The sequence below is a fragment of the Mesoplodon bidens genome (genome assembly GCF_964165515.1).
Source record: "Mesoplodon bidens genome assembly, contig: HAP1_SCAFFOLD_92, whole genome shotgun sequence".
NCBI classification, from domain to species: Eukaryota; Metazoa; Chordata; class Mammalia; order Artiodactyla; family Ziphiidae; genus Mesoplodon; species Mesoplodon bidens.
This window is the reverse complement of record NW_027672608.1, coordinates 731,578-875,756: the sequence shown is the minus strand read 5'-3', so window position 1 is coordinate 875,756 and position 144,179 is coordinate 731,578. Positions and strand designations below refer to the sequence as shown.

Genomic DNA, 144,179 nt, shown 5'->3' with positions numbered 1-144,179 from the left:
AGAGCCCGTGCTTCACAAGACAAGCCAGCACAATGATAAGCCCGTGCACCGCATCAAAGAGTAGCCCCCGCTCGCCAAAACTAGAGAAAGCCCTTTCACAACAATGAAGACCCAATGCAGCCAAAATTAAATAAATAAAATGAATAAATTTCTAAAAAAAGAGAAAGAGGAGATCCTTCAGCGTTAAGCAGTTGTGAGGGACTTCATTGGTGATGGAGGGGAAAAGAGTAGTAGTGCTAAGGTTATTACAACATAAAAGAGTTATATGAGGAGCAGTTAACAAAAGGACTTCATAGAAGGTGAGGTGGCTAACTGAGAAATGTTGAGTGTGATGAGAATTCAGGAGGGTTTCTACTGCATGAGGTACAAGGATGATTAAAGGGAATCCCACAATGATTTTCTTGGTGGCCTCAACCAAAAGGGCAGTGGCTGTAATGGCTCTAAGGTGTACCACATGGTCCACCTGCTGGCTTTAATACCCTATGGGTCAATGGTATCCCAAAGGCATTCCCTTCCTTTTCATATACAAAAAAGAAAAAGAGGATCTGATAACTGGGATTCCCAAGGGCAGGTGGGTTTCTCAAGCTCTCATTTAAGGCGAGAAAGTTTGTTTATGCTGTTTGGCTCTTCCCATAAAACTGGGTCAGAGTTGTTGTTGTTGAGTAAGACACACAGAGGTTTGGCTATAAGAGAGAAATTTGACTACTAAGAACCTGCTGTATAAAATAAATAATTAAATTTAATTTAAAAAATAGAGAAATTTGGAATACACTTTCAGCAATAACTGACTAGCCTGAGAAAACCTTTCAGTCAATGCTTAGATTGGGGTTTTGGGAAACTCAGGACACCATGAAAGCTATCTGGAACTAGGTATAGCTTTTGTTCTGATATCAGATGCCCTAAATATCAAACCTGGGTTTGGGCAAATGGCAATTTTTCCTTGGCAAGCTTGTGTCCCTTTAAGGCTAAAAGCTTTAGGAAGTGGGTGCTGTCTTCCTGTGAAGCGGTCTGAGGAGAGCAAAGAAGCAAATCGTCCACATGTTGCAACAAAATAGAACTTCTGGGAACTTTACATTATCCAGATCAGCCTGAGAATTTTGAGAAATAAGTAAAACCCTGAGTCATTACTGTCGCAGTGGATTGTTTTTCTTCCAAGTGAAGGCAAAAACGATAGACAAGAGTCCATCTTCATCAACTGGAATACTAAAGAATGTACTTCATAAGTCAAATGACAGTAAAAAATTTACATCCAGTGGGAATGGATGTTAGTGAAATAAGTGGATTAGGAACAACAGGGTGTGGAGGGATGACAATGTTGTTTATTGCTCTGAAGTCCTGAACAAACCTCCACCCTCAGCCCTTGGGTTTCTTCATTAGTAAAATAAGGGTATTGCAGGAACTCTTACAATAAATAATGAGTCTTTGAGACTTGTAATGTCCTATCATGGGTTCTATGCCATGAAAGGCTTCTTTACTTATAGCATGTTGATTAATTCTGGGAGAGGTTTTGAGGGATCTATTTGAATTGATGCACTGTGAATTTTGCCAATATCAGTTGGAGATTTTGCCTATAAGGGAGGTGGTTGTTGATTCAATAGGGACAAAGGATCAGTGTTTCCAGAATCAGCTCAGAGACAGAGCTGATAAAAGATGTCAGAGTCATTTAATTCATCTGGTTGGCTGCTTTGATAACTACTGTCAAATTCCAAAATTATTTTCCCCTTTCAGGGGAGAGAAATTTTAGCATGATGCTTCTGTAAGAAGTCTCAGCCTAATATAAATGGATAGTGGCAGAGGAACTAAGGAGAAAAGAGTGTGTGTTTCTCAAAGGGCCTAAACGAAAGGGAATCAGTTCACAGGCAGGAACCTCTTGAGGTTCATTAAAGATGCCCACTGTTTGAACTGTATTAGTACTTCGAGGCAGGGGCTGCTTTATAGTAGTGGGGTTGAGCACCGAGAGGGTGGCTGCAGTGTCAGTTAGGATGAGAAGAGACCCATCCCAAATCTGAAGGAATGTTTCTCCAAGCTGATTAAGAGGGAGGATTGGGAAGAGCCCCTGTAGTTCCTTGGAGCCCCACAACTGGGAATTGGGAGGAAGTTGGAAAGCCTGGTTAGAGGGCTGATGGTGACTGAAGGGCTTGTATCTGTAACAATCTCTTTTCCAGTGCCCTGGCTCTTTGCTCTAATAGCAGAAACGAGGAGAGTTTTTGTTTCATTTAGGGAACTTTATTTGCTGAAGTTTACGATTAAGAATTTTGGCAGTTTTCCTTTTAGGTGACTCATCTAGAGTGTGAGAGAGCTGGTTTGTAAGATTAACTAAATCTGGAGTGGACATCATTTCCTATTCCATCCTGTTCTTTTTTACTAGTAAGGAAAGACCCTGGTTCAGACCATTAATAAACAGAGTTAAATCTACCTGGGTGGGACCAACATCTGAAGGAAGACCAGACTTTTCTTTAAAATAATCTGAAGTTGATTGTAATAGCTATGAACAGATTCATCAGATTTGTGTGTGTAAGCCTGAATTTTATTCCAATCAATAGGCTTTGGAAAAGCCCTAGGAATTGCCCGATGAAGTCACCTAGAAATTGCCTTGGCCTGACCATATAAGTTAGCAGGTTGCTCTCCTGGTTTTAATTCTAGAGACCTTTCAGGGCTTTCCCAGTCAGCGATTTTCATCCAATGCTGGGCCTGGCCTTCACCAACAAGCATAAGACCTAGCTGATGTAAGAGCACAAGATTGGTAAGATTGTTATATTAAATTCCTCAGTAAATCTGTGAGGATCTTTGGTTACTTTGGGACACTCTTTAACTATGGCTTGCAATTCAGTTTTAGCCCAAGGAATATTTAAAGTTAAGGGTTTAACCTCTGGATCCTCAGAAAGCTAAATTCTAAAGGGACAGGTTCTGATAGATTCAGAGGAAAATGGGGTGAGGAGATTTTCAGGGGGAAAGGGAAGTTCAGCGAGGGAGTTAGTGTGGAGGAACTGAGGGTACAGAGGAGGAATAGGCAGTATAAAGGGGAAGGAAAAAGATGGCCCTGAAGGCAAGGCCTGAGCCCAAGGTCCCAGAGGAGGGGAACAAGATGGCGCTAAAGGCAGAGCCTGAGACAAAGAGGCTGCAGAAGAAGAACGTGAGGCTTCCGAAGCTATTTTTCCTTCTTTAATCATGTGTTTGCCTCAATTAACCTTAAAATCTTATTTTGCAGAGAGGCAATTTTAGGCTCCTGCTAACATTTGGAAGCCTCAAAATACCAATAAAAATAAGCGTTTTGTTCAGTTTTAGAAGTTTTATAGGTAAGGTTGTTCAGTGGGGTTTTAAGAAAAGTAAGTTTGGGGATTTCAACGGTTTCCCATAATTGCCTTTGGTTAGGTTAGTCTAATTTCAGAGTGCAGTGAGAAGCATCTGGAAGCAAGACCATGATTGAACCCTGATTGCAGCAGTGAGAGTGCCAGATCTTAAGCACTAGATCAGGAGGGCCAGCGGATAAATTCTGAGCCCCATTTCTTGTCTGCCTTGAAAAAAATTTTGACAAGGAGACAGAAGGTAGAGAGGAAAGTAGGCATATATTAGAAAAGCAGAGTACATGCCAACTCAGGCAAGGTTGAGTTCAGAGAAATGTCACGCCTCTGGGAAGTTTAAATCATTTGTAAGGGGGCAGTCTTCCAGGTCTTTGTTTTTCTCTGGCCAATCATCTTGCTTTGTCCTTTGACTCAGGGCCCACCCCTATGTGCACCCCTATGTGCACACGCATACTTTAGCCAAGATGGATTTTAGCACAAGGACCTTTGGGAAGTTAGTAAAACTTAGTATAGTCTGGTGTCCCCTCCCTTTTTGACCCCCGAGGATCCTATCTGCACATGCGCAGTCAAGATCTCCCTGACCCCAAGGATGAGAAATATGTGACCTCTTGATCTTTTGCCCAGGCAGTGCTTAGCCTATTCCTGTTGTTATTTCTATCTTGAAGTATAAACAGGAGGCTGGCTGTAAATGTCTAATCTGGAGCCCATCTATACCCTGCCTCAAGAAATATGTACAGGAGGCTAGTTGTAAATGTGTGGCCTGGGGCCCATCTATCTCCTGCCTCAGGTCCACATAGAAATGCACATGAGGAAGGACCACAGATTTTAAACATAAAATCAGCCAGGGCCCCTGTGGTTGAGGGGTGGGGGGGAATGCTCCTTCAAAATGTTTAGATAACTGGGATCCTATTTCCCAGAGGTCTTTCTCTAGAATAGAAGGATAAATGACAAATAACCCTAACAGCTCAAACAGCCTGTAGGCCTAACACCAGCCAGTTCCAAGGGCACGGCCTAGCTCTGAAAGACTCAGGCCAACTGCTTAACAGCACAGATCCAACAGAAGAGCCCCTGTTCCAATGGGAATCAGGCTGAAGGCAAGGGAATTCCAGTTGGAGCAGCCTGATTGCAAAAGAGCCGGGTCAATGTGCCAAATAAACAAGGCTTTAATCAGAGAGGACAAAGCCTTAATATAGATCCTGAATAAAACCTGGAGATCCTCAAAGTAAAGAGGGCAGAAGCTCAGATCCAGGAGAAAGACTTACCCTCAAACCCCAGGGTCCCAGCAAGCATCAATGAGGTTAGTGTTGGTATCACACTTGTTTGCTTGCCCACCTTCCAGTTGTCGGGGGTCTTCTCTGGGTCCCTGTGTGGGCCAAAATTGTTGACCTAAAATAGACTGCAAGTTATTTCTCCAGCAAAAATGGGTTTACTCATGATCATCCAAGAACTGCAATTTGGCGTCTGCAACCATGGCAAGTCACATGCAAGTCTTTCACATAAGGAGAGAGGGGGAAAGGAAGTTGGGAGGGTTTTAGTAAACAAAGAGTTCCTTAGAGGGATTGAGTATTAAGAGTCTAGTGGCTTCTCATTTACTGAATTGTGACAATCGTTCGTTGGCTGAGCTCTTGCCAGACAAGAGGAGGAAGTCTTCTTCCTTTGGGGTTCCACTATGGTTGTAGAGTGTGAGAGCTTCCCTTTCTGGCCCCCTGGCTCTATTTTAGTTGAGGTTTCTGTTTATTAATTTTTTTTAAGATTTGTTTATTTTTGGCTATGTCTGGCCTTAGTTGTGGCACGTGGGATCTTTGCTTGGGGCACGTGGGATCTTTCGACGTGGTGTACGGGCTCTTCGTTGTGGTGCGCGGGTTTCTCTCTAGTGGCGTGCAGGTTTTCTCTCTCTAGTTGGGCTCCAGGGAATGTGGGCTCTGTAGTTTGCAGCATGCTGGCTCTAGTTGAGGTGCACGAGCTCAGTAGTTGTGGCATGCGGGCTTAGTTGCCACGCAGCGTCTGGGATCCCAGTTCCTCAAGCAGGGATCAAACCTGCGTCCCCTGCATTGCAAGGGGGATTCTTTACCACTGGACCATTAGGGAATTCCCCTGTTTATTAATTTTTACAGGCATCATCATCCTTTGATTGAGCATTCCTGGGCCTCCTGTCCCTCCTGGCAAAGTTGCAGCAGGTGCTTCTTCCTTCACAGTTTCTTTGACCATCATAACATAGATACATGTTATTATCTCTGTGTCTCTTTCATTGCTTCCTGCACATGTCCTAGGAGATATTTGTCAAAAACAAAACACTTCTCCTCTGTGTCGATCCCACTTTCACAAGTCTTCCTCTTAAACAACTTTTACTGTCATTCACACACACACACACACACATGCACACACACAAACATGTCACTTTATTTTCACTTTCCTAACAATAAAGAATATAAGGCAAAAAATATAAGAGAATTGTATCACTTGTCCAATATTGCTTTTCAGGGGGAGATTATGAGCTTTGTGAGAATTTCACTTGAATGTGTGGCCAACTATAGGGCTCCATTCACTAGTCCTGAAGGTGAAAAATCCTTCAAGGAGGTCGAGACTTTGGGCTTGTTTGGGAAATCCCAGGTGATTGCTGGGGCTCTGCCAGGTCCCTTGGGTGTGTACCAAGGACACATTGTTAGGCCACATAGGAAGGTGTAGTCACTGGCATACCAGGATGTGGTTGTAGCACTCCAACCTGGGCTCAGTGGCCCTTCCCCATGGGACTAACTCTTGGTGCTGAAGGGAGCCATTGTGCCCTGAGGAAGATTCCCAAGAGCTCCAGATCCCCCAAGGATGCCAAGACCTTCAGTGGCTCTCCTCCAGAGAGCAGACAGAAGAAGCAGACCCAGGCTCACCAAGGGCTCTGGGGGCTGCCACTGGGGTTTTCATCTATAGGCTGGGAGCTTCCTGGGACGGAATGACCCTAACCCTCATCCCCCTCTCCCTGTTCCACATCTGCCACAGGATGCTAGCAACAACCTCACACTGTTTGAGGGCATGGAAGTCTCCATGAGTCTCAGTGGAATACCATGATGCCCTGTTGGCATGATGACCCAGAAGCCAAGGGCACCTCTTACCCCACAATCTCCCAGAAACCAGTCAGGGGAGTCAAGATGCCCTAGATTTTAGGATGTGTCTCAGGAGCACCTGACTTATGCTCATAAGTTCCTCTATCTTGTACAAAGGCAATAGTATATTTATAACTGATATATAAGGCTCTTGTCTAATTTGGTCATCAGTGTCTTCTCTGGATATGCTTCTATTGATTAATTTATTCTTGTTATTGTTGGAACTGAAGTATTTTATTTTTGAACTGAGAGAAATGCTGTCAAATTAAATTATTTTTTAAAAATTCATGTATAATAGCTCAGAGGAAGAAGGTTGTCATCATGAACCTTTATATACGGTGAGCCCTCAAAACAACCATTGAACTTGGGGAAATAATTTATTTGTCCATTTTTTAACAGAATTCAGGGAAAAAATAAGACATAACTATATATTTTTTTAATCCTCATTGCCCTTTGCCTCTAGGTTTCTTTCTATACATTGAACAGATCATCTTCATACCACTTCAGGACCTAGGCATCACCTGTCCTTGGAATGTTCTCCAACAAGAAACTTTTTTTTGTCAATTTGTTTGGTTATTTTTTTAATTTTTTATTGGCGTATAGTTGATGTAAAATGTTGTGTTACTTTCTGCTGTACAGCAAAGTGAATCAGTTACACATATATCTGCTCTTTTTTAGATTCTTTTCCCATATAGGTCATAACAGAGTACTGAGTAGAGTTCTCTGTACTATATAGTAGGCCCTTATTAGTTATCTATTTTATATATAGTACTATGTATGTGTCAATCCCAATTTCCCAATTTGTCCCCTCCCCCATTTCCCCTGGTAACCATAAGTTTGTTTTCTACATCTGTGACTCTATTTCTGTTTTGTAAATGAGTTCCTTTGTACCATTTTTTAGGTCCACATATAAGCACTATCATATGATATTTGTCTTTCTCTCTCTGACTTACTTCACTCAGTATGACAATCTCTAAGTCCATCCATGTTGCTGCAAAAGACATTATTTCATTCTTTTTCATGGCTGAGTAATATTCCATTGTATGTGTGTATATATATATATATATATATATATATATATATATATATATATATATACCCTATCTTCTTATGCACTCCTCTGTCGATGGACATTTAGATTGCTTCCATGTCTTGGCTATTGTAAATAGTGCTACAATGAATATTGGGGTGCATGTAGCCTTTCAAATTATGGTTTTCTCCAGATATATGCCCAGGGGTGGGATTGCTGGATCATATGGTAGTTCTATATTTAGTTTTTTAAAGAACCTCCATACTGTTCTCCATAATGGTTGTACCACTTTACATTCCCACCAACAGTGTAGGAGGGTGCCCTTTTCTCCACAACCTTTCCAGCATTTGTTGTTTGTAGACTTTTTGATGATGGCCATTCTGACTGGTGTGAGAGGACACCTCATTGTAGCTTTCTTTTTCAATTGGGGTCTAGTTGTTTTACAATGTTGTGTTAGTTTCTACTGTACACAGTAGAAGTGTAGATTTCCCTGTGCTTTACTGCAGGTTCTCATTAGTTCCTCATTGTAGTGTTGACTTGCATTTCTCTTAGAATTAGTGACGTTGAACATCTTTTCATGTGGTTTTTGGCCACCTGTATGTCTTCTTTGGAGAAATGTCTATTTACGTCTTCTGCCTATTTTGTGATTGGGTTGTTTGTTTTTTTGACATAGACCTGCATGAGCTGTTTGTATATTTTGGAGATTAATCCCTTGACAGTCACTTCATTAGCAAATATTTTCCCCCATTCTGTGAGTTATCTTTTCATTTTGTTTATGGTTTCCTTTGCTGTGCTAAAGCTTTTAAGTTTAATTAGGTCCCATTTGTTTATTTTTGTTTTTATTTTCACTACTCTAGGAGGTGGATCAAGAAAGATATTGCTGCAATTTATGTCAGAGAGTGTTCTGCCTATGTTTTCCTCTAAGAGTTTTATAGCCTTATATTTAGGTCTCTAATCCATTTTGAGTTTATTTTTGTGTATGGTGTGAGAAAATGTTCTAATTCCATTCTTTTACATGTAGCTGTCCAGTTTCCCCAGCACCACTTATTGAAGAGGAGTCTTTTCTCCATTGTATATTCTTGACTCCTTTATCAAAGATAAGGTGACCATATGTGTGTGAGTTTATCTCTGGGCTTTCTATCCTGTTCCATTGATCTATATTTCTGTTTTTGTGCCAGTACCATACTGTCTTGATTACTGTAGCTTTGTAGTATAGTCTGAAGTCAGGGAGCCTGATTCCTCCAGCTCCGTTTTTCTTTCTCAAGATTGCTTTGGCTATTCAGGGTCTTTTGTGCTTCCATTAAAAATTGTAAAAGTTTTTGTTCTAATTCTGTAAAAAATGCCATTGATAATTTGATAGGTATTGCATTGAATCTGTAGATTGCGTTGGTTAGTATAGTCATTTTCACAATGTTGATTCTTCCGACCCAAAAACATGGTATATCTCTCCATCTGTTTGTGTCATCTTTGATTCCTTTCATCTTGTAGTTTTCTGAGTGCAGGTCTTTTGCCTCCTGAGGTAGGTTTATTCCTAGGTATTTTATTCTTTTGGATGCAATGGTAAATAGGATTGTTTCTTTAATTTCTCTTTGTGATCTTTCATTGTTAGTGCGTAAGAATGCAAGAGATTTCTGTATGTTAATTTTGTATCCTGCAACTTTACCGAATTTATTGATGAGCTCTAGTAGTTTTCTGCTGCCTTCTTTAGGATTTTCTATGTTTAGTATCATGTCATCTGCAAACAGTGACAGTTTTACTTCTTCCTTTCCACTTTGTATTCCTTTTATTTCTTTTTTTCTCTGATTGCTCTGGCTAGGACTTCCAAAAGTATGTTGAATAAAGTGGTGAGAGTGGACATCCTTGTCTTGTTCCTGACCTTAGAGGAAATGCTTTCAGTTTTTCACCCTTGAGTAGTATGTTATATAATACATAATTTTTAAGTATGGCCTTTATTATGTTGAATTATATTCCCTCTATACCCACTTTGTGGGGAGTATTTATAATACACAGATTTTGAATTTTGTCAAAAGCTATACCTGCATCTATTGAGATGATCATGAGTTCTTTATTCTTCAGCTTGTTAATGTGGTACATCACATTGATTTGTGGATGTGAAAAATCCTTGTATCCCTGGGATAAATCCCACTTGATTATGGTGTATGATCCATCTGATGTATTGTTGGATTTCGTTTGCTAATATTTTTTGAGTATTTTTACATCTATGTTTATCAGTGATACTGGCCTCTAATTTTCTTTTTTTGTGTGTGATACCTTTTTCTGTTTTGGTATCAGGGTGATGCTGGCTTCATAGAATAGGTTTGGAAGAATTCCTTTCTCTGCAGTTTTTTGGAATAGTTTGAGAAGGATGGGTGCTAACTCTTCTCTAAATTTTTCATAGAATTCACCTGTGAAGCCGTCTGGTCCTAGAATTTTGTTTGTTGGAAGTTTTTTTCTTAAAATAAATTTATTTATTTATTTATTTATTTTTAGTTGTGTTGGGTCTTCGTTGGTTCATGCGGGCTTTCTCTAGTTGTGAAGAGCAGGAGCTACTCTTCATTTCAGTGCATGGGCTTCTCATTGCAGTGGCTTCTCTTGTTGCAGAGCATGGGCTCTAGGCACATGGGCTTCAGTAGTTGTGGTACGTGGGCTCAGTAGTTGTGGTTCCCAGGCTCTAGAGCATAAGCTCAGTAGTTGTGGCACACGGGTTTAGTTGCCCTGCGGCATGTGGCATCTTCCTGGACAAGGGCTTAAACCTGTGTCCCCTGCAGTGGCAGGTGGATTCTTAACCACTGCACCACCAGGGAAGTCCCTGTTGGGAGTTTTTAAAATTTTTCTTTATTTTTTCAATTTCATTAATAGTAATTTGTCTGTTCACATTTTCTATTTCTTTCTGTTTCACATTGTACATTTTGGTAATTTGTCCATTTCTTCTAGGTTTTCCATTTTATTGGCATATAGTTTTTCATAGCAGTTAATTATGATCCTTCGTATTTCTGTGGTTTCAGTTTTAACTTCTTTTCTTTTCTGATTTTATTAATTTGAATCCTCTCTCTTTTTTCTTGATGAGTCTGGCTAAAGGTTTATCAGTTTTGCTTATCTTTTTGAAGAACCAGCTCTCATTTCATTGATTTTTTGTTTTGTTTTGTTCTGGTTTTTTAGTCTCTATTTCATTTATTTCTGCTCTGATCTTTGTAATATCTTTGTCTCTGATTACAGTCTTTGTTCTAAACTCTATTTTTATTATATAAGTATTGCTACAACAGCTTTCTTTTCATTTCCATTTGCAAGGAATACTCTTTTCCATCCTCTCACTTTTAGTCTATGTGTGACTTTAGATCTGAAGTGAATGTCTTGTAGGAAGCATATTTATGGGTCTTGTTTTTTATCCATTCAAGCCACTCTATGTCTTTTGATTGGAGCAAAAATTCATTTACATTTAAAGTAATTATTGATAGGTATATACTTATTGCCATTTTAATTGTTTTGGGGTTGTTTTGTAGTCCTTTTTCATTTATTTCTTCTTTTCCTCACTTCCCCTGTGATTTGATGACTATCTTTGGTGTTATGTTTGGATTCCTTTCTCTTTTGTGTGTGTGTATCTAGTATAGATTCTTGGTTTGTGGTTACCATGAGGTGTATATGTAACAACCCATATATATATATATATATATATATATATATATGATTATTTTAAGCTTAAAATCTCTTAAATTCAAACACATTTAACAATGCTGAATTTTTACTCCCCTCGTCCATTTGTACTGTTTTCTGCATCATATTTTACATCATTTTGTTTTGTGTATCCCTTAACTACTTATTATGGGTATAGATGATTTTACTACTTTTGTCTTTTAACCTTTCTAGTAGCTTTATAAGTGGTTGATCTACACCTTTACTGTATATTGCCTTTACCAATGAGGTTTTTCCTTTTATAATTTTAATATTTCTAGTTGTGATCTTTACTTTTCCACTTAGAGAAATCCCTTTAATAATTCTTATCAATCAGTTTTGTGGTGCTGAATTCTTTGAGCTTTTGCTCATCTGTAATATGCTTTATCTTTCCTTCAAATCTAAATGATAGCCTTGCCAAGTAGAGTATTCTTGGTTACAGTTTTTTTCCTTTCATCACCTTAACTATATCATGCCACTCCTTTCTGCCCTGCAAAGTTTCTGCTGAGAAGTCAGCTTGTGGTCTTACAGGAGTTCCCTTGTAGATATCTAGTTGCTTTTCTTGATTCTCTCTTCATCTTTAATTTTTGCCATGTTAAGTACAGTGTCTTGGTGTGGCTCTCTTTGGGTTCATCTTGTTTGCAACTCTGTGCTTCCTGGACCTGGATGTCTGTGGTCTTTCCAAGGTTAGGGAAGTTTTCAGCTATTTTGTCTTCAAATATGTTATCAGTCCCTTTCTCTCTCTCTTCTCCTTCTACGACCCCTATGATGTGAATGTTAGTATATGTGACATTGTTTCAGAGGTCTCTTAAACTATCCTTATTTCTTTTAATTCTTTTTTTTCTGTTCAGCTTGGGTGATTTCCACTATTCTGACTTCCAGTTCACTGCTTCATTCTTCTGTATCATCTAATCTATTGTTGCTTCCTTCTAGTGTATTTTTTATTGATTGTTGTATTATTCAGCTCCATTTGGTTCTTTATATTTTCTAACTCTTTGTTAAATTCTCACTGTGTTCTTCCATTCTTCTCCCAAGTTCGTTGAGCATCTTTATGATTATTTCCTTGAACTCTTTATTGGGTAGACGGCTTATCTCCACCTCACTTAGTTCTTCTTCTGCAGTTTAGTCTTGTTCCTTTGTTTACAACACATTCCTCTATCTCCTCATTTTGCCGAATTCTCTGTGTTTATTTCTGTGTTTTAGGCAGTTCAGTTACGTTTCCCAATCTTAAAGAAGTGACCTTAGGTAGGAGATGTCCTATGGGGTCCAGCAGCACCCTCCCCTCTGGACATCAGATGTATATGCTCTAGGGGTGCCCCCTATGTGGGCTGAATGGGCCCTTCTATTGTAATGGGGCTGACAACTGTGGGCATGCTGGTAGGCAGGGCTAGCCCCTGGGCTTACTTAGCTGTTAGGCCCTGCTTTGTGTGGAGGCTGCCAGCTTGCTGATGGGTGGCATCAGTTCACAGTGTGGCTGGCTGCATGGCCTGGGGGAACTGGAGTTGTGGTGACCCACTGGTGGAATGGGCTGGGTCCCAGCAGCTGGCTGTGAGCCTTGAGGGACAAGGCCCAGGACTGGAGCTGGCCCACTGGTGTGCAGGGCTGTGTCCCTCATGGCTGAATTCTGAGCCTGGGGAGTCCTGGGACTGGTGCCAACCAGTTGGTGGACAGGTAAGCTCCCAGCACTATTAGGCCTGAGGGAGGACTCCAAATGGGGTTTGCCTGCACCAGTGTCCTCATGGTAAAACGAACTTCCATAAATGGATCTCACCTGTGTCTGTGTCCCCTGAGGGAGTCCCAGTTGCCTCTTGCCTCTCCAGGAGGCTCTCAAAGATCAACAAGTGGAGTTAACCCAATCTCCTTTCAAATTACTGCCCCACACTTAGTCTTGAAGCATGTGAGATTTTTCATGCGCTGTATAAGAACAGAGTCTCTGTTTCCTACAGCTCTCCAACTCTTCCATACACAAGCCCCACTGTCCTTCCATGTCAGGCATTCTAGGGGCTCATCATCCAGGTGTAGGACCCCTAGGCTAAAGAGCCTAATGTGGGGCTTGGACCCCTCACTCCTTTGAGAGACCCTCTGCAATTATGATTATCCTCCAGTTTGTTGGTTGTGGATCTTGACCATACCTTGTCTCCACCCCTTCTACCCATCTCATCGTGGTTCCTTCTTTATATATTTTGTTATGGAATATATTTTTTGGCTAGTCTTTAGGTCATTCTCATCAATAGATTCTCGGTAAATAGTTGTAATTTTGCCTTTCTGGCAAAATATCTGTCTGGCAGAACATCTTCTGTCCATCTGTCCAAATATCCAGTCATCTGAGGTTTGTCCTTCTGTCTGATCATCCATGTGTCAGAACAGCCATCTGTTATTATGTCTGTCCACCGTTTGGAACATTCATCTGTCTCAACATAGGTCTCTGTGTTTGAATACAAGCATACTGTGGAGATATTGTAGGTTCAGTTCCAGGCCACCACAATAAAGCAGACAATGCAGGAGAGTCACATGAAGTTTTTGGTTTTCCTGTGCATATAAAATTACATTCATATTGTACTGTAGTATATTAAATGTGTAATAGAATTATGTCTAAAAAATAATGTATATACCTTAATTTAAATGTACTTTCTTGCTAAAAATTGCTAACCATCATCTGAGCCTTCAGCAAGTTAGTTGTAATCTTTGTGCTGGTGGAGGATCTTGCCTCACTGTTGATGGCTGCTGACTGATCAGCATGGTGGTTGCTGAAGGTGACTGGGGTGGCTGTGGCAATTTCTTAAAATAAGATAATAATGAAGTTTGTGGCATCGATTTACTTCCTTTCACGAATGATTTCTCCGTAACATACAATGCTCTTTGGTAGCATTTTACCAAGAGTAGAACTTCTTTCAAAATTGTAGTCAATCCTCTAAACCCTGCCACTGCTTTATCAACTAAGTTTATGAAATATTCTTAATCCTTTGTTTTCATGTCAACAATCTTCATAGCATCTTTACTAGGAGTTGATTCTATCTCAAGAAACCACTTTTCTTGCTCATCCATATGAAACAACTCCTCCATTAAAGTTTTATCATGAGATTGCAGCAATTCAATCACATCTTCAGACTCCACTTGTAGTGCTAGTTTTCTTGCTATTTCCACCACATCCGCAGTTACTTCTTCCACTGAGGTCTTGAACCTCTCAAAAAGTCGTCCATGAGGGTTAGATTCAGCTTCCTCCAAATTCCCGTTAATGTTTATATTTTGACCTCTTCCCATGAATCATGAATGTCCTTAAATTTACTTTGCCAAGATCCATCAGAGGAATCACTACCGATGGCATATATAGCCTTACAAAATGTTTTTCTTTCTTTCCCTTTTTTTTTTTTGCTGCGCTGCATGGCTTGTGGGATTTTAGTTCCCCAAAAAGGGACTGAACCCAGGCCCTTGGCAATGAGAGCATGGAGTCCTAACCACTGACCACCAGGGAATTCCCAAAATGTATTTCTTAAATAAGAAGACTTGAAAGTCAAAATTACTCCGTGACCCAGAATGGATGCAGCCATGAAAACATTAATCTTGTTATACATCTCCATCAGAGCTCTTGCATAATCAGGTGCATTGTCAGTGAGCAGTAATATTTTGAAAGGAGTCTTTTTTTGTGAGTGGAAGGTCTGAACAGTGGGCTTAGAATATTTAGTAAACCATTTGAAAACAGATGCGCTGTCATCCAGGCTTTGTTGTTTCATTTATAGAACACAGGCAGAGTAGATATAGCATAATTCCTAAGATCCCTAGGATTTTCAGAATGGTAAATGAGCATTGGCTTCAACTTCAAATCACCAGCTTCATTAACCCCTAACAAGAGAGTCAGCCTGTCATTTGAAGACTTAAAGCCAAGCATTGACTTCTTTCTAGCTGTGCAAGTCCTAGATGACATCATCTTCCAGTATGAGGCTATATTAAATTCTGTTGTTTGATATAGCCACCTTCATTAATTATCTTAGCTAGATGTCCTAGATTATTTGCCGTATCTTCTACATCAGACCCTGTACTTTGATGTTATAGAGACAGCTACTTTCCGTAAACTCATGAATCAACCTATGCTAGCTTCAAACTTTTCTTCTGTAGCTTCCTCACTACTCAAAGCCCTCATAGAATTGAAGAGAGTTAGGACCTTGCTCTGGACTAGGCTTTGGCTTAAGGCAAAGTTGTGGCTGGCTTAATCTTCTATCCAGACCACTAACACTCTTTTCATATCAGCAATAAGTTTGTTTCACTTTCTTATCATTCATGTGTTCAAAGGAGTATCACTTTTACTTTCCTTCAAGAACTTTTCCTTTGCATTCACTACTTGGCTAATTATTTGGCATAAGAGGCCTAGATTTTGTCCTATTTGGGCTTTTGATATCCCTTCCTCCCTAAGTTTAATCATTTCTAGCTTTTGATTTAAAGTGAGACACATGTGATTCTTCCTTTCACTCAAATATTTAGAGGTCATTGTAGGCCTCTAGATCGACCTAATTTAAATATTGTTGTGTCTTAAGGTAGAGAAAGGCCCAAGGAGAGGGAAAGAGATGGGGGAGCAGCCTGTCAGTGAATCAGTCAGAACACACACATTTATTAATTAAGTTCACTATCTTGTATGGGTGCCACTCTTGGCACCCCAAGACAATTACAATAGTAATATCAAAGATCACTGATCACAGACCGCTATAACAAATTAAATGATAATGAAAAAGTTTGAAATATTGCAAGAATTACCAAAATGTGATACAGAGACACTGAGTGAGCAACTGGTATTGGAAAAAATGGCACAGATAGACTCACTTCATGCAGGGTTGCCACAAAACATCTGTCAGCACACCTGTCTGCTGAAATGTCTGTCAGAAGAATTGTTTGTCTGAACTTCCCTCTCTGTGAATAACTGTTCATCTGCCTAACTGTCCGTTAGTGGGAACATCCATCCATCTGAATACTGGTCTGTCTGAACACCCATCTGTCCACATGCCCATCTGTCAGAGAGTCTGTCTGCCAGAAAGGTTCTCTGTCAGAATGTGTGTCCATGTGTTTGAATGTCCATCTGTAAAAATGTCTTTCTGAATATTAATCTGTCTAAATATGAATCTATCAGAATATCCATTTTTCAGAAAGTCCATCTCAGAACATCTGTGTGTCAGAACACCCATCTCTAAGAATGCCCATCTGTCTGAATGTGTATCAATCTGTTCCAATGTCCATCTGTTGGAATGTCTATCTTTCTTAACTTATGTCCACCTGTCTGAACACCCACCGTCCGAACATCAGTCTGTCTGTGCGAACATCCATCTGTCTGCATGCTTATCTGCAAAAATGGCTCTCTGTCTGAACATCTATCCATCTGTCCAACCAACCATCTGTCTGAACATCTGTTCATTTTTCTGAATGTGAGTCTGTTCAAACGTCTGTCTGAACCCCTGTCCATGTGTCTGATAATCGTGTTTCTGAATGCCCATGTGTCCAAACACTTGTCTGTCTGAACATCTGTCAATCTGTTGAAATCAGTCTGAACATCTGTCTGTCTGTTATACCAAGCAGGACTCTTTAGGACCCTCTCAGGTATACAAGCCCACCACCCCGTGCTCCAGCTCTCTTAAGTAAAAGGCTTTGCTTCAGGCTCTCCTGAGTCTCAAAAGCTGGCTCAAGAGTTAATGATTAGGAAAATGTGAACATGTAGAAACAAAGAATAGCTGTCAGGCAGGGAAACTGGTAAAAATTTAAACAATAGATCAGCCATATAGCAGAGCCACCAGACCTTCCATTTCTCACTGAAGGACATAGATAATAATGTCTGATGCACATTCCTAAGTTGTTTTTACAGAAACCAGATTCCCACCAGATGGAAACTGCTGACCACAAGTGCACAGACTCTGAACTCATTGGGACCAGAGGTTGATGACTCAGATTCTTGAAACTTCACCCTTTTACCTCACCACCAACCAGTCAGAAGAGTGTCCATGAGCTGATCAGACACCCTGAAACCCACACCCCATGTGTTGCCTTTAAAAACACTTCCCTGAATGCCATTAGGGAGTTCTGGTCTTTTGAGCAAGAACTGTCCTTTGTCTTTGCTTGGTGCCTTGCAATAAGCACTTTACTTTCCTTCACTACAACCAGTGTCAGTAGATTGTCTTTGCTACATGAAGGGCATGTAGATCCAAGATTGCCAGTAACATCTGAACATCTGTGTGTCTGAACACCCATCTGTTGGCACACCCACCTGCCAGAAAGTCTGTCAAGGGAGGCATGCCTCATTGGAAGGCCATCTTTGGAGAAGAGCCTCCACACACCATTATTAGCCATTCTGGAGGCAGAATTGTGTGGTCTGCCATTTATTTGGGGCTGTGGACAACTTTCCTATTCTCATACATCAGGCCGCTCCAGGTTTTCAGTTTTTGCCTTAGTTTGTAGTATGTGGCCTCATGGCCAAGAGATGGTACTCAAGGACCCTTTAGATTTAAGGTTTGTTTTACATTTCATGAATCATTACCATTCTGATTTAAGGTTCTGTTTTACTGGATTCCTTATGCCACTTACAGAGGCTGGCCACTGACAAACAGTTCTGGTTGACAAATCAGCTGAAATATGTCATTACCAGAATTCAAAGCCATGCCTAATGCTGGTCTCTGTGGGCTAAAGTACAGAGATTAGTGCATGGGGAAGCCAACTTTGCTCAGAACCAAGGGTCCACTTAAAATGCTCATGTGCTCTTCTCCTCAGATTTTTGCCAGCAGACACATAAGAGATTAGGAAAAACAGAAAAATATAGAAGACAACACAAGCAAAACATTCTCTGACATAAATCATAGCAATGTTTTCTTAGATCAGTCTCTCAAGACAATAAAAATAAAAGCAAAAATAAACAAAAGGAACCTGATCAAACTGAAAGCTTTTGCACAGCAAAGGAAACCATAAAACTGGGAGAAAATATTTGCCAGTGATGTGACCAACAAGGGCTTAATTTTCAAAATAGACAAACAGCTCATACAACTCAATAACAAAAAAACCAAACAACCCAATCAAAAAATGGGCCTAAATAGACCTAAATAGACATTTCTCCAAAGAAGACATCCAGATGGCCAACAGGCACACAAAAAGATGCTCAATGTTGCTAATTATTAGAGAAATGCAAATCAAAACTTCAGTGAGGTATAACCTCACACCAGTCAGAATGGCCATTATTAAAATGTCTACAAATAATAAATACTGGAGAGGACTTCCCTGGTGGTGCAGTGGTTAAGAATCTGCCTGCAAATGCATGGGACACAGGTTCAAGCCCTGGTCTGGGAAGATCCCACATGCCACAGAGCAATTAAGCCCACATGCCACAACTACTGAGCCTGCGCTCTAGAGCTTGCGAGAAACAACTACTGAGCCCACGTGCCACAACTACTGAATCCCGTGCACCTAGAACCCATGCTCTGCAACAAGAGAGGCCACTACAATGAGAAGCCTGTGCACCAAAACAAAGAGTATCCCCCACTTGCCACAGCTAGAGAAAGCCCGCATGCAGCAACAAAGAACCAACGCAGCCAAAAAGTAAATAAATAAAACAATAAAATAAATTTTAAAAATAATTAATTCTTTAAATAAACAAATAAATAAACACTAGAGAAGGTGTAGAGAAAAGCGAACCCTCCAACACTGTTGTTGGGAATGTAGATTGGTACAGCCACTATGGTAAACAGTACGGATGTTCCTTTAAAAACTAAAAATAGAGTTACCATATGATCCAGCAATCCCACTCCTGGGCATATATCTGGAGAAAACTATAATTCAAACAGATACATGCATCCCAATGTTCATAGCAGCACTATTTACAATAACCTAGACACAGAAGCAACCTAAATGTCCACCAACAGATGAATGGATAAAGAAGATGTGGTATATATATATATATATATAATGTGGACTATTACTCAGCCATTAAAAAGAATGAAATATTGCCATTTGCAACAACATGGACCGACCTAGAGATTATCATACTAAGTGAAGTAAGTCAGTCAGAGAAGGACATATATCATATGATATCACTTATATGTGGAATCCAAAATATGATACAAAATGAACTTATTTACAAAACAGAAACAGAATCACAAACATAGAAAGCAAACTTGTGGTTACCAAAGGGGAAAGGGGTGGTGGGGGATAAATTAGGAGTCTGGGTTCAGCAGATACAAACTACTGTACATAAAATAGGTAAACAACAAGGTCCTACTGTATTGCACAGGGAATTATATTCAATATCTTATAATAAACCATAATGGAAAAGAATATATATATACACACACACACACACACATATAACTGAATCACTTTGCTCTACACCAGAAACTAACACAACATTATAAAGCAACTATACTTCAATTTTTCCAATTAAATTTTAAAAAAGAAAAGAAAAAGAGTAGACTGGAAATGTAAGGCATTTTTGACTCTAAATTAGAGGATGTTCAAGGATTTATTGTATTTCTTATTGGTGCATATTTGAAGAAAGTTTGTTTTGCTTTTCTCATAAACATTACTCCTATAATGACATAAAATTAGTATATATGTAAGGTTACCATCAAAACACTAAATGCTGCGGTACAGAGGCCCTTACAGTCAGCTCTTACTTTAATAGTATTTTTTTTTTACTTTTATTTATTTTTTTAAATTAGTTTCTGCTTTATAACAAAGTGAATCAGTCATACATATACATCTGTTCCCACATCCCTTCCCTCATGCATCTCCCTCCCTCCCAAGCTCCCCATCCCACCCCTCCAGGCGGTCACAAAGCACCGAGCTGATCTCCCTGTGCTCTGTGGCTGCTTCCCACTATCTATCTACCTTACGTTTGGTAGTGTATATATGTCCATGCCTCTCTTTCGCTTTGTCACAGCTTACCCTTCCCCCTCCCCATATCCTCAAGTCCATTCTCAAGTAGGTCTGTGTCTTTATTCCCGTTTTGCCCCTAGGTCCTTCATGACTTTTTTTTTTTTTTAAATTCCGTATATATGTGTTAGCATACTGTATTTGTCTTTCTCTTTCTGACTTACTTCACTCTGTATGACAGACTCTATGTCTATCCACCTCATTACAAATAGCTCAGTTTCGTTTCTTTTTATGGCTGAGTAATATTCCATTGTATATATGTGCCACATCTTCTTTATCCATTCATCCGATGATGGACACTTAGGTTGCTTCCAGCTCCGGGCTATTGTGAATAGAGCTGCAATGAACATTTTGGTACATGTCTCTTTTGGAATTATGGTTTTCTCAGGGTATATGCCTAGTAGTGGGATTGCTGGGTCATATGGTAGTTCTATTTTTAGTTTTTTAAGGAACCTCCATACTGTTCTCCATACTGGCTGTACCAATTCACATTCCCACCAGCAGTGCAAGAGTGTTCCCTTTTTTCCACACCCTCTCCAGAATTTATTGTTTCTAGATTTCTTGATGATGGCCATTCAGACTGGTGTGAGATGATATCTCATTGTAGTTTTGATTTGCATTTCTCTAATGATTAATGATGTTGAGCATTCTTTCATGTGTTTGTTGGCAGTCTGTATATCTTCTTTGGAGAAATGCCTATTTAAGTCTTTTGCCCATTTTTGGATTGGGTTTTTTGTTTTTTTGTTATTGAGCTGCATGAGCTGTTTATAAATTTTGAAGATTAATCCTTTGTCAGTTGCTTCATTTGCAAATATTTTCTCACATTCTGAGGGTTGTCTTTTGGTCTTGTTTATGGTTTCCTTTGCTGTGCAAAAGCTTTGAAGTTTCATTAGGTCCCATTTGTTTATCTTTGTTTTTATTTCCATTTCTCTAGGAGGTGGGTCCAAAAGGATCTTGCTGTGATTTATGTCATAGAGAGTTCTACCTATGTTTTCCTCTAAGAGTTTGATAGTTTCTGGCCTTACATTTAAGTCTTTAATCCATTTTGAGCTTATTTTTGTGTATGGTGTTAGGGAATGATCTAATCTCAAACTTTTACATATCCCTGTCCAGTTTTCCCAGCACCACTTATTGAAGAGGCTGTCCTTTCTCCACTGTACATTCCTGCCTCCTTTATCAAAGATAAGTTGGCCATATGTGCGTGGGTTTATCTCTGGGTTTTCTATCCTGATCCACTGATCTATCTTTCTGTTTTTATGCCAGTACCACACTGTCTTGATTACTGTAGCTTTGTAGTATAGTCTGAAGTCAGGGAGCCTGATTCCTCCAGCTCCGTTTTTCGTTCTCAAGATTGCTTTGGCTATTCGGGGTCTTTTGTTTTTCCAAACAAATTTTGAAATTTTTTGTTCTAGTTCTGTGAAAAATGCCAGTGGTAGTTTGATAGGCATTGCATTGAATCTGTAGAGTGCTTTTGGTAGTAGAGTCATTTTCACAATATTGATTCTTCCAATCCAGGAGCATGGTATATCTCTCCATCTATTTGTATCATCTTTAATTTCTTTCATCAGTGTCTTATAATTTTCTGCATACAGGTCTTTTGTCTCCTTAGGTAGGTTTATTCCTAGATATTTTATTCTTTTTGTTGCAATGGTAAATGGGAGTGTTTTCTTGATTTCATTTTCAGATTTTTCATCATTAGTGTACAGGAATGCCAGAGATTTCTGTACATTAATTTTGTATCCTGCTACTTTACCAAATTCATTGATTAGTTCTAGTAGTTTTTCGGTAGCATCTTTAGGATTCTCTATGTATAGTATCATGTCATCTGCAAACAGTGCCAGCTTTACTTCTTCTTTTCCAATTTGGATTCCTTTTATTTCCTTTTCTTCTCTGATTGCTGTGGCTAAAACTTCCAAAACTATGTTGAATAAGAGTGGTGAGAGTGGGCAGCCTTGTCTTGTTCCTGATCTTAGTGGAAATGGTTTCAGTTTTTCACCATTGAGGACAATGTTGGCTGTGGGTTTGTCATATATGGCCTTTATGATGTTGAGGAAAGTTCCCTCTATGCCTACTTTCTGCAGGGTTTTTATCGTAAATGGGTGTTGAATTTTGTCGAAAGCTTTCTCTGCATCTATTGCGATGATCATATGGTTTTTCTCCTCCAACTTGTTAATATGGTGTATCACATTGCTTGATTTGCGTATATTGAAGAATCCTTGCATTCCTGGAATAAACCCCACTTGATCATGGTGTATGATCCTTTTAATGTGCTGTTGGATTCTGTTTGCTAGTATTTTGTTGAGGATTTTTGCATCTATGTGCATCGGTGATATTGTCCTGTAGTTTTCTTTCTTTGTGACATCCTTGCCTGGTTTTGGTATCAAGGTGATGGTGGCCTCGTAGAATGAGTTTGGGAGTGTTCCTTCCTCTGATATTGTTTGGAAGAGTTTCAGAAGGATGGGTGTTAGCTCTTCTCTAAATGTTTGATAGAATTTGCCTGTGAAGCCATCTGGTCCTGGGCTTTTGTTTGATGGAAGATTTTTAATCACAGTTTCAATTTCAGTGCTTGTGATTGGTCTATTCATATTTTCTATTTCTTCCTGAGTCAGTTTTGGCAGGTTGTGCATTTCTAAGAATTTGTCCGTCTCTTCCAGGTTGTCCATTTTATGGGCATAGAGTTGCTTGTAGTAATCTCTCATGATCTTTTGTATTTCTGCAGTGTCAGTTGTTACTTCTCCTTTTTCATTTCTAATTCTATTGATTTGAGTCTTCTCCCTTCTTTTCTTGATGAGTCTGGCTAATGGTTTATCAATTTTGTTTATCTTCTCAAAGAACCAGCTTTTAGTTTTATTGATCTTTGCTATCATTTCCTTCATTTCTTTTTCATTTATTTCTGATCTGATTTTTATGATTTCTTTCCTTCTGCTAACTTTGGGGTGTTTTTGTTCTTCTTTCTCTAATTGCTTTAGGTGCAAGGTTAGGTTGTTTATTCGAGATGTTTCCTGTTTCTTAAGGTGGGATTGTATTGCTATAAACTTCCCTCTTAGAACTGCTTTTGCTGCATCCCATAGGTTTTGGGTCGTCGTGTCTCCATTGTCATTTGTTTCTAGGTATTTTTTAATTTCCTCTTTGATTTCTTCAGTGATCACTTCGTTATTAAGTAGTGTATTGTTTAGCCTCCACGTGTTTGTATTTTTTACAGCTCTTTTGCTGTAATTGATATCTTGTCTCATAGCATTGTGGTCAGAAAAGCCACTTGATACAATTTCAATTTTCTTAAATTTACCAAGGCTTGATTTGTGACCCAAGATATGATCTATCCTGGAGAATGTTCCATGAGCACTTGAGAAAAATGTGTATTCTGTTGTTTTTGGATGGAATGTCCTATAAATATCAATTAAGTCCATCTTGTTTAATGTATCATTTAAAGCTTGTGTTTCCTTATTTATTTTCATTTTGGAAGATCTGTCCATTGGTGAAAGTGGGGTGTTAAAGTCCCCTACTATGATTGTGTTACTGTCGATTTCTCCTTTTATGGCTGTTAGTATTTGCCTTATGTATTGAGGTGCTCCTATGTTGGGTGCATAAATATTTACAATTGTTATATCTTCTTCTTGGATGGATCCCTTGATCATTATGTAGTGTCCTTCTTTGCTTCTTCTAGGAGTCTTTATTTTAAAGTCTATTTTGTCTGATATGAGAATTGCTACTCCAGCTTTCTTTTGGTTTCCATTTGCATGGAATATCTTTTTCCATCCCCTTACTTTCAGTCTGTATGTGTCTCTAGGTCTGAAGTGGGTCTCTTGTAGACAGCATATATATGGGTCTTGTTTTTGTATCCATTCAGCCACTCTGTGTCTTTTGGTGGGAGCATTTAGTCCATTTACATTTAAGGTAATTATCGATATGTATGTTCCTGTTCCCATTTTCTTAATTGTTTTGGGTTCGTTATTGTAGGTCTTTTCCTTCTGTTGTGTTTCTTGCCTAGAGAAGTTCCTTTAGCATTTCTTGTAAAGCTGGTTTGGTGGTGCTGAACTCTCTCAGCTTTTGCTTGTCTGTAAACGTTTTAATTTCTCCATGAAATCTGAATGAGATCCTTGCTGGGTAGAGTAATCTTGGTTGCAGGTTTTTCTCCTTCATCACTTTAATTATGTCCTGCCACTCCCTTCTGGCTTGTAGAGTTTCTGCTGATAGATCAGCTGTTATCCTGATGGGGATTCCCTTGTGTGTTATTTGTTGTTTTTGCCTTGCTGCTTTTAATATGATTTCTTTGTGTTTAATTTTTGACAGTTTGATTAATATGTGTCTTGGCGTATTTCTCCTTGGATTTATTCTGTATGGGACTCTCTGTGCTTCCTGGACTTGATTAACTATTTCCTTTCCCATATTAGGGAAGTTTTCAACTATAATCTCTTCAAATATTTTCTCAGTCCCTTTCTTTTTCTCTTCTTCTTCTGGAACCCCTATAATTCGAATGTTGGTGCGTTTAATGTTGTCCCAGAGGCCTCTGAGACTGTCCTCTGTTCTTTTCATTCTTTTTTCTTTATTTTGCTCTGCAGCAGTTATTTCCACTATTTTATCTTCCACCTCACTTATCTGTTCTTCTGCCTCAGTTATTCTGCTATTGATCCCATCTAGAGTATTTTTTATTTCATGTATTGTGTTTTTAATCGATGCTTGATTCATCTTTAGTTCTTCTAGGTCCTTGTTAACTGTTTCTTGCATTTTGTCTATTCTATTTCCAAGATTTTGGATCTGGGAAATAGAATCTTGGATCATCTTTACCATCATTATTCTGAATTCTTTTTCAGGTAGACTGCCTATTACCTCTTCATTTGTTAGGTCTGGTGGGTTTTTATCTTGTTCCTTCTCCTGCTCTGTGTTTTTCTGTCTTCTCATTTTGCTTATGTCACTGTGTTTGGGGTCTCCTTTTTGCAGGCTGCAGGTTCGTAGTTCCCGTTGTTTTTGGTGTCTGTCCCCAGTGGCTAAGGTTGGTTTAGTGGGTTGTGTAGGCTTCCTGGTGGAAGGTTCTAGTGCCTGTGTTCTGGTGAATGAGGCTGGATCTTGTCTTTCTGGTGGGCAGGTCCACGTCTGGTGGTGTGTTTTGGGGTGTCTGCGGACTCTTTATGATTTTAGGCCACCTCTCTGCTAATGGGTGGTGTTGTGTTTCTGTCTTGCTAGTTTTTTGGCATAGGGTGTCCAGCACTGTAGCTTGCTGGTCGTTGAGTGAAGCTGGGTGCTGGTGTTGAGATGGAGATCTCTGGAAGATTTTTGCCGTTTGATATTATGTGGAGCTGGGAGGTCTCTTGTGGACCAGTGTCCTGAAGTTGGCTCTCCCACCTCAGAGGCACAGCACTGACTCCTGGCTCCTCAATTTGGGATGATTTGTTGTCTATTCATGTATTCCACAGATGCAGGGTACATCAAGTAAATTGTGGAGCTTTAATCCGCTGCTTCTGAGGCTGCTGGGAGAGGTTTCCCTTTCTCTTCTTTGTTCTCACAGCTCCTGGGTCTCAGCTTTGGATTTGGCCCCGCCTCTGCGTGTAGGTCGCCGGAGGTCGTCTGTTCTTCACTCAGACAGGACAGGGTTAAAGGAGCAGCCTCTTCGGGGACTCTGGCTCACTCAGGCCGGGCGGGAGGGAGGGGCACGGAGTGCGGGGCGAGCCTGCAGCGGCAGAGTGCGGCGTGACGTTGCACCAGCCCAAGGCGCGCCGTGCGTTCTCCCAGGGAAGCCGCCCCTGGATCCCGGGACCCTGGCAGTGGCGGGCTGCACAGGCTCCCGGAAGGGCGGTGTGGACAGTGACCTGCGCTCGCACACAGGCTTCTTGGTGGCGGCAGCAGCAGCCCCAGCGTCCCACGCCCGTCACTGGGCTCCGCGCTTTCAGTCGTGACTCGCGCCCGTCTGTGGAGCCCCTTTAAGCATCGCTCTTAATCCCCTCTCCTCGCGCACCAGGAAACCAAGAGGGAAGAAAAAGTCTCTTGCCTCTTCGGCAGCTCCAGTGTTTTCCCGGACTCCCTGCCGGCTAGCTGTGGCACATTAGCCCCCTTCAGGCTGAGTTCTCGCTGCCAGCCCCAGTCCTTTCCCTGCGCTCTGACCGAAGCCCGAGCCTCAGCTTCCAGCACCGCCCGCCCTGGCGGGCGAGCAGACAAGCCTCTCGGGCTGGTGAGTGCCACTCGGCACCGATCCTCTGTGCGGGAATCTCTCCGCTTTGCCGTACCCAGGTATGTGGGGAGTTTCTTGCCTTTTGGGAGGTCTGGGGTCTTCTGCCAGCATTCAGTAGGTGTTCTGTAGGAGTTGTTCCACGTGTAGCTGTATTTCTGGTGTATCCGTGGGGAGGAAGGTGATCTCCGCGTCTTACTCTTCCGCCATCTTACCCGGAAGTGTTGTTTGAATTTTTAAGATTAAAATGTTTCCTTCCTCCTTAGTTTGAGTCTCCTAAGGAAGAATTGTGCTCCCCTTTGTTAGGTCTCACTGGAGTTTCGCAGTCAATAGAAATATGCCGAGCCATGAGAAGACACTTCATAGCCTTGATGTAGGAATTATTCACAGAAATGCTGGTGTGAAAGTTCACCCTTGTGAGGAACTAGTGAGTTATGGAACCATAGAGCTAATAGTATTAATGTTGATGATTTATGTACTTTCAGCTAATTCTTCTCTGTGTAAAGCTCACATTTTTGTCTGAGTTTTTCCCCCAGGTTCATCACTCTTAGCAAACATGTTGATGTATTGTCATGAAAACAACCGTGCCAACGATAATCATACGTACATAAGTGTAGGGTCCTGCAAATAAGAGCAGAGGATTTAGGAGACTGGAAGGTGATGAGACTTATGGCACATGTCAACAGACACAGAGAAGATGAACTTCATTTAGGAGATGAAAACCAAAGGAGACATTTACAGACAGCAGGAATTACATGTTCTGATGTCCCTAAAAGAGCTCTCATGAGTAACAGAGATTGGATGAAGCCAAGCAAGGGATTGGGAATTCCGCCAGGCACAAGAAGCTTCCTTCATCTCTCATAGGGTTTTGATCTCCTCCCCCTAGCATCTCTCCTCCACACACAGACATTCATAACTGTTCTCAAGAATGACTATGTGTGTTCACCCTCTCAACAGATATAAGGAAATGGCACACTACTAAAACACCAGTTAATAAACAAAAGTTTGAACATATCCTGTCTTTAAGAAGAAAGGTACCATTGAGGGTGCCTGGGAGGGGATATATTGTCAAGCAACTGTGAGGACACATATACATATGCATACATTTGTATGCATACATACAAATCTGTTGCATGTGCATGTGTGCATTATTCCAGAGAAATAAACTTTTGTCAGAAATTTCATTACCGGAGCTCAGGAATACCCTCTAGAACCTTGCTATTTAAAGTGTGGTCCTTGAGCAAGCACCATCATCACCTGGGAGCCTTTTAGAAACTCTCAGGCTCTAACTCAGACCCACTGAATCAGAATCTGCATTAACAAGATCCCTTATGATTCATGTACAGATTAAATGTTGAAAATGCTGATCTACAATACTTTTTTCAAGGAGCCTAATAATCACTCATGAAATCAGTTTAGGCTGTTGGAACCATCCCTTGAAAGAAAAATCAGGACAGGGGGATGGAAGAAGAGATGGCAGGAGACGGAAAGAGAAATGGAGAGAAGGTGAATCAAAACAAATAGGAGATATGAGAGCATATTGCAGTTAATATGGATAAGTATTATTTCATGAGCATGTGGTTTCCAAGGTCACCATAGCAGAGGAGGAGATATGGAGGCTGCACACTGACTTTATACAGCCTAAACCAGAAATCTCTGCATGCCCACAGTCCATTGGCCAGATTTAGTCACATGGTTCCAACCTCACTGCAAGGAATGCTGGGAAAAAGAGAGGAGCACATGAATATTCAGTGAACACTGTCTCCTCCACAACCCATGCACTGTTTTACCCCACAAACTTGAATGTGACTTCTATGAGAGATTTATCTGTTAGGCCTCCCTGCTGGATCCCCAGCCATGAGCTCTGTACCTGGCACAGAGTATGCCCTTGTTAAATGTGTAGAGAATGAATAAATGTGCCTTTACCATTAAGTTAACTAGATACTGAGATTACAAAAATAAATCTGATGCCGTTCCTCTCTTCAATGAGCTCCCAGGATTCTTGTCTCACATTTTGGAAAAAAAACAGGTTTCAGAAAGTTCACCTTGCCATCTCTATATCTCCTAAGAACTTCCTTTGGCCTTAACTACATCAATCATCACTTCTCTCCCTTGGTCACTACTCTTACTCTACACATACAGAATTCTCCTGCTGCTCTCCAAGCGGCTTCACATCATCCCAAACCTAAAAAAAAACCTCTCCCTTGGTCACTACTCTTACTCTACACTTACAGGACTCTCCTGCTTCTCTCCAAGTGGCTTCACATCGTCCCAAACCTAAAATAACCTTCTCTCAAAGCTGCTTCCCCTACATGGCTCCACACCTCCCATTCACATGCCACAGTCTTCTATCCTCACCTATTTATACTCTATTTAAAATGCTTCCTCAAAAGCTATTGGTGACATCCTAATTTTTAAAGCAGATTTATTGATATATAGTTCACATACCATACAATTCACCAACTTAAAGCTCAAAATTCAGTCATTTTTAGCATATTCACAGATATGTGCAATCATCACCACTCAATTTTACAGCATTTTCATCGCCTCAAAAAGAAACCCCATACACTTTAGCAATCACTCCACATCTTCCCACCATCCCCTACCAGCCCTGAGCCATCATTAATATACTTTCTTTCACTCTATTTTCTTTCATATGAATGGAATCTTATAATACATGGCCTTTTGTGACTGGCTACTTTCCTTAGCATAATATTTTCAAGGTTCACCCATGTCGCAGTGTGTATTAGTACTTCAATGCTTTTTTTTTTTTTTGGTGTACATGGCCCTCTCACTGTTGTGGCCTCTCCCGTTGTGGAGCACAGGCTCTGGACCCGCAGGCTCAGCGGCCATGGCTCACGGGCCTAGCCGCTCCGCGGCATGTGGGATCTTCCCGGACCGGGGCACAAACCCATGTCCCCTGCATCGGCAGGCAGAGTCTCAACCGCTGCACCACCAGGGATGCCCCCTTCAATGCATTTTATTGCCAGATAATATTCCATTGTATGGATATGCCACATTTTGTTCATTATTCATCAGCTGATGGACATCTGGATTATTTCCACCTTCTGGGTATTATGAATAACACTGGTGAGAACATTCATGAACAAGTTCTTATGTGAACATGTGTTCATTTCTCTTGGATATATACCTAGAAGTAGAATTACTAGGTCATATGGTCATGTGGTAACTCCATATTTAACATTTAGATGCTATCAGACTGTACCATTTTAATTCTCTCAGCAGTGGACAAGGGTTCCAGTTTCTACATGTCTCACTAGACTAGTTATTCTCTAACTTTTTGATTTTAGCCATCCTAGGGGCTGTGACATCATACCTTATTATGGTTTTAGTTTGCATTTCCTTGAAAATGAAAGACTTCCTAACTTGTTAATTCATTTTTTCCCTCATTCTTTATCCAATGTGTCCTTTCTTTAGCTTTTAACACAATTCTTGAGACAACTCAGTTCTCTCCCCTTATATGGTACCTGAGATCTGCTGCTCACCCCAGGTTCTGTTCCTGAATCTCTGGCCTCTTTTTCTCAGTCTCCTTCACTGTCTCTTACACCCACCCCATAAACTCTGCTGCCTCCCAGGACTCCATCCTCACCCATGCCCATGTCCCTCCATTGTCCGTCCACTGACCCTGTCCATGCCTGTGCCTCCAACCATCACCCAGATGGAACTTTGGAATGTATATACTTCCCAGGTCTTAATACCAAATTTACTTTTAAATTAGTTTTAATAAGAAAACCAATTAAAAGTTCAATCAAATATTAATAAAACGTTCATGGCTAAGATGCACAGAAAATATTATAAACTATAATTAGTGATATGATCCCTTCATCAAGCTATCAGTTAAAAATAGGTACATAGATAACATTATATATTAAAAGAAATCCCCAGATAAAAGAACATTAAGTTGTAACGTACTGTTTTCTCAGTGTCTTTGTGGTCCAAGAAGGCAATTCATGCTCTAGCCCAGGAGTCAGTAAACTTTGCTTAAAGAGCCAGATATTCGATATTTTAGGCTTTGCTGGCTATATATGTGGTCTCTGTCATAACTTATCACTCCATCTTTGTAATACAAAAGCAGTTATACACAATATGTAAATAAATAAGCAAGGCTGATTTCCAATAAAACCTTGTTTCTAGAACAGCCAGCCAGCCCACGGGTTGTGGATTCCTGCTCTAGTGGATGTGATGACATCTGCATCACAGCCAGCAGGAGGAGGAAGGAGAATAGAAATGTATACCTTCAACATTTAGGAACATTTCTACTTACTTATCATTGCCTGAAATTTGTTCACAAGGCCTTACCAATCTGCAACAGAGTTGGCAAAATAGAGTCTTTAGTCTGACTATCAGCTGCTAAATATTGGGGAGGAGAACTATTACTGAGGATGTAGGAAAGAGTAGATTTAAGGACAATTAGCATTCCCTGTATCAGTAAGCTATTTTTATGGGAAAAAGACACGTACTATATGATCTCACATGTAGAATGTTTAAAAAAAAACAGAGTTAATCGATACAGAGAACAGATTAGAGCTTGCCAGAGGTGAAGGTGTGGTGAGAGGTGGGGAGGGGGAAACACAGTGTGGGGGGAAGGCCAACATAGGTGAAGAAGTCAAAAGGCACAAACTTCCAATTATAAAATAGATAGGTCATGGAGATGTAACATACAGCATGGTGACTATAGTTATTAATACTGTATTGCATATTTGAAAGTTGCTAAGAAAATAGATCTTAAAAGTTTTATGACACAAACACAAATGTGTAACAACATATGGTGATGGATGTTAACTAGACTTCTTGTGATCATTTTGCAATATATACAAATATCAAATCATTACATTGTGCACCTGAAACTAACATAATGTTATAGTCAGTTATATGTCAATAATTTAAAAAAAAAACGAATATCAGGTAAAAGGGAAAATGAACCCCTACCATCAGAACATTCCACTATAGCTCCTGATAATTAATATAATATTACTATTCCTAGGTTCATTTTACATTGGAATAAAATGAGAACATGTATCTTTAATTAAAAAAATCATTATTCTTATGTTGATCTAATTTTTCTGAAAAGTCTCTCTGGTAAACTTTCCCCAGCTTGGGATTGGCTTAAGAAAACAGAAGTTATGGGAAAATATGGTCACTGAAGACAACTACATGGCACATGAAGACATGAACAAAAGCATCAGCATTAACAGAATTCTTGGCCAAAAGCAGCCACATTTCTTATTTAAGGAAAATAATATGAAAGTGACATAATATAACTTCACATTAAGGATGTTAACGAAGAATGGGACCCATCCCTTCACTAGATGCAGATATGGCTCCTAATATTCTAGTTGGGAAGCCTACACCTCATTCTTGCGGTTATATTTTGCAGTTCTATCATCTATTTTTCGCCACAAAATACTCTCTACCCTATACGAAAGAGAACAAAAATAAGGAAAAGTGAGCTGTTGGCTCAAAAAGGTAGCTTCAACCTGATTGAGACCAAGAAGACCTAAAGTTGTCACCAGCCAGCTCAAAAACTTCTCTCAGGAGCTTCCATTCACTGAATTCCTTAACTCCCCGTCTGAAATATCCTATCCCTAAATCTCTCAGAATGCCACCGCTTCCATATGTACCTAAGAGCCTGAGTTCCCTGTGATTCAGCTCAAAATATGACACTACCCTCACCCTCCTTCTCAGCTGTTTAAAAAGGCAATACTTATAACAAAGCAGGGAAGGGGGAAGAGGAGCAGGGAGAAAAAAAAGAATATAGATCTACCACAGCAAAAAGGATGCAAAAAAAGGCCAGTTTTCCCATCACCCTTGTAAAATATCTTCATGCATTACCATGACATATCCCTCCCCCTTCATTAAACACACACACACACACACACACACACACACACACACACACACACATGGAGAAGGGGGCTGTAGCTACCACCTCTTTATCATTCCCCAAAGAATCCACCCCGTATTAGACACATAACCAGAATTGTGTGTTAGTGAATATGTTCATGCACAAACCTATTCAATCTTCTCATGTCTAGGTAAAGATCTCCAGTGACCCATCTGCTCTTTTACATGCCCACACTCCCATGTTAAAAAGGTATTATGCCCCTGAATGGTAAACACATATCACCTTTCCCTTGAACAAGTCACCTCTGGTAACTCTCCCCAGTGTTGCCCTATTCCCAAAGTCATGTCTCAGATACAGAAAAGAACTTTTCAGATCACTTTTGATGGCCCTCAGACAGCTATCTTGTGGTGCTCCTTGGACTGATGAATTAGCCTGCAGCAATGTGAAAAGGGGTAAGACAGTGAGACAAGATTTATGAGGTCCAGGTGTCTCTAGTATGACTCAAGTAATTCCCAAGACCAAATTATAGGCTATTGTGTGATGTCTCCACCATGAAGGGCATTTGTAAATATTTAGGATGGTTTTATACAACAAAGAATTATTAACATGAAAGCATAATAATGGCATGTAATATATACATTCTCAGATTATGTAGATAACGGAAAGGTTTTTTTTTTCATTTTAAATTGTGAGATATAATGCATGCACAGAAAAGAACATAATGAAAAGTATAAGCAAGGTTTTTGAAATATTTGGGGTTTTTAAGTTGTAACAGATATGTTCATTTAAAAGCAAGGTATATTTTTTGCCTATTGAATTGGAAAACATAAAAAAATATCATCTTGTGATGTAAAGTTTTGGGGGTATGTATCAGAAAGTCTTAAAAAATGTGTACACACTTCTACTGGAATTCCACTTCCAGGAAGTTATCCCAAGGAAGTAATCTGACCAATGTATAATTATTTAGTTACAGGGATTATTGTTATGTTTTTAAAAAATCATATTCCCAAATTGGACAAAAATGTATCACAGAATCAATGAAATAAGTATAAAAGCCAATGTAAGATCTGGGAAGAAAAAAAAAGAAATGTATAAGCAGGGTTGACAAACTTTTTCAGTATAGGGCTAGATAGTAACTATTTTAGTCTTTGTGGATCATTCAGCCTTTCACAGCTTTTCAACTCTGCAGTTATAGTGCAAAAGCCACTATAGAAAATATGTGAGAGAACGAGCATGGCACTGTTCCAATAATACTTTATTTACAAAAAACAGGCTGGATTTGGCCACCCTGGCCATAGTTTGCCCATACCCAGGGTAAAGAAAACTCACAAGGCAAATACACAAGCAATCACTAAGTCCAGAAAGAGTGCATAGCCAACATTCACAGGACTTAATTATAAGAGTAGTAGAAATTCAGAGGTTGACTTCTCAACCCCAGTAAGTCTTCTATGCCGTGGTCAGGACCCTATGTGGGAAGGGGTAGGACCTGACACTTGGAATAAGGCTATCTGAGTTGATGCACTCAAGTATCTTGAATTCTTAGAATGCTCTGAGCCTTCTAGGCATGCAGAAGTAGCCTACTCTTCCCTGTAAAAGGCCAGTGCTTCCCCCATGCTTGAAGATACTGATACTTCTGCTTCACAAGTCATCATGCGCCTTACTCAGGGTCCTCCCACACCTCCCCTCAGGTGACCAACAACTAACCTGGCCAGGGAAGTCCTAGGCCTGTTAAGTGAAGAAAGGGACTGTGGGAAAAACAAGCTCCAGGACCTTGCCAACAAACACTGGCAAGAGCTGTAAGAGTATATATGGACCTGGATCCTCCAGGTACTAGATAAAGAGGCCAGGGTGAGCAGGTCGGTGAAACAGAAGCTTGGAGGAGGGAGAGTTTATCAATGTGGGAGAACTCACCTGTGACCCAGGATTTTAATATCCTGGCAAGGACCCTGAGAGACAAATCTAGTATGCTTCTAGAATTGCTCTTAGAAGCTTAGAAAAAGTGCCATTCACACTATGAAAAGTACAAATGCTGGAAATGCTGTGGAAAATGGTAGAAGAAGGAATCAAAAGACCCAGAAGTGGGCATGATAGAGGTAGCATATTCTATAAGACCAGAAAACTCATCAGCTGACTACGTGTTGTAGGAGGGCCTGGAGGATGCTGCCTTTACCAAAGTGATAAGAGAAGTGCTATTGAGAGGGTCACCAGCATCACCAAGAAGCTCAGTGGTGAATATCCTCCAGTGACAGCACTGCCATAGAAGAAGTTATTCAGAAATGGAGCTCAGAGCAGGAAATGGCTATGTAGTAGGTCTAGGCTTCAGTGTACACAGCCCTGCCACATGGACTATACAAGCTGGCTGACCTATTGGTATTAGAGGTATCTGTGGTGGGGAAAAATATGCTATGAGGGGAATTTGTGCTCTATTTCCCCACAACTCTATGCTCCGTTGTTCCAGAGGTCTTCATTCTCAGAGGGAGAGTGCTCCCACATGGACACAGAAAGAGTCCCATAAAACTTTAAGCTACGACTGCTGCCCATTCCCTTTGTGCTGCTTGTGCCAAGAGGGAAAGGAGTGAGTCAGAACACTGACCCCGACCATTAGGAGGAGGCAGGATTGCTGTTACATGATGGAGACAGGAAGAACATGTTAGACACTGAGATGATCCACTTGGTGCTCCTGGGACTCTATTTTCCAGTCTTGACAGTAAATGGACAAGTATAGCAGCTATGACCTGAGAAGGACACAGTGACTAGGGGCTCAGACCACACAGGGTTGAAGGTCTGACTAACTTCACCAGGTGAGTCACCAAGATCAGTAAAGGAGCTAGCCAAAGACGAAGAGAATCTTTCTTTTCCCCTTGGTGAAATCTCTATTTTCCTACCTGGTATGTGAACAATGTGAACATGAGTCATAAAAGTCAGCTGCACTGAAACACTTCAGCCAGTTGTGGAAGAAGGAGAACATGGTTACCAGCTGTGACTTGGGAACCAGCTGTAGTGGAAGGTGCTATATATATTTCATCCCACTAGCCTACCTCTATTCCTCAGGAGAAGAGAACAACCAGAATCCTGGAAGAGTTGTTCTGGATGGAGTGGATTTATATGAAGGAGGTGGATCTGAGTAGTAGAAGAGGATAGAGTGCTACCCAGATCCCACTTCAGGACCAAGGCACTCGTTCCTCCAGCTGCTAGAAAGTCTGGGCTTTGCTGGCTTTTAACTCATTCACTCTCCAGAAAATGCCTTCAGCCAAAAGAAGCTTCTTATCTGAAGTTTCATGCTTTCCCTGGTGTCAGCCTACTTCTAATGGCTAGTCAATGTGTGAACATAAATATCTGGACTCAACTGGGACAACTGTGAAAGGTGACTTCAGAACTAGATTTCCTAAGAGGATCAGCTGGAGATCACCTCCACCCAACCCTGCTTTTCTTACATTTTTAGAGGTGTTATGCCCCAAAACATTCCTTAATAAACTTCTTGCCACAAATCTCAGAGTCTCAGGGTGTGTGTCCTGGGGGACCCAACGTATAGATTTCTGTTTCTGGGCTCTCTATTCTGTTCCATTGGTTTACCTACCTTTGTGCCAATACCATACTCTGTTAATGACTATAGACTTACTATAATATTAGAACATGTCCCCTACCTTATTCTTCTTCAAGTCACTTGGCTATTTGGGCCCTTTGTAGTTTCATAGATCTTTTAGAATCAGCTTGTCAGTGTACAAAAAAAGTCTCATTTTGATGTTGCTTGTGACTGCTTTGAATCTAATGGGTCAATGTTTAAAGAACTGGCAGTTTTTTAAAAAAAATATTGAGTCCTTCACCCAGTGAATTTGGTATATCTTTATTTAGGTCTTTCAAAGGTATCTTAGTAAAGTTTTTATCATTTTTGCCATAGAGGTTTTATGCATATTGTGTTAAGTTTACTCTCAGCTATCTGACTTTTTAAAAATATTTACTTATTTTATTTATATAGGCTGCGCCGGGTCTTGGTTGCGGCATGCAGGATCTTTAGTTGTTGCATTCAGAATTCTTAGTTGTGGCAGCATGCGACTCGTAGTTGCAGCATGTGGACTCAGTTGCGGCAGGCATGTGTAATCTAGTTCCCCAACCAGGGATCACACCCGGGCCCCCTGCATTGGGAGCACGGGGTCTTACCCACTGGAACACCAGGAAGTCCCTCAGCTACCTGATTTTTTATGTTAATGAAAATGGTATCCTTTAAATTTAACTTTCCAACAATTTGTTACTTGCATATAGAAATATTTGATTTTTTACATGAGTTTACATCCATCAGACTTGTTCATAATTTATAGGTTATATTGCATTTTCTACATATATACACTAACATCCACAATTATGATAGTTTGTTTCTTCCTTTGAAATTCATTTATTTCTTTTTCTTGCTTTGATGTGCTAGGATCTCCAGAAAAATATTGAGTAGTGTTGAAAAAAGCTTAAGGCAATGGAGAATAGCATAAGATGCAGCCAGATTTTGTAAAGCCTTATAGGTCATAGTAATGAATTTGGATTTGTTTTTAATTAAAATTTAAAATTATTGATAGCCTTATATAGAGTAATCAGTTTAATATTTTTCAAAGATTACTAGAACTTCTGTGTGGATAATGAATTAAAGGAGAGTAGAGAGAGCCCCAATATATTTCATGGACACAGATACAAAAATCCTTTTAAAAAAAGTTTGCAAACAACAACAATGACCAAAATGTATAGATATGAAAGTTTTATCAGAAATGCAAAGGTAGCTTAAGTTAGAGAATATCTAAATATAATTTTTTTTTTTTTCAGTACGCGGGCCTCTCACTGTTGTGGCCTCTCCCGTTGCGGAGCACAGGCTCCAGACATGCAGGCTCAGCGGCCATGGCTCATGGGCCCAGCTGCTCCGCAGCATGTGGGATCTTCCCGGACCAGGATATGAACCCGTGTCCCCTGCATCGGCAGGCGGACTCTCAACCACTGCGCCACCAGGGAAGCCCTAAATATAATTTTTATATTACTATAAAAAGCATATGACCATGTCAAAAGAATCATAAAGAGCAAATTAAATGCCTACCAAGAATGTGTGTGTGTGTCTGTAAATTAAGCAAATTAGAAATAGAAGGCAACCACCTTAATCTAGTGAAAAGTTGCTACCAAAAACCTGTTATACATATCTATCCTAATGGCAAAATCTTAGAAATATTTCCTATAAAATAAGACAGGACAGTGTTGCCCACTAGTACTGCTTCTATTTATAACTGTCTTATACATCACAGGAACAGAAGAAAAATAAGTGGTGTAATGGTTGGAACAGGTGAACCAAGTCCATTATTATTTGCAGATGATATGGTCTTATATATAGAAAATCTAAAAGAATCCAAAGACAGAAAATTAGACATAACAAGAGAGTTTAACAAAGTGACCAGACATAAGATTGATATTAAAAATCAATTGCTTTTCTCTACTGTAACAAATGTTAGAGCTGCATGCTCAGTATAGTAGCCCCTAGCCAATATGCTATTAGACACTTAAATTGTGACTAATCCAAATTAAGATGAGCTGTAAGTGTAAAATATATATCAGATTGCAAAGACAGTATTTTAAAAAATGTAATGTATTTTATTAATAATATTTATAGAACCAAGTCAACATACAAAACTCAGTTGCATTTCTATACACTAGCAATAAACTAGCTAAAAATAATCAAATAAAACACTCCCATTTACAATAGCATCAAAAACAATAAAATATTGGGAATTCCCTGGTGGTCCAGTGGTTAGTACTCTGTGCTTTCACTGCCGAGGGTGCGAGTTCAATCCCTGGTTTGGGAGCTAAGATCCCACAAGCCACGAGGCCCAGCCAAAATAAATAAATAAATAAATACTTAGAAATAAGTTTAACCAAGGAGGTGAAAGATCTCTACACTGAAAACTATAAGACAGTGATGAAAGAAATTGAAGAGAACACAAATAAATGTAAGAATATCCCATGCTCATGGATCAGAAGATTTAATATTGTTAAAATGTCCATACTACCTAAAGCCATATAGATTTGATGCAATTTCTATCAAAATTTCAATAGCATTTTTCACAGAAATAGATGAAAACAATCCTAAAATTCATAGGGAACCACAAAAGACCCCAAATAGCGAAAGAAATCCTGAGAAAGAAGAACAAAGCTGGAGACATCACACTTCCTGATTTCAAACTATACTAATAAAGCTATAGTAATTATGACAGTATGGTACTGGCATAAAAACAGACACAGAGACTCATGGGAACAGAAACAAGAGCCCAGAAATAAACCCACATGTATATGATCAACTAATATTTGACAAGAGAGCCAAGAACACTCATGGGGCAAGGATAGTCTCATCAATATAGGGTGTTGTGAAAACTGGATATTCACATGCAAAAGAATAAAATCGGACCCCCCTCTTACACTTCTCACAAAAGTTAACACAGAATGAAATAAGACTTAAGTGTAAGATCTGAAATCATAGGACTTCTAAACGAAATTATAGGAAAAATCTTCCTGGCATGGCTTGGCAATGAGTTTTTGTATTGGACACCAAAGCACCAAGCAACAGAAGCAAAAATAAACCCATAAGACTATATCAAGCTAAAAAGCTTCTGCACCAGACACACAAAAATTAACAAAATAAAAAGACAACCTACTGAATGGTAGAAAATGTTTGAAGCCATATATCTGATGAGGGGTTAATGTCCAAAATGCATAAGAAGTCATACAATGCAACAGCAAAAAAAACAAAAACAAATAATCCACTTTAAAAATGGGAAAAGGGCCTGAAAAGATATTTTTTTCCAAAGAAGATATACATGGTCAACAGGTACACGAAAAGGTACTCAACATCACTAATCATGGAAGTGCAAATCAAAACTACAATGAGATATCACCTTACACTTGTTAGAATGGTTGTTATCAAAAAAAGAGAGAGTGAGAGAGATAAGTGTTGGCAAGGATATAGAGAAAAGGGAATCCTTGTGCCCTGTTGGTGGGAATGTAAGTTGGTGCAGCCACTATGGAAAACACTATGGATGTTCCTCAAAAAATTAAAAACAGAATTACCATATAATGCAGAAATCCAACTTCTCTGTATACATCTGGAGAAAATGAATTCACTGTCTCAAAGAGATATCTGCACCTCCATGTTCATTGCAGCATTATTAAAAATAGCCAAGACATAGAAGCAACCTAAGTGTCCTTCAAAATTTAAATGAATAAGGAAAATTTGATATATGTACAGTGGAATATTATTCGGCTGTAATAAAGGAGAAAATCCTGCCATTTGCAACATGGATGAATCTTGAGGGCATTAACTAAGTAAAATAAGTCAGACAGAGAAAAACAAACACTATATGATCTCACTTATATGGACTGTACAAAAGCCAAATTCACAGAAAAGAAAAGGTAGCTTAATGGTTGCCAGGGGCTGGGAAGTAGGGGAAATGGGGAGATGTTTGTCAAATGGTACAAGCTTCTAGTTATAAGGTACATAAGTTCTATGGACCTAATGTACAGCATGGTGACTGTAGTTAACAATACCATATTCTATACATGAAAGTTGCAAAGAGAGGAGATCTTAGATGTTCTCACTGCACAAAAAATAATGGTAACTATATGAGGTGATGAATGTGTTAACTAACCTTATTGTGGCAATCATTTCACAATATATATTTGTAGCAATCATCACATTGTACAACGTAAACTTACATGTTGTTATATGTCAAGAGTGGTGAGAGTGGGCAACCTTGTCTTGTTCCTGATCTTAGTGGAAATGGTTTCAGTTTTTCACCATTGAGGACGATGCTGGCTGTGGGTTTGTCATATATGGCCTTTATTATGTTGAGGAAAGTTCCCTCTATGCCTACTTTCTGCAGGGTTTTTATCATAAATGGGTGTTGAATTTTGTCGAAAGCTTTCTCTGCATCTATTGAGATGATCATATGGTTTTTCTCCTTCAATTTGTTAATATGGTGTATCACGTTGATTGATTTGCATATATTGAAGAATCCTTGCATTCCTGGAATAAACCCCAATTGATCATGGTGTATGATCCTTTTAATGTGCTGTTGGATTCTGTTTGCTAGTATTTTGTTGAGGATTTTTGCATCTCTGTTCATCAGTGATATTGGCCTGTAGTTTTCTTTCTTTGTGACATCCTTGTCTGGTTTTGGTATCAAGGTGATGGTGGCCTCGTAGAATGAGTTTGTGAGTGTTCCTCCCTCTGCTATATTTTGGAAGAGTTTCAGAAGGATAGGTGTTAGCTCTTCTCTAAATGCTTGATAGAATTCGCCTGTGAAGCCATCAGGTCCTGGGCTTTTGTTTGTTGGAAGATTTTTTATCACAGTTTCAATTTCAGTGCTTGTGATTGGTCTGTTCATATTTTCTATTTCTTCCTGATTCAGTCTTGGCAGGTTGTGCATTTCTAAGACTTTGTCCATTTCTTCCAGGTTGTCCATTTTATTGGCATAGAGTTGCTTATAGTAATCTCTCATGATCTTTTGTATTTCTGCAGTGTCAGTTGTTACTTCTCCTTTTTCATTTCTAATTCTATTGATTTGAGTCTTCTCCCTTTTTTTTTTGATGAGTCTGGCTAATGGTTTATCAATTTTGTTTATCTTCTCAAAGAACCAGCTTTTAGTTTTATTGATCTTTGCTATCGTTTCCTTCATTTCTTTTTCATTTATTTCTGATCTGATTTTTATGATTTCTTTCCTTCTGCTAACTTTGGGATGTTTTTGTTCTTCTTTCTCTAATTGCTTTAGGTGCAAGGTTAGGTTGTTTATTCGAGATGTTTCCTGTTTCTTAAGGTGGGATTGTATTGCTATAAACTTCCCTCTTAGAACTGCTTTTGCTGCATCCCATAGGTTTTGGGTCGTCGTGTCTCCATTGTCATTTGTTTCTAGGTATTTTTTAATTTCCTCTTTGATTTCTTCAGTGATCACTTCGTTATTAAGTAGTGTATTGTTTAGCCTCCATGTGTTTGTATTTTTTACAGCTCTTTTCCTATAATTGATATCTAGTCTGATAGCATTGTGGTCGGAAAAGATACTTGATACAATTTCAATTTTCTTCAATTTACCAAGGCTTGATTTGTGACCCAAGATATGATCTATCCTGGAGAATGTTCCATGAGCACTTGAGAAAAATGTGTATTCTGTTGTTTTTGGATGGAATGTCCTATAAATATCAATTAAGTCCATCTTGTTTAATGTATCATTTAAAGCTTGTGTTTCCTTATTTATTTTCATTTTGGATGATCTGTCCATTGGTGAAAGTGGGGTGTTAAAGTCCCCTACTATGAGTGTGTTACTGTCGATTTCTCCTTTTATGGCTGTTAGTATTTGCCTTATGTATTGAGGTGCTCCTATGTTGGGTGCATAAATATTTACAATTGTTATATCTTCTTCTTGGATGGATCCCTTGATCATTATGTAGTGTCCTTCTTTGTCTCTTCTAGTAGTCTTTATTTTAAAGTCTATTTTGTCTGATATGAGAATTGCTACTCCAGCTTTCTTTTGGTTTCCATTTGCATGGAATATCTTTTTCCATCCCCTTACTTTCAGTCTGTATGTGTCTCTAGGTCTGAAGCGGGTCTCTTGTAGACAGCATATATATGGGTCTTGTTTTTGTATCCATTCAGCCAATCTGTATCTTTTGGTGGGAGCATTTAGTCCATTTACATTTAAGGTAATTATCGATATGTATGTTCCTGTTCCCATTTTCTTAATTGTTTTGGGTTCGTTATTGTAGGTCTTTTCCTTCTGTTGTGTTTCTTGCCTAGAGAAGTTCCTTTAGCATTTGTTGTAAAGCTGGTTTGGTGGTGCTGAACTCTCAGCTTTTGCTTGTCTGTAAACATTTTAATTTCTCCATCAAATCTGAATGAGATTCTTGCTGGGTAGAGTAATCTTGGTTGCAGGTTTTTCTCCTTCTTCACTTGAATTATGTCCTGCCACTCCCTTCTGGCATGTAGAGTTTCTGCTGAGAGATCAGCTGTTATCCTGATGGGGATTCACTTGTGTGTTATTTGTTGTTTTTGCCTTGCTGCTTTTAATATGATTTTTTTGTGTTTAATTTTTGACAGTTAATCAATGAATTTGGTAAAGTTGCAGGATACAAAATTAATGCACAGAAATCTCTGGCATTCCTATATACTAATGATAAAAAATCTGAAAGTGAAATCAAGGAAACACTCCCATTTACCATTGCAACAAAAAGAATAAAATATCTAGGAATAAGCCTACCTAAGGAGACAAAAGACCTGTATGCAGAAAATTATAAGACACTGATGAAAGAAATTAAAGATGATACAAATAGATGGAGAGATGTACCATGTTCTTGGATTGGAAGAATCAACATTGTGAAAATGACTCTACTACCCAAAGCAATCTACAGGTTCAATGCAATGCCTATCAAACTACCACTGGCATTTTTCACAGAACTAGAACAAAAAAATTCACAATTTGTATGGAAACACAAAAGACCCCGAATAGCCAAAGCAATCTTGAGAACGAAAAATGGAGCTGGAGGAATCAGGCTCCCTGACTTCAGACTATACTACAAAGCTACAGTAATCAAGACAGTGTGGTACTGGCACAAAAACAGAAAGATAGATCAATGGAACAAGATAGAAAGCCCAGAGTTAAACCCACGGACATATGGTCACCTTATATTTGATAAAGGAGGCAGGAATGTACAGTGGAGAAAGGACAGTCTCTTCAATAAGTGGTGCTGGGAAAACTGGATAGGGACATGTAAAAGTATGAGATTAGATCACTCCCTAACACCATACACAAAAATAAGCTCAAAATGGATTAAAGACCTAAATGTAAGGCCAGACACTATCAAACTCTTAGAGGAAAACATAGGCAGAACACTCTATGACATAAATCACAGCAAGATCCTTTTTGACCCACCTCCTAGAGAAATGGAAATAAAGACAAAAATAAACAGATGGGACCTAATGAAACTTAAAAGCTTTTGCACAGCAAAGGAAACCATAAACAAGACCAAAAGACAACCCTCAGAATGGGAGAAAATATTTGCAAATGAAGCAACTGACAAAGGATTAATCTCCAAAATTTATAAGCAGCTCATGCAGCTCAATAAGAAAAAAACAAACAACCCCATCCAAAAATGGGCAGAAGACCTAAATAGACATTTCTCCACAGAAGATATACAGACTGCCAACAAACACATGAAAGGATGCTCAACATCTTTACTCATTAGAGAAATGCAAATCAAAACTACAATGAGATATCATCTCACACCAGTCAGAATGGCCATCATCAATAAATCTAGAAACAATAAATGCTGGAGAGGGTGTGGAAAAAAGGGAACACTCTTGCACTGCTGGTGGGAATGTGAATTGGTACAGCCGCTATGGAGAACGGTATGGAGGTTCCTTAAAAAACTACAAATAGAACTACCATATGACCCAGCAATCCCACTACTGGGCATATACCCTGAGAAGACCATAATTCAAAAAGAGACATGTACCAAAATGTTCATAGCAGCCCTATTTACAATAGCCCGGAGATGGAAACAACCTAAGTGTCCATCATCGGATGAATGGATAAAGAAGATGTGGCACATATATACAATGGAATATTACTCAGCCATATAAAGAAATGAAATTGAGCTATTTGTAATGAGGTGGATAGACCTAGAGTCTGTCATACAGAGTGAAGTAAGTCAGAAAGAGAAAGACAAATACTGTATGCTAACACATATATATGGAATTTAAGAAAAAAAAATGTCATGAAGAACATAGGGGTAAGACAGGAATAAAGACTCAGACCTACTACAGAATGGACTTGAGGATATGGGGAGGGGGAAGGGTAAGCTGTGACAAAGTGAAAGCGTGGCATGGACATATATACACTACCAAACGTAAGTTAGATAGCTAGTGGGAAGCAGCCGCATAGCACAGGGAGATCAGCTCGGTGCTTTGTGACCGCCTGGAGGGGTGGGATAGGGAGGGTGGGAGGGAGACACAAAAGGGAGGGGATATGGAAACATATGTATATGTATAACTGATTAAATTTGTTATTAAAAAAAACTGATGAATTACTGGAAACAACCATTTCAGAACTCTGGAAATTAACTAAATGTATACAAGTTGAGAAACATTTATTCAAGAAAAACTACTGAGCCTCGGTAAGAACAATAGGTTCTGTGACATTTTAACTTGGAACTTGTTCCATCCTCACTTTCCCCGACTCAGCAACATGGTATTTTAGGCCTTGCTGGTGCCAGAAGGGATTGATATGATTTGGAGTTCCAAGGAAAAGCCCCATGTCCACAGCTCTGTTAAAAACAATAGTGCTTGGTAGCAAACAGTCAAAGGCCAACATGGAAGCTGCCTAAGGCTGTAATAACAATTGAGGCAAGCAAGAGACCAGCCAAACATTTAAAATGGAGGGAATAAGACAGTTGAAATAAGGATATGAAAACTCTGACTTTTTCCTGCTGATTTGGAACGCTGTGCACATGGGTAGGCCGTACATTTACACACAGGAATCACCAGAGAGGACCCCAGTCTACTGTTCATATCTGACTGACATTTAGACCCTGTGCAAGCAAGAAGTGAAAGCCCAGGCAGACTTGTTAACTCCCTGAATTTTGAATGCATTTCCTAACCCATACATAGATCACCTTTGCACAGAATGGAAGCCTAACCAACTCAAAGTGATAGAGTAGGGTAATTAAATGGTTAATTTGAATATCCCACTGGAGGATTGAAGACAGAGAGAGAATTTTAAGGGAGTCTGCAAGACTGTTGTAAGCTAATGACCATGCAAGAAAAGAATCCAGTAACCTAGCAACAATCTACACTCCTTGAAGGAAGACCAGGCACATTCAAGCACCAGGCACATTCAAGCCACAAGTCCTGATAATTAAAAAGCAAGACAGTAGATATGGGTTCTGAATCTTGTTACATGAACTCAGGGAGTTAATGGTTCTTGAAGAGTAGCATTTCTGCATGTGGCCAAGGCAGGAATATAGGTGAAAGGGGAAAAAAAACTAGGTGAAAGGGGACATTATACTGAAACCTGATATGAAGTACCATATTTTAGTATATGTCACCACCCCTCTGCTAATATACATATGTTTAACTAGTACCATGACAGTCCCATTTAGACCATATAGGGCCAAAGGAGGAACTAATGATGTAAGCCTTGATAGCTACCACAAAATGAGGAAGAAGGTGGTCGTCTCCCCTCCCCACTTTTTCTTTGATTATAAAAACATAGCCTGCTTTGTTCTTGGGGCTGCTGTGCTCCCTTGCCTGCCCATTTGTCAAGCATCCTATGCTAATAAGCTCACTCTTTGCCAAACATTTTGCCTCACACTGAATTCTTTCTGCATTGAGAAAAAAGAACCTGAGCTTCAATAAGTCCTGACACCAGGTGAGCAGTTTCAATTAAAAGACAGTGGGTTTGAGTCCTCTCCTCATGGGTTCAAGTCCCTATCTGAGTTTTGGTTGAGTTCAAGTCACATTCAAGAAGGAGTGTGGTTTCAGCAGCATTCAATCTGACTGACTACTAAGCTATGCTGACCCAAGGTAATCCCTAGGAAGCCAGAAATGACAACAACCCCAGGAGGTGGTATCAGAACAATATATTATCTAAAATGTCCAGTTGTCAACAACAAAAATAAGACGTGCAGATAAACTGGAAAGTGTGGCTATACACAGGATAAAAAGGCAGTCAATAGAAACTGTCCCTAAGGAAGCCCAGATACTGGGTACAATTCATAGAGACATCAAATAAGTATTAGAAATATGTTTAAGTGAAACCATATTTAAAGAGTTAAATGAAAGCTTGACAAAAAATTCACACACACACACACGACCAAATAGAAATTCTGGAGTTGAGAAGTAAAATAACTGAAATGAAAATTTTACTAGAGGGGCTCAACAGCACAATTGAGGCTGCAGAAGAAAGGATCAGCTGAATTTGGTGTAGATCAATGTAGATTATTCAGTCTAAAGAACAGAAAGTTAAGGGATGAAAAAAAAATAATGAATGGAGTCTCAGAGACTTGTAGGATACCATTCAGCATATCAACCAACGTGTAATGAAAGTCCCAGAGGAGAAGCAAGAGAAAAAAGGGCAGAAAAAATATTTGAAGAAATAATGGTTGAAATTTCTCAATCTGATGAAAAACATTAATCTACACACCCAAGAGTCAATGAAATTCAAATAGGATATAATCAATGTTACAACACTTTGACACATCACTGTCAGACTGCCAAAGGACAAAGAGAGAATCTTGAAAGTATGTGGAGTATCTTTTGATGTGCTTCTCAGTCATTTGTATATCTTCCTTGGAAAAAATGTCTATTCAGATCCTTCACCCATTTTTTAATTGGGTTATTTGCCTTTTTATTATTGAGTTGTAAGAGTTCTTTACATATTCTATATACAATGCCCTTATCAGATATATGATCTACCAATATCTTCTTCCATTCTGAGATTGCCTTTTCACTTTCTTGATAGTGTCCTTTGAAGCACAAATGCTTTTAGGTTTGATGAAGCCCAATTTATTTTCTTTTATTGCTTATTCTTTTGATATCATGTCTAAGGATATATTGCCAAATCTGAGATCCTGAAGATATACCCCCATGTTTTCTTTTAAGAGTGTTATAGATTTAGCTCTTAGCATTTAGGTCTTTGATACATTTTGTGTTAATTTTTGTATAAGTTATGAGGTAAAGGTCCAATTTTATTCTTTTACATGTGGTAATCTAGTTGTTCCAACATCACTTATTGAAAAAATTACTCTTTCTCTATTGAATGGCCTTGATGCCCTTGTCAAAAATCAGTTGAGTATGGACCTATGAGTTTCTGAATGCTCAGTTCTATTCTACTGTTTTAGATATCTACCTGTATGCCTTTACCCTTCCCCCATCTTCATTACCATTGCTTTGTAGTAAGTTTTATATGGAGAAATATGGATCCTCCAACTTTTTTTTCAGGCTTGTTTTGGCTATTCAAGGTCCCTTGCAATTCTACATGAATTATAGGATCAGCCTGTCAGTTTCTACAAAGAAGCCAGCTGGGATTTTGATGCGGATTCCATTGCATCATTAGATTAATTTGGGGAGTACTGTCATCTTAAGAATACTGTTCATCTTCTGATGAACATGGGATATTTTTCCATTTATTTAGACCCTCTAATTTCTTTCAATGATATTTTGTTATTTTCAGTATACAAGTCTTCCACAAAAACTGTGCAATTTGCACCTAAGAATTTGATTCCTTTCAATGTTATCATAAATTGAATTGTTTTCTTATTTTCATTGTTAGATTATTCATTTAACGTGCATAGAAATACAATTGATTTTTATTTATTGATCTTGTATCCTATGACCTTGCTGGACTCATTTATTAGTTTTAATAATGCTTTATTGGATTCCTTGAGATTTTCTGTACATAATTTCATGTCATCTGTGAATGGATATAGTTCTACTTCTTCTTATTCAATACAGATGCCTTTTATAACTTTTCCCTGTCTAAATTGCCCTGACTAGAACATTCAGTACAATGCTGAAGGAAAATGATGTGCACAGACATCCTTGTCTTGTTCCTGACATTAGGTAGAAATCATCCAGTCATTTACCATTCAGGATCATGTTAACCATGAATTTTCATAGGTGCTCTTTATCAGGCTGAGGATGTTTCCCTGTATTCGTAGTTTCCTTCTATTTATTTATTTATTTATTTATTTATTTATTTATTTATTTATTTATGGCTGCATTTGTTCTTCATTGCTGCTCATGGGCTTTCTCTAGTTGTGGCGAGTAGGGGCTACTCTTCGCTGTGGTGTGCAGGCTTCTCATTGCGGTGTCTTCTCTTGTTGTGGAGCATGGGCTCTAGGCACATGACCTTCAGTAGTTGTGGCTCACGGGCTCTAGAACACAGGCTCAATAGTTATGGTGCATGAGCTTAGTTGCTCCACAGCATGTGGGATCTTCCTGGACCAGGACTGGAACCCATATCTCCTGCATTGGCAGGCAGATTTTTAACCACTGCACCACAATGGAAGCTGTATTCATAGATTCTTGAGTGCTTTTATCACATTGAATTTTGTCAAATGCCTGTGTCTACTGAAATGATTAAGTGGTTTTTATCCTTTATTCTATTGATATGATGCATACCCTTTTCTCCTCAAATAATTTTAAAAACAACTGCATAAAACAATAATTATAGTGCTCACTTCAGCAGCACGTATCCTGAAACGATTATAAAACATTGTTGGGCTCATAATGTTAAAGATATACTTTACATGAAAATAGCACAAAGGGGGGAGTAGGAAGAGAAACATATTTGAACAGTTTCTGTGTAATATTGGAATTAAGTTAACATTAATCTGAAATTGTTTTTTAACTTAAAATGCATATTTTATTCCTCACTTGAAAATATCTGTTTAACACAAAAGAAGAAAGTAAAAGAGGACAGAGGCACAAAAAAAGATATGAGATATATCCAAAACAAATAACAGGAACACCCCACCCCCACCTCAGTCAAAGCCTCCGCCAGGCAGCACAGGTCCTGGTGACCTGCGTGCTGCCCCCGACAAAGCCTCCTTTGGCCATGCAGGCCCCAGTGGGCTGTGAGCCATCCCCCTCCAAAGCCTCCTTTGGCCATGCAGGTCCCAGTGGGTTGTGCCGTCCCCTGTGGCCATGCCCATGGGAGCCTGCACCCCAGATGGCTTACACTAGCACACATGCTCCAGGCCAGCTTCAGGAGCAGAAGCTGGTGAGAGGAACACACGCAGAGGTGGGTCCGACAAAGCAGGTCCAGAGACCTACCTAGAGGTCTTTCAGGGCCTCCTGGGGAGTCAGGGGTTGACTGTAGCTCTCTGTGTGGGCAAGGACAATAATAGCGGAGGCACCAGGGAAATTTTTACATTTTAATTTTTTTTTATCTTTTAATTTTATTTTTTAATTTTATTTTTAAATATATTTATTTCTAATTTTTTGAACATAATCATATAACGCTTTTAATAAAGGCAAATAATATAAGACAACAGGAGCAAGATAATTCAAAGAAACATCTAGGAACAAGCTTCCCAATGTCCTTATTTGCCTGAAGACATGATTCATCATCTCTGAATGAAACTGCTGTTATTTGTGCTGATGTACATGTGCTTGTAGAAACTTGGTTTCAGGAGAGGTCAGGCAGAAGTTTCCTACAGAGTCTAGTCACCTAGTGAAGATAGGATATCTAACTGATTACCTCAAGTGAAAATTATCAATAAACAAATTAGTCATACGTTCCAATCAGGAATTCTTTTTTTTTTTTACAACTTTATTACAACTTTATTGGAGTATAATTGCTTCACAATGGTGCATTAGATTCTGCTTTATAACAAAGTGAATCAGTTATACATATACATATGTTCCCATATCCCTTCCCTCTTGCATCTCCCTCCCTCCCAACCTCCCTATCCCACCCCTCCAGGTGGTCACAAGGCACGGAGCTGATCTCCCTGTGCTATGTGGCTGCTTCCCACTAGCTATCTACCTTACGTTTGGTAGTGTATATATGTCCATGCCACTCTCTTGCTTTGTCCCAGCTTACACTTCCCCCTCCCCATATCCTCAAGTCAGTTCTCTAGTAGGTCTGTGTCTTTATTCCTGTCTTACCCCTAGGTTCTTCATGACATTTTTTTTCTTAAATTCCATATATATGTGTTAGCATACGGTATTTGTCTTTCTCTTTATGACTTACTTCACTCTGTATGACAGACTCTAGGTCTATCCACCTCATTACAAATAGCTCAATTTCATTTCTTTTTATGGCTGAGTAATATTCCATTGCATATATGTGCCACATCTTCTTTATCCATTCATTGGATGATGGACCCTTAGGTTGTTTCCATCTCTGGGCTACTGTAAATAGAGCTGCAATGAACATTTTGGTGCATGACTCTTTTTGAATTATGGTTTTCTCAGGGTATATGCCTAGTAGTGGGATTGCTGGGTCATATGGTAGTTCTACTTGTAGTTTTTTAAGGAACCTCCATACTGTTCTCCATAGTGGCTTTACCAATTCACATTCCCACCAGCAGTGCAAGAGTGTTCCCTCTTCTCCACACCCTCTCCAGCATTTATTGTTTCTAGATGTTTTGATGATGGCCATTCTGACTGGTGTGAGATGATATCTCATTGTACTTTTGACTTGCATTTCTCTAATGATTAATGATGTAGAGCATTCTTTCATGTGTTTGTTGGCAGTCTGTATATCTTCTTTGGATAAATGTCTATTTAGGTCTTCTGCCCATTTTTGGATGGGGTTGTTTGTTTTTTTGTTATTGAGCTGCATGAGCTGCTTATAAATTTTGGAGATTAATCCTTTGTCAGTTGCTTCATTTGCAAATATTTTCTCCCATTCTGAGGGTTGTCTTTTGGTCTTGTTTATGGTTTCCTTTGCTCTGCAAAAGCTTTGAAGTTCCATTAGGTCCCATTTGTTTATTTTTGTTTTTATTTCCATTTCTCTAGGAGCTGGTTCAAAAAGGATCTTGCTGTGATTTATGTCTTAGAGTGTTCTGCCTATGTTTTCCTCAACGAGTTTGATAGTTTCTGGCCTTACATTTAGAACTTTAATCCATTTTGAGCTTACTTTTGTGTATGGTGTTAGAGAGTTAAGTGTCAAGACACTTTTTAAGAGGGACCTCATAAAAATGGAAAAGGATTTCTCATTTGACGTAGGTATTTTTTATGAAATTGCCATGACTATCTTTTGAAATGGATTTTATTACTTGAAAAACTTTATTTTTTTTACCTAGAGTTTGATGAAGGGATGCTAAGTAATACTGAAGAATTTAAAGATAGTATTATGCACTTCAACAAATCAAATTGGAAGGTCAATTCTCAGTTATCAATTTTATGCCAACACATGTTCAGTATAGTGGGTCATAATGCTGATTATGAGAGTCTTTTTTCACTAAAGAATAGTAGTGGACAAAAGAATGATATAAGGGTCTTCCCTGGCCGTCCAGTGGTTAAGACTTCCCCTTGCTATTCAGGGGTTGCAAGTTCAATCCTTGGTCGGGGAGCTATGATCCCACATGCCTTGCAGCCAAAAAAAAACAAACAAAAACAGAAGCAGTATTGTAACAAATTCAATAAAGACTTTAAAAATAGTCCACATTAAAAAAACTTTAAAAAAATGAAAGGTTATGTACAATTTAAATGGAACACAGATTATAACTGCATTAAATGTCTAAGCAAATTCTACAAATCCAGGAACTGTTGAGATCCAAACCATCAGGGAAACATAATTAAAGAGATGTAATTTAGATATGTAGAGTTTGTTTCAGATAAACAATAAATTATTTTGTAGTAGAAGTATGTCCCATGTAATGTTTCTTTTATTTTAATATATGTAGTTGATTCTCGTTATTTGCAGGAATTAGGTTTTATAATGTTGCTGAAAACACTGAATTGGTGACTAGTTACTCATCACTCCTAGGAGAAATAAGGTTGGGTTTCTGTGAGCCTCTGGTTCACAATACTTTCATCAGCCAATCAGCCCATAATTTTTGAAATGTGGTTTTCTGTTTACAAATACCTCATCTAGGGCTTCCCTGGTGGCGTAGTGGTTGAGAGTCCGCCTGCCGATGCTGGGGACACGGGTTCATGCCCCGGTCCAGGAGGATCCCACATGCTGTGGAGCGGCTGGGCCCGTGAGCCGTGGCCGCTGTGTCTGCGCGTCCGGAGCCTGTGCTCTGCAACGGGAGCGGCCACAACAGTGAGAGGCCGGCGTACCGCAAACACAAACAAACAAACAAACAAACCTTATCTAATAAACCTTGTTGATTCATTAACATTCACCTCATGACCAAAAGCACTATTACTCATGTCTGAATGAAGCTTATCTAACATTCATATTTTCTCCATAAGGTGCATGATAACTTTCTTGCTTTTAGAAACACTACATAGCACTTCAGCACCGCACTTAGGGGCCATTTTAAACAGGGAAGTCACCAATAAAAATCACAAATATGTACTATTAAATAGACTGTGAAAAAGGCACTTCTTTTCAGTATGAGAACTGGAAAAGAAGGCAGAGCATTGCCTTGCTTGACTTCAGCTGGGAATGTACACATTGAGAAATTTTTTGCTGCTCTGCTCATGCCCATGAATAAGCATGAAGGCACTATGAGTATTGATTTGGGGGGTTACAAATAAATTTTAATGAGTAGCTGAATCCATCAATGATGAGGATTGGTTATATATAAGTATTAATTGGTATGACCTATTTCCACAATACATTTAGAAGAAAAGTTACAACATGAAACTTAACTAAAACTTTAGAAGCATTCCCTTTACAAACAGGAATAAGGCAAGGATGTCCCTTATTGTTGCTTCTAAGAGAGAGAAGGTGGTGAAACAGAATAAAGAACATAGCCCTTTGGGTCCAGGAAAAAACCCTCACTGGTGGTGAACTGGGATGAGGTTCAGATGGAGGTGAAACATCAGCTTATGCAATAGCTGGAGGCACTTGAATAGTATGGGGACAATTGCAGTTGTAAGAGTTATTGAGTTGTCTGCCTTTGGTCAGTTGTTTTAAAAGCTCTGAAAACGGAAACTGAGAAGATCAGGTCAGCCAGCTGTCAACTTAAGGCACACTATTGACTCAGCTGTCTCCTGTAGCCACAGGGAAGACTGTGTTGAAAATTAGACCCAGGGCAACAAAGCTACAAAGTAAACTGAGTGCATAGCCTAAATGGTCTCCTAGGCTAAAGTTCAGAACTCTGAGAAGCACGTCTCTAGTGTATTTAATATATTGTCTTTCCAATCCACTCTCTAACATTTATTTAAATATATACGTATCCTCGAAAACATGTGGTGTAGTTGCAGTTTTTAAATATCTGCCTAAATGATATTGTTTTATAAATCACATTTTCTTCTTCATTCAGCATTAACTTTTTAGGTCTATTTATATTGCTATATGTCAATTTAGCATAAATTTAGCAAAATTGTTCATTGCTTTTAACTAATGTGTAGTATATATCCATTTTACTTATATCCATTCCCCTAGTTGAGTCCTAAGGAGATGAAAGCCAGTAAGAAATTATCTGTGATAAGAAATGATTGGGACCTTCAGAATTGTGAATTCTGATACAAAATTTCAGTTCTTTTTGTTTCTGTGCTGTACCCACCCTCTGGTATTCTCAAAATTTTAAGCCTATTCCTCATAAAAGGTACCTAGTCTTTGGAGAATCAAGGAGAAGACTGTGTCAATACTTGGTACAAAATGTTATGAAGCAAGGACAGCAACTGCAGATGAGATGGTATAAGGGAACTGAGGGGTAGAGCCAGGAATGGGAATTTAGAGTGAGAGGTGACAGGAAGCCACCAGAGAAGTTAACACCTCTATAGAAATCATCAGAATACTCTGAAGGATACTGTACTTCCTACAATTACATGAAATAGGAGCTTGATATTTATACATTAAAATAAAAGGTAACCCCAGAAGATTTGGAGACAAATATATATTACATGTTTTCATATGCTTATGTAGGATTCTACAATATTCATAGGAAATTTAGAACTTAGGAATTTACTTAGGCAAATATATTTTCCCTTCAGTGGTTTCACTGGATGGCTGGTAGTTGAGACTATTGGTAGCAGGTGTTGAGAAACTAATTTATTAACCTAGTTCCAAAGCCCTTTCATTAGAGGTAGTGAAAATTGACAAGGAGATTGGAAAGATCAGCTTATCCTATTCCCAAAAGAACCTCTGAATTAAATCACTCCTGGCACCCCTCCATTCCCCACCTTTGATACACTGCAAAGTGCACTGTGTATCAGGGAATGTTTCTGGCACTGTTTGATGATTAGATCCTGCTTCATGGTGTGCTGTGTGACTCTCCTCACAACCAGTCTCAGGAAATATTGGAGAAACCTGGGATGTTATCCATCTTAGGCAGCATGGGATGCATGGGAGACCCTTTGTGACTTGCTGTTGAACAGTGAATAAGGCACCCTGGGACCTTTGATGACCTTGGTGTGCTGGAGATAAACTGAGTCATTGTTTCATCATGAGGAGCCCTTGATGATATATCACCTTGAAAAGTGCTTTTTTTAAGACGAACTCCTTTGATCTTGCTGAAAGATGAACTCAGCCTGGTTTCCCTAATGACTAAGTAAAGTAAGTTGCTTTGTACTTTGCTGTATGAGTTGAAGCAGCCAGTAGAACGGGTTATACACAAGAGCTCTGGAGCAAGTAAGTCCTGAGATTGAATCTCGGTTCTGGTACTTGATAACTTGACTGCAAGCAAGTAACCAATGATCACTTTACAGTGTTGTTTAGATTATTAAATGAGATCATGTATACAAAGTAGTTAGCACATCATGAGTATTTAATTGATAGCTAAAAACACAAAAAATCTAATTAAATACAGATTGGTAATTATCAGTAATAGCAACTTAGAAATTATAAACCCATAAAGGTTTATACCTTTGTAAAGATTTCTCCATATAGCTGACAGTCTTTTGTTAAACGTAATTTACACAACAATTTAGACTTTTACTCTGGAACTCTGCTTTCAGAGATGACTGTTTCCTATATCTGAAGTTAAACTTGTAGAATGTCTGTGCTAGAATATATGATAAGAATATTCCTCTGGTTGCTCTTCAAAGCTAAGATTTTCTTTATATATGGTTTAACTTAAGGATTTCTTAGACATACTTGTTCTTGTGTTAAGACAAAGTTACCAGATTAGACAGTTTTTAGGGTGTTAGTAGTAGATTCTGAGAAATTAGACAGACTTTTTATTAAATCCTCTGATACAAGGTATTCATTTTCCAGGTAACTGACTTAATAGAAAGGGTTAAGGTGCCAGGTAAGATTATTAAGCCAACTGGCCCAGGGATTCTGGGAGTAAATTTCAACCTTTGATTTAATCCAACTTAACCCAACTGAGCAAAACAACCAAAAGCAGCTTCCATAAACAACCTACAAATATGTACTGGGTTGTACCACTGAGATACCAAAGAGAGTATAAATCAGGTCCTTGTCTCCAGTCAAAGCACATAAGCCACAGAGAGTAAATAGGAGCACCATACATGTCGACCTCCTCCTGATCATGACACACTTTCAAATATTAGACCTTAATATTTAAGTGGCAGACAAACTTGAATATTCAAAATGACACTAAAATAAGATAGCAGCAACTACAAAGCAGACTCCACTACTGGGTAACGTTGTTTTGTGATGTCTATAAATCCCTCTGTAGGGGGCCTTTCCACTTGGCTGTCTTTTAACTTTATATTGTTGTTTGAGCAAAACTGTGCACTGTCCTGACCACATTCTCTTTTAGCCTCACAAGACAAAGATCCTTCATGTGCCAGGAAAAAAGGGGAACTTTTCTTTGCTGACAGCTTAATTTATGCCTCTATATGCCTCAAGCTGAGTCCCACTTTACCTCGCAAGATGGCCCAGTCTACTCAGATAAACATTCCAACTGATAGATGTCCCTGAAATAGTAGGTGTAATCAACTGTAGAACCAATACATTTCACACTATGGGCAAAATTGGTCATCATATTTTGGTGGTTCCAGGCACACCAGTGTGCCTTGGCCAACTGATTAAGGACCTCATCTCTAACCAGAGTAGTCAAGAGCAGGGAGATGGGTGGGAACTCATGTAGTCAGAGATAGCATCTTAGAGACAGACCTCAAAGGATGGGTAAGATTTACAATTGTAGATGCATAAATGGTGGCTATTCCAGGTGAGGAGAATAACGTCTGTTTCATTTACAGCATAAAGGATTTTCACTTCCAATTTTCCAATTATCTTTTCAACTTCACTTCTTCACTTCTTAACATGGGGTACAATCTCCATAACAATTCAATTTATCCAAAGTAGGTGGCACAAGTTTTCTACAATATTAGATCATGAAATGACAGGGCCCTCCTTTCACCTAACAAGGTACAAGGTACAAACCCACATGCTATTGGATTTATGCCTGCAAGAGTCCAACCGTGCCCTCCCAAATCTGATTTCTGACTTTCTCTTTTATCCATTGAATGTTTGTCAGAACACAAAATCCCCTTGACACTTTTCAGGACCAACCCTACCTGACTCCTTCCCAGCATTTGTCACTGTCAGCCTTTCCCTCATTTAAACCCTTCTCTCGCTTACTCTGACACCAAACTCTTGGTTCTCCTCTCCTTCTGATCATTCCTTCTCAGGCTCTTTTCCTCTGTCCCTTAAGTGCTCCCCAGGGCTCAGATTTTGGCCCTCTTCTCTCTTCTCACTCTACACGCTCACAAAGGGAAACTGTCTGGGGATCCTTAGAACTGTGAAATACCTTATTTGAGGTAAGCAAGCCCCTTAACGGGGCTCACTAGCTCTCAGAAATTACTCTGCATTGGTTAAATAAAACTGACTCACAGGAATAAATAATGGGGAAAAGTTTGTTAGGGAAACTTCCAGCTACCGAATCTGCCCAGGAGGCAGGGACCACAACAGGAAAAATTTTGTAAGGAGTCTCAACTGAAACTTATTTTTTTGTTTTTATCAGGAACACAGGCCTTAAAAAGATAAGCACCTCTGAGCTTGTTTCCTAAGACATCTTATTTATCAGAATCCATTTTTAGACAGGACGTTCCAAGCGGGCTGGACTACACAATCGCGTTCACTGAGCTAACCCCAGCACCAGCCTGGGCCTAGCACCGAGCCGGTTAGGGGTTTGTCTATTGCACGGTGGCTCTGCCTGACAGTTCAGCCGTGCTGCGGCCCACTGGGGCGGGAGAGCAGGGAACGGAGCTAAGGTTGGCTCTGCTGAGAGGTGCTGCATTCAGAGTAACTCCTCGAGTAGCAGCAGACACCTGCCACAGGCTTAAGTCGTCTCCTCCTGACTTCACCCAGGTTCTCCTGCAACGAAAACAATCTAAGGAGTCGCCTCAGCCACAGCACATCTCGGGGCCGGGACTGCTCTGCCCACGCAGCAGCGCGGTGGAGGGCCGGGTGCGGCCCTGACGTCACGCTTGACCCCGCCCCTTAGGGGAGGGGCGTGAGCGCGGGAGCTCTGTTACATAGGCGCCTTCGTCCTATATAAGAGGCGCTAGAGGCCGACGGTGGGGTTTTGGGGAGATGGTTTTGCCGCCATTTTGTAGGGTGTTTGTTGCAGCGACAGGGAGAGAAGACGGCGGTTTGGTGACAGTTATTGGCCAAAGGGCCTTTTGCTTTTGAGGAGGTAAGGTTTCGGATAGGGTGTTCTGGGCTGGGCGGTTTCCCAGTCTTTTAGGTCTCGAAAGCTAGGTGTCAGAAAAACGACGGGATTCGGGGCCTCGGTGACCGGGGTTTCTTCGGGGCACAGCTCTGCTCGTGGCATTTGAAACCTAAAGTTGCCCCGGTGTCATGGTAGATTTAAAATCCAAGGGCGGAAAGGCCTCGGCACTGCCATTGACTCATCTCAGAGAGGCCAGGCCACTCATATCACGGCTCCTTAGGCCCGTGACCCGTCCCGCTGATCAGAGTGAGACCCTGCAAGAGCCTCCTGGGGCTAGTGTTGTCCTAGATCAAGCCTTACTCTGGGTCCCTGGCCTCGGCCGTTTGTAGCATTCTGGGATTTTCCGAGGTCAGACTTCTGCCTCTGAGTGCGCCAAAGGCCCTGGCCAGGTGCCCTGGTGGAGAGGCAGGGGGTGGGGACTGGGCGTCTGAGGAACTGCTAGTTTGCAAGTCCAGGTGGTGGAATTTAGCTCGTGCTTGTGAGAGGTCAATACGGAGAGGCTCATCCTTTGTGCAAACTGTTTTTTTCCTAAAGTGGAGCATAGTATTGTTGCATCAGATGTGCATTTCTGATACTTTTGGATCACCCTGTCCTTGATTACTTAAGTAACCATGAAATGCTTATACTATTCTTAGGAAACAGCGCTCCAAACTGACCACGTCAACCACCTGGTCTTATTTTATAGGTATCTTTGTATGATTGTGCTCCATACATACACCCACAGGCTTCTTGTTATCCATTACATACAGTACTCTTGGAGCCATCTAATCATAACTTTAACCTATATAGATATTTTTATATAGATAACGTCAAATTGTTGGGTAATATAGGGTGTTAAAGGGCAGTAGAGAATCAGGTTTCTAAGATGGATATAAACATCTGATGTTTATTGTATCTGATGTTTTTATTGAAGGACGTCCAATGATTCTAACATGTAGGATTCTTTGTTACTAAGAAATAGTGTGATAATTCTAGATAGTTTTTCTTTTTTTGTATGCGAAGGAACCTAATCTGTATAACCTGGATCTGGGATTCTTCTCTTGGCCCCTGAGAAAATATCTCTGAACAGTAGTGGTGGTGGTGGGGGGGACAGCTTCCTAACAGCTGAATTAAATTTAAAGTAATGAACTTGGCTAGAGAAATAAAAACCTTTGGCTCTCCCAAGATGCTTATTTTAATACTTGCATATTGATAACTGTGGTTATTTAAGAATTCTGCCTTGGTGAGCTAGTTATGGCCTACTGATAGTAGAAGGAAAAAAACAAAACTGAAGCAGGCACACGTGTTTTGCAAAAAATGCATTATAATAATCATAGTAATAAACCTCAGTCATCAGATGTTGTAATTTTGCTTGCTATGATTTAAGAATGCTTAACTAAACATTTTTAAAGAGTTCCTATGTGGTTAAAATATAATTTGGGTAATTGAAGGGTTAGAAGAATTCCACTAGAAATATAATTTTTTTGATGGCTTTTCTGATGGTCTTTTGGCTCAGGTTAATTTGTAATGTCATTTATTTCAGTTTCCCATATTCAAATGACTATGTAAATCAGAATGCTCACTTATCAATTTCCAGTGAGAACCCTGACTAGAGTTTTAGGATTTTTGTTGGACCTAAGAATCAACAAGAGAAGTGAGTTAAAAGATCTAAATATTTGGTGGCTTCGGTCCCTGATGGCATGATACCTACATTTTCTTAGGGAATACCTCCCAGGAGATGCCTCATTTTAAAGTCTTTTAATTCATTTGAAATCTTTTAAATTTTTTACTTGAATTTGTTTGCTTGTTACTGAGTCATTTGGGCTAACTGAAGGAGGTTAACTAAGTTGGTTTTGCTCCATTTTACCTGTTTTCAGCTCCTTGCTGAGTTGTGAACCTCACCCTCTTCAACAGTTTGGACATCACTGTTAAAAACTTGACTGCTTTGTGAAAGAATTAAGATTTGAAGAGGCAGAATGGGATGACATTGTTAGAACACAGATCCTGATCCTGAATGGAACCTGTGAGGATGTAGTTGGAGCCAAGGAATTGTCACAATTATCTGATTTCAGTGTGACCATATTCATCCTTATAGGTTCATTTCTTTAGTCACCCCAGATCTACAACAAATATGTTTAATTTTAAGAATGGTTGCAGGATGATCTGAAAATAAACAGTCATCTCCTATATTCTATCCCTAAGTGTTTCTCTGACTTCAGTTATTTGTATCACAGTATTTCAACAAAGCTGCATGACACTTGTGATATTTGTTTTAAATTAGTTCACATTTAAAGTTAACATCAATAACTTAATAATTTGACTATATCAATAACTTAAGAGATTAGTAATAATTTACCATAGAAAGAAGGTAATGATAAAAATAAAACCAAAAAAGTTATTAATTTCTAGCTAGATATTGTTGTCTACTGAAGGCTGTAAGCCTGAATCCTGACTCTTTTTTTAAAAATGGCAGTTAGCCAGTGTTAGTTGAAGATATGCACCAAGCTGAGAATTTATCCAGAAGAATGAAAAGAAAATGCATTAAGGTCTCACAGTGTTATCATTTAGTACTAGGTGTGTATGCCACTTAGAATCATCTGACATACCAGTGGGATAGTGCCTCCATGCCTTGGGAACCATTACCTATGAAGATTTTAGAACCTGTATGACCCCATGTGCTGGTTTTTTTCTATTTAATTAATATTAATGTGAAATATTTTATTTACTAAATATAACCGTCTGTAAATTCCACAACTCACTTTTCATTTCCATTAACAGATGAGGCATTCCAGAAGAACTCACTGCCCTGACTGGGATAACAGAGAAAGCTGGGGACATGAAAGCTACAGTGGAAGTCACAAACGGAAAAGGAGATCCCACAGTAGTACACAAGAGAACAGACATTGTAAACCACATCACCAGCTTAAAGAATCTTATTGGTAAATTACGCTTGAACTAGTACCATTTTAACACTAATAGTTGTAATGACTTGTCATTAGCTTATATAGCTTTCCTCTGTCAGATTGTTTCATAAATCAGTCAACAAATACTCATTCAGAAAATATTTACTGAGTGCCTCTTATATGCTAGACACTGCTGTGAATAGAACAGAGTTCCTACTCTCACATATCTGTGTACATTTGGGAGCTGTAGGAAACAGTTGCTGGAGTCCCAGCTGCCAGTAATATAGTTGTGGGAAATGAGACACACGAAAGTTAAGTAAGTGATTAAAGGACCAGTGAGTGCCTTTAACTTGTATGTAGTAGGGAGAGCTGTACATTGGGGCACTTATTTAGGGTTCCACAAATGAGAGCTAATGAAGGGTCGGGAGGAGTTCATCCAGATGGAAAAATAGCATGTGGTGTGTGAGAATGTTAAAGTGTGTTGGGGACTAGTTGCTTATACTGTATTCTACAGGTTATATTTGTAGATAAGGCCAGTGGATATGTTTGGGATTTTTAGAAGCTTGGCTGTTGTAAGAAGGACCTCATTAAAAATTTCCAATGGCATGTGTCCTGTTCTGTTGTATTCTTACCAGTGTAAAATTTGGAGGTACTACGTTTATATAGAATTGAAGGAATTTTTCAAGTTCCTAAATGATTAAACAAAGCCTAGGTGAATAGAGTTTCTTTCATTCTGTCCTCCGTTAATTTCCCTTTCTCATTTGTTTTTGGTGGTTCTATGTTTTCTCCTTGTTTTGTGCAGATGTTCCACTGGGACTGTTTGCCAGATTGCTTTCTAAATTAGCCAACTGGCGTTATTTAAAAAACAGTATGCAATTTTTTTCCTTCTCCATGCCAAAACAGACTTGTTCTGTAGAACAGTGAGCTTGTTGTTAATCAGTGCAGACTAATCATTCTTCACACACTATCATATGGAGGGAAGAGGGAGAATCTATGCCAGGATTTCAATGACCTGAGCTAATTAATGTATTATACAAGAATATCTGTACCCTATATTATGATAACTACAAAATACTCTGTAAGCCTTAACATATAGTACTAACCATTCATGGATTTATTATGCATTGTATGTGTCGAAAGGAAGTGATATGAATGATGAACAGTTATTCATATTCACAATTAACCACATCAAGATGATACTGAGTCAGTGCAATAACCACTAGGCCAATAGTTTCTTCTTTGATATTGGCACCAGAGATGTCTGGTGGTAATTGCTCTCCGTAATCTGGAGTAATCTAATAGTCTTTTTCAAGATTCAAATCTTCATAAGAGTTTTTCTTTTGTAAAATTATTGGAAAAAAAATGAAAAATACAGAAGCATATAAAGAAGGTACTCTTGGTAGGATGCTAGTCCCTCATTTGGATGTAAAGTTATTTCTTCTGAAAAATATCTTTGTATACAAATCTTTGCCTCTGAATATTTCCTGAAAATAGGTTCTAAGAAGGGACAGTTTCAAGTGAAAGGGTGTGAACTCTTATAAGGCTCTTGCTACATATTCACATATTTTTCCACATATTTTTCTAGAAAGTTTGTACCAAGTTACACTCCCTACGACATGCTGTCACTAGTCTTGTGTATTTTGAAATGCCAAGAATAGTGTTTTCTTTTCATTTGAATGTTTAAATTTCTGCTGAATTTGTCCTCTGTCATGTGCTTATTGAACACTTGAATATTTTTTTAATTGAAGTCTAGTTGATTGTGAACATTATTTTTGTATTCTTAGCCTATTTTTTCTATTAAAGCATATTTTTCTTACGATTTATCAGCGCTTTTATTGTATATCAATTATCTTACCTTTTTTCCTATATATTTCAGAGTGTCTTTTCTTTCTGATTTGTAAGTAGCCTGTGTATTGCTCCCTTCCTACAAGCTTAATCAATTAATTCTACACAGGAAGACTGATGTGGCTGTGAACACTGTGAACACATTTTATATCCTTAAATGTCTTGTTGTAACATAGAGTATCAAGCCTTAAACCAGTGATTCTCAAACTTTAGTGTGAATAGAATCACTTTGGAGGTATGTTTAAAATGCATATTACCAGATTATTCAGTGAGTCTGACCTGGGGTCCAGGGATCTTCATTTTTAAAAATTCAGTATTTCGATATTGTTAATAAACAGACCACCCTTTGAGAAACACTGTTTTAAGCCCTTTAGCCTGGCATGCAAGATTTTGGATGATCTGTTCCCAGCTTATTTATTTGCCTATGTTCCCCTATGTGAAAATTGCTCTTGCTGAAATTGTCTACTTACTATTTCCTAAGTAACATGTAGACAAACTCATCTCTAAACCATTCTGGCTAAAAGTACTCTATAAATGTAAGATGGTCATATGCAATTTTTCTTTCCTGGCACCACTTCTACTTCCTACTTTATCCAAATCCTGATGTCCCTATAAGATGCAACTCTTCCCTTCTTTTTCACGAAATCTTCCCTGACCATTTTAAGCATTATGAGTTTTTTCTCCTAAGCACTCATATCCAGGCTTTCGGCATTTCCTGCATGGTTGAGTTTTGTTTTATTTTTGTGTGAGTAATCTCAAATTGAACAGTTATTTGTTGGCAGGGATTTTGCCTCATATATTTTTTATCTTCCACAGGACCTGTGTGGAAATAGAAACGAATGCCCATAGCCTCATTAGTCTTGGCTGTTTTAAAGAACTACAGTGAAATATTCACTGGACATTCAGTGACTATTTGTAGAAATTCAATCAGTCTGTTCATCCTGTTCACTCTGTCCATATAGCCTTTATAATTCTGTAGACTTTGTTTATATAATCTCTAAGGCTCGGTTGTTGTAGGCTGAAGAGGTCCTCATCTTTTTAGTTTATCCTCATAGTATTACTTCACTCCATGTTTGTTATTCTATAGATTATTTATGGATTATCAGCAGCTCTAATTTCATGCACTAGTCCCGCTAAGGATTATTAGTGTTAGAGTTTTCTGATACATTTTAGACTTTTATGGGAAGGATGCCTTACAGAATTAAACAGATGCCCTTTAGAGTATGGTAATTTCTAGTTTGACGTATTGTAGATCTCTCCCTTAACGGTTCCAAGCAACTCATCAGATCCCTGACTTAGACCCAGATTTAGACCCTAATATCCTGAGTTGGTTCTCCAATGGCTAGAACTTAAGGCTGACACTGGGGAAAGGGGGTTTCTGCATCTCCCCAGCCTGGATTTGATGCCAGCCCTGTTGAGTAGCAGTTTTAGAGATGCTTCTCCATTATTTTTGCATAAACCAGCCTCCTGAGAAAAAAGAATGACAACATATTCTGGAAAAAGAACGAGGTTAGTGAGGGCAGTCTAGTTAACATCTGTCACTCCATTGCTTGTCAGGATTATTTTAGCTGGTGTGTCTGACTGGGCAGGTGTCCCCTCTCTCCCTCAGTGCTCCATGTGCATCCCTCTTGAATCTTCACACTGTTGAAAAGGATACTCATCCCAGGTAGAGAGGGGGACAGGAAACTGGGTCAGTTGACTCTGTCTTTTTCTTTCCATCAAATCAAGGCTACTTAACTGGAATCCATTGACTTCCTGAGGTCCATGATCTCTGAAATTCCTTGCCAAGTTTTGTTTACGCATTTGTGCATTTCTTAGGGGAGAGGGTCCATACCTCTCAATTAGATTTTCAAAAGGATCTGTAGATTCAGCAGTTAAGCACTATGGGGCTTACCTGGTGGCACAGTGGTTGACAGTCCGCCTGCTGATGCAGGGGATGCAGGTTTGTGTCCCGGTCCGGGAGGATCCCACATGCCATGGAGCGGCTAGGCCCATGAGCGATGGCTGCTGGGCATGTGCATCCAGAGCCTGTGCTCCACAATCGAAGAGGCCACAACAGTGAGAGGCCTGCGTACCGCAAAAAAAATAAATAAATAAATAAAAGAAGTTAAGCACTATGGCACCAGATGATGCTGTTTTCCCTGAATTCTTGTCTATTTCACAAGCAGGAGTGACAGGAAATTCAAAATGCAAAGGGAAGTAGGGGGTTGGGAAATCCTAAGCAAGCAATTACTAGAACCTTTTCTCATTTGAGGGGGATATATTTTAGATATTTTTGGCACATGAAGCAGCCTTCAAAAACTGTGTTGTCTATTTCTCAGAAAGATACAGGAAGCTCGAAATAGAGGAGAGGAGATGGAATAGGTGGTGTGTATAATAATACTGGCACATACAATAGGATTTAGTATGTGCTCTACAACCATGGCAAATCGTTTTCCTTCTAGGGATCTCAGTGTAGTCATCTGTAAAATGAAAGGCCTGAAATATATTTAAGATTCCTTTTAGCTCTAATACACCTTTTGTGAAAGAACTCTGTGTGCCAGAGATACCTAACTTACATTAAGAAGTAAAGGAATCCTGTTTTGCCTGCCTCATATTGTGTGTGGCTCTGCAAAAAGGAAGAGAGCTTAGTTACAGATGCATATATCATAAGATTGATGAATTTCAGAAGAGCAGTTTTGTGAATTTTTGGTCTTAACTTTCAGCAGAAGGTAAAGGGACACTTAATCAGGTAAACACTGAATATGTTGAATGATTTGACCCAAGGTTTGTTCCTTCATAGCAGTATATATTAATAGAGATATATGTACCCATTTGCTTGTTGGTTAAAGTAAAATTATTTAAGTTTTGTGAGTTAAGTATAAATTCTAATTCACCAATTTGTATTTTTTTCTTTTATTGAGTTAGCTGTTGAAACCAGGAATTCTTGAGAGAATGTTTTATTTTAACCACGTTAAAATGTGGTTAAACGTTAAAATGTTCTAGAATGAAGAGAGTAATTTTAAATCCTGTAATGTGTTTGCAGTCATTATTTAGAAGCAAGGTTCTTGAATGAGAGATATTATCGGGACCAGAGATACATTGATGAATACAGAAATGACTACTGCAAAAGATATGTTCCTAACATTGATGAACACAGAAATGACTACTGCAAAAGATATGTTCCTAACATTGATGAATACAGAAATGACTACTGCAAAAGATATGTTCCTAACATTGATGAATACAGAAATGACTACTGCAAAAGATATGTTCCTAGACGTTATCACAGAGACGTTGAAAGCAGTTATCGAATCCACTGCAGTAAATCTTCAGTCCGAAGCTGGAGAAGCAGTCCTAAAAAGAAGCGTAATAGACAATGTTCAAGTAATCAGTCACGTTCGGTATGATTGATTTTGTTTTTATTTTGGGTGGATACTTATTTGTGTGTAAAAGCTCTTACTGAGCCAATAAGTTTGAAAAAGTTTATAATACTATATGAATATAATTGTGTTTATATTACTTGAATCCTTAAAGGAAACTTCCAAATTCTTACAACTAATCTGCATTTATTAGTTAGTCCTCATTTGCCCACATTTACTCATTTTCTGCAGACGAGATCATGAGGTTCTTGATTTTAATGTTAAAAATATTTTTATCTTTTATAACATAATCATACGAAAAGATGAAGCACCCATCTTTTCTTTCATCTTAAACATTTTTTACTTTAAAAGAAACCCCTTTCCCAGTACTTGGAGACAAATGTAGAAAGTTGCACTGGTGGATACTTACCCTGTGTATAGCACAATCTGCAATTAGTTCCATTGGAGTTCTGAAAGTGGGTGCTGAAGGGGAAATTATTGTCCAGAAAGCCTGCCTTTTTTTTACACTCATGAATCTTCACTTGTTTGCAGTAAACTATGAATTATTATTTTCCTCCCCAAGTTTTCTTCAGTAGAACTATCATTGATTAGATCAAACATTGACATTAGCCTTTATTTTCCCCTTTTATTTTAATAAGTATGTTTAAAAATATTGCTCAGTATCAATTTGAACTAATCTTGACATTTTCACACATTTTCCTGCCAAACTAGACATTTCAACTCACAGCATAGGCTATTTTATAACGAGATTAATAGATCATGACATTGCATTCTTTAAATTTCAGACTTCAATTAAGTCAGTATTTTAGAGACAATTGTGTTGTTTTTTCTATTGCCACTTTAAGTAACTTATCTGAAAATCTTGCCATGTTTTTCTTCTGTAACATAAACTGTGTCCTGTGAATTTCTGGGGACTGAATTTGAAATTGCTCCTGCCAACTGTTCGTGGCCTGGTTCTTATCTGAATGCCTGAATATCTCCCCGCTGAATGAATTGCATATTCTGCCCTGAATTCACTCTGCTATATTGATTGGCTGGACGATCTTGGTGCTGCCCACTTGCCATTCCAGAAGAGCCACCAAAGGAAAAGATCCAGGAGTATAGAAGATGATGAAGAGGGTCACCTTATCTGTCAAAGTGGAGACGTTCTAAAAGCAAGATGTATAGAATATTTTTCAACACTTTTTAAACTTTGCAGACAGAATAATCTTTTTAAGAATAGTTTGTCAGCGGGGGGCTAAATAACTCTTCATTGCTTTTTTGTTTTGTTTTTTGTGGGTTTGTTTGTTGTTCTTTTGTATTTCTTCTTTTCTATAGAGTTTAAATATTTCTACTCTAAAGTTCCAAAATAATCAGTGGAATTTGAGATTAGAGCAAGAAAGATAGCTCTATCTAAGTTATTTTTGTAGCAGCTGAAAATAAAATAATTTGAGTGCTGGAACCTTAATTATGCTTTAATAGAGAGCATTTGAAAAAAATCCACACTTAAGCATTCATTATTTGAATAACTGATAATTTGTACTCATGTACTTACACTTCTTTCTCCCCCCTCACTTTAGATGAAATCGTGAACACTTTGGGAGAAGGGACCTTTGGCAGAGTTGTAGAGTGCATTGATCATGGCATGTAAGTTTGTTGTTTTTCTTTTTTGAAGATTCTGATATTTTTGGTGGAGAAGGATCCATAAGTTAGATGAAATGGAATTTAAGTGGTAGCTATGTGTTTTCCTGGGAGGTATAAGTATTCAAAAGTTCTTGAACTGTGTATGATTTATTTACCATAAGTATGGATTTTGACCAAGAATGCTGAAAATGTTTATCAGATGGAGTTCATTGAAATTAATGTCAGTGTTCAAGTGAAGACTTTCCCAGAACTTAGGTCCTTGGCTTTCTATAAGAGATTTGGAGTGCTTTACCCTACTTTTGAATTGCAGAGACAATAAATTAGCATGTCTAATCTTCTTGGTTGAAAAAGTTTTATTTCCAAAGGATAATATTTGCACGTTAGGATTAGCTTCTCAAACTATAAATAAATTATATTACTTGAAGCCTACAGAATAAAGTCCAGATTCTTTAATGAGTTATACTAAACTTTTTGTTATTTGACCCTCTCTGCTTCATTTTCATGTTTTCCTCTAGGATCTCTATTCTGCGGTTGCAAATTTTTTTGTAAGTGAACGTCTTACAACAGTTTAGTGGAAACTGCACATTTCTAAATTGACATCTCAACTTTTCATCATAAAATAGTTGAGGATGTAATTTCCAGCTTATTGTAAATGCTGATTTAAAAAAAAACATATTTCTCTTTCTAAATATGTTTGGGGGAATCTAAATACAACAGCTTGATACCTCCTGTCATCCATGAACAAACTTTGCTTGAATACTTAGAAATGCTTTATCTTGAACTTAACTTTTACTTCTCTTTTCATAAAGAATATTATCCTAAATGTCTTTTATTATCACCCTTTCCTCTCTATGACAAAAATGTGAACATAAAGTAAAATTTTAAGATATTTTGAAATACTTTGACTTAGGAAAGTTTGTAAGAATTCCCATCTCTTCTTCACCCAGATTCCACAAATGTTAACATTTTACAGTGTTTAATCATTCTCTATATTTACATGTTATATGTATTTTCAAGTTTTGCCAGCTTATCTACAACCTGATTCACATTTCACTAGTTGTCCCATTTAGGTCTTTTAAAAATTTCTTGAGGTTCCAAGACTTGAGTATTTGAGATATTCCAATGAATAGTATTCAATTGATCAAGTACAAATCTGTTACAAATTTTGATACTTATTAGACCTAAAACATACAATGTAATTGAAAATATATCTTTTATTGAGATGGTTGGGGCCTTTAAAAAATGAGTTCCTGTGTGCATAGATAAATCTTACTGTTTTAACATTAAGTTTCCATTTTTCTTTTTTTTAACTGACAAGTAATATGAAAGCTTATAAGTTTAAGGTGTATAAAGTTGGTTTGAAACATTTATATACTGCAATATGATTACTATAGTAGCATTAGCTAACACCATTATCCATTTTTCATTTTTATAGCTATTAGCACTGTTCATTTTTATAGCATATTAGCAGTTAGAAAACTTGTCCATATGATGAAATAGATGAGACTAGAAGAAGTTTTGTCACAGCAGTTTTATAGTCATTCTTTTAAGTCTTGAGATATATGCTATACATCATAGGGAGATAAATCATTAAAAATTTATTTTGATGATTATATATCAGCCCACAACTTCATTGGGACCTTGTCAAAAGAAATGAGTTCAGAATAGGTTTGCTATCCAGCCACTAGAAAAATTTTTGCCTCAAAGAATTTTTTTTCTTTTTATAAACAGCCTGGTGCACAAACCTTGCCATATTAATTTCACGTGCATGGGGTTCTCTTTTGTAATGTGGGAAGGCCATAGTGAAAAATGCAGGGTTGACTGCTGGCTTGTATTCAAGAAGAACAGGTTTAGAAGAGAGGACAGAAGGAAGCTGAAGATTTGGAAATCCTTTTCCTCAAAATCATTTACAGCTTTTTTTTTTTGGCCATGCCACGTGGCTTGCGGGATCTCAGCTCCCCGACCAGGGATTGAACCTGGGCCCACGGCAGTGAAAGCTCATGTCATACACCACTGGACCACCAGGGAATTCCCTCTGCACTTTTTAGGAAGTACTACAGATGCCCCGGTCTAAAACACGCTGCCTTACATTGTTGCTATTTATACCTATTCGCATCAGTGAATGCACTAAACATTTTTTTGGCTTGATGACTTATTGATGGTGTCTCCTTTGCCAGAATTATCTAACAAACTGATAGTTGTCTTTCTTCTCTGAGGAAGTCTGAGCTCCCCTAACTCTGATGGTTATGCTCTTTCTTCTCTCTATTCCTTATACCAGGCACTTCTAACCTTATGATAAGTTGTTCAAGTGTCTGTCTTTTCCATTAGTCTGTGAGGTACATGGGACAAGCTCTTTTTAACAGTGATTCCAATGCAACATCTGGCACAGTCTCTCTAGCCTGGTGAATGAGTAAATGTTTTCAGCAGTAGTATGTTAAAGGTTTATATTTTTATCCTTTTTTAAAAAAAAACTACTTATAAAATCTAGGTAAATTTAAACTTTTGGAAACAAACATTAATGTTCATAAGTATTAAGAGAAATCATCACTCTGTATAATGTATATTTTGTCATAATGTTTTGAAAAAATGTTTATAGATCTGCTATAATATACCCTGAAAGATTATTTAGGAAAATAGCATAGAGTGATTGGTACTTAACAAGATGATGCTTTAGAGCAGGTGTCCCCAACCCCTGGGCCGTGGACTGGTAGGAACTGGGCCTAACAGCAGGAGGTGAGCAGTGGGCGAGCGAGTGAAACTTCATCTGCTGCTCCCCATAGCTTGCATTACCACCTGAACCATCACACCCGCCCGCCAACCATGGAAAAATTGTCTTCCTTGAAAACGGTCCCTGGTGCCAAAAAGGTTGGTGACAGCTGCTTTAGAGGATATATGTCTTCAACGCCCTTCTGTACATTTACCATTTTCATTTTGTTTTAAAGGGGTGGCATACATGTAGCAGTGAAAATCATAAAAAATATGGGACAATATCATGAAGCAGCTCATTCAGAAATCGAAGTATTAGAGCATTTAAATAGTACTGATCCCAATAATGTCTTGTAAGTAATAAACTTGGAACTGTGATCCATTATGTTACATGAAATAATCAGAATTCTGTGAACTGAATTATTTGTATTCTGATCTGTTTCAGCCGATGTGTCCGGATGCTAGAATGGTTTGATCATCATGGTCATATTTGTATTGTGTTCGAACTCCTGGGACTTAGTACCTATGATTTCATTAAAGAAAATAGCTTTCTGCCATTTCAAATTGACCATATCAGGCAAATGGCATATCAGATCTGTCAGTCAATAAATTGTAAGTATACTTGTTAAATTTTTAAATACCAGTAAATTAAAGGTTTTATTGGACAAGCAACATATCAAACCATTGTCACTAAAAATGCACGTTGCAAGTAAAGATGAAACCACTTTTGATCCCTACCTCTACTACTAATTCTCCTTTCCCCCGGTACAGATTAAATTTGTAAGTGAAACTAATAATGTCTTTTTGTTCTTTTGTAGTTTTGCATCATAATAAATTAACCCATACAGATCTGAAGCCTGAAAATATTTTATTTGTGGAGTCTGACTATGTAGTCAAGTATAATTCAAAAATGGTAAGTTACACTTGTTTTAATTTTGGTAGTTGTCTTTAAAATTAATTTAGCTTGGTGATCCTTGGATGAGGAATTTTACCTTTGAGGCTTATTATATCCTGACGTTTAACCCAAAATGGGTAATCTTTTGCCTTTCTCATGGGGTTATTTTGAAAATCAAAAAGAGAATTCATGTGCAAGCCTTTTGGATAGTGCTATAAAATATTTCATATCTTTATTGATCTTTGTGATTACTTAACTGTATCTCTAGAAACGTGATGAACGCACACTGCAAAACACAGATATCAAAATTGTTGACTTAGGAAGTGCAACATACGATGATGAACATCATAGCACTTTGGTATCTACACGGCATTACAGAGCTCCAGAGGTCATTTTGGGTTAGTAGATACCAGACTTCCTGATATTTTAATTGAAAAAGAGATATTTTGTTCTCTATAGCTTTTATTGGGGGGCAGGTAGTTGGGGGATAGCTGTAATTTTCTTAGCAGTGTACAGAAAATGTTTTCTGTTTTCATAAAAGCTGTCTGGACATTGCTATAAATATTTTTCCTGAGTGGGAAAAATGTGATATCATCTGTAAAGATATTCCAGGTGGTGGTTCTTTTTGAACAAGTCAGTCTTACAAGATCATAAGAGAACAAGCTGTATTGGCTAAGTCCATGACAGCAGTGTGATTTTGAAGCGATGTGGGCACCTCTTTTCGTCTCATCACAAAGCATGGTGCTGGTGAAAATGCTAAAGATTTGGTTGGCAGACGTCTAGATGTAGGGTGGATGGAGGTTAAGAGGAGAAGAAAGAGGGGCTAGTCTAAGAGGAGAGCTTTGATCATCTTTGACGTGGGAAAGCATGGAAAGGAAAATTAGTTAAGGTGCAGGGTTTTTCAATATTAATAAAAGGGAACTCAGTGAGGGAGAGCGCATCTTATGCCTCAAAATTTAAAAGTTCGAGACCGAGTCATGTTGATAGAGCAAGGAAGTCAGAGATGGATTTGGGGGCTTGGAGACAGTGGGAATAATTCAGATCAGGTGATATTGGGAGATAGTTAAATGGTATAAGCATATTACTTCACCAAAAGTAAGTTTCAACCGAGGTTGGATAGTAAAACATCTTTGTGGAATCAGTCTTTTCCACTTTTTACCTTTTGTCTAAGAGGACTTGGTAGTTGAGAATATGAGTGTGAGAGCAAACTAATGATGTTTACCTAGACTAAAGAATTAGTAAAAGGGACAGGAAATTAAGAATAGTATGTAGTGCTGGCTAGTAGAACTTTCCATGATGATAGAAATGTTGTATATCTGCACTATCCAACATGGTAGCCATTAGTAGCCACACGTAGACTACTGTGTACTTTCAGTATAGCCAGTGTGACTGAGGAACTGAATTTTAAATTAATTAAACTTTTCGATTTAAATAACCACATGTGGCTAGTGGCTACCACATACGATAGCACAGGTTTGGAGCTCATCTTTGAGAGTGATGTTACTAGGATTTCTGCTTAGTATGGTCTGAAAGAAGCTGCTGTGTTGCAGTAGTTTAGAAAATGTATTCATGGTTGAGGACTGAAGGCTGCAATGAAGGTAAAAGAATAGAGTGTGGAAAGAGATTGTGGACAGAGAGGTGTTTTCAGAGCTTAAAAAGAGATAACTTGCTGTGTTTTATCAATTTTAAGAAGAAGATTTTTCTCCACATTTTAACATGTGAGGAAACATAAGACAAAACGGCATTTTTTCTTGGTTATTGGTTCATAAAACAGTGGTGTATCTTACAGTTAGTTAATGGCCTCCTCCTAGATTGTGTAAGATACAGTGATTCCTAGTAATAATACAGTCCCATGTGTGACCAGGCTGGGGATAGTTGATATAAATCTGAAATTGGGGTTATTGGTGTTTAGGAAAAGAAACGAACAGATGGGAAGATTAGAAGGGTTCTTTGTGTGTTTGTGAAGTGTTACTCCTGAGGATGAAGGCAGAATTAGGTTGAAGAGGAAGATGTTGTCAGGTGCCACCACTGAGGAGGGCAGTTGGTCTCATGACTTGGGTGTTGGTAGTAAACAGAAGTTGGTAAAAGTGAATGATGTGAAATTCCAAAGAGTATGAGAGCTGAGCCATAAGAGAATGAGGTAGTTTACAGTCACTTGGGAGAAAGCTGGACTGGGAGACAGGAGTGGCTGGAAAAGAAAACTTTCATCTTAGATCGAAGCTCTATCATTTGCAGATTTTGTATGTGTTACTGTAAGTAGAAACCATGCTCCATTATCCTTTTGTTCAAGTGATAAGTACCATGAGGGTTAACAAAAATGGCTAAATCATAGTCAAGTTCCTTGAATATATTGTTTCTTCCTTTGTCTTTAAATTCAGTAATGTTACTGAAAGTAATTGAAATGTCTTTTAAAGTACGTTTTATTTGTACATTTTTTTTTATTAAAAACTTAATCTTTAAAAGGTTAAAACATCTGTATGGTTTACTCTTTTCCTTTCTAATTAGATAGAGACTTAAGGCTAGGTGTTTTTTTCTTTTCTGAATAATGTTACTATTGAGAATTCTGAAGGAGAAAGTATATATGATCATGTATAGACAACCTGAAAGTACATATATAGATACCTCTCTATGTGAACTTTAAATATCTGTATAATTCTGCTTATGGGTGACACTGCTTATAATATCCATTATAATTCTTACATAATTTATGTGACACTACTATTTCTTTTAATGGAAGAAATAAACTCAGATATCAAGCTGATGGTAATTGATAAGGGGTTAGTAATTACACTCTGAGGATAATTATTGACCTATGTTTGCACTAATAAAATGTAAAATTTCATAGAACAACCATTAAGTGGTTATAACAGTGCTCCTCATTGCACAAGCAATTCAGAGACTATGGAATATTTGCTAACCCCTCTTACTTTCCATAAAATGCCTCCTCCCCCAGGTTAAAATACTGTAAGTTGATACAAGGATATGGAGGACTCTGAAAGCATACTGAATAATGTTTGGTATAAAACTAAAAATGTAAACCCTGAATTTACTATCATATTCTCCTAAATGGGCTATATAAAGAGAGCACCCACATAGGAAAAGATATTGTGTATTGGCAATTAAAAATGGTTGCATAATGAAATGTTTGGTTTTGTTTTTAAATAGCTTTAGGTTGGTCTCAGCCATGTGATGTTTGGAGCATAGGTTGCATTCTTATTGAATATTACCTTGGTTTCACAGTCTTTCAGGTATGTATTTAGTAAATGTTACTTACTGATTCATAATGAGCTTTAATGTTAAAGGCATGTTAAAGTTTTTGTTTCCATATTGGAAAGTTGCCATAGTGTCATTATTCTTAAGATGTAAACTTCCATGTGCAAAATAGTCATCCTTCTCTAAAACCATAGTTGAATGAAATACTCTCAGTGAATGGTCATAATTCATTCTGCATGTGGAGCTTTTAAACACATGGGCCATATTGACTTCATATGATCCAGTTTATTGTGATGCTCCTTCATAAATTTACATTAGTGTTACTATGGTCAGTTTTAATTCAGCTCTGGTTATGTTGCACTTTTATTAAAAGAATTCAGAAACAGTAAGATGTATTAAGCATGTATGACACCCTAGGCACATTTCTAAGCACTGTGTGTATAAAAATGAAAAGACAGCATCTCTCTCCTCAAGGAAGACATACACAGAATAGACATGGGATAACGTACAGTACAATGTGATACTTGCTATAATGGAACAATGTAGAAGGGAACCCAGAAAAGGTGAACAGTTAAGTTTCCTTAGAGAAGGCATCACTGAGGAGTAGGGAGTTTAATCCAAGCTATAAGGAAAAGTAAGAGTTTGTCAGAAAACTAGAGTGTGTGATGGCCATATCAGGAAGAAATGGTATTCATAAATGCAAGAGGCATAAAGGAAGCTACTCTAGTTGAGGAAGGATGAATAGTGCTGCCGGAGTGTCTTGGATAAATAGGAAAATGGTGTGAGTAGGCAAGTACTGATTCATAGTGGATTTGTTTGCCATAGAAAGGTATTTGTTTTATCCTAGGAGTCAGTGGTTTCCAAATGTAGACCGGTCTAAAATGAAAATGATTTTGTAGGGTTGCCGTTCTGGCTTTCATTTAGAAATTACCTCTCCTGTTTTTTTTTTGGTATTAAAATGTTCTTTCTATGAAATGATAATAGTTATTGGCTTACTTGGCAGAACAAAAAGGAGAAAATGTTATTTAGGTCTCTACTTGTTTTCCTCATAATTTTGCTTATGTCGGAAAACTAAAAGTCTTGAAAGCTTCAAGTGGTGTAACCATTGGAGAACTTTAAGAGGGTTGTGATTTGATCAAGGTGTGTTGTTGGATGGGGTGAGGGTGGTTAGGAAGTTCCTGGCTAATACTGTCAAGGTTGCTTTGAGGTTATGGCAAGGCAGGATGAGGAGGGAGGAAGCTGTGATGAATTATAAGTCACTTAGGTGGCTGTTGCAGAATATATGTGTTCACTGCTATGGGGCACCTCACCAAACTTCTGTCTACTCCGTAGAGATCTGTTAAAAGTACTCTGAGTTTGTAGACAAGTTTGATATCTAGAACATAGCTGTCGGACATTTCTCGGGGGTGGTGTCTGCTTTTGTGGTAGTAAGCTATAGGGTCAAGGAAAAAGTTGAGCACAGTGCATGCTTTCTTCATTCTGACACATATAAAATCCTTCAGATGGTTTTATGATTGTAAATCATTCTGAGATCTTAAGCGTCGATTATTAACTTTGGTGTGAGATGTTGTTTATATTTTAATTCCACCCTCCAAAATAGTCTTCAACTAAGGAACTTTTTGAAGATAATGGAGCTTGTATTATTTATTCCTGTCATGACTTAAGAACATTTTGAAAGCAGTGTGCTAGGCACAGTAGTTAATGGATTTAAAAAGCATTGCACATAGACTCTGCTCTTCAGAGCAAGGATTGGCAAACTATATCCTATCTGATGCCTGCTTTAAAAAATGAAAAAGAATATGTGGTGGAGACCATCTGTGACCATCCAAGCCTAAAATATTTACTATCTGGTCCTTTACAGAAGAAGTTTGCCAGCCTCCACTTAGGAGTGTACCATTTAGTTTAACAATTTATTCTACTTTAGCCAAAGCTCTGTTACTGTGTAATTTAAGAATATGAGTTTTGACTTGGGTTCATAGCTCAGGTTTCCTCATTGATGAGCTATATGAGCTTGAGCTAGTATCTTAACCTCTTTGAAAGTTATGTTCCCACATTCCTAGCTCAAGGTTGTTGTAAGAATTATTGGGACTGTATTTTTATTGTCTAGGATTAGTGTTACAAAGTTGCTATCCATTGGGTAATGGAGGTTAGTTAAGCAACCGATAAAATGAGTAGCCAGGTTTTTGGTAATCTTCCCAGTCATCTCTCAGTTAAACAGTGCAAGTAATACAAATAAGGAAAAACTGTTCTGTTTTACATTAAACAACTTATTCGAACATTGTAAATCAACTGTACTTCAGTAAAATATACTTAAAAAGTTGTTCCTCAATCAGCTATACAGACCTTACCAATTCATTTCAGAAATCAGACAATCAGTGTAGCTCATTCAGTTTTATTCCATCTTTGAAGTAGAGTGTAGTATAAATTGTATAGCTGTCTAATCTAGTCCTTTTATGGAAACACTATTTTCTTGGTTTTTTCTTAACATTTATTTATTTACTTTTTTTTTGGTTGCATTGGGTCTTCATTCCAGCACGTGGGCTTCTCTCTCATTGTGGTACGTGGGTTTTCTCTCACCAGTTGTGGTGTGCAGTTTCCAGAGTGTGTGGGCTCTGTAGTTTGTAGCTCACAGGCTCTCTTTCTGTGGTGGGCAGGCTTAGTTGCCCCGCAGCGTGTGGGATATTAGTTCCTTGACCAGGGAGCGAACCCACGTCCCCCGCATTGGAAGGTGTATTCTCTGCCACTGGACCACCAGGGAAGTCCCGGACACACTGTTTTCTTGTGTTTTCCTTTTATGTGCATGTAGGGAAATGGAAAGTGCTAAGTTTCTTTTTCCTATTTTTTTAGACTCATCATAGTAAAAAACACCTGGCAATGATGGAACGTATATTAGGACCCATACCAACACACATGATTCAGAAAACAAGGTATGCTTTTTAAGATTAAAGTCCTTATTGGGTACATGCAGTGGCCTATACTCAAACTATAGAAAAGCCATCTTTGTTGTTATTGCTTATTCCAAAGACTGTAGATTTTGAATTTTTTTTTCATGAAGTCAAGTTTTTGAAAAATAATGCAATATTTACTTTGTGATCCAGTAAATAAAGTGGTGTTTTTATACTCAAGTTAACCTCTGCATAAATGTTTTCCTAGGTTGATTTAAAAATAATACATAGAGTAGTAAAAAGAGCTTGATTTTGGAGTCCTATCTAAATTTGAACTCCAGACTGTTGCAAACCACATGTACATCTTTGGACAAGAATACTATAAGTGGTTTCAAAACATCGCTTCACTGCAGAAGTCATCCAGGGAATTGTTAACGATTTCTAGCCCCATTCCAGATCTAGTGAAATCAGAATTTACAGGAATGGATCTAGGATCCTCTGTTTTTGACGCTGGCATTGTTTCACATATGGTACAACTTAGGTGGGATACTAAAACTTCAGAGGGTACAAGATTAGGAAAAATACCATATAAGGTATCCAATATAATTATTGCTGAGATATTTAGTAATTGTATGTTTATGTATATATATAGAGATGTCTATGGTTCCATCTTTTCCCCCAATCCCCTGGTGGGGGCAGGGTAAGAATGTGGGTTTTGGGTTTTTTTTTTTCTTGAAATTTAATCCAGACTTCTCTTTCCTATAGGAAACAGAAGTATTTTCTTCATAATCAGCTAGATTGGGAGGAACATAGTTCTGCTGGTAGATATGTTACGAGACACTGCAAACCATTAAAGGTAAAACAAAAAACCAAAAAAACCTGTTTTAACTATTTTTTATTGTCTTTCTTAAACAAAGTCATTTTTCCCCTCAGGAATTTATGCTGTGTCATGATGAAGAACATGAGAAACTGTTTGACCTGATTCAAAGAATGTTAGAATATGATCCAGTGAAAAGAATTACCTTGGATGAAGCATTGCAGCATCCTTTCTTTGACTTATTAAAAAAGAAATAAAATGGAAATCAGTGGTCTTACTATACTTCTCTAGAAGAGATTATTTAAGACTGTGTCAGTCAACTCTAAACATTCTAATATTTTTATAAACCTTAAATTATTTTGTACAGTTAAGTGTAAATGCTGTATGTTTTGTATCAATTGCATAATTATCTTGTTAAGCAAATATGGTCTTGATAATGAATGAAATATAAAAGCTAAAATTAATTTTCCTTTTTTGAGATTAATTACCATTTTTAAAGACCTTTGGAATATCCTTTGTGTCCAGTGATTGATCTTGCCTTTTTGTACATGGAGGTTGACTCTTGGAAGTGATTTTTGTGTTTTGTTTTTTGGTTTTTTTGAGTAAAAGGAAATCTTGACTACTTCATTCTTAAATGAATATTCTTTATTTACCTCAAACTTTCCTTAACTTTAAAAGATTTTTCTGTAATTGTTGAACAGGTAATAAGTATTATTAACTTTAAGTAGGCAGGTATTAGAAACCAAAACCCATAGGAACTGTTTGCTGTTGGAATTTCGTTAAATTGTAAGTATTGTGTTCTGTTTCATTGGTTGATGTCAGTGGTGGTAAGTAGCATTCATGGAAAGACATCCAACTTGTGCATCGTAATAGATTAATAAAACCACATACACACTTCGTTTAAGATTAAAGTCTAACTGGAAAGTTAGCTTGAAAAGTCCTGTTTTCCAATGGTTATTTATGTAGTTAGTCACAAACGTAGAAATAGGAATTCTGATGACTGAGGTTTTTGTTTTTAATGCCAAATCTTCAGGAGTCTAGAAATTGTCCAATATCTGTCTCCTTACCATATGAAGTATAAATACTTAAACCTCAGCCTATGAGACTTTATGGCTATTATTAAACAATTTGTATTTATGTTACTGTTTACTGGAAAACAAAAAAAAAAAGATGATTTGATCAGAGAACACTTGGGAAGAAAACTGCAGAAATTTCCAGACCCTGATTGGTTAACATAATGAACTTTTTGTTCGTCTGTAGGTATTTTTTTCTGTTTACCTGTTTACACATGAAAAACTAAATGGTAGGGGCTTCCCTAGTGGCACAGTGGTTGAGAGTCCACCTGCCGATGCAGGGGACACGGGTTCGTGCCCTGGTCCAGGAAGATCCCACATGCTGCGGGTCGGCTAGTCCTGTGAGCCATGACCTGTGAGCCTGTGTGTCTGAAGCCTGTGCTCCACAACGGGAGAGGCCACAACAGTGAGAGGCCCATGTACCACAAAAAAACAAAAAACACACAAACAATGTTAAATGATAATTTAGTAAAAAAAACACCAAAACTATTGATCAGTATGCCAGGTAAAAATTTTTTTGTTGTAGAATTCATGATTGCTTATCCAGATAAAGTTTTTTGTTAAAAGTATTCCCATTTCTGAAGTGCATTACCAAAGATTTGAGTTTCATCTGTATTCTGAACATAAAATGCATGTAATTTATTGGTATGACAAATGGTGATACCAAGTGGGTTTCTCTACATGATCCGCTGGTAGCATTTGCACATATAGTAAAGCTATGTTCCTGACATTGACTAGGAATTTAAGAAAGCTGAAATAAGTTTTGCCATAGAATCACTGCCTAAATTATTCTTAGGCCTCTGATGCAGTCCACATATAGTTCAACTATGTTATATGTTATAAGGTTTTTTTTAAAGGAGCATTTGATGTAAAGAAAAGGTTTTTCCTTAACACAGCAATCTCGTTATAGAGATTAAGAAGTCAGCCATCCTTTATTTTCCTCTCCATTTCCATACTGCTAGTGCCACTGTACTACCGAAGCCTCCTGACCTTTCCCTACAAGTGCTCCAGGTTCCCAAATTAATGTTTACTTTCTCCCCCATCAGAAACTCATTCCTTTGGAGTAGCTGATCTCAAGATATAGGAGGAAAGAAAAATATCCACACTCTTTCTTACTAAGAAGTTAATGATTGCTAACCCCTTTCCCTGCTGAAAAGTATTTACATTCTTCACTAAGGGTATTTGCTAGTTCCCAGGCCTAATTCATGGAAGTTTAGGAATTAAAGTGAAACTTCAGTGAATTAGGTAGGATAGAAGAAAAGTTTAGTGGTGAGGATGGTACCTCTGGTATCATATGAGTGTCTCCTGCTAACCTTCCTTCCCATCTTCTGTGAACTCTCAGGTTCCTACTCTTATTTGCCTTTTTCCTTGTACTTCTGGACTCAATTTCTGAAAGCACCAGGTTTTTATTTGACAGTGTTGGGAGCTACAGCACTAACAAGAAAGGTTTAGAATGGCCAGTGTATAAATATGGATCATTTGTAACTGGGTATTTTCCCTCATGATTTGATGTCTCATAGTTTACTATTTCTAGAAATTCCATTGACGTCAAACCTAGTTTTAAAAGTGCAGCTAAATAGGTTATTTCCAGTGTTTTCTGCTACTGCTTATTTGCTCAGATGTTCTCATCCATGCATTCATCAAAATTTTTGGAGTAGACGAATAAAATTGACTTACGCAGTTGACAGTAGAAAAATACCCAGTGGAGTTTTGTAGTGTGTACAAATGAAAACTATTCCTCTGAATAATCTTGAAGGGCTTGATGCTAGAGAAATTAGAAATGACTCAGCCACGACTCCTAATAATTGCGGCTGAATTGTGACTTAAACTCAGGTATCCTAGATTCTAGCATTGTGCCTTCTTGTGATAATACACCTTACTGAATTAAAAACTTCAGTTTGATTCTTGTTCATGGTTCTGTGAAATGGGATGAAATGAATGTAATGGCTAATAGTTTAATTACTTGGATTCCATTTTTCTCACGTTTTTCTTTAGTAGTTGATACATAGCTTCAACCATCAAAATGGTTAAAATGGTATGATAATTTGAAAATATACTCTATTTTAAGTAGATAGGCAGATAACCTATATTTAAACTTACCTTGACATCCTGGAATGAAGAAACACTTTGTCAGTTAGTGGCCTGGCTTTTTAACTCATTTCCAGTTTGAAATTTCTGATTCCCACAAAATTTGGTGCAAGTAAGGTATTTTAAATTTAAACATCCAGGGACTTCCAGGGTGGTGCAGTGGTTAAGAATCCACCTGCCAATGCAGATGACGCAGGTTTGAGCCCCAGTCCGCGAAGATCCCACATGGCGGAAGCACCTAAGTTAGTGTGCCACAACTGCTGAGCCTGAGCTCTAGAGCCCGAGATCCACAACTACTGAGCCTATGTGCTGCAAGTACTGAAGACCGCATGCCCATGTGCTGCAAGTCCTGAAGACCGCATGCCTAGAGCCTGTGCTCCTCAAGAGAAGCCACCGCAATGAGAATCCTGTGCACCGCACCGAAGACTAGCCCCCACTCACCGCAACTAGAGAAAGCCCACACACAGCAATGAAGACCCAACACAGCCAAAAATAAATAAGTTTTAAAAAATTTGTAAATGTGAACATCTAGTACTTTGTTTAACAAGCTGCATTTTCAGGGAATTCCCTAGTGGTCCAGTGATTATGACTCTGCTTCCACTGCAGGGGGCACTTGTTCAATCACTGGTCAGGGAACTAAGATCCCACATGCCAAGCAGCCAACAACAAAAAAAGGCAACCTTTCCAAATAGAACAGAAGAATTCATGAGTCATTAAGAGTATTAATAGCATCAGTAATTGTTGGCTTAGTAGATTGCACGTTTGCAAATAAATAGGTAGAAACAATTTTAATTCTTAAAAGAGTTGATCCAATTAGTTGGTTAATTGGTTTTATTTTTTCCATATTTTCATAGAGGGAAGGTAAAGTTTTAAGGCGGGTTGGCTTTACAACTCCTTGGCCAGTCTAGCCTTTGCCGCCAGTTTTATGTTAGTGATTTTTAAAAATAAAATGCAAAAGTTGAATAATGAACCTCTAAATATATATAGCCCAGCTTAAAAAATCAAAAGCATTTTGCAAATTTTGTTTCATCAGTTCCCCAACTTATTTTCCTGTTGCATTTAAGTACAAATGTCATTTACCATTTCATCCATATTTCTGTACTGTATATCTTTTACCATGAGTTTCTAATGCGAGTATCACACCTAACAAAATAATTCCTTATCTGGTAGGGTCTATAAAGTTTCATGATTGTCTAAAGAGTTATTTTAAGTTAGTTTGAATCAGTACCGAGTCAGGGTCCACACATAGCTAATTTGTCTCAGATCTCTTAATCACTATGTGCCTTTTTCTCCTCTTTTTATTTCTTTGCTAATTGAAACTTGGTCATTTGTCTTTAGAGAATTTCCCATATTCAATATTTCATTGGAGTGGTGTCCTTTCCTCTAGTCCCCACTTATCCTGTAAACTGATAGTGAAGTTTTTTTATAGTATTCCTTCTGATAAATACAGAAGGGATGTTAGAAATACACTGTGTTGCTACTCTTTATGAAATATTATATTTGGGCACCAATCATCAGTGGATGCTAAAACCATGAGGGGAAAACTGATGGAGAACTTTAAAATGAAGGGATCAGGCTGAACCTCAGGTTGGCAACCAGATAGATGTGTTGATATGCGTCTGAGGTGATGCAATAGGAAATACACAGCACCTGTGGGGTATCACTGCCTTTAAAACAAAAAAATTGAACTTGGATCTAGTCAAGCCTGTAGATTGAAATTGAAATACAAAGAAGCATCCCGATCCTTTTTGTTCATTTCTTACCTGTCTGTAAATTCTTTGCGGTAGCAGGTCAATGAATTAAAAGAGCTCAGACTTCTTACTAGCATGGTTTCAACTTTAGTCCTAGGTCTTCTCTGTGTTTGGAGGAGTAAGTTACTTTAAAGTAACCGTACTTCCTTACTTGGAATTACTGAGGGATAATATCTGTTATCTAATAGCCAATGCAGGGGACACAGTTTCAATCCCTGGTCTGGGAAAATCCCACATGCCACGGAGCAACTAAGCCCGTGCGCCACAACTACTGAGCCCACGCACTGCAACTACTGAAGCCCATGCACCTAGAGGCCGTGCTCTGCAACAAGAGAAGCCACAACAGTGAGAAGCCCGTGCACCACAACTAGAGAAAGCCCGCACTCAGCAACAAAGACCCAACACAGCCAAAAATTTAATTTTTTTTTAATCTAGCAGATTACCTGGCTTTTAGTTGACCCACTAGTAAATAGCAGTTATGTACTTTGTTTTCTATAAATGCTTTAACCCCTAGTAAATAGCAGTTACTTTGCTTTCTATAAATGCTTTAACCCAGGTGACTTCATGTTTTTTTAATTTTCCCAGTAATGTTGGTTGTTCCTCTTTAGGGCACCAGGAATTACAAAACTATCAAGAATTCTACTTTTTTTTTCTCTTTTTTTTTTTTGTGGTACGCGGGCCTCTCACTGTTGTGGCCTCTCCCGTTGCAGAGCACAGGCTCCAGACGCACAGGCTCAGTGGCCATGGCTCACGGGCCTAGCCGCTCCGCGGCATGTGGGATCTTCCTGGACTGGGGCACAAACCCACGTCCCCTGCATCGACAGGTGGACTCTCAACCACTGCACCACCAGGGAAGCCCAAGAATTCTACTTTTGACTCTCTATCATAGCAGTTTTTATTGTGACATTTCACTGAAACTGGAAGGGGGAATAGAATTTTCAAAGAATTTTCAAAGAATTTTTCTTTTTTTAACCAATCAAGAATGGTCAACTATTCAGATATATTTTCTTATATTCACTCCTTTCCTGGTTTTAGTTTGTTTTTAAATGTTGCAAGTCTGGGGAGAAGTTATATATAATTAAAAGACTTTAGCATAGATTTAATCGTAAAGGGACAATTTGTTGTCCCTTTGGGATATTTAATCCTAAATCCTAAATATCCCAAAGGAGCAGACACCTCATAGGTCCAGTTCTTTAGATACTATCAACAGCAGTTACATGTAATGAGATTAAAGATTAATTGTAGATTTGGAGGAGTTCCCATGCACCCCTTCCTCCCAGTGACTTAAAATGTTTCCCATTACAAATATAAATGAAAATTAAGGTTTTTTAACTTAAAAAAAACAGTGCTCCTTTTTTTATCATGAGGTTTGAATTTTATTTTTATTGAAGTATTAGTTTCAAGTATACAGCAAAGTGATTCAGTAATATATATACATATATATGTGTGTATATATATATATATTCCTTTTCAGATTCTTTTCCATTATAGGTTACTACAAGATATTGAATATAGTTCGCAGTGCTATACAGTAGGTCTTTGTCATTTATTTTGTATATAGTAGTGTGTATCTGTGAATCCCAAACTCCTAATTTATCCCTACCCCACTTCCCCTTTGGTAACCATTTATTTTCTATGTCTGTGAGTCTATTTCTGTTTTGTACATAAGTTCATTTGTATCATCTTTTTAGATTCCACATATAAGTGATATCAAGATATTTCTCTTTGACTTATTCACTGAGTATGATAACCTCTAGGTCCATCCATGTTGCTGCAAATGCCATTTTTCATTCCTTTTTCATGGCTGAGTAATATTCTAGTGTGTGTGTGTGTGTGTGTGTCTGTGTGTATCCACTCATCTGTCGATGGACACTTTGGTTGCTTCCATGTCTTGGCTATTGTAAATAGTGATGCTATGAACATTGGGGTGCATGTATCCTTTCAAATTAGAATTCATTTTCATCTTTTCTGGGTATATGCCCAGGAGTGGGATTGCTGGATCATATGGTAGTTCTAGTTTAGTTTTTTGAGAAACCTCCATGCTGATTTCCATAGTGGTTGCACCAAATTATGTTCCCACCAACAGTGTAGGAGGGTTCCCTTTTCTCCACACCCTCTCCAGCATTTATTTTTTGTAAACTTTTTGATGATGGCAATTCTGACTGGTGGAGGTGATACCTCAGTAGTTTTGATTTGCGTTTCTCTAATAATTAGCAATGCTGAGCATCTTTGTGTGTGTCTGTTGGCCATCTGGATGTCTTCTTTGGAGAAATGTCTATGTAGGTCCATTTTTTGATTGGGTAGTTGGGTTTTTTGTTATTGAGTTGTACGAGCTGTTTGTATATTTTGAAAATTAAGCCCTTGTTGGTCACATCATTTGCAAATATTTTCTCCTAGTCCATAGGTTGTAGTTTTGTTTTGTTTATGGTTTCCTTTGCTGTGCAAAAGCTTATAAGTTTGATGAGGTCCCATTTGTTTATTTTTGCTTTTATTTCTTTTGCCTTGGGAGGCTGTCCTAAGAAAACATTGCTATGATTTATGTCAGAGAATGTTTTGCCTATGTTCTCTTGTAGGAGTTTTATGGTGTCATGTCTTATATTTAAGTCTTTAAGCTATTTTGAGTTTATTTTTTTTGTATAGTGTGAGGGAGTGTTCTAACTTCATTGATTTACATGCAGCTGACTGTCCAGCTTTCCCAACACCACTTGCTGAAGAGACTGCCTTTTCTCCATTGTATATTCTTGCCTCCTTTGTCGAAGATTAATTGACCATAAGTGGGTGGGTTTATTTCTGGGCTCTGTATTCTGTTCCATCGATCCATGTCTTTTTTTGTGCCCATACCACACTGTTTGGATTACTGTAGCTTTTGTAGTATTGTCTGAATTCTGGGAGGGTTATGCCTCCAGCTTTGTTCTTTTTCCTCAGGATTGCTTTGGCAAATCTGGGTCTTTTGTGGTTCTGTATAAATTGTAGGATTATTTATTCTAATTCTGTGAAAACTGTCATGGGTAATTTGATAGGGCTCACATTAAATCTGTAGATTGGTTTGGGTAGTATGGACATTTGAACAATGTTAATTCTTCCACTTTGAGAACATGGGATATCTTTCCATTTCTTTGAGTCATCTTCAGTTTCTTTTATCAATGTTTCACAGTTCTCAGCAAATACGTTTTTCACCTCCTTGGTCAGGTTTATTCCTAGGTTTTTTGTTTTTTGTTTTTGATGTGATTATAAAATGAATTGGTTTTTTACTTACTCTTTCTGATATGTCATTATTACTGTAAAGAAGTGCAACAGGTTTCTGTATGTTAATCTTATATCCTGCTACCTTGCTGAATTCATTTATCAGTTCTAATAGCATTTGTGTGGAGTCTTTATGGTTTTCTATAGAGAGTATCATTGTCATCTGCATATAATGAGAGTTTTCCCTCTTCCCTTCCAATTTAGATACCTTTAAAAAAAAAACCCAGTGCTTTTCAACACTGCTGGATTTACTCTTAACTAAAGGCAACATGAGTAGGTACAGTTTTGAGAATGATTGATAATAACAGGCCTAAATGATTAGAATATGTCATTAATAGAGGAGTTTAATTTTTAAAGATCTTGCTATTAATTTTTAATATTTTTTCCCATTACTTTTAGGAACATTTAAGTTATGTTGTGTGTCCTCACAATAATTGCACACGTGAGAACAATATGACTTGTGTGACAATGCTTGCCTGCAGAGTCAGATTGAATTTAGACCCTGGGATTCCCTGTATAGGTAGACAAATTAGGTATTCTCTGTAGTCTCATCTATGAGTTGAAATACTAATACCTAACTTCCCAAGAGTGGTTGTGAGGATTAAATAAGGTAATTTATATAAAGTAGCTGTTATTTTCACCATTTCTTGATTTATACCCTATATTCTTGATTTATACAGTATTCTATAGTCTATAAATGATTTTCTTATCCTTTTGGTTTTAGTCCTATTGGAGCTATATGAAATGACCACAAATAGATACTATTTCCATTTTTATGTTACCATGGTACATCTTTTTTCCATCCATTTATTTATTTATTTATCTATGAAGTGTTTTATGTAGGAAGTATATATTCGTGTCTTGCATTTTTATCTAATCTGACAATCTTTTTTTAAAAAACATCTTTATTGGAGTGTAATTGCTTTACAATGGTGTGTTAGTTTCTGCTGTATAACAAAGTGAATCAGTTATACATATACATACATCCCCATATCTCTTCCCTCTTGCGTCTCCCTCCCTCCCAACCTCCCTATCCCACACTTCTAGGTGGTCACAAAGCACTGATCTGATCTCCCTGTGCTATGTGGCTGCTTCCCACTAGCTATCTATTTTACATTTGGTAGTGTATATATGTCCATGCCACTCTCTCACTCTGTCCCAGCTTACCCTTCCCCCTCCCCATATCCTCAAGTCCATTCTCAAGTAGGTCTGCATCTTTATTCCCATCTTGCCAATAGGTTCTTCATGATCATTTTTTATGTTTTTTTAGATTCCATATATATGTGTTAGCATATGGTATTTGTTTTATCCTTCTGACTTACTTCACTCTGTATGACAGACTCTAGGTCCATCCACCTCACTACAAATAACTCAATTTCGTTTCTTTTTATGGCTAAGTAATATTCCATTGTATATATGTGCCACAATCTTTGCCTGTTAGTTGTGTTTAGACCATTTATATTTAATGGGATTTTTGATATTTTGGGGTTTAGATTACCATCTTCCTATTTTTTTATTTTTCCCATTTCTTCACATTTTCCTTTTTCTGCTTTATTTTGAACTGAGTATTTTTCATAATTCTACTTTATTAGCTGGTTTATTAGCTAAACCGTGTGTATGTGTTTGTGTGTGTGCGTGTGTGTGTGTGTGTTTAGCATGTGCTTTAGAGTTTGTAGTATACATCCTTATCACAGTATGCTTGTAATTGATATCATACTATGTCACATACAGTAAAAGAATCTTGTAACAGTAAACTACCATTTTCCCCTCCTGGGCTTTATACCATTTTGCCATACATTTTACTTAGCCATATGTTAAAACCCTGCAATACATTGTTATTTTTGCCTTAAGCCATCTAATATCTTTTAAAGAGATAATACATGTTCTTTTTTTTCTTTTTTTTCAAGCTTTTTCCTTCTGTTTCATTTTAGATAGTTTCTACTGCTATATTTTCCTTTTTAAAAAAATATATTTATTTATTTATTTGGCTGTGTTGGATCTCCATTGCTGTGCATGGGCTTTCTCTATTTGCCATGAGCGGGGGTTACTCTTCGTTGCAGTGTGCGGGCTTCTCATTGCGGTGGCTTCTCTTGTTGCAGAGCATGGGCTCTAAGTGCTCGGGCTTCAGTAGTTGTGGCTCACGGGCTCTAGAGCACAGGCTCAGGAGTTGTGATGCATGGGTGTAGTTGCTTCATGGCATGTGGGATCTTCCCGGACTAGGGCTTGAACCTGTGTCCCCTGCATTGGCAGGTGGATTCTTAGTCACTGAGCTACCAGGGAAGTCCCATCTACTGCAACTTTGTTAACCTCCTGCCGTGTCTAACCTACCTTTAATCCCATAGAGTTTAATTTTCATCTCAACATTGTCATTTTAGCCTCTAGATTAGACTTTTAACAAAAATCTTGTGTCTCTACTTAACATGTTCAGTCTCTCCTCTTAGTTCCTTGAACATATAGAATACAGGTATAACCTTTAATATCCTTATCTGCTAATGCTATCATCTCTTTCATTTCTGAGGTGGTTTTGATTGATTGCTGTCTCTCCTATCATGGGTCATATTTTTTGCTGTTTTGTGTGCCTGGTAATTTTGGCTTTTTGTTTTACCTTGTTGGTTATTGGGTATTTTTATATTCACTTGAGCTTTATTATGGAACATGATTAAATTACTTGCATCATTTTGATCTTTTCAGGTTTGGGGTTTAAGCTTTATTAGGCAGGACGAGAGCAGCATTTAGTCTAGGGCTAGTTTATGCCCACTACTGATGCAAAATCTTTTGAGTACTCTACCCAATGCCCTCTGAATTATAAGGTCTTCCATGCTGGCTGGTGGGAAGAAGAGCTCTCCCTGGCCTGTGGGCTGTGGGGATTGCTTCCTCTCTAATTAGAGTCTCATCCTTTTGAGTGGTTCTGTCCTGGCCCAAGTAGTTTCCTCACAAATGTGATGACCTCAGGCGGAGAGTTCTCTTTCTCTGTGCAGCTCTGCTCTCCAGTCCTCTACCCTGCAAATTCTAACTGCCTCAGCTTCTTTGGACTTGCAGCTCCTTCACCTTAGGGTGGCTCTGCCTGGGTCCCCCTCCCTGCACTGTGGCCTGAAAACATCTCTCCATAGAGTAAGGTGGGACAATCCTTGGGCTCACTTCATTTTTCCACCATCTCCCAAGGGTCACTGTCCCTCATTGCCTGATGTCCAGTATCTTGAAAACTGCCGTTTCATATAGTTTGTTTAGTTTTCTAGTTTCAGATAGAGTAAGTCTAGTCCCTGTTGGTATATCCATTTTGCAAACTAGAAAACTGGGGGTCTGAAATAGTAAGTAGCTGTGAGCTATTAGTGGAACCAGAACTGGAATCTAGGCATTATACGTCAATACCTGACGCTTTTTCCACAATATCATACTGCCTTTTCTAAGTAACAATTTCCTCATGTAATTGAAACTTATCCTTTTAAGACTTAAAGCTTAATTTGAACCATTTTTGTTGGAAATTAAAAAAAAATTTTTAAGTACTCCTGCCTTCTTAAACAGAGCATTTTGAATATGTGTGAACCTCTTCATTATCAACATTATTTATAATCTTATACAGTGGTTATCAACCCTATCTGACCCAAGTAATGCTTTTTGAATAAAATATTTTATAATGCCCTTTTATTCTGAAGAGTCTGAGCCCTTGAGAAACATCAGGCTGGGTTTCTGCACTTGCTATTTACAGTTAGGATGGGCAAAGGAGTGCCAGAAGGTGCCTGGCATATTCCTCCCTGTCCCCACTGTATAAAAGCAGCCTCCTCTCCCTACTGTTGAGGGTCAGGTACTCCTGTCAAAATGGTGACTCTTAGACTTCAGGTCCCTGGACACAGAGTTCAAAGTGCCCTGGGGGGCAGCCATAGCTTGTAGTTGAATGGATCCCTGCTGTGTGGCCTTGCAAGTGTAACACTCTTGAGAAGTAGGACCTCCAATCCTGCAGGGCCCAGCTTTGTGAGGACAGCAAGCACAAAATCCCCCAGTGAGTCACGGGACGTGATGGTGAGTGGAGCTACTCTTGCTTCTACCCGTTGGTTCCTGGACCCATGCATTATTGGAAAAAAAGGGTCATGTAGAGGTCCCTCTTTTTTTTTTTTTTTTTTTTTTTTGGGATACGCGGGTCTCTCACTGCTTTGGCCTCTCCCATTGCGGAGCACAGGCTCCAGACATGCAGGCTCAGCAGCCGTTGCTCAGGGGCCCAGCCACTCTGCGGCATGTGGGATCTTCCCAGAGCGGGGCACGAACCCATGTCCCCTGCATCGGCAGGCAGACTCTCAACCACTGCACCACGAGGGAAGCCCGAGGTCCCTCATTTAATGCGTATTCCACATCCTGAAAGATGGCACTGCAGTCTTTTAGCATATTGTCTCTGAATACTCTGAGTTGGTGCTTCACCTGTGCCTTCAAAAGGCAGTTCCAGTGTTCTGTGAGGCTGGCTGCTTCTGGCTGGTGCAGGATGTAATACAACCAGTGGATTCCATGGTCATGGGCTCACTCCCCCTCTTCCTCTGCTGTAAAGTGGGTTCGCTGGTCAGATGCTCTGTTATATAGGACTCCACACCTGTGGAATGGGGAATCTGTATGGATAGTGGTGCTGCCTGAGGCTCTGCAAACAGGGAAGACAAGCCCATACCTAGTATAGCTATCCACCCCTGTGAGGGACAAAGTGCTGGCCCTTCTGGGATGGAGAGAGTCCAAAGTAGTTGATTTGCCACCAAGTAGCCAGTTGGTCTCCCTGAGGACTAGTGCCTATCGCTGACAGGTTAGCCATTTCAGAGGCAGCAGTAGCTAGATTGACCTTGGTAATCTATATGCATGTTAGGGAATACAGTGGATTCCTGCCCACCTCCCAGATCTGCTCTCCACCACTCTGACTCAGCTCTCTGCCCTTATGAGGCTGACCTCTTTGCATTGCATCATCTGGGCTCCCTTGCCCTGTAGGTTTGGTCAGTGGGAGGCCCAGCAGTTCAGAGAGTAAGAGGAGAGAGAGATTATACCCCAGCTCCTTACCTTCCAAGCCATGGTTTTGCAGAGGTGGTATCCCTTGACCAAAGGCCACAGCTGCTGTTGAGCTGACCTTTGTTGAGCTCCGAGCATTCACAGGGTTCCCACACAGTTCGTTCTTCTCCCCCCTGTAGCTAGAGATGATAGTGGCCTCCCACTGTTTATACTCCAGAGTGCTTCTTCAACATCCCCTGTTGACTTCCCTTTATCTGCCCCACCATGTAGACAGTCTCTACAATCAGACTGTCTTCAGTCTGAGGATGCCATCTGTTCCTTCCAGGACCCCAGCTTACAAAATAGAGTATTTTCTGCCTTGTCTTTTAAATTAAGCTGTAGACAGTAAACCTATTTTCGCCTTTCCTTAATTCACTTGACAAATATTTGCCAGATCCTGTACTGCTCTTTGAGAAAACAGGGGTGAACAAGACAAATGGATAACTTTGTCTTGTTAATAAAAAGGTAACTTCAAACAATGATAAATGATCTTCCTGAGTAATCCTTCTGAGGACTGCGAGTGAAGCCTCCTTAGATTGGACAGTCTGGGTAGGTCTTTTGGAGATAGTGAGGTTTAAGGACCTGAGGACCTTGACCTGAAGGAGGATCTTGCTCAAAGATCTGAGAGCAGGATATTCCAGATAGTGAGGCTGTAGGCAAGGGCAGAGGCCAAAGAGACCAAGGAGCTTGGCTTGTTTAATACACAGAAGCTTCTGGAATATGGTGAACAATACTTTACAGGTGTTGGGCAATTTAACTATGTGTTTGTAGCAAGAATGATGTGCCCACTTGTAACATGCTGTTGGCCTCTTTTCAAAGAAGACAATCCAGTTTGCTGAGCAAGTACTTTTCAGACAATTTATTGGGCATATGCTTGATCTTAGCAAGACCTATCACTGTATAACCACTTAACTGTGACCCCAAGTTACCTAAGGTCACAGCTACAAATTTGCAGAGGTGAGATGCCAACCATTTGTTTTATTCCAATCTTGGAGGTAACTTTCCCCTCCAAATTCAGGAGTTAAGGAGGAATATGTCAGCTGAAGGTCCTCAACCGCGTTAAGAGATAAGTAATCTATCCAAAGACGCTAATAAATCCAAAGATACCCAGAGAGTGGGAAGATATAACAGGTCTTGTTTTCAAAAACGGCTGTGGATTTGCCCAAATTACAAAGGTCCAAGCAAGTCTGTTGTTTTTATTTGATTATTACTGGAGTTAGTGGGAGAGTTATGTGGGACCCATTTTAGGATACAATATGCCTGGTAGGAATCTGAGCCAGCAGAGAATGTGCTTGACTTCCAGCCTTGCCCCCCTTTCTTGAAAAAGACAGTTCCGGCCATTTGATTCTCATTCAGGCTTTCCTACTTTACCCCTGGGGTGTACATTTGCATCAGAATCGCAGTATAGGTTAAATGTGGTGCATACTAGATGATTATTTTTGGCCAAGTGGTGTTTCCACTACAGAATTAAGCCATCAGCTCATCAAAAGTTGGAGTTCTTTTCCCCTATCTTTTGCATTTGTTAAAGCCTAAATTTTCTCAAATGAAAGACTTCTCTAGGTCAGGAACAAGGTCTTACCATTTGTTTCCAGCACCGCATGTCTGGCACATAATAAATGGTGAGAGTATTAAATATTCTAAGAGGCATCCTTCCACTAGGCTCAATCCCGACCCTGACTGCGTCTGTAAGTATGAATGCACAAGAGGTCGCTTTCCACCACCAAGCGGCACTAGGGCACCATCTAGAAAGGATTCACTAAGTTTTCCACAGGGTTTGAAGTTTCGTACCTCAAAACTTCTGACACTTCAAAGTGTCAGGTTAATTCACAAGTCGAGGGGAATTTTCCCAACAAATGAATGATGCCGCAGCCAGGGGTAGGCTGCAGAAGGCGCTCTGAGTCTCTGGGTGCACCACAGACCACTTGGAATCGCAGCTGGAACTCGGGCTGCGGAGTTGCAGAGGTGCATGCGCGGGAGTGGGTGCAGCCCGGCGTCCAGGTGAGGGCGGAGGTGCGTGCTGCGCGTGGGGTCAGCCAGGTACGCGCTGTGGGGCTCCGAGGAGCCAGCTCCGTTTCCGTCCCCGCCCCCTCGCCACGCAGTTCTGGCCTGGCCGCTCCTCCCCTGGGTGGGTCCCGGCCCCTCTTCTGGCAGGGTCTATTTGCATAGAGGAAACTGCCCAAAGTGGCCGCTGTGGAGGAGCTGGCGGCAGGGAAGGGGGCGTGCGCCACAGTCCGCTGTTGCCTGGAGACCAAGCCCCGCGCTGGGCCGAACTCGTTCCTCGGGCTCTCCAGCACGCTCAGCCAGCGACCCCGGCTCTGTGCACCATCCTCTCTGAGAGTCCACCCGCGATGACTTCACCTTGAGTCCAGGCCAGGGCGCTAGCGGTGACGCGCGGAAGGGCTGCCAGACGGGCGGCGGCGGTGCGCAGCTCCCCGCGACAGCAGCCACAGCCTGGGCGGTGAGCGCGCTGTGCTTGCCGCTCTCCGCCGGCTCAGCGGTCGCCTGCCTGCTGCTGGGCGTCCAGGCCGCCGCGCTGCAGGGCCGGGTGGCGGCGCTCGAGGAAGAGCGGGAGCTGCTGTGGCGCGCGGGGTCGCTGGACACCCTGGTCGCCTGGGCCGAGCCGCAACTTGAGCACCTGCTGCGCGAGGTAAGTCACTGAGCATGGGTCTGGGATTGTCCGTGCACCGGGAGCCGTCGCGGTGCGGAGCGGCCGCCGGCCAGCCGTGAGCGGCTGAGTCCGTCCGAGCAGCCTGCGCGGGGTCGGGGGTGGGGTGGGGTGGGGAGGGAGGCTCGGGTGCTGGCGGCCGAGGGGTCCTGCTGTTCCTGCTCCAGCCTCAGGGTCGGCCTACGTGAAAAACAACCTAGAAGGGCTGTTTCGGGGACGAGCAGGGGGAGGAAGAGGAAAGACTGCGGGCTTTGAAATAACAGATCTGGGGGCGAGTCTCCACGGGTGTGTGCGCTCGGACCGGTGGCTTCCCGCCTGCATTAAGGGCCTGCCTTCCTACCTGTGCCGGGATAATGAAGAAGCTCTTGCGGGAAGTGTGTGGTGACTTCTGTCACTGGTAGCAGCTACTGTTCCCAACGCTGATATACCTGCAGATGTGTGGGGCCCCCAGCAGACCGGCGGTTTCCTGGTGGCAGGAAACCTCAGTCAGAACCTGGATGGGGCCCTTGAAGGGACATGGTCAATCCAACCTGCCCTGTCCACCCTACGGCCCCTCAGGAAAGTGTTTCAGAACAGCTCCATCTTGGAGATGTTGTGCTGTGCTTGGGGTTGCTTGGGCTCAGCGCTCACCCAGGGCAACCCAGACCTGAGGGGGTGCCAACATCAGCTTGGCAGGGTGAGGGGAATAAAAAACAGTCTGGGCCAGAAAATACAGACTCTGGATTCGGTCGTCGCCACCTAGGCGATGCCACCTGGGCATTGTGGACCCAGCAGATGCTGAGTTTCCTTGCTGGAAGCATCATATGAGACTCTCTGACACTTCTGTTAAGGTTGCTGCTATGTGTCTTCAAAGCAGGAGCCACATTTGGGACTTCAATTCTCTCACCCATCATGCTGATCAAAACCTCCAGCAGGGCACCTCCCCATAGAACAGTGGTGGTAGACTGGCCAGAGTGCCCCTGTTTGTGCTGGCCTCCCTTGCCTGAGCCATCCTCTTCTTCCTAGGAAAGGCAGCTACCCCAAGGTCGCAAGCATACTCCCCAAAGGGGCATCCTCAACTGTAGTATGAATAGCACCACAGTGTTTCAAGGTAGAGGAGAGGATGGGCAGGGCTGTTACTACCATTTCCCCTGAGCTGTGCCCAGCTGTGATCTTTATTACTGTAGCTGTGTATCCATTTTTGAGTTAATTTAGATTCTTTAAGGTGAATGGGAGAAGACTGTACCATGCCTTTGTGTTCACCATACCTATTTCTTAGTCACTTTAATTTAAGCCAGTATCACATCTCTTCTAATTTGGTTTGGGGCAAAATTGCTGCTTCATGAAATGATTTCCTATGTTCCTCTTGAAAGTGCCTGCAGACTTTAGAAATCTCTCTGCAGCCCTGCTGGCAACTCCTGGTGATGTTTTCATAATTGCAGCCCATTACCTTTTGGCAAATCCTTAGAGACAAGGATGTTGAATTGATTTATGGAGGGCCAGTAAATTTTCTACCTGTTAGTGCTATAACTGTGGCTGTTCTTTCAAATGGGGGGCCACTTTTACTTAATAAAAAATAAACTGCGAGCTTTGATTGAGTAAATCAGAAATCCCAGTAAAACCTTTTAGAAGGAACTTGCAAATTGTGTCCATTAATAAGGAGGGGAGTCCTGGGAAAGCAGCCACTGCTGAGATTTTCAAGTCCTGAACTATGCAGATCATAGGAGGCTTCATCCTGCTTCCAATGAGTTACTGGGCAGAGTGTTCCCCCTCTCTCTCCCTCTCTGTTTCTCTCTCTCTCTCTCTCTCTCTCCATACCCCTCTCCCCCGCCCCCCACCCCGCACTTCTTTCCTCTTCATTAGTAAGGGGAAGGGAAAATTTGAAATCCTGGGATTTCCACTTGAAATTCGCTATACCATTCTGCAGGCTATACCATTAGCATAGGACACATCTTAACACTTCGTGCTACTAGCTAACCAAATTTGGTGTTGAGGAGTCTCTACTTGGAGCATCTGAGATGCCACACTATGAATGCAGTTGGGGTTCAGCTTCTGGCTGTTTGAGTGTCCCTCTGAAAAGGCATCTCTTTCCCAGGGCACCAGTCTGTTCCTGCTCCTAGCCATTCTTCTTACAAATGTCACTGGATGCGAAATGTACATGGCCTGGCCAGTGACCCTGAGAGTCCCTGGCTGAGATGAGGGGACTCATGGGAGGTGCATAGTGGGAGTCGGTAATTGGGTTTAAATAGATGTGAAGATAATTTAGGAAAACTCTTCGGTATGAAGGACAAATAAATAATGAACTGAAAATCTCTTAAAGAAAGAACCTTTGTACTTGAACATGTTTTTCAGTTCTAATTTGTTCTCAGTGAAGCATCCTTTCAGCCTGTGCTGAAGTAGTTGTGTATGTGAGGATGCCTGCAGCTTGTCCTTTTACCAAGAAGCTTGTTTTCAGAGAATAGAAATCCTTACCAACCATACACAACTTTAATGTCAGAAAAAATAAGGAAACAATAAGCCAACAGAAGCCACTGTTAATATGGGACCCACTGTCTTTGTTCCCTTGGGAACAGAACTGTGAAATAACTTCTTTGGGACTGGCTGATGTGCCTGATAATGTAGATATAGAAGCTACAAAAAAGGGATATTCATGATAACTCATCATTATTAAAGACCCTTCCCATGGTACAAAATAAAGAAATGGTTTTCAGAAAATAAAAGCAAGATTTTTGAGCAAGAGTCATTAACAATAGTATCTTCAGTATGACCCAAAAATATAAATGCAAAACAAGCATATGATATTATGCTTTTAAAGTGCTTTAAAGAGCTTGCCTCAGTAATCAAGCCCCCCATTAGTTATACCTATAGTTACAGTATTACAAAAGCTTAAATTTTAGAGTAAATAAAATAGCTGCTATACTACAGCAAAAATTTTAATGCAAGAATTAAAGAAATATTTAGTTGTATTCAGAGGAAACTATTTTCAGCTTACGAGTGATTTATTGTTGGCTGTTGGTCTTCCATTCTCCAGACCAATCAGTTTGAAAACAAGAAAAACCCAGAGACTCAGGGTAAAATTCAAGCCCTTTCCTTCCCTACCATCAACTATATATATTGGTTAAGTTACCATAAAACCCAGAATCAAATGTAGCTTTTTTGGCCTCTGTGGCAGCTTTTCACTTATCAGGACTGCTCTAAGGTGTATGCTTTAATAAAAATGCCAATTTTTGAATCCCATGGCACAACTGGAGATGGAGTATAAATCATAGCTACATTTGTTTCCTTGACATTTCCTGGCTCGCAAACCAAAGAAGTTTATAGTTACTTCCTGGCATGCTCACTTTATCTCTCCACTTTTTTTTTTCTTGTTTTATTTTGCAGAAGTTTAGGAGAGCTTTATAATAATAGCAGCATGTTTCGAATGAGCCAACTGTTGGGACATTCCTTTCACAGATATATTTTGGAATTGTTGAATTGGACTTTTACACATTAGCTTTGAAGATTTGCAACATCGCTCCTGAAGTTCGGGGATCTGAAAGCTGAATGAATTTACACCAGCAGGCAGAGAGGGGTAGATGATAAATGGGGCTTCAGTTCCACTATTTACTAGTCCTGGCATTTAACCTCTTCAACTTCCTGAGCTCCTGCTTCCTCTTCCCTAATACGATGGTCGCAACTACCTGTGTACTGATGAGCAAATAAGATAATGTAGAGGAAAGTGGTGGTCAGTAAGTCTTTGATGGTCAGTACCAAAATCCCCAAGTGTGATTCCTTAAACAGTACAGTCATTGAATTATCTTGCATAACCTGAGAATCCTGGAAGTCAGCCTGCAGATCCTGGGTTAGTTCAATGACTTGGCCGTGACTGGGTGCCAGGTCATTCTCTGCCATTCTTTTTTTTTTTTTTTTGGTTTTGTTTTGTTTACCCTGTCACTTTATTTTTATTATTTTTGTTTTTTTTTCCTCTCACAACTTTACATTTAATTTCTTTTTTCTTAACATCTTTATTGGAGTATAATTGCTTTACAATGGTGTGCTAGTTTCTGCTTTATAACAAAGTGAATCAGTTATACATATACATATGTTCCCATATCTCCTCCCTCTTGCATTTCCCTCCCTATCCCACCCATCCAGGTGGTCACAAAGCACCGAGCTGATCTCTCTGTGCCATGCAGCTGCTTCCCACTAGCTATCTATTTTACACTTGGTAGTGCATATATGTCCATGCCACTCTCTCATTTTGTTACAGCTTACCCTTCCCCCTCCCCATATCCTCAAGTCCATTCTCTAGTAGGTCTGTGTCTTTATTCCCGTCTTACCCCTAGGTACTTCATGACATGTTTTTTCTTATATTCCATTATATATGTGTTAGCATATGGTATTTGTCTTTCTCTTTCTGACTTACTTCACTCTGTATGACAGACTCTAGGTCCATCCACCTCACAACAAATAACTCAATTTCACTTCTTTTTATGGCTGAGTAATATTCCATTGTATATATGTGCCACATCTTCTTTATCCATTCATCCGATGATGGACACTTAGGTTGCTTCCATCTCCGGGCTATTGTAAATAGAGCTTCAGTGAACATTTTGGTACATGACTCTTTTTGAATTATGGTTTTCTCAGGGTATATGCCCAGTAGTGGGATTGCTGGGTCATATGGTAGTTCTATTTGTAGTTTTTAAAGGAAACTCCATACTGTTCTCCATAGTGGCTGTACCAAATTACATTCCCACCAGCTGTGCAAGAGTGTTCCCTTTTCTGCACACCCTCTCCAGCATTTATTGTTTCTAGATGTTTTGATGATGGCCATTCTGACTGGTGTGAGATGATATCTCATTGTAGTTTTGATTTGCATTTCTCTAATGATTAATGATGTTGAGCATTCTTTCATGTGTTTGTTGGCAGTCTGTATATCTTCTTTGGAGAAATGTCTATTTAGGTCTTCTGCCCATTTTTGGATTGTGCTGCATGAGCTGCTGGTAAATTTTGGAGATTAGTCCCTTGTCAGTTGCTTCATTTGCAAATATTTTCTCCCATTCTGAGGGTTGTGTGTTGGTCTTGTTTATGGTTTCCTTTGTTGTGCAAAAGCTTTGAAGTTTCATTAGGTCCCATTTGTTTATTTTTGTTTTTATTTCCATTTCTCTAGGAGGTGGGTCCAAAAGGATCTTGCTGTGATTTATGTCATAGAGTGTTCTGCCTATGTTTTCCTCTAAGAGTTTGATAGTTTCTGGCCTTACATTTAGGTCTTTAATCCATTTTGAGCTTATTTTTGTGTATGGTGTTAGGCAGTGATCTAATTTCATACTTTGACATGTACCTGTCCAGTTTTCCCAGCACCAATTATTGAAGAGGCTGTCCTTTCTCCACTGTACATTCCTGCCTCCTTTATCAAAGATAAGGTGACCATATGTGCGTGGGGTTATCTCTGGGCTTTCTATCCTGTTTCATTGATCTAGTTTTCTGTGTCTGTGCCAGTACCATACTGTCTTAGGTACTGTAGCTTTGTAGTATAGTCTGAAGTCAGGGAGCCTTATTCCTCCGGTTCCTTTTTCTTTCTCAAGATTGCTTTGGCTATTCGGGGTCTTTTGTTTTTCCATACAAATTGTGAAATTTTTTGTTCCAGTTCTGTGAAAAATGCCAGTGGTAGTTTGATAAGGATTGCATTGAATCTGTAGATTGCTTTGGGTAGAAGAGTCATTTTCACAATGTTGATTCTTCCAATCCAACAACATGGTATATCTCTCTATCTATTTGTATCATCTTTAATTTCTTTCATCAGTGTCTTATAATTTTCTGCATAAAGGTCTTTTGTCTCCTTAGGTAGGTTTATTCCTAGATATTTTATTCTTTTTGTTGCAATGGTAAATGTGAGTGTTTTTTTGATTTCACTTCCAGATTTTTCATCATTAGTGTACAGGAATGCCAGAGATTTCTGTGCATTACTTTTGTATCCTGCTACTTTACCAAATTGATTGATTAGCTCTAGTAGTTTTCTGGTAGCATCTTTAGGATTCTCTATGTATAGTATCATGTCATCTGCAAACAGTGACAGCTTTACTTCTTCTTTTCCAATTTGGATTCCTTTTCTTTCCTTTTCTTCTCTGATTGCTGTGGCTAAAACTTCCAAAACTATGTTGAATAAGAGTGGTGAGTGTGGGCAACCTCGTCTTGTTCTTGATCTTAGTGGAAATGCTTTCAGTTTTTCACCATTGAGGACCATGTTGGCTGTGGATTTGTCATATATGCCCTTTATTATATTGAGGAAAGTTCCCTCTATGCCTACTTTCTGCAGGGTTTTTATCATAAATAGGTGTTGAGTTTTGTCGAATGTTTTCTCTGCATCTATTGAGATGATCATATGGTTTTTCTCCTTCAATTTGTAAATAGGGTTTATCATGTTGATTGATTTGCATATATTGAAGAATCCTTGCATTCCTGGAATAAACCCCACTTGATCATGGTGTATGATCCTTTTAATGTGCTGTTGGATTCTGTTTGCTAGTATTTTGTTGAGGATTTTTGCATCTATGTTCATCAGTGATATTGGCCTATAGTTTTCTTTCTTTGTGACATCCTTGTCTGGTTTTGGTATCAGGGTGATTGTGGCCTCATAGAATGATTTTGGGAGTGTTCCTCCCTCTTCTATATTTTGAAAGACTTTGAGAAGGATGGGTGTTAGCTCTTCTCTAAATGTTTGATAGAATTCGCCTGTGAAGCCATCTGGTCCTGGGGTTCTGTTTGTTGGAAGATTTTAATGACAGTTTGAATTTCTGTGCTTGTGATTCGTCTGTTCATATTTTCTATTTCTTCCCGATTCAGTCTTGGCAGGTTGTGCATTTCTAAGAACTTGTTATTTCTTCCAGGTTGTCCATTTCATTAGCATCGAGTTGCTTGTAGTAATCTCTCATGATCTTTTGTATTTCTGAACTGTCAGTCCTTACTTCTCCATTTCATTTCTAATTCTATTGATTTGAGTCCTCTCCCTTTTTTTCTTGATGAGTCTGGCTAATGCTTTATCAATTTTGTTTATCTTCTCAAAGAACCAGCTTTTAGTTTTATTGATCTTTCCTCTCATTTCCTTCATTTCTTTTTCATTTATTTCTGATCTGATTTTTATGATTTCTTTCCTTCTGCTAACTTTGGGGTTTTTTGTTCTTCTTTCTCTAATTGCTTTAGGTGCAAGTTTCGGTTGTTTATTTGAGATATTTCCTGTTTCTTAAGGTAGGATTGTGTTGCTATACACTTCCCTCTTAGAACTGCTTTTGCTGCATCCCATAGGTTTTGGCTCGTCGTGTCTCCATTGTCAGTTGTTTCAAGGTATTTTTTGATTTCCTCTTTGACTTCTTCAGTGATTACTTCGTTATTAAGTAGTGTATTGTTTTGCCTCCATGTGTTTGTAGTTTTTTTATTTTTTATTTTTTGCGGTACGGGGGCCTCTCACTGTTGTGGCCTCTCCCATTGCGGAGCACAGGCTCCGGACGCAAAGGCTCAGTGGCCATGGCTCACAGGCGCAGCCGCTCCGCGGCATGTGGGATTTTCCCAGACCGGGCAAGGAACCCGTATCCCCTGCATCGGCAGGCGGACTCTCAAGCACTGCACCACCAGGGAAGCCCAGTGTGTGTTTGTATTTTTTACAGAGCTTTTCCTGTAATTCATATCTAGTCTTATAGCATTGTGGTCAAAAAGATACTTGATACAATTTCAATTTTCTTAAATTTACCAAGGCTTGATTTGTGACCCAAGATATAATCTATCCTGGAGAATGTTCCATGAGCACTTGAGAAAAAATGTATATTCTGTTGTTTTTGGATGGAATGTCCTATAAATATCAATTAAGTCCATCTTGTTTAATGTATCATTTAAAGCTTGTGTTTTTTTTTTTATTTAGTTTCATTTTGGATGATCTGTCCATTGGTGAAAGTGTGGTGTTAAAGTCCTCTACTATGAATGTGTTACTGTTCACTTCCCCTTTTATGGCTGTTAGTATTTGCCTTATGTATTGAGGTGCTTCTATGTTGGGTGCATAAATATTTACAATTCTTATATCTTCTTCTTGGATTGATCCCTTGATCATTATGTAGTGTCCTTCTTCGTCTCTTCTAATAGTCTTTATTTTAAAGTCTATTTTGTCTGATATGAGAATTGCTACTCCAGCTTTCTTTTGGTTTCCATTTGCATGGAATATCTTTTTTCCATTCTCTCACTTTCAGTCTGTATGTGTCTCTGGGTCTGAAGAGGGTCTCTTGTAGACAGCATATATATGGGTCTTGTTTTTGTATCCATTCAGCCAGTCTGTGTCTTTTGGTGGGAGCATTTAATTCATTTACATTTAAGGTAATTATCGATATGTATGTTCCTATTCCCATTTTCTTAATTGTTTTGGGTTTGTTATTATAGGTCTTTTCCTTGCTTGTGTTTCTTGCCTAGAGAAGATCCTTTAGCATTTGTTGTGAAGCTGGTTTGGTGGTGCTGAACTCTCTGAGCTTTTGCTTGTCTGTAAAGGTTTTAATTTCTCCATCAAATCTGAATGAGATCCTTGCTGGGTAGAGTAATCTTGGTTGCACTTTTTTCTCCTTCATCACTTTAAATATGTCCTGCCACTCCCTTCTGGCTTGCAGAGTTTCTGCTGAAAGATCAGCTGTTAACTTAATGGGGAGTCCCTTGTGTGTTATTTGTTTTTCCCTTGCTGCTTTTAATATGTTTTCTTTGTATGTAATTTTTGACAGTTTGATTAATATATGTCTTGGCATGTTTCTCCTTGTATTTATCCTGTATGGGACTCTCTGTGCTTCCTGGACTTGATTAACTATTTCCTTCCCCATATTAGGGAAGTTTTCAACTATAATCTCTTCAAATATTTTCTCAGTCCCTTTCTTTTTCTCTTCTTCTTCTGGAACCCCTAAAATTCGTATGTTGGTGCCTTTAATATTGTCCCAGAGGTCTCTGACACTGTCCTCAGTTCTTTTCCTTGTTTTTTCTTTATTCTGCTCTGAAGTAGTTATTTCCACTATTTTATCTTCCAGCTCACTTATCCGTTCTTCTGCCTCAGTTATTCTGCTATTGATCACATCTAGAGTATTTTTCATTTCATTTATTGTATTTTTAATCAATGCTTGATTCATCTTTAGTTCTTGTAGGTCCTTGTTAAATGCTTCTTGCATTTTCTCTATTCTGTTACCAAGATTTGGGATCTTATATACTATCATTATTCTGAATTCTTTTTCAGGTAGGCTGCCTATTTCCTCTTCATTTGTTAGGTCTGGTGGGTTTTTATCTTGCTCCTTCATCTGCTGTGGTTTTTGTGTCTTCTCATTTTGCTTATCTTACTGTGTTTGGGGTCTCCTTTTTGCAGGCTGCAGGTTCGTATTTCCCGTTGGTTTTGGTTTCTGTCCCCAGTGGCTAAAGTTGGTTCAGCAGGTTGTGTAAGCTTCCTGGTGGAGGGCACTAGTGCCTGTGTTCTGGTGGATGAAGCTGGATCTTGTCTTTGTGGTGTTCAGGTCCAGTCTGGTGGTGTGTTTTGGGGTGTCTGTGGACTTATTATGATTTTAGGAAGCCTGTCTGCTAATTGGGGGTTTGTGCTCCTGTCTTTCTAGTTGTTTGGCATAGGGTGTCCAGCACTGTAGTTTGCTGGTCGTTGAGTGAAGCTGGGTGCCGGTGTTGAGATGGAGATCTCTGCGAGATTTTCGCCATTTGATATTATGTGGAGCTGGGAGGTCTGTTGTGGACCAGTGTTGTAAAGTTGGCTCTACCACCTCAGAGGCACAGCACTGTCTCATGGATGCAGCACCAAGAGCCTTTCATCCACATTGCTCAGAATAAAAGGGAGAAAAAGTAGAATGAAAGAAAGAAAGAAAGAAAGGAAGGATGGAAGAAAGGAAGAAAGAAAGAAAGAATAGAGGAAGGAAGAAAGAAAGAAAGATGATCAAATAAAATAAGATAAAATAAAATAGAGTTATTAAAATAAAAATAATTATTAAGAAAAAGAAAAATTTTAAGTAAAAAAAAAGGACGGATAGAACCCTAGGACAAATGGTGAAAGCAAAGCTATACAGACAAAATCTCACAGAGAAGCATACACTTACACACTCACATAAAGAGGAAAATGGGAAAAAATAATAAATCTTGCTCTCAAAGTCCACCTCCTCAATTTGGGATGATTCGTTGTCTATTCATGTATTCCACAGATGAAGGGTACATCAAGTTGATTGTGGAGTTTTAATCCACTTCTCCTGAGGCTGCTGGGAGAGATTTCCCTTTGTCTTCTTTGTTCTCACAGCTCCCAGGGCTCAGCTTTGTATTTGGCCCCGCCTCTGTGTGTAGGTAGCCAGAGGGCGTCTGTTCTTCGATCAGACAGGATGGGGTTAAAGGAGCAGCTGCTTGCAGGGCTCTGGCTCACTCAGGCCGGGGGAGGGAGGGGTGTGGATGCGGAGCGAGCCTGCAGTGGCAGAGGCCAGTGGGATGCTGCACCAGCATGAGGCACGCCGTGCGTTCTCCCGGGTAAGTTGTCCCTGGATCCCGGGACCCAGGCAGTGGCAGGCTGCCTAGGCTCCCAGGAGTGGAGGTGTGGATAGTGCCCTGTGCTCGCTCACAGGCTTCTTGGTGGCGGCAGCAGCAGCCTTAGCATCTCATGCCCATCTCTGTGGTCCACGCTGTTAGCTGTGACACACGCCCGTCTCTGGAGCTCCTTTAAGCAGCACTTTTCATCCCATCTCCTCGTGCACCAGGAAACAAATAGGGAAGAAAAAGTCTCTTGCCTCTTCGGCAGGTCCAGACTTTTCCCCGGACTCCCTCCCGGCTTGCCGTGGTGCACTAATCCCCTGCAGGAGGTGTTCACGCCACCAACCCCAGTCCTCTCCCTGTGCTCCGACCAAAGCCAGAGCGTCAGCTCCCAGCCCCGCCCACCTCGGCGGGTGAGCAGACAAGCCTCTTGGGCTGGTGAGTGCCGGTCGGCACCCATCTTCTGTGCGGGAATCTCTCCGCTTTGCCCTCCGCACCCCTGTTGCTGTGCTCTCCTCCACGGCCCCAAAGCTTCCCCCCTCCGCCACATGCAGTCTCCACCCATGAAGGGGATTCCTAGTGTGTGGAAACTTTTCCTCCTTCACAGCTCCCTCCCACTGGTGCGGGTCCCGTCCCTATTCTTTTGTCTCTGTTTATTCTTTTTTCTTTTGCCTACCCAGGTACGTGGGGGAGTTTCTTGCCTTTTGGGAGGTCTGAGGTCTTCTGCCAGCGTTCAGTAGGTGTTCTGTAGGAGTTGTTCCACGTGTAGATGTATTTCTGGTGTATCCTTAGCCCTGGAGCAGCCTGGGGGCGCTCGGCGATCAAGGGGAAATGACTCTGGGTCTCAGGCCGGCCGAAGGGCGCCACACACGGATCTAGGTCCTCCTGACGCCTCGACACAGACACAATGCTGCCATTCACTTGGTCTTTCCTCATGGTCACAAGATGACTGCTGCAGCTCCAAGCACATGTCTTCACACAAGAATAGCCAAGGTAGAAGGGAAGAGGGCAGGAAAAAGCTATCTTCTCGAGAGGCTTTCTTTTTTATTTGAGTTAGGGAACTTTCCTTTATAGCCACCAGCCAGAACCAGGGCCAGTGATCACCATCATCCTGTCAAGGGTGATGGGGTTGCCACAGGAGACTTTGGCCAAGCTTGGTGAATCCTCTGAGTCTGGGCATGTTGCCAGTGGAACAAAATTGTAGCTTTGTGAGGAAGGGAGCTTAGGAATGGCTATTGGGGAGCAACCAACAGTGTCAGATAGGTGCCCTAGAACGTTACCCTAGAGGAGGACAGGGCGGGGGTGGAGGGAGGGGGAAGTCATCCAAACTGCTGCAGTTTTCATGACCATGCCCCCTTCACTGCTCCACACTTTGGGAACACTCTCCAGCTGCAAAATTTCTGTTTCTCTCAGGGTCCTGCTCTCCTGCCCTGCATCTAGCCATAGTAGTCAAAGGCAAGGTTGATGCATTTGGGTTTCTCTCTGGCTCAGTCCCATGCTTTGTAGTTTGTGGTCTTTAACCCTTAAGTGCATGCTGTTCTGATTCCAAAGTGACTGACTGGAGGGGCCTCCTCACTGGTGATAGCACTGTAGGGTCTTGCTTTCCAGCTCTTTCCACATCGTGGCATACACAAATACGAGGACACCTGCATATCACCCTTCAGTATCTGGAAGAGGCTGCTCGGGCTGGAGGGAACTGGCCCAGCCACTCCGAGGACCAAGCAGATCAGTGGACCTGAAAACGTGTGTGGTGCCCTATACCCATAAGTTGTGCCTAGGCAGCTCTGCTCCCCCTCCTCACCCCAATCCAAGCCATAGGCCCCCTTGAATTTTTCAACAGCCATATCTCACTGTGGCCTCCAAATCCCCTTCCAGAGGTCATGGAAGAATCATGCTCCCCAGAGCAGGGTGTCTCTTTTACCTTCATTGAGCATCATCTCATTAGATTCCGCCTTTCTAGTTGCCTTTGGATCCTTAAACTTTCAAATAACAATGTGACAGGACCCCAGCTCAGACTGGCTTAATTAAAAAGGGAATTTAACTGAAATGTCCAGGGAAATGTCTGCTCAGGCACAGCTAGAGGTGCCTTGATTTTGTGTTTCCTTGTGTTGGCTCCATATTTGTCAAGGATGCCCTCACTCTTTCCCATGAAGTGGCAGGGCAACTGTCAGCAGCTCCAGGTGCATATCCTCAGCATTAGAGTTTCTCTTTCCCAATAGTCCCACTGATTCCCTCCAATGGTCAATATGGATTACCTGCACCAGTCACTGAGATGAGCCAGGCAGCATCTCTGATCTGTATGTGTGTGGGGGTTGTGTGCAACTGGGCACATCTGTGTGTACCCCACTGGAGCTGAAAGGACCAGGAGTGGAGGATGGTCCCCAAAGGACAATTTGGAGTGTTGTTATTAGGAGGGGAAGAAGACAGGGGGCTGGTAAAACCAAGTAGATGACCACCCAAGGAATAACAAGAGAGAGGCTTGGGCAACAAGCTGGAGCCACATTCTGGAGAAATTCTTCCTCAATGGCTTGAAATCCAGCTAAAGGATTTTTGATCTAATGGGCTAGGCAGTAGGTTGGTAGGTGAATTGTGGAAGACAGACGTTATTGTCATTGTTTTACAAGGAGAGAAATGTCACTCAGAGGGAGGCCATGACCTGTTCCAGGCACACAGGCCAGGCCTGAGCTCCCTCAGGTCAGCAGGAGGCCTTGGAAGGAGGAGTGATAAGGTTGTGTGTGTTCTCTACACCATTTATATGAGTTTCCTATCCAGCCGAGGGCAGTCAGGGCCGCCTGCTGCTGGGGCCCACTTAGCTTGGCCCACTTTCTTTTCTTTTCTTTTTTAAGTCTTTATTGAATTGGTTACAATATTGCTTCTACTTTATGTTTTGGTTTTTTGGCTGTGGGGCATGTGGTATCTTAGTTCCCCCACCAGGGATAGAACCCATACCCCCTGCATTGGAAGGCGAAGTGTTAACCACTGGACTACCAGGGAAGTCCCCCTTCAGCCCATTTTCATCTCCTTCCCAGGGAGTGTTCTCCCCATAGGAGTGCACTCATGAGAAAGGAGGCTCCTCTCCAGACTGATGGAGGATTCTGTTGGGGTGCCCTGAGTCCCAGTGACCAGGAGCAGTGAGGCCAGGAGGTTGCCCAGCTTTGCCTGGTGCTGTGTGTCATGGTGGCCTTGAGGGGTCTGAGTTTGAAGAGGAAGCGCTCTGGACAAGGAATCAGAAGGCCACTGTCTTTAGTCTGTTCAAGCTGCTGTTACAAACTACCACAGACTGTGTGGCTTAAACAACAGATATTTATTTCTCACAGTTGTGGAGGCTAGGAAGTCCAAGACCAAGGCGCCATCAGATTTGGTGTCTGGTGTAGACATGCTTGCTGGTTCATAGGCGGTCTTCTCCCTGTGTCCTCTCATGGCAGACAGAAGCCTTGAGGGAGCTCTCTGGGGTCTCTTTTATAAGAACACTAATCCCATTTATGAGGGCTCTACTCTCATGTCCTAATCACCTCTCAAAGACCCCATCACCTAATCCCATTACAGGGGGGCGTGGGGCTGAATGATTCAGTCTGTAGCAGCCACCACCACCTGCTGGCTGTGTGGCCCAGGCTGGTCCAGAGCCTCAGTTCTCTATGCATGAGGCAGGGCTGAGAGCACTGCTCAGCCTGTTGGGAGGGGTCATGGTGATTCAGGAAGAGAAGAGAGGGCTGGACAGAGTAGCTTTTACAGCCCAGGGTGAGCTCTGAGCACTAGATCCTGCTGTTCTTCAGTGTCAGGGTCCCAAAGGCCTTTGGTGTAATCCTACACCTTCAGGGAACCCTCTCCTTCACCACAGATTTCTACACATTTCCCCCTTTTCCCTTAATTATTCTGGCCCCTGCCCCCCACTAAGCATTGTTAGGTGTTGGTGGGAGACAGAGTTCTTTCAAACCCATTTCTCTTTGCTCACCAGCTGCCCAGCTCCCACTGCTCCTGGGCTGTGGCCACCTCCTTTTGGATGTTAGACCCAGTGTTGGGAAATAGCACACCTGCTTGGCAGCCCTTCCCCTTCCTCCCTTTTAAACATTTAAATAACCAAGATGTATGTCGATTTAACATGATTAATATTATTGATAATCCCACCACCCTAAAACAAGGACATTTAACCTTTTGCATGATCCCTTCCAATTCTTATATGGATGGACAGATTTATGTGTACCTAAGTGCACACACCATTTACACCTTGCATCTGTGTATTCCAACCTTTTATCAAAAACATTTTTCCAGATGCTGCACAGTCTTTATGGTCATGTTGCATGACCACATAAGATTCCATCAGTGGAATCTGCATCCCTCTATCAACACGGCATCTAGGCCTCTCCACATCTTCGTTGGCACAGTACAGCTGATGGTTTTATGGGGAAAGTTTCTTACTTCTGTTATTTTTTATGATGTAGAGTACCTGCCTAAAGAGGATCATTTTTAGGGCTTTGTGTTTTATCTTGATTTTGGGCCATCCAAGTTTGTCCATGACATACATGTTCATCCTCCTGTGGAATTCCAAAACTGTTACACCACTGTGAAATCATGCTTCAAGTTTTATGATGGGAAAAGTGGATGCAATCTGTCTTTAGGTTGAACTTTCATTTCAGTTGGGTCTCTTGCTGTTTTCGAAAGCAAAAGCAAAAAGCAAAAACAAATGATAAAGAAGTCTTAAAATAAGATTTGGAAGAACTCTGAAAATTTCATCTCGGAATTAGGCTCGTTTGTTGGTTTGGTGCAGAACCCTCCGTGAGTAGTGTTTTGCAGTACCAGGCACTGCACTTGGTCTGCTCTGCGACTTCTAATTTTTTGAGCAAATGTAACTCTGTTCAGTAAACTTCTATGTAGGCTACACATGACCTCCAGCTCCTCCCCAATCGATTTTCTTCATGTATAGGATCAGGATTAATCTTTAATTATTGACACAGACACTTAGAAAACATCCCTTCATCATGTCTGGAAACATATTTCAGTACTAAGCACCAACCACTGGGAGAAAAAATAAGTTTGCAGATACAGTTTTTTAAAAAAATATTATGTCTCCCCTACCAGATTTTATTTTATGTATTATTATTATTTTTTGCACTGCATGGCATGTGGGACCTTAATTTCCTGACCAGGAATTGAATCCGGGTGCTCGGCAGTGAAAGTGTGGAGTCCTAACCACCGGACCACCAGGGAATTCCCTGCAGATATAGTTTTAAAGAAAGGCATGTCACTGTACTCCTGGAGACTACAGGGGAAACAGTTGAGGGCCTCCCAAGTGCCCGCCCTGGACAGAAGGTTCACGTATTCTTCCTTGTGGTGTTTCTTAACAGCCCCATCCCAACCCCTGAGAGATAGGCTTCACCCTCCCAGAAGTGACAGTGACCAGCCCCAGGTGGCAGCGTGCGCCCGAGCCTGTGTGACCTGACTCCTAGCTCTGAGCCCTTTCTGCAGCCTCACAGCAGCCCCCCATGGAAACAATACTTTAGCTTGGAGCAGTGGCAGCTTTTTCTGCCAGTGTGGACATCCTCCACAGGTGTCCGATATGGAGGGTGATGGGGAAGACTTTAGCTTTAAGCAGAACTGGGTTCACATCCCAGCTCGGTCATTTCTCAGCTGTGTAGCTTCAGGTAAATGGCTGTTTTTTCCAAACCTCAGTTTGCTCATCCGTTAAATGGGGATTATAGTACTTGCGTTATAAGGTTTCTGTGGGGATTAAACAAGTTGATATGTGCGAAGAGCTCAGTGGATCAAACACATCCTGAAAATCGTTCTTCTTGTTGGAATTCTTCTTTGACTGAATCCAGAAGGAATGTCTCTGTTTGCTAATTGGACAGGAGGTCCTGTGGTTACAAGGATGATCTTAAGATCTTCTTACCACTGGGGTTCTGCCATCCTGTTAAGGCCATACAGAAGCAAAAAAGGTATTAACATATGTCCAGTCTCTGAGTCAATGATGGAGAAATGTGACTTGGTTGTTGAAGAAAGCCAAAGACTGCATTAGCTACATAGCCACGTTTTTTCAGTCTCTCATTTGAGCAGAATGAGATTTTCCACTTAGATAAAAAATTGCAGTTTTGACCAAAATAAAAATCTAATTTTTCACAAAAATTATTATATGGGTTTTCAAACAGCCAATAAATTTGCTTTAATGAATGTTAGTCTGTTTTTGTGGTTATACAATATGGCACAAATACTCCCAAATGCTCATGATTAAGCTAATGAATCGGAGGCCTCACACACATCTGCTTCGATTCATATTGGTAAATGAGAAAACCTTTATTTTTCTGATGTAGCCACAAAACCTTGGGTGGGGAAAGTGCCTTCCAATGGGTAATATGAACTTTTAAAACAGAATGTCCTTCCAACTTTATGTTGTGAAACAAATCATAAAGTAGTTAGAAAGGATTCTGGTGTTTCCAGAAGACAATTTAAATAAAATCTACTTAACTTGGGCCTCCAAGGAGATCATCACACAAAAACCAAGGTCTGTCCATTTATTTAACTGTGCCTTTTTGTGTGATGTATGGGCTGTTATCACCTACAGCATCTTGTTTTCAGACCCATCTTGTGGTTCAGACGAACAAAGGACAAGTTCACATGGCAATGGGATTAGAGTATGTGTGTGTGAGGGTGAACCAGTGTGAGGGCTGGGAGAGCACAAGGGTGTGCATGTGTGTGGGTGTTTATGCGTGTGAGAGCAAGTATGCACACATGTGAGCATGCTGCCTGTATGTAAGTGAGTATATACATGTGAGAGCACATATGTGTATAAGTGTGTATATGAATATAAGTGTGTGCTGTGTGGGGGTGTGTATGAGCGTCTGCATGCACACATACACACTTATGTGCACACAGGAGCTGGGAAGGAAGTGGGAAGGGTGAAACCAGACTGACCTCTTTCCTCCCCACAGAAGTTGTCCCACCTTGAAGACGCCCTGACTGGGCCTGGCACAGCTCTTGCTGTTGCTCCAGAGCTGGGAGACCTGGGTTTGAGCCTGGAGCTGCCTCTAAACTGGCCACCATGTCCTGGGATAAATCAGTTGGCTTTCCAAGCCTCAACATCCTCCTCTGGAAAAAGGGGGATGGTGTCTGCTTCACTGCTTTTCTGTGAGGATGGAACAGTAAGGCCCCTTCCCAGGACTGCCCCGGAGAGTGAGGGGCCGGGAGTTCCCTCCTTAACCACTCCCCACTTGGCTAATCCTAGCTTCAAGGCTGCCGGGACTGCTAACATCAGTGCCAGGTCCTTCCTGGGGACAGTTCCTCCTCCTCCTTCCAGCTCCTGTGATGAAGCTCACACCTTAGGCGTGGCCTTGAATGAGTTGAGCTGGAAGAAGCACCATAGGATAACTCAGCCCAGCTGGTCCTGGTTCTGCTGATGATCTCTTCCTGGGCTGTTGTTCAGTTAGCGCTGCCTCTCTGAGTCCAAGCCATAGGCAGGTATGGCCACTATGCATTTTTCTCACTCATCTCGCTAAATATTCTCAGCGGTGTCTCCCTCTCCTCACCCCGTCAACCCTCAGAGCCTCTCATCACCTGTGGGCCGGTAAGTTGAAAACTTCTCTGTCTGCCTGGCATCAAGGCCCCAGGTCCATTCAGCCTTCTCTCACTTCAGTTCACTTGGGGGTGGTGGGGAATCTGAAGGAGGCATGGGGCTGGGGTCGGGGTGTCTGAGGGACCCCATCTGTGTCAGTGTGCTGGTGCTGCCCGAACAAAGTACCACAGTCAGGGTGGCTTAAACAACAGATGTTTCTTTTCTCGTAATTCTAAAGGCTAGAAGTCCAAAATCTAGGTGTCAGCAGGTTGGTTCCTCCTGAGGCCTCTCTCCTCGGCTTGCAGATGGCCATCTTCTCCCGGTGTCCTCACATGGTTTTCCTTCTGTGTGTATCTGCGTCTGAATCTCCTCTTTTTAAGAGGACAACAGGGGCTTCCCTGGTGGCGCGCTGTTTGAGAGTCTGCCTGCCGATGCGGGGGATATGGGTTCGTGCCCCGGTCTAGAAGATCCCACATGCTGTGGAGCGGCTGGGCCCGTGAGCCATGGCCGCTGGGCCTGTGTGTCTGGAGCTTGTGCTCCACAACGGGAGAAGCCACAACAGTGAAAGGCCCACATACCACAAAAAAAAGAAAAGAAAAAAAAGAGGACAGCAGTCATATTGGATTAGGACCCACCCTAGTGACCTCAGTTTAACTTAATTACCTCTTTAAAAACCCTATCCCAAATACAGCCACATTCTGAAGGATCAGGGGTTAGGACTACAACACATGAATTTTGGCGGGGGACACGATTCAGCCCATACCACCATCTAATCGGACTTGACACATCAGGGAAACTCCAGACATTCACTGTGGGCAGGATGAAGAGGGCAGGGGTCAGCAGGAACAGGTGGAGCCCAGTGTGGGGATTCAAGCTGGCCTGACACGGCAGCTGGGCTGTGGCATGGACGAGGCTTGGAGGCCACACATGGGAGCAGCCTGAGGGCTCTCCTCAACGTGTCAGAAGCCATGCTGGAGGGAATTCCCTGGCAGTCCAGTGGTTAGGCCTCTACACTCTCACTGCTGAGGGCCCAGGTTCAATCCCTGGTTGGGGAACTAGGATCCCACAAGGCGCTCTGTATGGCTTTAAAAAAAAAAGAAGAAGCCATGATGGAAACTGTTCATTCCCCTCCCATGGCTGTTGATGGGATTTCTTTCTGTCAGGCCAGTGTGATGAACCTTAGAAAGCGGGTTCTGATGGGAAGTCATGTGTGTGTCCTTCAAAAATAATGAATGGGAACATGAATTAACGATTACTGAAGACTTGCATTTTGCTTGCAGACCAAACGTTTGAAAACACACTTCTGTATTTTGCGACTGAACAGGGACCTTTAAGGAAATGTTTGCCGATGTGGTTTAGAAGAGAGTCACTCAGCATGCCAATGGGAGTCACTGATTAAACCCACATTCCTAAGAGAAAAGTTTCTGAGCTCCTGCCAAATGCCTGGTTTGGGCTAGCTGGTCTCACTGGTTGTCTTCACCTGGCTCAGCTGTGACGTTTACCTGACACCGAGGTGGAAGCTGAGGCTCAGAGTCATGAACTGATGTTTCCTGAGCCCAGGATGCCTGCCCCACCAGCCGGCCAAGCCTGTGGGAGCCAGGACCTGGGTGCCCTTGTCCTTTGGCTTTTGTTGGATTATACTTGAAGTTCACTGAACTCCACGTATTTGAAATGTGTAATTTGCTACATTTTGACATGTGTACACCTGTGAAATCCCCACAGATGAACATGTCCATGACCCTCAAAAATTTCCTCTTCCCTCCTTGTATTCTCTCCCTTCCATTCTTTCCCACCTGCCATGCAAGTGTTGCTGATTCCTACACAATTAATTAGCGTTCCTCTTTTTAAGATTTTTGAAGGAATGGAATCACACAGTATGTATTCTTTGTGGGGGGAGGGGAGCCTGGTTTCCTTCACTCAGTATAATTATTGAGAGTTTCTTTGATTCTTTTGCATACATTTTTAGTTCATTCTTTTTCATTACTATTATTATATGGCTATACCACAATTTGTTTATCCATTCACCTGTTAATGGATATTTTTGTTATTTCCAGTTTGAGGCTGTTACAAATAAACATCCATGAACATTCATGTACAAGTTTTTGTATGGAATATACTTTCATTTCTCTTGGGTATAATACTTTGGAATGGGATGGTTGAGTAACTGATAGATGTGTGATTAACTTTTTAAGAAACTGCCAAACCATTGTTCAAAAACATTGTACCATTTTACGTTCCCATCAGCAGGGTATGCGAGTTTCATTTGTTCATATAATGTCTTTTTTCTTTGGCCGCTTTTAAGATTTTCTCTTTATCCCTGGTTTGAAGCAATTCAATTATGATATGGCTTGGTGTAGTTTTCTTCATGTTTATATTGCTTAAGTTTCATTAAGAGTCTTGAATCTGTGAGTTTATAGTTTTCATCAAAATTTGAAAAACTTCTTGGCCATTTCTTCTTCAAATATTTTTTTTCTGTTCTGCTCTTTTTCTCCTCTCCCTTGGGACTGCAATTACACACGTATTAGGCCACTTGAATCCCAAAGTTCACTGACATGCTTTCTTTTTAAAATAATAATTTCCCTCTGTGTTCATTCTGGAGAGTTTCTATTGCTGTTTACTAATCTTTTCCTCTGCAATGTTTAATCTTCCATTGATCCTTTCTACCTTATTTTCCATCTCAGACATGATAGCTTTCATCTCTAGAATTTCAGTTCAGGTCATTTAATATCTTTGATCTCTCTACTTAACCTTTTGAGCATACACTATGCAGTTATATTTCTTTCTTTTTTTTTTTTTTCTGTACGAGGGCCTCTCACTGTTGGGGCCCCTCCCGCTGTGGAGCACAGGCTCCGGATGCGCAAGCTCAGCGGCCACGGCTCACGGGCCCAGCCGCTCCACGGCACGTGGGATCCTCCCGGACCGGGGCACGAACCCGCATCCCCTGCATTGGCAGGCGGACTCTCAACCACTGCGCCACCAGGGAAGCCCCATATATTTCTTGTTTTAAGGTCCTCATGTGCTAATTCTAACACCTATGGCAGTTGTGGGTCATTTTCAGTTAATTGATTTTTCTGCTCATTATGGGGTCTATTTTCCTGCTGGTAATTTCTGATTATATGCCAGACATTTATGAATTTTACCTCTTTGGGTGCTGGATATTTTTATATTTCTATCAATATTCATGAGCTTTGTTATGTCGTAGATGTTACTTGTAAGAGTTTGATCCTTTTGGATCTTGTTTTTAGATCCATTAGGTGGAATCAGAGCTATATTTAATGTAGGGTTGCTTATTCCCTACCACTGAGGCAGGACCCTTCTTGGTACCCTACTCAGTGTCTGAACAGATGCTCTTCCCATCCCTGTGTGAGAGCTGGGCACTGTTCCCTCTAATCCTTTCCCTGGCTTCAGGTTGTTTCTTCACACACGTGCTGATCAACCCTCTGTGGAATACCCCGTGAGGACCCTTGAAGGTCTCCATGGTTGTCTGTGTGCAGCTCTCACCTACCAGGTCCTCTGCTCTGCAAACTCTAACTACCTTGGCATCCCTGCACTCACAGTTGCCAGTTTCCACCTGTATTTCCTCTCCCTGTGCCACATCCTGGAAACTCTCTCCAGGCAGGAAGCCAGAGTAGTCGTTTTCTGTGTCTCTGAGGATCAGTCTCTTTCCTTGCTTGATCCCTGTATCTTCAAAACCATTGCTTCATATATCTTATTTGTGGGCTTTCTATTTTTGTTTGGGGTTTTGATATTATTTGGGCAGGAGAGTAAATCTAGTCATTACTACTCCCACTTGCCTGGAAGTAGAAAACCATAATGTGACCTTTAAAATTTGGGGTAATAACTTTAGATTTATAGAAACACATTGTACCTATGTACCTATGTAAATCTAGTCATTGCTACTCCATCTTGCCTGAAAGTTGAAATCCATGATGTTGCCTTTTAAATTTTTTTGGAATAACTTTAGTTGTATAGAAACATATTATGTACCTATGTACATAACCATAGTATGTTTGTGAAAAGTAAAAAATTAACTGTGATACAATGCTCTGGCAGGTGGAATTCTAAGATCGTTCCCAAGATTACCACCCCTTGCTGTACACACCTTGCATAACTCCCTCCCCATGAGTGTAGGCAGAACCTGTGATTATGATGATATGATGGAGTTACTCAACCTATGATTGAGTTATGTTAAAAAGGTTATCCTTGGTGGGCCTGACTTAATTAGGTGTGTCCTTAAAAAAGACTGGACCCTTCCTTGAAGCATGAGAGGGTGTGTGGAGGGGACCACATGGCAAGGAACTGTGAATGGCCTCTGGCCAGCAGTTAGAAAGAGAATGGGAGCCTCAGACCACAGGAACCACATGGGTTTGAAAGAGGACCCAGAGCTCTAGAAACCCTCAGATGACACATTGACTTTAGCCTCATGAGAGTCTGAGCAGAGAACCAAGTTCATCTGTGTCTAGACTTCTGATCACAAATACTGTAAGATAGTAAATTTGTGTTGTTTTAAACTGCTGATTTGGTGGAGATCTGTTATGCAACAATGGAAAATGAATATAATTACTATTAACTAAAAAGAACCAGGTCAAATTCATGAGTAACAATAACCCACTATTCATCTAGCAAGATTTCAATAAAGGTTAACGTGAACAAAAGAAGACTAGTGTGAAGACGAGCATGCAGCCATGGACACTCCCGTCACCTCCAGTTTTCAAGATGATTTTCACACTCTCATATTGTGTGTCAGTTGGAGGTGGTTAGAATTCTGATCAAGAATGGATCTATTGTATGAGAAAATATTTGCAAATCATATATCTGATGAGGATGTAATATCCAGATATATAAAGAACTCTTAGAGCTCATCAACAAATAGACAAACAATCCAATTTAACAATAGACAAGGGGCTTGAACAGACATTTCTTCAAACAAGATATTACAGATGGTCAACAAGTACATGAAAATGTGCTCAGCATCATTCGTCATTAGAGAAATGCAAGTCAAACCCATAATGAGATACAGCTTCACATCCAATAGGATCTGTTGGTGAGGATGGAGAGAAATTGGAACCCTCATCCACTGCTGGTGGGGATGTCAAATGGTTCAGCCACTGTGGAAAATTTTGGTGGGTCTTCAAAATGTTCAATATGGAATTATCATATGACCCAACAATTCCACTCCTAGGTATATACCCAAAAGAATTGAAAACAGGTATTAAAACAATGCATGCACGTCCACTTATGTTCATAGCAGCACTATTCACAATAGCCAGAAGGTGGAAACAGGCCACATGTTCATCAAGGAATATATGGATAAACAAATTGTGGTATGTACATACAATGTAGTACTATTAAGCCGTAAAAAAGAATGAAATACTGATATATGATACAAAGTGAATGGATCTCAAAAACATTTTGCTAAGTGAAGGAAACCAGACACAAAAGGTCACATACTGTGTGATTCTACTTATATGAAATATCCAAAATAGGTTAATCCATAGAGACAGAAAGCAGATTGGTGGCTGGGCGGAGGGGGGAAAGGGAAGCTATTGCTTGATGGGTACAGGATTTCCTCTTGGAGTAAAGGTAATGTGTTGGAACTAGATAGAGGGAACTACATAAAAGGGGTGGTTGCCCAACATTATGAATCCCCTAAAGGCCACTGAATTGTTCACTTTAAAATGGTTAATTTTATGCTATGTGAATTTGACCTTAATTTTTTAAAAAAGAATAATCTGTTATACAAAAGAATAAAGTTATATCTTAATCAGTGGTAAATGACTTTGTAATTCTGCTATCCATTTTTTAATGTGAACTACAGACTTTATTTAGATCTTCTCACCAGTTTTTCTTCTAATGTCCTTTTCCTATTCCAGGATCCCACCAGGAGACCACATTGTATTTAGTGGTCATGTCTCCTCCTCAGTCTTTCCTTGTGTTTTATGACTGACAATTTTAAGACATATTGGTCAGGTATTTTGTAGAATGTTGCTGAATTTGGGCTAGTCTGATGTTTCTCATGATTAGACTGGGTTACTAGTGTTTGGGAAGAATACCACTGAGGTGGATTGACACTATCATGACATCATGTCAGTGGTCTATGATGTCAACATGACCTATCACTGGTGACATTAACCTTGATCACTTGATTAAAGTGGTATCTGCTAGATTTCTCCATTATAAAGTTACTGTTTTCCTTTCCCTCCTCCACATTTTGGAAGTAGGTCACTAAGTCCAGGCCATACTCAAGGAGACGGGAATTTAGCTCCACCTCCTGGAGAGGGAAGTATCTACATATATTACTTGGAATTCTTCTGTAAGGAAGATTTGTCTCTTTTCCCTATTTATTTATTTATTTATCTAATCATTTATATCAGTATGCACTCATGGATATTTAATTTATTCTTTGGATTATAATTCAATACTACATCATTTATTTTGTTTCCTAAGTTGCTCCAGCTATGACCATTCTGAATTCTTTTGCTTTGGTTTTGTTCCTTTGATGTACCGCCCCCCCTTTTTAAAGCACTTCCTTATTTTCTGGCACTGCAAGATACTCTAGGCTTATCTTGTATTTTCCCTGCCCTGGGTCTAGAATCAGTCATTTCTCCAAGGAGTCATGGTTCTTTTTATTGGAGGATGATATTTAGAAACCAAGATCTCGGTGCTGAATGTGCTTGTTGCTACGAGGGTGTCACTGGCTGTAGGTCTTCTCTGCAGGCAGCTAGGGTTATTATTCACTCTCTATTCACATAACTGTAATGATTTCTTTATATATTTTTATTTTTTTATTAGTTTCTGCTTTATAACAAAGTGAATCAGTCATACATATACATCTGTTCCCACATCCCTTCCCTCATGCATCTCCCTCCCTCTCACCCTCCCCTTCCCACCTCTCCAGGCGGTCACAAACCACCGAGCTGATCTACCTGTGCTCTGTGGCTGCTTCCCACTAGCTATCTACCTTACGTTTGGTAGTGTATATATGTCCATTCCTCTCTTTCACTTTGACACAGCTTAACCTTCCCCCTCCCCATATCCTCAAGTCCATTCTCAAGTAGGTCTGTGTCTTTATTCCCGTTTTACCCCTAGGTTCTTCATGATATTTTTTTAAAATTCCATATATATGTGTTAGCATACGGTATTTGTCTTTCTCTTTCTGACTTACTTCACTCTGTATGACAGACTCTAGGTTTTTCCACCTCATTACAAATAGCTCAGTTTCGTTTCTTTTTATGGCTGAGTAATATTCCATTGTATATATGTGCCACATCTTCTTTATCCATTCATCCGATGATGGACACTTAGGTTGTTTCCAGCTCTGGGCTATTGTGAAGAGAGCTGCAATGAACATTTTGGTACATGTCTCTTTTTGAATTGTGGTTTTCTCAGGGTATATGCCTAGTAGTGGGATTGCTGGGTCATATGGTAGTTCTATTTTTAGTTTTTTAAGGAACTTCCATACTGTTCTCCATAGTGGCTGTACCAATTTACATTCCCACCAGCAGTGCTAGAGTGTTCCCTCTTCTCCACACCCTCTCCAGCATTTATTGTTTCTAGATTTCTGGATGATGGCCATTCTGACTGGTGTAAGATGATATCTCATTGTAGTTTTGATTTGCATTTCTCTAATGATTAATGATGTTGAGCATTCTTTCATGTGTTTGTTGGCAGTCTGTATATCTTCTTTGGAAAATGCCTATTGAAGTCTTCTGCCCATTTTTGGATTGGGTTGTTTGTTTTTTTGCTATTGAGCGGCATGAGCTGTTTATGAATTTTGGAGATTAATCCTTTGTCAGTTGCTTCATTTGCAAATATTTTCTCCCATTCTGAGGGTTGTCTTTTGGTCTTGTTTATGGTTTCCTTTGCTGTGCAAAAGCTTTGAAGTTTCATTAGGTCCCATTTGTTTATCTTTGTTTTTATTTCCATTTCTCTAGGAGGTGGGTCCAAAAGGATCATGCTGTGATTTATGTCATAGAGTGTTCTGCCTATGTTTTCCTCTACGAGTTTGATAGTTTCTGGCCTTACATTTAGGTCTTTAAACCATTTTGAGCTTATTTTTGTGTATGGTGTTAGGGAATGATCTAATCTCATACTTTTACATGTCGCTGTCCAGTCTTCCCAGCACCACTTATTGAAGAGGCTGTCCTTTCTCCACTGTACATTCCTGCCTCCTTTATCCAAGATAAGTTGACCATATGTGCGTGGGTTTATCTCTGGGCTTCCTATCCTGTTCCATTGATCTATCTTTCTGTTTTTATGCCAGTACCACACTGTCTTGATTACTGTAGCTTTGTAGTATAGTCTGAAGTCAGGGTGCCTGATTCATCCAGCTCCGTTTTTCGTTCTCAAGATTGCTTTGTCTATTCTGGGTCTTTTGTTTTTCCAAACAAATTTTGAAATTTTTTGTTCTAGTTCTGTGAAAAATGCCAGTGGTACTTTGATAGGGATTGAATTGAACCTGTAGATTGCTTTGGGTAGTAGAGTCATTTTCACAATATTGATTCTTCCAATCCAGGAGCATGGTATATCTCTCCATCTATTTGTATCATCTTTCATTTCTTTCATCAGTGTCTTATAATATTCTGCATACAGGTCTTTTGTCTCCTTAGGTAGGTTTATTCCTAGTTATTTTATTCTTTTTGTTGCAATGGTAAATGGGAGAGTTTTCTTGATTTCATTGTCAGATTTTTCATCAGTGGTGTACAGGAATGCAAGAGATTTCTGTGCATTAATTTTGTATCCTGCTACTTTACCAAATTCATTGATTAGCTCTAGTAGATTTCTGGTAGCATCTTTAGGATTCTCTATGTATAGTATCATGTCATCTGCAAACAGTGACAGCTTTACTTCTTCTTTTCCAATTTGGATTACTTTTATTTCCTTTTCTTCTCTGATTGCTGTGGCTAAAACTTCCAAAACTAAGTTGAATAAGAGTGGTGAGAGTGGGCAGCCTTGTCTTGTTCCTGATCTTAGTGGAAATGGTTTCAGTTTTTCACCCTTGAGGACAACGTTGGTTGTGGGTTTGTCATATATGGCCTTTATTATGTTGAGGAAAGTTCCCTCTATGCCTACTTTCTGCAGGGTTTTTATCATAAATGGGTGTTGAATTTTGTCGAAAGCTTTCTCTGCATCTATTGAGATGATCATATGGTTTTTCTCCTTCAACTTGTTAATATGGTGTATCACACTGATTGATTTGCGTATATTGAAGAATCCTTGCATTCCTGGAATAAACCCCACTTGATCATGGTGTATGATCCTTTTAATGTGCTGTTGGATTCTGTTGGCTTGTATTTTGTTGAGGATTTTTGCATCTCTGTTCATCAGTGATATTGGCCTGTAGTTTTCTTTCTTTGTGACATCTTTGACTGGTTTTGGTATCAAGGTGATGGTGGTCTCATAGAATGAGTTTGGGAATGTTCCTTCCTCTGATATTGTTTGGAAGAGTTTGAGAAGGATGGGTGTTAGCTCTTCTCTAAATATTTGATAGAATTCGCCTGTGAAGCCATCTGGTCCTGGGCTTTTGTTTGTTGGAAGATTTTTCATCACAGTTTCAATTTCAGTGCTTGTGTTTGGTCTATTCATATTTTCTATTTCCTCCTGATTCAGTCTTGGTAGGTTGTGCATTTCTAAGAATTTGTCCATTTCTTCCAGGTTGTCCATTTTATTGGCATAGAGTTGCTTGTAGTAATCTCTCATGATCCTTTGTATTTCTGCAGTGTCAGTTGTTTCTTCTCCTTTTTCGTTTCTAATTCTATTGATTTGAGTCTTCTCCCTTCTTTTCTTGATGAGTCTGGCTAATGGTTTGTCAATTTTGTTTATCTTCTCAAAGAACCAGCTTTTAGTTTGGTTGATCTTTGCTATCGTTTCCTTCATTTCTTTTTCATTTATTTCTGACCTGATCTTTATGATTACTTTCCTTCTGCTAACTTTGAGGGGGTTTTGTTCTTCTTTCTCTAATTGCTTTAGGTGCAGGGTCAGGTTGTTTACTCGAGATGTTTCCTGTTTCTTAAGGTGGGATTGTATTGCTATAAACTTCCCCCTTAGTACTGCTTTTGCTGCGTCCCATAGGTTTTGGCTCATCGTGTCTCCATTGTCATTTGTTTCTAGGTATTTTTTAATTTCCTCTTTGATTTCTTCAGTGATCACTTCGTTATTGAGTAGTGTATTGTTTGGCCTCCATGTGTTTGTATTTTTTAAAGATCTTTTCCTGTAATTGATGTCTAGTCTCATAGCACTGTGGTCGGAAAAGATACTTGATCCAATTTCAATTTTCTTCAATTTACCAAGGCTTGATTTGTGACCCAAGATATGATCTATCCTGGAGAATGTTCCATGAGCACTTGAGGAAAATGTGTATTCTGTTGTTTTTGGATGGAATGTCCTATAAATATCAACTAAGTCCATCTTGTTTAATGTATCATTTAAAGCTTGTGTTTCCTTATTTAATTTCAGTTTGGATAATCTGTCCATTGGTGAAAGTGTGGTGTTAAAGTCCCCTACTATGATTGTGTTACTGTCGATTTCCCCTTTTATGGCTGTTAGTATTTGCCTTATGTATTGAGGTGCTCCTATGTTGGGTGCATAAATATTTACAATTGTTAGATCTTCTTCTTGGATCGATGCCTTTATCGTTATGTAGTGTCCTTCTTTGTCTCTTCTAATAGTCTTTATTTTAAAGTCTATTTTGTCTGATATAAGAATTGCTACTCCAGCTTTCTTTTGTTTTCTATTTGCATGGAATATATTTTTCCATCCCCTTACTTTCAGTCTGTATGTGTCTCTAGGTCTGAAGTGGGTCTCTTGTAGACAGCATATATATGGGTCTTGTTCTTGTATCCATTCAGCCAATCTGTGTCTTTTGGTGGGAGCATTTAGTCCATTTACCTTTAAGGTAATTATTGATATGTATGTTCCTATTCCCATTTCCTTAATTGTTTTTGGTTCGTTATTGTAGGTATTTTCCTTCTCTTGTGTTACTTGCCTAGAGAATTTCCTTTACCATTTGTTGTAAAGCTGGTTTGGTGGTGCTGAACTCTCTCAGCTTTTGCTTGTCTGTAAAGGTTTTAATTGCTCCATCAAATCTGAATGAGATCCTTGCTGGGTAGAGTAATCTTGGTTGCACTTTTTTCTCTTTCATCACTTTAATATGTCCTGCCACTCCCTTCTGGCTTGTAGAGTTTCTGCTGAGAGATCAGGTGTTAACCTGATGGGGATTCCCTTGTGTGTTATTTGTTGTTTTTCCCTTGCTGCTTTTAATATGATTTCTTTTCGTTTAATTTTCAACAGTTTGATTAATATGTGTCTTGGCGTATTTCTCCTTGGATTTATTCTGAATGGGACTCTCTGTGCCTCCTGGACTTGATTAACTATTTCCTTTCCCATATTAGGGAAGTTTTCAACTATAATCTCTTCAAATATTTTCTCAGTCCCTTTCTTTTTCTCTTCTCCTTCTGGAACCCCTATAATTCGAATGTTGGTGTGTTTAATCTTGTCCCAGAGGTCTCTGAGACTGTCCTCTGTTCTTTTCATTCTTTTTTCTTTATTCTGCTCTGAAGTAGTTATTTACACTATTTTATCTTCCACCTCACTTATCCGTTCTTCGGCCTCAGTTATTCTGCTATTGATCCCATCTAGAGTATTTTTCATTTCATTTATTGTATTTTTAATCGATGCTTGATTCATCTTTAGTTCTTCTAGGTCCTTGTTAACTGTTTCTTGCATTTTGTCTATTCTATTTCCAAGATTTTGTATCTTGGAAATAGAATCTTGGATCAGCTTTACTATCATTATTCTGAATTCTTTTTCAGGTAGACTGCCTATTACCTCTTCATTTGTTAGGTCTGGTAGGTTTTTATCTTGCTCCTTCACCTGCTGTGTGTTTTTCTGTCTTCTCATTTTGCTTATGTTACTGTGTTTGGGGTCTCCTTTTTGCAGGCTGCAGATTCGTAGTTTGTGTTGTTTTTGGTGTCTGTCCCCAGTGGCTAAGGTTGTTTCAGTAGGTTGTGTAGGCTTCGCAGTGGTGGGGACTAATGCCTGTGTTCTGGTGGTTGAGGCTCGATCTTTTCTTTCTGGTGGACAGGTCCACGTCTGGTGATGTGTTATGGGGTGCCTGTGGCCTTATTATGTTTTTAGGCAGCCTCTCTGCTAATGGGTGGGGTTGTGTTCCTGCCTTGCTAGTTGCTTGGCATAGGGTAACCAGCACTGTAGCTTGCTGGTCGTTGACTGAAGCTGGGTGCTGGTGCTGAGATGGAGATCTCTGGGAAATTTTCGCTGCTTGATATTATGTGGAGCTGGAAGGTCTCTTGTGGACCCGTGTCCTGAAGTTGGCTCTCCCACTTCAGAGGCACAGCACTGACTCCGGGCTGCAGCACCAAGAGCCTTTCTTCTACACGGCTCAGAATAACAGGGAGAAAAAGTAGAAAGAAAGAATTAGTAGAAGAAAGAAAGAGAGAGGGAAAGAAAGGAAGAAGGGAAGAAAGGAAGGAAGGAAGGAAGAAAGAAAGAAAGGAGGGAGGGAGGGAGGAAGGTTGGAAAGAAAGAAAGAAAGAGAGGAGGGAGGCAGAGAGGAATGAAAGCAAAAGGAAGAGTGAATGGAGGGAGGGAGGGAGGAAAGAAAGAAAGAAAGACAGGAGGGAGGGAGGGAGGAAGGAAAGAAAAAGAAAGTGGAAAGAAGAAAGTTGGGAGGGAGGGAGGGAGGAAAGAAAAAGAAGGAAAGGAGGAGCGGAAGGTGGGAGGGAGGAAGGGAAGGTATGAAAAAAAAAGAAAGAGCAGGTAAACAAAATAGAATAAAGTATGAAATATAGTAGCGTTATTAAAATTAAAAAGTAATTATTGAAAAAAAAAACGGACAGATAGAACCCTGGGACATATGGTGGAAAGAAAGCTATACAGAGAGACTCTTGCACAGAAGATTACACATACACATTCACAAAAAGCGAGCAGGGGGAAAAATAAAAAATCTTGCTCTCCAAGTCCACCTCCTCAATTTGGGATAATTTGTTGTAAAAAGCGGAAAAGGACGAGAAGTCTGAAATCTTGCTCTCTAAGTCCACCTCCTTAATTTGGGATAATTCGTTGTAAAAAGAGGAAAAGGGGGGAAAGTCTTAAATCTTGTCCTCAAAGTCCACTTCCTCAATTTGGGATGATTCGCTGTCCATTTATGCACTCCACAGACGCAGGGCACATCAAATGGGCCGTGGAGCTTTAATCCGCTGCCTCCGAGGCTGCACAGAGAGATTTCCCTGTCTCTGCTCTCACAGCTCCCAGGTCTCAGCCTTGGACCTGGCCCCGCCTCTGCACGTAGGTCGCCGGAGGGCGTCCGTTCTTCGCTCAGACAGGATGGGTTTAAAGAAGCCGCTGATTAGGGGCCTCTGGCTCACTCAGGCAGAGGGGAGGGAGGGGCGCGCAGTGTGGGGCGGGCCTGCGGCGGCAGAGGCCGACATGAGGTTGCAGCAGTCCGAGGCGCTCCGTGCGCTTTCCCGGGAAAGATGTCCCCAGGTCCTGGGACCCCGGCAGTGGCGGGGTGCACAGGCCCCCCAGAAGGCAGGGCAGACAGTGACCCGCGCTCGCACACAGGCCCCGCGGCGGGGGCGGCAGCAGCAGCCCCAGCGTCCCACGCCCGTCTCAGAGGTCTGCGCCTTTAGCCGTGGCTCGCGGCTGTCTCCGGCACTTCCCCAAGCAGCCCTCTTAATGCCCTCTCCTCGCACACCAGGAAACAAAAGGGAAAAAAGTCTCTTGCCACTTCGGCAGCTCCAGAAACTTTCCCCAGACTCCCTCCGGGCTAGCCGTGGTGCACTAACCCCTTCAGGCTCTCTTCCTGCCGCCAGCCCCAGTCCTCTCCCTGCGCTCCAACTGAAAGCCGATACCCGAGCCTCAGCTCCCAGCCCCGCCCGCCCCGGCGGCCAAGCAGACAAGCCTCTCAGGCTGGTGTGTGCCTGAGCGCACCTATCCTCTGTGCCAGAATCTCTCTGCTTTGCCCTCCACACCCCTGTTGCTGTGCTCTCCTCCGCTACTCCGAAGCTTTCCACCTCCGCCACCTGCAGTCTCCGCCCGCGAAGGGGCTTGTAGTGTGTGGAAATCTTTCCTCCTTCACGGCTCCCTCCCACTGGTGCAGGTCCCGTCCCTATCCTATTGTCTCTGTTTATTCTTTTTTTCTTTTGCCCTACCCATGTATGTGGGGAGTTTCTTGCCTTTTGGGGGGTCTGAGGTCTTCTGTCAGCGTTCAGTAGGTGTTCTGTAGGAGTTGCTCCACGTGTAGATGAATTTCTGATGTATCTGTGGGGAGGAAGGTGATCTCCGTGTCTTACTCTTCCGCCATCTTCCTCCATGTCCTGTAATTATTTCTGTATGCATCTGTCTGTGTACATAACATAAACATGACCTCATAGTAATGTCTCTGACTAATCCAGCTTCCCCCTTTGCTTATTTATAACTTCTTTCTTGGACAGTGAGAAACCAGGCTCTCATTACCCATAGTTTATTTACTCACTTATTCAACCCCAATATATATGTATAGTAATTTCAAAATTGCTACCCTGTACCCCTGTGTGAAACAACTATACCTACCAGAGTACAGCATTTATGGACAGTTCCTTTGGTCTTCAGCCTTACAGTTCTCAGTTGAAACAGTATTTTGCAAAGTGACTTAGGTCAGTTACATGTTTTTCCCCACTACCTTCAGTGAGGTTATGTCATGTAATCTTAATATAGTTATATTCATTTGTTTCAGCCTGCATTCCACCCTGGGATTTTCCAGCATCCTGGATATTTTTTTAAAATTTGTATCCATTAAAGTTTCCTCATTGTGATGTATGGTCCAATAGTTTTTGACAAATGCTTGGAGTATATCCATCACCCCAGTACCATGCAGAAGAGTTCCATCCCCTCACAGCTCCTCCATGAGTCTCCTTGTGTTTCATTCCTCCTACTCCCTCAACCTTTGGCAACCACTGACCTAATTTCCGTCCCTACAGTTTTGTATGGCCTGGAGTTTTTTATAGCAACTCTTTTTATTAGACATTAAAATTGCTGGTAAGCAGAGGTTCTTTTACTTTGTGTTTGAAGTTAGTTGATACCAGGATTCAAGTCCAGTCCTGACACTTACATTGCCCTGATTCTCAATTTTCTCATCTGTAAATGAGTATAAAAAAATAGTCCTAGCCTCATGGGGGTTCTATGGAGGACTCAAGAAGATAACAGTTGTTGGCACAGTGCCGGGCACATAGTAAGTAATCAATAAACTTGATGATAATAATACTTTATATTTGCTATCCTCATCATCACCATGGTGGGATATGAAAAAAGAATATTAAGGAGGCCAGGAAATGCTGCCGTCTTGTGTTACTGGTGGCCATAAGAATGTACACATGGGCCCTTCCCTACAGCGGATGGAAAGAAGGCAGAGAGGATGTGACTGTAGCAGGGCAGGATTGATCCTCCGCAAGTCCTCCTCTGGTGTTTGTGGTGCCTGTGTGTATTATCCGGGTTGATCCTGGAGTTAGTTAGGGCTTCCTGAGGAGACAGAATCATCTGTCTGTCATTCAAAAATTGCCCTAGGCAGGGAGATTTTAGGGCTCATTTTGGCTTTTCTCCTCCCCAGGATTTTTTTTTTTCACTGAGATGATATTACAACATGGAAAGAACTTTAAAGAAGTAAATCACTGTAATCCCTGCACCCAAGTGGGTTGATGTTTTGGTAATTGCTGCCGTCCCACTCCTGCACATTTACACATATGTAAACATTATTTATTGTATCATAAACATATTTCCTTGTTGCTACATAGTCTTCATAATGATTTTTGATGAAGATATGACAGTTTCATGAAGGGGATTCACCATCCTTCACTAAAGTACTCCCACTGTTTTGCGGCACAACTTCATGAATATCATTTTTTTTTGCTCCTGATGATTTATTTCTTTGGGATATACTCCCTAGAGTAGGAATTTTCTGTCAAAGGATAGGAATGTCTTTTTGGCTTTATTTGTAGCATTTTGCAGAAATAAAACGTTACATCCTTTTTTGTATATTAATGTATATTTCATCAAAATACAGCTGTTCAGGGATGTGATCAAATATCTAGTGAAGAGTTTGAGACTAATGCTTCAACCGATCATTGATAAATTTATCATCTGACCATGTAATGCTTGTTTGGAAACCATGATTTTCTCTGATTAGATTTCTCTCAGCTCTTGTCCCCCCAACTCCAAGTTCTCCTTCTTACTACTTCTGGAGGCAACACTCCCAGAGTCTCCCGTCATTTCTCAGAAACTCATTCTTTATTTACTTTTGGAGTCAGGACTTGTTTGCATATGTAAAACCAGGACCATATTGTTTGCAGATGCTAGGGGTGCTGCCAGATAATTGAATGTATAAAGTTGAGGCTTTTGAATCATTTTTACAAACCAGGACAGAACAGAATACTTTCTTAGAATTAAAAAAAATAATAAAGGCATGGAAATAAAGATCACAGGACTGGGTTTCTAATACAGACATTTCACTTTGTGTTCCTAGTAGGGGCGTTCCAACTCCAGAGTTGGGGGTGGAGGTGGGGGTGGGGGGGGGGATAGAGGACTAAGATAAAGCTTTGCAGATTCACTATCTAATCCAGAAAAAACAAATGCATAAAAGGAGTTAGAATAAATAATGAAACAAAAACTCAATCAGTTATTTATGATCCCATCTACTAGCATTAACAATACGTTTTTTCCTTTCTTGAATAGTTTTCTGTTTAGATTTTGTTTGAAGATAAGAGTAGCTTCAAAGTCATTGTATTTCCTATCAGTAATTGATAAAGCCCCTTCCCCTTAGGGGAGCGCCCATATGTGATAGCACTTGTTGAAAGCGAATTGTTTTTTAGCATTAAATGCTTTTGTTATTTAAAAAAAAAAGAAATTAGCGTAGCTTCCAGTGTTTCTAGAAATGATAAAAACAGCTGAGAGCTTCTCATACAAATTGACTGGCTTAAACTAGAAGGCTGGATTCTTTTTCCAAATGAATTTTGAAATCTGTAATTGTACCTGCAAGTATAATGGGGGAAAAGTGAGTTCTGAGGTCCTGCTCACACCTGCATTGCAGGCACCTACTGCAGCATTCCAGTACAGTGAGGATGGGCATGGCTTGGATGCTCCAGACTCCAGTGCACATGGCCTGGGGTTGGGTGGGGGTTGTGGTGGTATCTGCTGCTGCTGTGTCTCACCCGCCTGGTAGGAACCTGTGGCAGCTGCGGGGGGTACCTGTGGAGGCTCAGGGCCAGCCCAGACTGCTTACAGGGTGGCTCTGGGCCTGGTGGGCAGTTCTAGGGAAGAGTGCACGAGGCTTAAGCAGGAGTGAGTGGCAGGTGTGGGTCTGGACAGGAGCTGAGATTCCAGGGCCAAGAGGCCTAGCCAGGTTCTGATTTCTGGGACAAACCAAGGCCTTGGGGGGCTTTAAGAGGTATGGGGGGGATAGAAAAGTTCTGTTGTGGTACTGCTTTCACAAACACCTCCACCACAAGGTTCCAAATCGTACATCCTGCAGTTCTCTAAATCCTTGGCCTTAACTCCATCTCTTGTCAGTATCAGCCTCTGTGGCCCATCTGGAAATTGAGGGCAAGGCTGGCAGATTGGAGTGGAGGTGGAACTTGCAAGTACTTTGCAGGGGCCAGAACCTCCCCTGGTTACTTTTTTTATTTCAGGCTCCTGGTCCTGGGCTGTTCAGCCCATTCTTATTTATTTATTTATTTTCTTATTTATTTATTTATTCATTTATTTATTCATTCATGGCCATGCCGCACGGCTTCTGGGATCCTAGTTCCCTGCCCAGTGACTGAACCCAGGCCCTCGGTGTGGAGTCCGTTATAACCACTGGATCTCCAGGGAATCCCCTGTTCAGCCCCTTCTTATGTGAAAATTCCAGGCTTGGTGATCAAGGGCTCAAGACTGGGAGCGCCTTCTCACCTCCTCTAAAACAGTGATTTAAAAATTACATTTTTGTTTCTTGTGTTATTTTCCAGGTGTTTGTATTTGCATTTTTTCTATGTTTTTTATTGACAAAAATTACATTTTTAGGTTTGAACCTTAAGTAACCCTTTTATTGGTAGTATGCATTTTTAACTCAAGTTAACACATTTGGGATTTGCTTTGTTTTGCTTTTAGGAAGTTTTTTTGTTTTTTGTTTTTGTTTTGTTTTTCCCTAGAGAAAGGTTAATACTTTGTATATTCTTCTCAGGACTCAAGTCTTGGCTAGTTTGGGGATTATGGGCCAATTGCTTCACTCCCCTAAAACTAGATTTGGGATTGTGGATTAATTTCTTATTTTTTCCAAGTTTGTATCCCCTGTCTGTGAGGCAGGGACAATAATTCATGCCCCAGAGGTTACCCGAGTGTCACATAAGGTGATGATTATGCCAAGGCTGTACTGTGAGTTGTCATAATAGCAGAGCTGTGACTTTTGACTACATTTCTGTGTTAGATCTTTTCCCTTCACCCAAATCTAGCACAGGGCTGGGCATGTGTAGAGATTCTTGTTAAATTGTACTGATCTAAATTTTCTAGGCCAAGGATCCCCACTGGTAAGAAGAAAGGAAAATGTCATCAGCATGGATTAGCCCTGGGACATTGGGTCTGAAGCCAGTGGGCTGAGTGGGGCTGCAGCCAAGGGGCCTCTGGGGCTTCCTGGGGTTGGATAGAGGTGGTCTCCGGAGCAGGGAAAGATGTTCAAGAGCGAGTTTTGATTGGCCCTACCTGGCCTCTCTCTGCTCTGCCCTCCTATCTTCACGCCAGGGACTACCAGGTCCTTTTGTCATTCCTGTATTTGTATTTGAAAATGTTGTTAACAAAGCAGAGACCTGTCATCTTCCATTCAGGGACTCCCAAGTAATTGCTTAATGTTTATTTCTGTTTCTCCTCCCATTCTAAAACTGCCTGTAGAAGTTAATGACCTTTACAAAACTGTTCTTGAAAGCACCAACACCACCACTGTAGATCTTTCAAATATGTTGTTTTTTGCTGTTTTTCCACTTCTACCCCTCTCCGCTCCAAACTCATCCTTATTTTTTCCCCCTTTTTCTTCCTGGTTCAGAAGATGGAGGGACCAGTCAAGCTCCGGACAGTTCGAGAAGCACCGACGGACTGTATCTGTCCCCCAGGTAAGTGGATGTTCGATCGTTGCTGACTCCTGACTTCCATAGGCCTGGTCTTCTCTCTCCTGTCTACCCGAAACTGCCAAGGCCATGGTCAAGAGAATCACCATGGGTTTCAGGCTGTCTGTGGTACCTTGTGGACTGTCCTGGGGCCTTTCTTCCTACATCATCTTCCCTGGTAGGTGTGTTGTTAAAGATTCTGGCAAAATTAACTGACTTGGTTTGATGAGGCTGATGGTATTGGTGGAGGACCTATGAAACTCTTCGGCATGACTTACAATAAATACTTAGATGTTAGGAAAGTAGCAGCCATCCCCTTTTAAAGATGGAGAAACAGATATGAACCATCCATACAGTGTTAACATTGTGACCCTAGCTCTGTTTCGAACGTGAGGGGTGGTGTGTAGAGGAATAATCTGGCAAATATAGTTTTTTTTTTTTGGTTTTCATTTCTTTGGTGGAGGTAGAGTAAAGGAGCAGGAAACATGGTCTGATTTGTTCAAATAATCATGTGTCTTGGGTTTTGATGGTGTAGACCAGGACAGCTGTGACTAGAATTGAGGATTTGTTGGTTCCTAACCCATGTGGCTCAAATCCTGGTTCATATTGGTCTTCCAGTTTTCCTCATTGGAACTTTGCACATATTATGACTGAGAATTTAGGGGTGTAGTCTCAGCCCCAGTGTTTTCAGGATTAGAATTATCCTCTCATAGAACAGTATGTAATACCAGTGAATGAGTGGAAAATTTTAACAATTCCCAGATGACCCACCATGCCGGACGAGGTGAGAGAACATGGGAGCTGAACCCAGGGGCCCTGTTCCTTGCTGTCATGCCTTCCATTAGCCAGGTTGTCTGGCATTTCTCAAACCACTTCACCTGGTCCAGAAACCAAGCTTACTGATGGTTAACATCTCGAGATTGGGAGATGCCCTGAGATTTGTGCAAAGATGGGCCCATGGTGTGAAAATTCAGTCTCTGGGGACCCAGTGGAAGAGGATTTTACAGTCGAGCTTGAGTTAGCCTTTCATAGGAACTCTGAGGTTTTAATAGGAGGGAAAAGGACATGATAAGTAATGACATCATGAGCAGATCAGGAAGTCAGAAATTGCAATTCAATGGGGGAAAATATTCAGTTCCACCAATGAATTTTTGGCTGATCTGCAAAATGTATAAAACAATTCTTCTTGCTTCTCCCCTGTTCTTTCTTTCTCAGTATTGAATGGTTGTAAATTCATATGAGTTATGTAGATGAGGGTTTTTAAAACTGGGAGTCACTGGGAACTCCCTGGCAGTCCAGTGGTTAGGACTCTACACTCTCTTTGCCAAGGCACTTGGTTCAATCCTTGGTTGGGGAACTAAGATCCCACAAGCCGAGCAGTGCGGCCAAACAAACAAACAAACCGGGGAGTCACAACACCTTTATGAGACATGAAATCAGTTATGTGGGTTGCAGCCAGCATTCTGAAATTTTGAACTAGCAGAGACTACAATAAAAAATATTGGAGTGAAGTTTTTGTGTCAGCCATTTATATTTGTAAATGGCAGTGTGAAACGGGTTCCTTGCTATGGGTTGCTGACTGAAAATTTGAAAACCACCAATACAGATTATAGATGGAGAGGGAGGAGGTGGCAGTGAGGGGACATGGAGCTCCTGAATAAACCCAGACCAGGTCCAAATCTTGGTCAGGCACTTACTGTTTGTGTTAATAAATGATACCAATACTGGAGTGGGCTCTGTAGGCTTTTTGATGTCGTGGAGGAAACACAAAGCCCAGGACCTGGAGATAGTATTGTGTCTGTCTTCCCTCGAGGTCTCTTGACCCACCAGGAGAGGTGTCAAGAAGGCCTCTGGGATGACCATGGAAGCCAAAATCCTGGTCAGAACCCTCAGTTCCACTGAGAGGAGGGAAGGTGACCTGCCCCCCTCTCCAGGGGTGCCCAGCAGTCAGTGCTGTGCTGTCGTTGTCCGATGGTCTTGTGGCTGTGATCAGGCTTTCCTGGCAGGTATGGTCAGCGTGGCCCAGGGGGTGTAACACCGCAGCCTCTGCCAGGCCCCAGTGCACACCCATGTCCACATCTGCTCTTTCTCTCCTGTCACCTTGAGCTGGAGAACTCACTTGAGCACTTTAGACTAGAACCCTTCATCAGTGCAAAACCCCATAGGCTGGCACATTCTCCTCTGCCATAAAAAGCACAGAGGGCTATTTCTCCAACACCAGAAGCCTTAACTCATTCCCTTTCTCCCTGGCTCTTATCTGCCCTGCAGACTTTTGGAGTCTGGACATGCAGACCACCCTCTTTTGAGATACCCCATCTCATCTGAGATACCCGCAGATCCCCCTAGCCCAGTTCCTTCCCACGGCCCAGAGGACAGTGTAATCTTTTGTCAGATCCTAGGATGCAGCAAGAGAGATAAGCGAGGCCAAAGAAGGGGGCGGCTCTTCTGTATGTGTTACCCATTGTGAAGTGGGTGCGGGGAGCTCTGAGGCTGAAGGGAGGGGCAGGCTTCAGGCTGGAAGGTCAAGATTCTTCTCTTGCTGGAGTCAGTGGTGGGAGGACAGGCAGTGCTGTGCTCTGAACTAGCCCTGTGACCTCAGGCAAGTGAGAGGCCCTTGAACCTTGAACTCCTTGTCTATAAAATGGTATAGTGAGTTGAATTGTGTCCCCCATCCCCCAAAAGATATGTCCCAGTCCTAACCTCTGGTATTTGTAAATGTGGCCTTATGTGGAAATAGGGTCTTTGCAGACATAATTTTTATTTTTGCGGTACATGGGCCTCTCACTGTTGTGGCCTCTCCCGTTGTGGAGCACAGGCTCCAGACACGCAGGCTTAGTGGCCATGGCTCACGGGTCCAGCCGCTCCATGCGGCATGTTGGATCTTCCCGGACCAGCGCACGAACCTGCGTCCCCTGCATCAGAAGGCGGACTCTCAACCACTGCGCCACCAGGGAAGCCTTGCAGACATAATTATTTTAAGGATCTTGAGATGACATCATCCAGGGTTTAGGGTAGGCCCTAAATCCAATGATGAGTGTCCTTCTAAGAGTCAGAGATAAGAGATTTGAGACACAGAAACACCCAGAGGAGAAGGCCATGGGAAGAAAGAGGCAGAGGCCAGAGAGATGCATCTACAAACCTAAGAACACCCAGGATTGCCGGCAGCCACCGAAGCTGAAGAGGGGCATGGAAGGGATCCTCCTTAAGAGATTTCAGAAGGAACGAGCCCTGCCAACATCTTGGTTTTGGTCTTCTGGCCTCCAGAATTGTGAGACAATAGGTTTCTGTCATGTTAAGTCACGTATGTTGTGATCATTTGTTGTGGCAGCCTTAGGAAACTAAAATAAATGGGACCATTAATCACCCTAATTATAAAGTTGCTGTGATACTCAAAATTTGGGGGACATAGGAACTTCCTACACCACCAGGTCTGAATCACGTGTGTGGGGCTGCCACCTGGGAGCCCCCTCATGCTGCTCTTCCTCATACACCTGCCTCAAAAGAGACTTCTCTTCCTTCAGCAGAGAACTCAGGGCTGTAGATTTATGTGGCTTACCCATGTCCCTGGGGATTCCAACGTTATCTTTTCTTATTACTTATGTACTTACTGTTTTAAAATGTGTTTAAAATTTTAAAATGTTTATTTTTGAATAGGAAATAATATGTGATGAAAGATTCAAGTACTACAGAAGATTACATGTGAAAACTAATTCCACTCCCCTCCTCTTCCCCTGTTCTCCTGCTCCTCTTTCCAGGGGCCCTTTACCCATTTGCTGATGTCCTTCTGAGCAGTCCTTTCCAATAGAACTTTCTGTGATGATGGAAATATTCTATCTCTCTGCTAATTGAGCAGCCACTAGTAGCCATGTGGGGCTACCAAGCCCCTGAAACATGGCTAGTGCAACTAACAAACTGAGTTTAAAATTTTTGTTTAATTTAGAATGGATTAACAGCAAGGTCCTAATGTGTAGCACAGGGAACTATATTCAATATCCTGTGATAGACCATAATGGAAAAGAATATAAAGGAAGAGTGTATGCTGTATAACTGAGTCACTCTGCTCTACAGCAGAGATTGGCACAACTTAGTAAATCAACTACACTTCAATAAAAATTTTTTTGTTTAATCTTAATTTAAATTGCCACGTGTGGCTGGTGGCTATGGTGTAGGACAGTTTTTTGAGATTTTTGAGGTCATTTAATTACATTTCATTGAGAAGCTCCCTTCCTGGTTTTACACAAATGGTATATGTTGTTGTCCCAGTGTTGCTTTCTCGGTTTGCAGTTTCCCTCTGAGATGGTCTGAATCATTCCATGTATCAGAGAGCAGGTGTTACCTTGTTTTGGGTTAAAAGACAAAATCCTGTTGGGCTGTCCTGTGAGGTACCTGGTCAGTCCCCACCCCAAGGCTGTTTGAATTGTTTCCCATCCTGTGTTCTTACAGACTGTCCTTCAGGGAACTGTTGGAGGGAAGGAGAACTGCTGTCTTGCTCCGTTCCCTGCCTTCCTCATGCTCTGTACTGAAGCCCATCATGAAGCAGGCACTGCTGCAGGGCTTTGGGTCACTGGGCTGAAAGGATAGGAGCCCTCAGTCTGTTTGGGGCACCACACCAGAGCAACAATTCTGGAATGTTGCAGGGGGTGTCCCCGAAGTCTGCTCTGTTCGGGACTCGGGCACGACCCAGTCCCCACTGTGCTGTGAACATGTGAGCATCCCAAGGGACGGGTCGGGGCCAGCACCCTGGAGCCTGAGAGGTTTGGATTTGACTCTGCTGCTTAAACAGCTGCCGAGTGGGCACATCCTGCACATCCTGAAGATATGGGCCATTCTGGTGTAAAAGCTCCTTATGTTAACTAAGTCTTTTAATTACATTAATAAAATAAACAAACGAAAAGGAAACTTATTAGGTTACACAACTGGAATAGAGAGGTCAGAGGTACAGCCAGTTTCAGGTATGTCTGGGCTCAGGGGTCTCTCTCTGCCTCTCAGCTCTTCCCTGAGTCATTTTCAGACACTGTATCCTTGGGGTGGGAAAGTGGCCACCAACAGCCCCAGCAGTATATCAGACCTTCTCAGCAACACCAGCAGATAGAGCTCTCCCCTTTCTCAAAGGTATCAGCATTAGGGAATGGGGAGTGTTATGGGCTGAATTGTATCCCCCTCCAAATTCATATGTTGAAGTCTTAACCCCCACCTAGTACCTCAGAATGTGACTGTATTTGAGACAGGGTCTTTAAAGAGGTAAATAAGGTAAAGTGAGGCCATTAGGGTGGGCCCTCATCCACTATGACTGGTGTCCTTATAAGAAGAGATTAGGACACAGACACACACAGAGGGAAGATGACATGAAGCCAGGGAGAGAGGTCTCAGAAGAAACCAACCCTGCTGACACCTTGGTCTCTGACTTATAACCTCCAGAATTGTGAGAAAATAGATTTCTGTTGTTTAAGCCACCCAAACTATGGTACTTAGTTTTGGCAGGCCAAGCAGACGAATACAGAGAGTTATTGTTGCTGGGTACAGAGTTTCTGTTTGGAAAGATGGAAAAGTTCTGTAAAATGGATAGTGGCGATGGTTATACAACATTGTGAAGGTACTAAATGCCATGAAATTCTGCACTTTTAAATGGTGAAAATGGTATTTAAATTTTGTCTGTATTTTACTGTGATTAAAGAAATAAGTCCCAGCATTGACCCTGATTTGCCTGTCTTGTGGCAGATACATCTCCCTGTACTAATTGCTGTTCCTGGAGGATGGGACACATTGATTGGCCAGGTGTGGGTCAAGTGAATGGTCTTGGCCATGGGGGGAGGCCCTTGTGGGGGAGGGTTGATACTACCAGAATCATGTAGGCTGAGAGTGGGGGAGGGTGGTTACCTCAAAAAAAGTAGGGTGCTATTCCCAGAAAAAGAGAAGTGATGCAGCTGGGCAGACATAAATAATAGATGACCACTTCAGTCCGGCGCCGGGGGCAGCTGTCCAGACATGTCCAGGTGGTCCTAAGCGGGGACTACGGACAGACCCTGAGTTTGACCAGAGGCTTTCCACCACTTCAAACACATAAGTCTCTTCCCTCTGTTGAGGTGGTCCAACAGACAGTTGAATTTTGGACCCAGAATGCCTGATTCAAATTCTTTGTCCCAGACTTCCTTGGTGGCACAGTGGTTGGGAATCTGCTTGCCAATACAGGGGACACAATTTTGATCCCTGCCCCAGGAAGATCCCACATGCCACGGAGCTATTAAGCACGTGCGCCACAACTACTGAGCCCGTGTGCCACAGCAACTCAATCCTGTGCACCTACAGCCTATGCTCTGCAATAAGAGAAGCCACTTCAATGAGAAGCCTGCGCACCTCAACGAAAAGTAGCCCCCCCCACTGCAACTAGAGAAAGCCCACATGAAGCAATGAAGACCCGATGCAGCCAAAAATAAATAAAATAAATAAATTAAAAAACAAAAAACAAATTCTTTGTCCCTTACCAACTCCAGGTCCTCATACTTATCCTCCCGGTGCCTCAGTTTTTCATCTGTGAAGTGGGGTTTCTAATGGTACCTACCTCATAGAATCGTGTGAGGATTGAATGAGCTTGTAGAGAGTTTGTAACAGGGCCTGGCACTGCTTCCTGAAGGTGAGTTAGTGGTTACCAGGAACGCAGATCCCTTGGCTTCACGCCAGTCAAGACTCACTGTGTGCAGCCTGTTACCTTCCTGATTGTTGCCAGGGCTGCCAGAGAGGTAGGGATGAGGCGATGCAGAGTTGGCAGTTGGCTGGGAATATCCTGGAGGGAAAGAGCAAAGGCCTGACAGACTTCCTTGGCACGTTCTTCTTGGATGTGGGTGAGAAAATGCTGGTGACAGAGCCCGGAAGTGAGGGAACAGGAAAGGAAAAGAAAACGTGTGGCCTGTGAACTCTCGTCAGCCACTAACGGCATCCGGAAGGCCTCATCATGCAAAGCCTGTGGCTCCGCCCTTTTGCACAGTTTGCACTGGTTTCTAACTGGGCTCAACCTGCCCTGGAGAGCATTAAGAACTTTTTAGAAAAATAATAGTACTTTTCATTTCCTTTCGGTGCCTTTTTGTGTTCTTGCATAATATCCCAGAGACATGGTGTGTGGTTTCCAAATGATAGGGACTGTACTTGCAGTGTAGGGTGACTTTCCAAAAATTAATAAACAGATTTATCATAGTTAGAAATTCGCTGCTCTGTGAAAATGTTTGGAAGTTTGAGCAGAGGAGTGAAACTCTGCAGTAGGAGGACATGAAGTACAATGTGGAAATGATACAGAACCTGATACATTTCATTGACAGTTTATGGCAAATGTCACAGAGTGGAACAGAAATGGTCGGTTATTCTATTCAGCCTGTTTACTGTATTTGTAGGTTTAGGAATTTGCTTAGGGCAGCGGGGTGGTGGTGGGGGTGTGCTTTCTTACTACATTGAAGCAAAAAATGGTTATCCTACTTTGAGTTATTTCTTATTTGTAAAATTTTTTATTACTTTCTGCTTTATAACAAAGTGAATCAGTCATACATATACATCTGTTCCCACATCCCTTCCCTCCTGCGTCTCCCTCCCTCCCACCCTCCCCATCCCACCCCTCCAGGCAGTCACAAAGCACCAAGCCCATCTCCCTGTGCTATGTGGCTACTTCCCACTATCTATCTACCTTACGTTTGGTACTGTATATATGTCCATGCCTCTCTTTTGCTTTGTCACAGCTTACACTTCCCCCTCCCCATATCCCCGAGTCCATTCTTAAGTAGGTCTGTGTCTTTATTCCTGTTTTACCCCTAGGTTCTTCATGACATTTTTTCCCTAAATTCTCTATACATGTGTTAGCATCCGGTATTTGTCTTTCTCTTTCTCACTTACTTCACTCTGTATGACAGACTCTAGGTCTATCCACCTCATTACAAATAGCTCAGTTTCATTTCTTTTTATGGCTGAGTAATATTCCATTATATATATGTGCCACATCTTCTTTATCCATTCATCTGATGATGGAAACTTAGGTTGTTTCCATCTCCGGGCTATTGTGAATAGAGCTGCAATGAACATTTGGGTACATGTCTCTTTTTGAATTATGGTTTTCTCAGGGTATATGCCCAGTACTTGGATTGCTGGGTCATATGGTAGTTCTATTTGTAGTTTCTTAAGGAACCTCCATACTGTTCTCCATAGTGGCTGTACCAATTCACATTCCCACCAGCAGTGCAAGAGTGTTCCCTTTTCTCCACACCCTCTCCAGCATTTATTGTTTCTAGATTTCTTGATGATGGCCATTCTGACTGGTGTGAGATGATATCTCATTGTAGTTTTGATTTTCATTTCTCTAATGATTAATGATGTTGAGCATTCTTTCATGTGTTTGTTGGCAGTCTGTATATCTTCTTTGGAGAAATGCCTAGTTACGTCTTCTGCCCATTTTTGGATTGGGTTGTTTGTTTTTTTGCTATTGAGCTGCATGAGCTGCTTATAAATTTTGGAGATTAATCCTTTGTCAGTTGCTTCATTTGCAAATAATTTCCCCCGTTCTGAGGGTTGTCTTTTGGTCCTGTTTATGGTTTCCTTTGCTGTGCAAAAGCTTTGAAGTTTCATTAGGTCCCGTTTCTTTATCTTTGCTTTTATTTCCATTTCTCTAGGAGGTGGGTCAAAGAGGATCTTGCTGTGATTTATGTCATAGAGAGTTCTGCCTATGTTTTCCTCTAAGAGTTTGATAGTTTCCAGCCTTACATTTAGGTCTTTAATCCATTTTGGGCTTATTTTTGTGTATTGTGTCAGGGAATGATCTAATCTCATACATTTACATGTCCCTGTCCAGTTTTCCCAGCACCACTTATTGAAGAGGCTGTCCTTTCTCCACTGTACATTCCTGCCTCCTTTATCAAAGATAAGTTGACCATATGTGCGTGGGTTTATCTCTGGGCTTTCTATCCTGTTCCATTGATCTATCTTTCTGTTTTTGTGCCAGCACCACACTGTCTTGATTACTGTAGCTTTGTAGTATAGTCTGAAGTCAGGGAGCCTGATATCTCCAGCTCCATTTTTCATTCTCAAGATTGCTTTGGCTACTCGGGGTCTTTTGTTTTTCCAAACAAATTTTGAAATTTTTTGTTCTAGTTCTGTGAAAAATGCCAGTGGTAGTTTGATAGGAATTGCATTGAATCTGTAGATTGCTTTGGGTAATAGATTAATTTTCACAATATTGATTGTTCTTATCCAGGAGCATGGTATATCTCTCCATCTATTTGTATTATCTTTAATTTTTTTCACCAGTGTTTTATAATTTTCTGCATACAGGTCTTTTGTCTCCTTAGGTAGTTTTATTCCTAGATATTTTATTCATTTTGTTGCAATGGTAAATGGGAGTGTTTTCTTGATTTCACTTTCAGATTTTTCATCATTAGTGTACAGGAATGCCAGAGATTTCTGTGCATTAATTTTGTATCCTGCTACTTTACCAAATTCATTGTTTAGCTCTAGTAGTTTTCTGATAGCATCCTTAGGATTCTCTATGTATAGTATCATGTCATCTGCAAACAGTGACAGCTTTACTTCTTCTTTTCCAATTTGGATTCCTTTTATTTCCTTTTCTTCTCTGATTGTTGTGGCTGAAACTTCCAAAACTAGGTTGAGTAAAAGTAGTGAGAGTGGGCAGCCTTGTCTTGTTCCTTATCTTCGTGGAAATGGTTTCAATTTTTCACCATTGAGGACAAAGTTGGCTGTGGGTTTGTCATATATGGCCTTTATTATGTTGAGGAAATTTCCCTCTATGCCTACTTTCTGCAGGGTTTTTATCATAAATGGGTGTTGAATTTTGTCAAAAGCTTTCTCTGCATCTATTGAGATGATCATATGGTTTTTCTTCTTCAATTTGTTATTATGGTGTGTCAGATTGATTGGTTTGCGTATATTGAAGATTCCTTGAATTCTTGGAATAAACCCCACTTGGTCATGGTGTATGATCCTTTTAATGTGCTGTTGGATTCTGTTTGCTAGTATTTTGTTGAGGATTTTTGCATCTATGTTCATCAGTGATATTGGCCTCTAGTTTTCTTTCTTTGTGACATCCTTGCCTGGTTTTGGTATCAAGGTGATGGTGGCCTCATAGAATGAGTTTGGGTGTGTTCCTCCCTCTGCTATATTTTGGAATAGTTTGAGAAGCATAGGTGATAGCTCTTCTCTAAATGTTTAATAGAATTCACCTGTGAAGCCATCTGGTCCAGGGCTTTTGTTTGTTGGAAGATATTTAATCACAGTTTCAATTTCAGTCGTTGTGATTGGTCTATTCTTATTTTCTATTTCTTCCTGATTCAGTCTCGGAACATTGTGATTTTCTAAGAATTTGTCCATTTCTTCCAGGTTGTCCATTTTATTGGCATAGAGTTTCTTGTAGTAATCTTTCATGATCATTTGTATTTCTGCAGTGTCTGTTGTTACTACTTTTTCATTTCTAATTCTATTGATTTGTGTCTTCTCCCTTTTTTTCTTGATGAGTCTGGCTAAAGGTTTATCAATTTTGTTTATCTTCTCAAAGAACCAGCTTTTAGTTTTATTGATCTTTGCTATCATTTCCTTCATTTCTTTTGCATTTATTTCTGATCTGATCTTTATGATTTATTTCCTTCCACTAACTTTGGGGGTTTTTTGTTCTTCTTTCTCTAATTGCTTTATGTGCAGGGTCAGGTTGTTTACTCGAGATGTTTCCTGTTTCTTAAAGTGGGATTGTATTGCTATAAACTTCCCCCTTAGAACTGCTTTTGCTGCATCCCATAGGATTTGTGTCGTCGTTTCTCCATTGTCATTTGTTTCTAGGTATTTTTTTATTTCCTCTTTGGTTTCTTCAGTGATCACTTCGTTATTAAGTAGTGTATTGTTTAGCCTCTATGTGTTAGTATTTTTTACAGATCTTTTCCTGTAATTGATGTCTAGTCTCATAGCATTGTGGTCAGAAAACATAATTGATACAATTTCAATTTTCTTAAATTTACCAAGGCTTGATTTGTGACCCAAGATATGATCTATCCTGGAGAATGTTCCATGAGCACTTGAGAAAAATGTATATTCTGTTGTTTTTGCATGGAATGTCCTATAAATATCAATTAAGTCCATCTTGTTTAATGTATCATTTAAAGCTTGTGTTTCCTTATTTATTTTCATTTTGGATGATCTGTCCATTGGTGAAAGTGTGGTGTTAAAGTCCCCTACTATGAGTGTGTTACTGGCGATTTCTCCTTTTATGGCTGTTAGTATTTGCCTTATGTATTGAGGTGCTCCTATGTTGGGTGCATAAATATTTACAATTGTTATATCTTCTTCTTGGATGGATCCCTTGATCATTATGTAGTGTCCTTCTTTGTCTCTTCTAATAGTCTTTATTTTAAAGTCTATTTTGTCTGATATAAGAATTGCTACTCCAGCTTTCTTTTGATTTCCATTTGCATGGAATATCTTATTCCATCCCCTCACTTTCAATCTGTATGTGTCTCTAGGTCTGAAGTGGGTCTCTTGTAGACAGCATATATATGGGTCTCGTTTTTGTATCCATTCAGCCAATCTGTGTCTTTTGGTGCGAGCATTTAATCCATTTACATTTAAGGTAATTATTGATATGTATGTTCCTATTCCCATTTCCTTAATTGTTTTTGGTTCGTTATTGTAGGTATTTTCCTTCTGTTGTGTTTCTTGCCTAGAGAAGTTCCTTTAGCATTTGTTTTGAAGCTGGTTTGGTGCTGCTCAACTCTCTCAGGTTTTGCTTGTGTGTAAACGTTTTAATTTCTCCATCAAATCTGAATGAGATCTTTGCTGGGTAGAGTAATCTTGGTTGCAGGTTTTTCTCCTTCATCACTTTAATTATGTTCTCCCACTCCCTTCTGGCTTGTAGAGTTTCTGCTGAGAGATCAGCTGTTAACCTGATGGGAATTCCCTTGTGTGTTATTTGTTGTTTTTCCCTTGCTGCTTTTAATATGATTTCATTGTGTTTAATTTTTGACAGTTTGATTAATATGTGTCTTGGCGTATTTCTCCTTGGATTTATTCTGTATGGGACTCTCTGTGCCTCCTGGACTTGATTAACTATTTCCTTTCCCATATTAGGGAAGTTTTCAACTATAATCTCTTCAAATATTTTCTCAGTCCCTTTCTTTTTCTCTTCTTCTTCTGGAACCCCTATAATTCGAATGTTGGTGTGTTTAATGTTGTCCCAGAGGTCTCTGAGACTGTCCTCAGTTCTTTTCATCCTTTTTCCTTTATTTTGCTCTGCATCAGTTATTTCCACTGTTTTATCTTCCACCTCACTTATCCGTTCGTCTGCCTCAGTTATTCTGCTATTGATCCCATCTAGAGTATTTTTCATTTTATTTATTGTGTTTTTAATGGATGCTTGATTCATCTTTAGTTCTTCTAGGTCCTTGTTAACTGTTTCTTGCATTTTGTCTATTCTATTTCCAAGATTTTGATCTGGGAAATAGAATCTTGGATCATCTTTACTATCATTATTCTGAATTCTTTTTCAGGTAGACTGCCTATTACCTCTTCATTTGATAGGTCTGGTAGGTTTTTATCCTGCTCTTTCACCTGCTGTGTGTTTTTCTGTATTCTCATTTTGCTTATCGTACTGTGTTTGGGGTCTCCTTTTTGCAGGCTGCAGATTCGTAGTTCCCGTTGTTTTTGGTGTCTGTCCCCAGTGGCTAAGGTTGTTTCAGTAGGTTGTGTAGGCTTCCTGGTGGGGGGGACTAGTGCCTTTGTTCTGTTGGTTGAGGCTGGATCTTGTCTTTCTGGTGGACAGATCCACGTCTGGTGGTGTGTTTTGGGGTGCCTGTGGCCTTATTATGTTTGTAAGCAGCCTCTCTGCTAATAGGTGGGGTTGTGTTCCTGTCTTGCTAGTTGCTTGGCATAGGGTGACCCGCACTGTAGCTTTCTGGTCGTTGAGTGAAGCTGGGTGCTGGTGTTGAGATGGAGATCTCTGGGTGATTTTTGCCACTTGATATTATGTGGAGCTGGGAGGTCTCTTGTGGATCTATGTCCTGAAGTTTTCTCTCCCACTTCAGAGGCACAGCACTGACCCCTGGCTGCAGCACCAAGAGCCTTTCATCTACCTGGCTCAGAATAAAAGGGAGAAAAAGTTGAAAGAAAGAATTAGTAGAAGAAAGAAAGAGAGAGAGAAAGAAAGAAAGAAGGAAAAAAAGAAAGGAAGGAAGGAAGGAAGAAAGAAAGAAAGAAAGAAAGAAAGGAGGGAGGGAGGGAGGAAGGATGTCAAGAATGAAAGAAAGGAGGGACGGGGGGAGGAAGGAAAGAAACAAAGAAAGAAAGAAAGAAAGAAAGAAAGAAAGAAAGAAAGAAAGAAAGAAAGACAGGAGGGTGGGAGGAAGGACAGAAAGAAAGAAAGGAGGGAGGGAGGAAGGAAAGAAAAAGAAAGAGTGAAAGGAAGGGAGGGAGGGAGGGAGGGAGGGAGGAAAGAAAGACAGACAGGAGTGAGGGAGGAAGGAAAGAAAAAGACAGAGTGAAAGGAAGAAGGGGGGAGGGAGGGAGGAAGGAAAGAAAGAAAGAAAGAAAGAAAGATGGGAGGGAGGGAGGAAGGAAAGAGAAAATGAAAGGAAGAAGGGAGGGAGGGAGGAAGGAAGGAAAGAAAGGAAGAGAGAAAAGGGTGGAGGGAGGGAGGGAGGATGGGAAGGTAGG

The 144,179-nt window shown here is 40.3% G+C and overlaps 2 protein-coding genes across 2 annotated transcripts; both read left to right on the top strand.

Moving 5' to 3' along the window:
* Nucleotides 1–60,049: 60,049 nt before the first annotated feature.
* On the top strand, nt 60,050–78,109 carry LOC308609920 (dual specificity protein kinase CLK4-like; the record flags this gene model as incomplete). Its single annotated transcript, XM_081259196.1, has 12 exons — nt 60,050–60,210; nt 65,045–65,402; nt 66,452–66,542; nt 66,941–67,007; nt 69,947–70,063; nt 70,156–70,322; nt 70,529–70,623; nt 70,874–71,003; nt 73,771–73,853; nt 76,666–76,745; nt 77,469–77,559; nt 77,637–78,109. The coding sequence occupies 12 exons, from the start codon at nt 60,050–60,052 to the stop codon at nt 77,775–77,777; spliced, it is 1,581 nt and encodes a 526-aa protein (XP_081115322.1). The 3' UTR covers nt 77,778–78,109.
* A 14,439-nt stretch (nt 78,110–92,548) lies between these two features.
* LOC308609904 (uncharacterized protein) lies at nt 92,549–130,597 on the top strand (the record flags this gene model as incomplete). Its single annotated transcript, XM_081259179.1, has 4 exons — nt 92,549–92,686; nt 92,855–93,005; nt 93,058–93,335; nt 130,439–130,597. The coding sequence occupies 4 exons, from the start codon at nt 92,549–92,551 to the stop codon at nt 130,529–130,531; spliced, it is 660 nt and encodes a 219-aa protein (XP_081115305.1). The 3' UTR covers nt 130,532–130,597.
* Nucleotides 130,598–144,179: the final 13,582 nt, after the last annotated feature.